This window comes from Micropterus salmoides, unplaced genomic scaffold, assembly GCF_014851395.1.
Source record: "Micropterus salmoides isolate LMB-PRFRI ecotype aquatic unplaced genomic scaffold, ASM1485139v1 Ms_hic_scaffold_4, whole genome shotgun sequence".
Taxonomy (NCBI): domain Eukaryota; kingdom Metazoa; phylum Chordata; class Actinopteri; order Centrarchiformes; family Centrarchidae; genus Micropterus; species Micropterus salmoides.
Genome location: NW_024043372.1, coordinates 33915251 through 34059429, shown reverse-complemented (window position 1 = coordinate 34059429; position 144179 = coordinate 33915251). Strand labels below are relative to the sequence as shown.

At 40.6% G+C, this 144179-nt stretch overlaps 1 protein-coding gene and 1 non-coding gene across 2 annotated transcripts; one reads left to right on the top strand and one right to left on the bottom strand.

Moving 5' to 3' along the window:
* Positions 1–36603: 36603 nt before the first annotated feature.
* chl1b (cell adhesion molecule L1-like b) lies at positions 36604–102169 on the bottom strand. The gene is given in 28 exon segments (XM_038696734.1): positions 36604–38851; positions 40370–40442; positions 41375–41506; positions 44653–44724; positions 46804–46983; positions 51787–51849; positions 51852–51908; positions 52041–52245; positions 52503–52618; positions 53750–53972; positions 54768–54838; positions 55050–55247; positions 55581–55682; positions 56043–56167; positions 56290–56455; positions 56530–56696; positions 56975–57086; positions 58040–58180; positions 59217–59348; positions 59749–59930; positions 60085–60196; positions 60690–60860; positions 62030–62152; positions 62718–62908; positions 63104–63212; positions 64321–64338; positions 65851–66042; positions 102019–102169. Coding segments are annotated over 27 exon segments (3546 nt in total). The 5' UTR covers positions 65951–66042; positions 102019–102169; the 3' UTR covers positions 36604–38646.
* Positions 85277–85348, top strand: trnag-ucc. Its single transcript has one exon. It is a non-coding gene; the product is annotated as a tRNA-Gly (tRNA).
* Positions 102170–144179: the final 42010 nt, after the last annotated feature.

Below are 144179 nucleotides of genomic sequence, written 5' to 3'. Positions count from 1 at the left end.
TGGTGAAAGTGTGTTTTTGACAGTTTCAATAACACAAATCCCTAAAAGAAATACATTCTACTGGAAGCAGTTGAAATTATCATATGACACACACAAGATTACTGTTAAGGCTGGATGATCTAATGACACTAAGTGAACAAAACAATAGAACTCAAAAAAACAATGTTTTTCACAGTGTTGAAAGCTGACTGAAAAGTCACACGCAAATTACAAGGCAAAAAAGAAAAATTAAACAATGTTGAGTGGGTGATGGTATAAATTGTTAATGCCAATTATATCAAAATATCAAAGTGACTTGAGGGTTATTCCAGGCATAATGAAAAGCCCTAAAACAAGTGAATCTTTTTAGAAAATTGGCACATAATTAATATTTTACTGATTACAGATACTTGATCTCAATACCATTATGAACTCTGAGCTTCTATCTCCTTATTGTAAAGTCAGGATCACAAATCAACACCTGCCAAACGCAGCTGATGTATGTGGTTTTAATCTGTGTGGTCAAACAGTCTCTGTTAAAAAAAAAAAAATTCTTAATTAGCATCTCTGGATTAAGGGCAGACAATGGTTACCACAGACCCCTAAAGGATTCTGAGGACTAAGTCTGTGTTTAATATTTTTCAAAATATCTTGCCTGCCTGAGGTTCTATGCCACGGGCCACTATTTAGATTGATTAGGCTAAGTCCCAACCCAAGCAACCTTCAGTGAAGCAAACGCCAATCTGCAATCCACCACCAACACCAAAATGAGACTTGTCTCATGTTGTAGGCTATTCTGCTCTTAAATTTTATGAGCAAATTTTCAGATATAATGAATGATGCTTTGTAATGGCCAAAAAATATTTTCCAGTAAAGGTAAGCTAAAATGCTTTCACTACACGGTCCAAAGTCCTTTTCAGAAAGGAAGCGATTGATGCGCCCAGTTAATCGTTTACAATGAGAGTTGAGCCGCAATCAGACAAGCGGAGCAACAAGCCAGAGCGATCATGTGAAAGTGTCATGGTGGTGCTCATCTCACACACGCTGCCCGTTACCAGAGTTTAATTGTCTTGACCTACAGCATATCAGGCAGAGAGAGAGACTGATCCTTCAGTGTGAGTTTTCTGATGCAAAGAGAGGCGCAACCCAATCAGCTGACTGCCTCTCTCTCGGTTTTCGGTTAATGCAGCGACCTAAAACGGAGAAGTTTGAAAACGCTGCTGACCTCGTGGACAAAAATTTATAACATGATGACACAGACACTCACATTTGGCTTTCTGATTCAGTCTTATCAGTCATGCAAAGCAAAAACACAATACAAAATGCTTTTTATCTCTATTAAAATATTTTGTACTGCGTAAATAACACTTCGCCGTATTTTCTTTGTGACGACTCCCAGTCTGTTTTCTGCCGCCACAGTCTCTTTGTACTCCCGTGTTACTTTCAGGAACAGTCCAACTCTTTGTCTGTCCATTTTCAAATGCCATTGATGACAGTTATGACTCCTCTGTAGCCCACTCTCCCTCTGTCTGCTCCTCTCTCTACCTGTCTGCCTGAGTTTTCCAGAACAAAAAGCGGCTACTTCAAAGTTTATCATCGACTCAAGATGCCTGTGCTCCTTTAACTCCTGAATATTTTGGCTACAGCCTTTTTTGTTGCAGTTTTTATAGTTGAAGTAAATTTATAAAGATGCTGTTTGTTCCGTTTCTTTTTTTGTTTATTCCACAGGAAAGCTATTTTTGTAAAGCTATAAGGCAAAGGCTGCTATGCTTTAAGTCTCTAAGACTGAGGGAGTGGAATTTGTTGCCAGTGTTTCTTGGCAATAAAATAAACAGTTGTCATTTCATGATACTTCATCTCTTAATTTTAATACTTATTACATTGTTTTAGGACTAATTAAATAAATGTACAGTATACTGTATAATGCTAGATGATAAATAAAAGGCTTCAAATGGACCCAGTGATCTTTGATCGGTGATCACCCGATACTGCTTTCAGCAATCGGTGATCGGCCCAAAAAATCTTAATTGGAGCACCTCCGCTTTCCAGCATCCTGGTGACCTGGTGGTTTAAGATGCGTCCCAAAGGTTCAGTGTGTAATATTTCTGAGGATCTATTGACAGAAATGCAATATAATATCCATAACTATGTTTTCATTGGTGTGTAAAGACCTTACATAATGAACCATTATCTTTTTATTACCTTAGAATGAGCCATTTTTATCTACATAACCCCCCCTTCTATGGAGGTTGCAGTATTTTGTAGTCATGGTTCTGACATAGCCGCCAACGGACAAACAGCGCTACAGAGCGCGTTTCGTTATCACGGCGTTCTTCTTCTGCTTGTGTAATTCCGGCAGTGTAGACGCCCGTGACTACATTGAATACATACATAGAAGGAAGAAGAGGGACTAATAATAATAATAATATACAGTCTCTGAGTAGTCTTCTGGTCTTCTTATTAGAAGTAAGAAGAGAAGTGACATTTGGACAAATGAACGAGCGCACACGTTATTTAGCACGAGAGCCGACAGCATGTGGATCTTTATACCATGAAGCCAGAGGAGTCGGGACAGATACAAACAGCTGACGGCAGAAATCACAGATGTGGATTTTCCCAGATGGAAGGCTAGTGTTAATTTCAAAGTGGTGCTGAAGTTGTCTGTCTTCTGCTGGACAGGTAATTAACTGAAGTTTGTCAGACTTTAGCGATGCAAATGAAAGCTGTTGTTTGATAGCTTTAGCTTGAAGCTGGCCATAATCACAGAGAGAGGTGAGGTGTTTCCCCTGTCAGTGGTGTGAAATATGTAGTTGCATTAATTTCATGTTGCCTACTTAATCTCCAGCCTGTGGGTTGGCTTTGCTGGTTACGGTAGTGAGACAATCAGCTGATCAGTAAAATCAATTGGCAATAAAACCGTAACGTTAGCTTAGAGCATGGAAGCATCAGCCAGCTAAACTTTTACTGGTAGTTGGATTAGTTGGATTGTTTATTCTCCAGCGCTGGCTTTGGCTTGTGGTGTAAAATATGTAGTTGGATTAATTTCATGTAGTTACTGTCTCTCTCCAGCGCTCTGTTTTGGCTTTGGTACTTGGAAAGAAATGTGACCTTACCTTCCTGAGACAAACAGATGATGAATGTTGGCAATAAAAGAGGAACAGCAGGGAAGCTCAGATCAGCAGCTAAACATTTTACTGCCCTGGTGGAAAACATGTAATTCTTTTTACTGCTAATGGTGATACATAACAAGACCGTGTGCCTATCAAGTGACAAATAATGATTTCTTTTCCGAATTTGCCTAAAAAAAAGAAGAATAAAAAAGTGAGTTTTGGATATTGCTTCGCCCCTGTGCACACAAATGTGTTGGCTATTCTGCTCTTAAATTTTATGAGCAAATTTTCAGATATAATGAATGATGCTTTATGGCCAAAAAAAATACTTTCGTCATCATGTTTACTACTCACTTGGATAGGGGAGGGGGGTGCAATTCGCAACCCTCACCACTAGATGTCACTAAAACTTACACATTGAACCTTTAATTCCCCATTAATTTATATTTTTATGAATTTTGCTTCACAATCTAGAGGTTTTTTTACAAGGGATAACTGTTTCTCTGGTAACACCTGAAGGTTTGACTAATACCTGGAACAATCATTACCATCCCCATAAGGTGCAACCAGGACTTGAGTTAGAGTCGCACACACAGTGACTTCAGACTTGACTTGAGACTCGTCCTCAAAAGACTTCAGACACGACTCGGACTCGAGGTGCGGGACTCGTGAACAATATTTATTTTTTAGGAAACTTGAGCTTGCCGTTATTCCCTCCCTCCGTTACCTATAACCTGCCTAGGTAACACGTAGCATCTGCTGCGCGCGGCCGCACGTGAGAGAGGACAACAAACAGCGCCGGCTGCTGAGCCATTTATCATAAACTTTGGCTTTAAAACTTCATACAACAAGACCCAAACAAAGAAGCGCTGAACGCAAATAGGTTAGTAACCTGTGGTGAGTAAACATGTTTAGCTCAGCATTGGCCATCTAACGTTAGCTTGCTTCTTGCTTCAGCTACAACCTACGTGAGGTTAACTCCGACTGTCGTTCGTTATGAAAAGATGAATGAGCTACTTGCCAAACTTGTGGTGGTCAATTAACGTAATCATTTACGTCCCGCTGGCTGCCATCACGTTAATAATTACCGTTGGCTAGAAAGAGGTTACAGGTTTATTGTTGATCATGTAAACTTACAGTTCTATATTTATTTAACGTAAAAATGGTTTGAGAGTCTGGAGGATGAGTTGACTTACAGTAGTTTATAAGCTGTCATTAATTGTAGACACATTGTACATTAGGCCACATGGTTGTGCTCTGTAAGTTAAAAACAGGTTACAGGTTTATTGTTGATTATGCAATGTCAGTTTTATTTAGTTAACGTTACACTGGGTTTAAGAGTCTGGGGAGTGTGTTGACTTACAGTATTTAATAAGCTGTCAGTAATTGCATTGCACATTACATGGCTGTGCTCTGTAAATGAAAAACAGGTTACAGTTACAGAATTCCTTATAGCCATGCAGTTTTATTAGCAACCTGGATTGAACACAGCAGGTGATACAACATTTGTAATAATCACGAGAGACTTGACTTGGACTCGTGCTCAAAGACTTGTGAGCATCTCTGGGTGCAACGGAAACATTGTTTCCCACTCCAGCATATACCACTTGGCAATGGGAGATATTTCTTGTCCACTCAGCTCATAGAACCCTTTGGCTCAGCCATGAGCCAAAAAGCTAACAAACAAAACCAAACTGTAAATATAATTTGACGGTATGTGTAACAACAAAAGTAGCTAGCTATGTAGCCATGTCATTGTCCCCAAATCAATATCAAGATTTTCATAAACTAAACTTAGCCACAGCTGGGGCAATTTGAATAGTGAATGGGATGTGTTACAAAGTATCAATAAGTTCAGAGCAGCAGTGTACTTCTTGCAGCTTGTGTGTTAGTCACCATTCTGTGGTGTTCAGAGGATGAGGCACAGAAGGACTACACAGTGTTAATCATTGTGAGCTTGTTAACGTGTTCCAGTAAATGGAGGCTTTGACTGCGTCTCTGTTGCTATGATTACTTATCTTAGTTGCAGGCTGATGCTATGTAGCCGGCACATTCATTTAGAACGGTAAACAGCTTCAGTGGTACTACTTAATAGGAATTAATGGACACCCTGCAGCCAATCAGAATCAATTATTCACCCAGACCGCCACCATTCCATTCATGCAGGTACTGTTTTTTGCATGTCTCTTGAGAATCTGCAGGGAGTGACAGTCTGAGTGACACAGCAGCAGTAGAGATCCCGCTGACCACCACAGACTCTGTGACTGACTTCATCATGAGCGATGAGTAAAATTTTTCTGAACGGGGTCAAGGTCAGTGATGTTAGGGTTTCATGCGTACTGAGTGCAAGGTCTGGATGACACATCACAGCTGTGACCGAGCATTGAAGCTTTTACATTTGGTGTGATTAACATCTAGCATATCCATCCATCCATCCATCCATCGTCAACCGCCTATCCTGCGTACAGGGTCGCGGGGGGCTGGAGCCAATCCCAGCTGACATCGGGCAAAAGGCGGGGTACACCCTGGACAGGTCGCCAGTGCATCGCAGGGCCACACATAGACAGACAACAAGGCACACTCACATCTAGAATATTTAATGTAAAAAATATTGTGAGTACGTGTGACGAAGAGTCCAGCGGGATGAACAAAGGCTCTCATAAGAAGTCCTCATAACTAAATGACACAATAGGTAGTTTCTCAGTGTATGTACATGTAACTATTCCAATGGAAGGGGAGTGAGCTACGTTCTTTCCTTCAAAGAAATTGGCTCTTCAAAAGATCTGACAATGAGTTGTATTCTTTATATGTCTGTTGTAAAAGACAACTAATAAATGTATTTCCTCCACATGCTGAAAAGAGTGCCCAAAGAATAGATTCAATACAAGGAAAATGTCTTTGTTCCTCTTTCTACCGTCTTTTACCCTCTGCCATCCGAAAGGGTCAGAGACTACTCGTTAAAATTCAGAAAGCCACTCACTGGGGCTTTTCAGAAGACACAAATGAAATATAAAAGTTGCATTACACATTCACACTTGATAAAAATTGTTAGAGGTGATCTGGAAAAACTAACAGTGTTTACAAGATAAAACCATGTGGGTAAACGGAGGTCATACTGCGATGAAACAGGCTGTTTTGCTACACATCCTGTAAGTTAAGAGACAGTGGATTAGAAATAGCTGCCTTTATATCACACATCCCATTGTGCAGATGGCAATTGCTTTTTCTACTTTTAAGTAGTTTAGGCTTACTAAGATGTGCAGAACTTGAAACTGTGAAAATTGTCTGCGAGAGCAAAATCCCACCCTACAGCAAATAAGGCGTTTCCCATTTCCCCAGTGTCAGTCGGATAAAGTGAACAGCCCTGGTGAATCTTTTCTCTCTCTTTTATATATATATATATATATATATATTTCCTCAAATTGACTGTCAACAGATCCTCAAGAATTTCAATTTTATGACATTTGCGGGCAAGCATTTCAAAGTCCAGACACTGTTGAAAAAAAGCATTGATATCTGCCCAGATTCTGAGAAAATAACATTTCGCCACAACAGAAAACTTACAATTGGAAGTTTCAGAGAGGAGGCAATGGCCTCAGACACAGCTCAAAGACATGGTTACTGGACTGTTCAATACTAAACGAAGACCTTTTCTCCGGAGACCACTGAAGCCTTCCTGGAGCGCAGCACTGCAGACTTCTCCTCTGTGGCAGCCTTCAAGGTGCAGAAGATAACAAAAATGAAAAATGACACTGTGGGGAGGCAGAGCACTCTTGTTCTGAAAAACTCTCTCCAAAGCATTGTTTATTTAGACTTTTTGTCCACAGGAATGGTGTTTGTAATACTGTTGATACCTATATATTTAAAGTATGTGTATTTAAAGGGTAACTTTGGAATTTTTCAATCCATTTTCTCTTGTTTTTGTATCTGTGTGGGACAAATTTTATTTTAAATTGGTCCAGTATTGAGCAAGCGTAAACACGTAAACCACGTAAACAGGGATGTAACAGAATCCTTGCGGGCCATTGCACCCCCCATCAGAGTACTACCACTAACATGCTCAGGTTGTTATTATAATACAATACAGACATTGTTTCAATTTCCTGGTCCGGTTTGCGTTCACAAAGGCAAATAATCTAGAAAGTGTAAACAAAAGCCATGTGATGGAAATGTCAGGTCATACGTTAGTGGGGGAAAAAAAACATCTAAATTTCTACCTGGATATCATCATGTTGGTGTTGGTCCGCAGCGCATATCAACAGATTTTAAAGGGTCACATATTTTAAAACAGCAGGCATTTCGAGGAAGTAATCTCCATCAGACGGTCTTGTCACAGATCATACCAGGACTTGTTTGCAAAGTGGACCAGTGAAGTTATTGCAAACATGCTAAAAAAAGTTTGCCCATGCCAAAGGCCTAGCAGAAAAGCAGCTTGTGTTTACAGAATCCGTATGTATCTCCTTGAATTAATACATATCCCCACATGCTGCATAGGACTACATAAAAAAATTCAGTAAAGGTGCCGACTTTCATCAACAAAAAATATTACATATTATAGTAATTAGCCAATTATTATTGTTGTATATAATGTCCAACCATCCATCGACAACCGGTTCCTGCATACAGGGTCGCGGGTTATATATAATGTATTTGTTGTAATAGTAGTAGTACGTTTAGTATCCATCTCATCAATATTTTGATTGTAATTTCTCTATTATCATATTGAAAATTAAGATCAAGCAAGCTTTTGTCACGGGAGGATTCTGTCCTACCTGAGCTCGACTTACCATTTGATAGGTGTACCGCCCAATTCAAACTCCCCACCATCTGTTATGGACTGTGGGCAAATTGGCAAACAGTGAAACCTTTCTTGGTAATAAAATGTGTTCTGTTAAATATGAAATATTATAATTAACAAAAACACATTAAATAGTACATTAATAATAAATTAGTACTATTTTAAATTACACATATGCTTTAAGTGATAGCTTCTCGTGATTAGTTCGAATAGCGTTCACACCAGACATGAACGATCCAGAGTCCACTTGAAAACGGTCTGCTCCAGAGTTCGAGTCTGGCTTTCACACCGGGTAAACGCTCCAGAGTTCGGTTCAACCGGACTAAACAAGGTCGGTGTGAACCCTATGTCGCTCTCTTTAAAGTCACTAGACCCTTTAAAGCCACCAGACTCCCTTGATAAAAAATTCAATTTTACCTCTCTGGTCTACAGCTGCCTTGATCAGTTAGTTTGTGTTATTGTTAGAAAACTTTAACGCACCAAAGTCACACAATAACACAAACAAACTGACCAACCGAGGCAGCGGTGGACCAGCAACTCCCATGTTCTTCGAGGTAAAATTGTTGTTCTTAATCACTGGAGTCTGGCTTTGACAAGAGTGACTGTTTCTGGTTAAAGAAGTGTCCGTAAACATTGTGGAAAGGATCTAGGGATCCATAATCATAATCTGAGCATATCAGGGGCAAAAATAAGCACTTGAGTGGATGTACTTTGATGGTTCTCAGATGCCCACCAGTTTCACTGCTGCCTAAAAAAATCTTGTCCCAATTAGTCACATAGACTCCAGGTTGCAAAATACCTAAGTTACCCTTGTAGATGTATAATGTCCAAATATGTTTTGAAGGAAGTGTAATTGATGCATGGAAAAAAGTCATAAAATATCATTAGAGCTACTAGAATTTTAGTAATAATTATTAATTAAATTAATAATAATCTTTGGACCAAAATCAATTAATAGTATTGGAATTTCTGTGAGTTTATAATAACACGCTATATAATTATATTTACCTTTTTAAATTATTTCTGCTAAAACCTAAGTGTCTTTTAGTGCTAGTGGGTGAATTATTCTGTTGTGGTCCAAGTGAATATTAATAGTAATAACAATTGAAGGAAAAACACTTTTTCTACCTAATCTTGACGTGACTGCTTTCCTTCAGTCATCAAAAAGTTGAGAAAGGGAGGAGCTGCTCAACATAACTGTTTGGAAAAAAATTATGGTGCAGAAAGATAAAAATTGCATTTTTTCCAAAACCTACTAAAAATAGGGCATGTTGAAGATTTGTTTTCTTTTCAGTTTTGCTGTTTAGACCGCATCAGCAGAAGCTGAGCGTGTTGCAGGTTTAAATATACTTGGATACGTGGATCATATTCCACTGTTAGCCCTGCTAAATTGCAACTTTCAACAATTCCCTGACCTCTGGTACTTTTCTTGCTTTATTGCTAAAGAAATCTAATCTGGATCCGTAATTTTTAACTGTTTCCAGTCTTTAGTTTTAGAGTACTGGTAACAGCTCGTTATGGTGACTGTCTGCTGACTGCAGACAGAAGTGAAGTCTTGTTGGTCATGTTTCTTCCACAGTATAAAATTAGGCCATTTTAATTAATTGCTGATTTACTAAAACATGCTTTTATCTAGCTTGATTATTAGAACTCACTTTATTCAGGGATCAGCCAGGGCTTCCACCGCTGTCTCCAGTTGGTACAAAATGCTGCTGCTTGACTCGTTAATGGGACAAAGAGGCATCATCACATCAATTTTACTGCTTACTTTTAAGGTCTTGTTCCTAAATACATATCAGATTAAATATCCTGGTATCAGCCCTCTCGACCATTGAGATCTGTGGATGGAGCCCTGGTGGTTACTCCTAAGTCTCAGCTTGGGACAAAGGGTGATCAGGTTTTTGCTATTAGAACTCCCACACTATGGAAATCTCTGCCTACTGAAGTCTCTAGCTTGTTTTAAATCTCATCATAAAAGTTTTCTCTTTGTGAAAGCTTTTGGACATGATTAATATTTGTTTTATTGTTTATACTGCTGTTCCCATTTATTTGATTATTCTCATTTTACCTGCCTCGTCTGGTTTATTTATTTTATGAAGTGCTTTGTAACATTGTAAGAAATGTGCGTTGTAGTTGTTGTAATATTATTTCCATGTAAGATTCTTATTCAACTAGAAAATACATCTGTCCAATAGCCGTAAATGCAAAGCCTAACACTGGCCTTAATCTTTCCTAACCTTAACAAGGTCATTTAGTTGTTTCAGTCTCACCAGACATTAACCTTGATGTCACAAAAAAGATTTCCCCTAACTTTAACAAAGTGATTTGGCACACCATTCGACCGTGCGTCACTCTGGTATCATTACTTAAGTAAGTACAACAACCAACATAATCTTCCACCAAATTTTCTGAATTAAATGCCTGTTCAACTTTCTATTATACAAACTTGCACAACATGTCATGACTTTTTCTCAAGTTCTGCTATTTTATTATATTTCCATTCTTCTGTGGCCTTCTAATTAACCTCATTTCATTCAACCTGCAGGCAGTGATTATCTGGTGAATACACCCGTTTAATAAGTGTTCTATAGAAGTATTATTTTGTTTTTTTATGCTTCTTCTTGAGGTAATTATCCAATTATGCTTATAATTATGTGTTATTTTTTAGATATTCCACGTGTCATTAGATTTGATGAATTATGTTTTGTATGTTATACACAATGCAGCTGAGTCCACTCTAAAGGTCCGGAGAGCCTGAAATAAAAGTTGCTAAATATAAAGGATAAAACCTTTGTTTCCATCACATGGCTTCGTTTGTGTAGAGCAAAATTTGGGGCATCTCACCCATCGAGCAGGAGCCTGAGCTGGAATCACAACTCTCCATTTTGAAAATGGCTTCACAGAGAGTTTGATGCTTCCTGCCTTGGCGACCGTGAGAAGGGAACGGACAGCATCTGTGCTGCCAGCTGAGTTGACTTAAGCCTCCTGGCAAGCAGTTCTTTTGGAGAGCGGCTCTGATGGAGGGAACACAACACTTTTCCGTGTTTGTTTTTGTATTACATGGTTTGTTTCAGTCAAACTGTCTGTCTGTTGGTCTCTTTTGGGCAAAACACACAATGGTGGTCTTCGGAAAAGTGTTGCTTGGCAACAAATGGCTGTGGTCAAGTCAAATTTATTAATAAAGTGTGTTTGTCAGACTGCTTAGAACAAACATGAAAAAAAAGCAAGTACAAGAGAGAACACTATGAGAGGACAAATATGTTGCCCTCACCTGTCGGGCCATATTACAATTGTGTAGTTTTTTTTTCCTCCTTCTTCTTAGGGACTGCTCTTTATTTATCAGGTGGTAGTGGCTGGGGGGTGACAATGCTTTCATATTTGGTAAAAAGGAAAAACTAGAGGTGCCGTCTGCTTACCTAGCGGCCCTTGTTCGAGTCCAGCATGTGGCCTTTTGATGCTTGTCATCCCCCCCTCTCTCCCACATTTCCTGTCTCGATCAAATTAAAGCAAAAAATCCCTACCTTTAACAGTGACTCTAAAAACTTGGCTGTCAGACCCCTCCCCCCCCTTCCCTCGTTGGGGAAAAAAAAAGCTTAAACCCAACTTACTGTGTCTTTTCCTATAGTACTGCAAAAGTTTCCTATGACACTTCCAGCTCTGAAACTTAAAAAAATGATGCTTATCTAGTCCAGCCAATGTGATGAGCAAACAGCATGGAGGGAGTGAGTTACCACCAAAACAAACTAAAAAGTTAATTTCTTGCAACATGCAAATCCTCCTTACATACCACACGAGCTGTGTGCACTTCAGCAGAATATGGGTGCATGACACCCCTCCTACCTCACAAAACCAACAAAATTTAATGAGCCTTAAATATCAAAACCTCATACAGAACACACAACATTAGCAACAAGTGCATATCACTGACCATTTTCCCAAATCAACGTAACATACACAACATACATTGTCAGTTGGCACGCCAAATGTAAAATTAAAATTACAACTCATGACTTTTTAAATATGTAGAAGAGGCTCTGATGAATCCCACTGGGTGCTGTTCACTGTGACCACACACATGCACCGTGCAGCCAATGTGCACTCTGGTTATGACTCAAGTGCTTTGAGACTGCATAAAAAGCACTGTATAAAATATATATATATAATTATAAATAGATACAATGTGATATTTGACATCACAGGGACTGGTGTTGTCCATTTTCTTTTAAAGCTGTCAGAAGAAAGAACATTTACAGTGTAATACCCTATCCAAGGGCAGCAAAGACCAAGTTCTCAAATGCCATTCTTCCAAGTTTCTATGAAGCCTTTCACCCCATGGGACTTGAAGACAAATGATTTCAATCACACCTCTTCAAATAAAGAAACAGAAAATTCCTTGACATGACTGACAGATGTCAAAAGATGCTCTCATTTGTGCAGGGATTTAATCCAGACAGCGCTGGAAGATTCCTGCAGGACGAGTTCCACATCAAAAGAGAGCATGACAGTGTCACCTGTCAGCAGAACACGGAGATACAGAATAACACCAACCAGATGCTGCTGAAGGAGAGAAGGAGTATTGCCGACCATGACAGCCTGGTCAGTGTACATGTGTGGCGAAGTGTGTGTATGTTGTAGAAAAGCCAGCGACACAGAGCACCTGCAGCGCCGGTGTTGTGCAGAGTTGAGAGTCGTGCGTGAATTTTGCAGGACGTTTGAATCATTTCTCACCACTGACAACAAAAAAGATATCGCTTTTACATAGTACTTGGAATAGACCAGCTATGTAAATCCTCAGGGACAGCCCTAGTTGACATACTGTATAAGCAGGTTTCATTATTCGCAAGGTACTAAATATAGATAAGATGGATGGATAGATAAGATAGATGATACACTTTTTGCCTCCCAAATCTCGAGACATCCGTAGAAAAAAACAACAGACAAAAAACAATAAAAATAATAATAATAGTAAAAGACAATAAGCCGAACAGCAGCAATAAACAGCTGACGTAGTAAGACAACTAAGAGAAAAATGAAAACAAGAAACAGTCCAGCACACTAAATAAGCAACACAGCACAGCCACGAGAGCTGGAATAATAACAATTAATTTAAATAAGTAACTGAAAGAAAAGCATCAGGAATAATTCTACCAGGGACAACCTTAATTTCTTTGTGTCTATGTGTGAGACTGTGTGTTTCTGTGTGCGTGTGGGTGAATGTGTCTGTATGTGTGTGTGTACATGTGTGTGCGCACAAGCCTGTTAAAGAATGTAGTTGTTAGTGAGAGTGGGACGCCACGACTGTGCCACACCTACCCCAGCAACAGGCAGGCAAGAACCCCAGTAGCCAATAGGAAAAAAATAAAGTAAATAAAAAAGACTCCCAGATGCACCGCGATGCAAACGCTGAAGACCCCGACCAACCAACAGACCCCCCCCCCCAAAAAACTAATTAACAAAAAATAAATAAATAAAAACCATCCAAATGCAATTTTTTTTTAAAACCGCGCCGCCCGCACCAGCCGACATCCCCCATGCCCAGCACGCCCCCAGGCCACCATGCAACACCAGCAAAACCAGCAACGAGGCAAAATTAACCAGCTCAGCTGTATGCCACCTCCAACCCACCCACCTGTCAAGGGCCGAGAACTCCAGGCACAAACCCAGAATAAACCTGAGCACAGCCCTGCCCCGCACCCACACTGCACATCCCGAAATCCAGAGGGGTCTGGCCGACAGAGAAATGGGGAAGCATGGATCTGAGGCAAACGAAGCAAACCAGGGACGCAAACTGGTCCCTCCAAGCCAACGAGGAAATGCCTCCCCCGGACTCCAATGCATAAACTAAACGCCCAGCAGCCACCCAGAGACCCTGCACAGGGAAAAAGCACAATGCATCAAGATGCATCGACAATCGCCCTACAATCCCACCGCAGCCCTCCAAACCGCAACCGGATCAACCCGCGCAGCGCCCAGAGACCCCCACCCCCAGTAGCCAGGGCACCCCGCGACCCCCCCAAAGCGCAAAGGACCCCAGACCGCATGTCCCGGGGGAAGCTGCGCCCCGAGAACAGCAGACATTTATTCTTTAAAACTTACTCTTCCTGTAATCCATTCTTACTTGTAACAATAAAATGTTACTATCTACAAGCCATTTTAGTCATCATTAATGAATGACTAGTGACCAAAGAAAATGTACTAGTAAGAATCAAAATGTTACTAGTATCTTTTGGAATAGTTACTAGTAACTAATGAATAGGTAGTAGTATCTAAAGTCACAACTAATGCTATTCTCCTATTTTTTTATGTACCCCCTTTGTGTGTGTGTGTGTGCGTATGTGAGCCCCACTAGCCACAGCACCATCAGCTCGGTTGTTAATAAAGACTGTTAACTTTTACCTTGTGTTTTGTGTTCTGTGTCGCTTCTGGGTTGGCCAAACATGAAACATCACCTTTGCAACTCCCCTTCAAGTACTCTATGTACCCTAATGAAAGTGTTGATCTTCTGGAAGTAATCATGGCCAGAAACTGAGGATCTCTGTCTCTTGGTAGTTTTCATGTACTGCCATACATAGTCCTGATCATAGAAGAATTGACATTCTGCAAAGCCATTCATACATGTGATCTAAGGCTGGGCAATAAGGCCAAAATATCACAACTTGATATTTTTCTTAGTTTTGATGGTATAAAGGTATTTCACTGCATAGTTTTCCAGTACAAATTACAATGTGATATGACATATTGTCATGTTGTAACACAATTGTCAAGGTGCCATTTTTTGAAAAACTCTCTGTTGGTCTATTCTGGGAAAAACGCACAATTGTTGGAGGTCTTCGGAAAATTGTTGCTTAGCAACAAATGTGATCCAGTTAAATGTACGGTATTTATAAAGTGAATTTTTCAAAGTTTGTCAGAATGCTTAGAACAAACATAAATGACAAGAGGGAACATTATGTTGGCATCCACCTCTCTGTGTTTCCGAGCCATTTTACAATTCTGTAGTTTTATTGACCTCAACATTTACCATTTTCTCCTAAATAACTAGATTCTCAAGTAGGACAACACTAATGGCAGCACTGCCATATGTGCATTAAGCTTTCACCAACAATGAGTGCCAATCAACAAAAAACACCAAATGCACATTGCGTCTTTTTCTTGTAAGATGTGTCTTCAGAATTGCCCGATTGAAATTTCACAGGACCAACATTAAATCCCAAATTTCCATAAACCGAAACAAAAGTTTACAAACATTCACAAATCCACAGTATAAACAGAATATACAAGCAAACTGATGTACATTCATTTGAGCCATATGGGCAATTGTAGACATAGTTATGTTATGGAGGAGAAACAAAAGAATAATGTTGCAGACTGACTTTTGCATGGTACACTACACTGGAAATATTACGCTATGAGACAAATATAAATGTTCGGGTTGTTACAGGAAAGGAAACCTGTCAAATTTATCATTTAAATTAACTGGAGACATGGCATTTTATGTGGAAATCCATTTTGCTTCACGCTGAAATAGTACTTCTCTTGATTATCACCTCTCCCAACACTCTGGAGCTGAGTCGCAGAATGTTTGCTTCCTCTAAAATGATTAAAAACAGAAGTCTGAAGACTGATTTGTGTTCTGAGAATCTTTACTGTTCCTTACTGGCAGTAATGGCTTGATTCTCACTCTTTGATGGTCAAAGGTTTCAAAGACTCAACCATGAAGCTGAATGACTATTACACACTGAAGAAGGCTGAATTTCTGCTTTCTGCTCCCCTGTACTAAGCTTTAAAGAAAGAGAATTGGATTAAAAGAGCAGTTTTATAGACTTATAGGTTGTGCAAACCTTTTTCAGATTTTTGCACACACCCCTGCTCTGTCTTTTTTTTTTTTTATCTGCCTTGAGTTTAATGGGGCAAAAACACAAATATATGAAATATCTTAATTAATAACTCCTCATATCTGTTTATAACCTACAACATTACATAATATAAATCCCCCCTTATTGATCTAAGGCAGGAAACAACTGTGCACAAGGGCCATATTTCAAAAACAACGGAAGAAACAACTGTGTCTTCTAGCGTACAGTATAAACTATTACTCCATCCTTATTGTGCGTTCTCTACAGTTTCATCAAGCCATGAAGGAGATGAATGATGTTGAGGAGGCCCTGTGGAATGCTCAGACGTGTGAAGCGGCTGCAGCGGCTGGCTCTGTTTACTTTGCTTTGTAGTCACCAGGCCCACAGCCATTTGTCATAGATCGGCATACAGTAGAGCACACAGCCCGAGCCGCTCTCTCGTTCATCAAATCGAAAGCTGATGAAAGACTTTTGAGGTAAATTACACAAAACTGAATAGAGCTGTCGCGTTGTCCCAGCCAGCGTGAGCATCCTTTGTCATTTAAATCTTAATTTTCAAACTGACCCACATTGCTGTCCCAGCTCTCTGCACGCACAGAAAAATACACAACACAAAATGATCATTTAAATGAGAAGTAGTTATGTTATTTCTAACAAATAAATGGTCTTCAAATATGCCAGGCATAAAATTGCAATATTATTTCCCCTCAAATTATAATTTAAACAAATTAGCTTGACACAGATATGAGTGTGCTTCCATTTAATTTCAGGCTGGAGTTGTTTTTGTTTGGTTTTTATTTTTTTATTTTTTTTAAATGTTTCACAACATGAAGAACAAACCAGCACCAAAATTGTAGGCTACTACTGCAGCAACTACTGGCAACGCAATAATCACAATAGAACATGTGTTGGAGAATCCTGAGAGGTTTTATTTAGTTATGATTAAAACGGACAGTTTTCTGTTAAAGATCTCCCCTATAAAATGTGGGCTCTTTACCAAAATGTATCGTATGTTCAACCTGCCATTTCATCTTTATTTGAAAGTTCCAGTGGTGATGTTTCTTTATTTAACTATGTTATATAAATTGTTATCTTAGTAGTTGTCTGCTCACTGCAGGTAAAATTACAGAACACCTGCAGATGGATGATTGCAGTGTTGCTCAATTCAAGAGACAGAAATAGAAATGTATCCATACCATGCGATGTATGTAGCCCAAAGACTAGACAATGAATTTTTTTATACAACTCTTGTCTGCATGTTGTTGGGTTATTCTAATGTAATATAAGAAGTCAAGGCGTAAATTCGTAGAGCTACATTAACATGACTAATATTGTATTTAATGCAGGCAGCTTCTTGTTTTTTTTTCAATTTTCTAAGCAAATTAAAGAAAAACCAAGATTAGCCTATTATTACCCTGCCACAGTGTTTAGTTCATTATTGTTATGCTAAGTTTCTCCTTTTTCTTTTATTATTTATATTTCCTATTTAAAGCTGCATAAATTCATTTGTTTGTTTGTTTGTTGTTGTTTTTTAGGCCACCTGCAGATAAAACTCCACAACAAACAAACTAAAAAACACCCACGTGTGACATATTACTGCTTTGTAGAGCTGATATGGCTAACTGGTTAGCAAACCTCTCTGTCTGAGCTGGTCTCCATCAACTCAAAAATATTTGGGTGTTTATCTTGTTAGATGCTCCACTATGTTCATTAGCTGGCCACTAACTGTATGAGTGTGCCTTTTTGTGCTGGGCAGGCAGCATACATTGAGTTTATAAGAGTTTTGTTATTTCTTTTTTTTTTTGTTAAAAACAGCTGCTGGTGTTATAAACAAGGTTGATGAGAACATTAAGGTTGAGGGACTTAAAACAAAAAACAATAAGCTGAAAGACGCCAAACTGTTTTGTAGAGCTACGGCTAACTTCAGAAGGACCGTAACTTTGAACCACTGTTAACATGAAAACATTCATCGGTGCAGCTTGAAAAATCACAGTTGTAAAAAGGGGAAAGCAAAACTATCACATCAGCAGCAACATCTGTAATCATCATTAGCCTTGTCTATAGAACCTATAATTTAAACATGCTTCCTGCCCTGTGGTTAGATCAATAGTCATTGTTCATACAAAAACATTGATTAATGCTGCTGGAAATATTGCAGGCAAGGTTTTATCCTGGGGGATATGATTGACATGCTCTAAGCGCACAAACTCTCACAAAAAGTGTTTTAGCCTTGACTTACAAACATCTTGTGTCATGTAGTTTTTGTCTTGGCTCAGCAGTGCGATGACACAGGTTATCTACTAAAAAGGTGTATCTGGAGTTATATTTTTCAATCAAGACTGTGATATTGATGTGTTGACATCCTTTAGGATGAAGAGAAGAGGTGCTGCATACGGTCAAGTATGTGCCAAGACACCAAATGACAGAGCAAATCCTCCATTTTACTAAACTCAAGGTAACTCCTGCCTCCTATGTCGATGCCCATTGGTTTCAAAGGGTGTTTAAGGTTTGCAATATCTCAATGCTTCCATCCCCGCTGGCACACAGAAGATTGTACAGCTGAAAACTACTTGACTCAGACTTTACAGGCTCCATTTCACTAAACCCAAGATAACTACTGCCTCCTAAGGTCAATGCCTTTTGGTTTCAAAGCTTGTGTGCAGTTTGCAATATCTCAATGCCTCTATCTCCTGCTGGCACACAGAAGAAGGCCCTTATAGGCCTGTATATAAACTAAACTCTGACCAAACAACATGTATAATCAAGAGAAATTTCAAATGTGTTTAAACATCATATATTATTCTGCTAGTGTATGAAAACAGGGAGGACCAACTGTACATGGAATTGGACAAGCATACAACCAAACCAAGATAAAAACCAAAATTGATTTAACTGCCTAGCACATCCATGCAGTTTGTCCAACATGTCCACACCTAACATTACTGTACTTAGAGATACCAAACTCTTTTTGACTTGTTTTTTTATACACCAGGAAATCCCATTTCCTACCACCAAGGAGTAATGCAAAGTTTATATAGGACAGCATATAATGGATATAAGTGAATAAATTATTATATTTTCCCTTTTTATTTGCATGCAATGCATAGAAACTTCACAATAAGCAAAAAGTGCTAAATAAAAAAGTTTAGAACATAAAACAAAATCAAAAGAAAATGATGTGGGAAACATTGCACCAAATCTATCAGGAATTTACACCTAAGACAGACCTTGGCATTATGCTCCATCCTCATCTTTGTATTTTGGGGACACTCGTGACTTGGTAGCAGACTGCAAGTCTCATTGAGGATTCTGCTAATTAGGCTACGTATCAGACTCAACTCTAATGTTAACCAGGCGAGGGTGGGACGGATCATTTTGAAACTATTTATAATTTATGACTTTGTACAGTATGTTAATATCCTTAAGATGTTTATGTTAGAAAATGTTGTTTTGATTTGTCTGTCACTCCAGAAAACGTTATACATGAAAAGGAACAAAATGAGCTGCTCGGATCCCAGTACGGGTAATACCAAATAAAACCAAGGAAAGGAAGCACACAATAAAACACCATTAAAATTATTATTAAATAATTATATACATGTAAGTATAAAGTGAGAATCTAAAAGATAAACAAGGTGGCCAAGAATAACAGAAGCAATTGTTCAGTTAAATGCAGAATTTATCAGTCTCACAGCTTTAGGAAATAATCTGTTTCTCAGGCTGGTGGTTCTGGTCCTGATGCTGTATAGCCTCAGCCTGGTGGGAGGGGGACCAAAAGTCAGTTTGTAGGCCGGGTAGAGTCCCTCATGATGCAGGAGGCTACTTTTCCCGCACCTGCTGATGTAAACCACTATGGTGCTAATGATCGTCTGTGCAGTCTTTACCACCCACTGCAGTGTCTGTCTGTCTGCAGCAGAGTGGTTACCATACCACATGGGGATTCAGGAAGTGAGGTTGCTCTCTACCACACACCTGTAGAAGGGAGCGAGCACAGAAATGCCAAGGCCAGCGCTCTTCAGCTTCTTCAAAAGGTAAAGGTGCTGGTAGGCCTTCTTTACTATGCTGGCTGTGTTTATGCTCCAGGTAAGGTTATCTGAGAAGTGCACCTGCAAGGTTTTTAAAGAGGAATTCCATCTCAACAACTGTTCCTCTGATGTGGAGGGAAGTTTGGTACTGTAAATAGTACAGTAAGTTTCTAGCAGTTGGGGAAAAAATGCTGTAAAGTACGAATGCATTCAAAAACAGTGGTGGGGATCTAGATAGGGGCAGGTATGGTCATTAGCTCAATATTAAAGATATTCTAGAAATATTATAAAATTATGAATTATCATTAATAAATATAGGGCACCACCTTGGAATCATGGACCAGTAACCAGACTTTAAAGAGATTCTCACAAGGGGGTGTAAATTGTCAATAATTGAACATTATAATTAATAAGAGTCTGTACAATGGCTGTCTCAACCACTACACAACTACAGTATTAAACCACTGCAATCTAATTAGTCAAGTCAAACAACAACATACAACACTCAGCAAACACAAAGAGAATGTACACAGGCCTAAGTGTGTGTGTGTAAGAGAGAGAGAGAGAGAGAGAGAGAGATGGCCAAGTGGGTGATTGGCAGATCAGTTTAAAATGCGAGACCGTGAGACTTCAGATGGGATTCGAGACCCAAAAAGGGCAAAGATCTACTCGAAGATTGTTCTAAATGACTTTCGCTGGATGTTTGGGGTCGTTATGCTGCAGTATGAGATGATACCAGAGTCTCAGTGTTTTCTGCCAGTTCTGAGATGATGGCACACTGGACATCTTCCGATGAAGGAAGGGAAGTAAATGTGTCTTACTTGTCTTTCTGGCCTTTCTTTGGTCAACCACCGCATTTACATTCCTCAACATTCTGCTTCTTTTGCCTTGAAACGTCTGCCTGGTAGAGACCTTGCTGATGCAGTATAACTACCTTGTGTCTTGTTGCCATGCTCAGTCTTGCCATGATGTATGGCTTTTGACAGTGATCTGTCTTCAGCAACCTCACATTGTTAGCTGATTTTGGCTGTTCCTGACCTGCAGTAGTTGTATTTCTCCTGCTGTTTTTTTTAACCTATATGTATTCTGAAAATCATATATATTATTTACTCTGTGTACTTCCATTCTTCTTACATGGAATTAGACTGTACACTTTGCATACCAATGTTTTTGCTATAATAAACATCTGTGAATTATTATGTCTCTTTTCCAGTGAGAAAGGAGTTTCCACTGTGGCTCAAGGCTTTTCATGTAGACTACACAATTATCTTCCACTGTTCAATGATTTAGTCATTGTTTCTCTTGGTCAGATGCTCTAAATTGCCCTTGGGTGTCTAAGCTCTCTGGCCCAGCTGGAGTACTTCTGTGTTCTTCTTACTTTAATAATTATCACAAAGGCAACTGTTTGTTGTAACTTATTTATTTGTTCATTTCCCCACAAGGAAATATACAATTTCCAATACACCTCCTACACAGTTGTTTCTGTTTCGGGTTAATGATTGTGTTTCAATGACATTCAACCCATACTGTTTGGTATAATTATTTAATCAAACACCTGGTGATATGCCTTCAAAATCCCTGACACTTTTCCCCGCACTTGCCTAAAACTTAAGCACTGTTCTATATCTCCTTGGTTTTCTTTACTTTGATGAAGAGCTTGTTTAGTTTGCACTAGGCCTCCAGTCTTTCCCCTTCCTGTACTTGGATCACAGTGAGTGATGAGTCCCCGCACCGCCTTGTCGTCTGCAAACTTCACAATATGATTGCTTGGCTGAGAAGTCATAGGTTAGCAGTGTGTACAGTAGGGGTCTCAGGACACATCCCTTGTGAGAACTGGTGTTGAGGATGATGGGGGAGGGGGGGGCAAATGCTAGGAAGGATAAAGCAGTAATCCTGCACAAATGAGACTCTGAATGCATCAATTATCCAGAGAAACAACATTTTCACTAACTGGCAAAGGTAATTTACATGATAGGTATGGTGTCAGGATTCCAAGGGAGAATACCATGTGTTTGCCCAGCATGCACACACAGTATTGCAAAGAGTGTGATATTGTGGCTATATTGAGTTTGCGTTGCTGTCATGTTGCTGCGACTGGGTTGGCATTAAAGTTTTTGATGTTAGTAAGTCTTTAATACGATTTGGAATCTTATTAAGACTTTTGTTTTGAATGTTTGCATTAGGCTCCTGTGCAAACCTGAGGAAAGTAAAAAAAATATTTATCTCACGGCAAACATTGTATTAGTCATTGCTAAATGTGTTTGCTCATTTGTCAACTCAAATGCCATCTGGGTAAACATAGCTCCTGTTGGTTCAAAAGGTTTTTTTTGTTCCACTCAAAGACAACCACAGTGCACACTGCTTATAACATGACAGGTGGGGAAGATGTGCCACAACATCAAAGTGCCACACATCTTTTGTGCAATACCTTATAGTATGTTACTGTAAACAGTGGCTATTAGGCAATAATGAAAATCAATCTGATTGGTGTCAGAGGTAACAATGTAAGATGTCAAATTAGGGCAGAGTGAAGCAAAGGAATGAAGTGTGACAAAATATTCTCAACTCAAGGTTGAGTTGCCATATCTCACTAGCTTCATGTGACATCACATGTGTAATGTTGGTCAGGTTAAAACAAGTGGCAGTTCAGTGTGATCAAATGTTGTGCACAATATCTTCAAGGAGGCGGCTGGTGTTCTATATTTTTCTTATTGGTAGTTATGTGCGGATCGATCCTAAAGTATCAATATTTCTACCAACATTTCCTGCTCTAGGATTGATACTGAAAAGGATCGATATCTAAACTCAGTCATTTGGAGTGAGTGTGTGTGTTTTATTTAAGTATCTTACTGTCACCAGGATGGTCTAATTATATTCGGTTGACAGGAACTGCTTGTCCTTTCGCCTGTCAAAGTCATGCTTGCGCTACGGCTCTGTGACGGAGCTTTTTTGAAGTGAGCCGCTGCAGCACTTTACATTTCCCCCGAAGTCAAAATAATGTGATGATGTTATGAAGCAGCAGTTCTAAGCAGGATATTTTTATTATAATTAAAAAATATAACAGTAGTTTGATGTCTTGTCATTTTGCAGCTATTATTTTGAATTGGTAAGGCTACAGCCTACTCCTTATTTCCCTCATAAATACAGAAACGGGAAGGTCACATTAAACTAGAAATAAAATATTGGTATCGGCAATACTAGTCTGGGTATTACTTGGTATTAGATTGGAATTAAGTGGTATCGCACATCACTACTTATTGGAAACAATTCCCATGAAAAGGCTAAAGCTCTTAAAACAAGGAGCAACTTTTAGAGCAATGTTGCAGTCAATGGTCAAGACTGACAATTACTACCGCAATACCCCCCCCCCCCCCCCCCCCTATTGCTCAAAAAGTTGCCCTGTGTGTCATGAGCTTAAATCCAACAATGTGCTCAACTGTCTATACTGTACTTTCTGACATATTCTACCTATGCTACGCAGACACAGAGATGGAACAGGTTTATTTCTCAAATGGTGAAACTTAAAGGTGATGAAGTGGGAGCAGTCCAAAAACATGAAGCATGAAAATCCAGGACACAAAAGGGTGAGTAAATCCAGAATCCAACGAAAGTAAATAAATCCACAAGGGCACGAGCAACACTGGAGAAAATTACTGACCGGGGCAGCACTGAATCAACACTAAGAAAATCCACAACGGACTGGCAGGGAGTGAAAGACCACTAAGACAATCAGAGAAGAGCACAGGAAGTAAAACATGACAACACACTAGGTGCAGACTGAACTACAAACTAAAAAAGGAAATGTGAGCTCACAGAAAACACACAAGGAACGATGTTACAAAATGAAACATACATAAAACATGCCAAAGCAAGCAACACAGAGACAGAAAAACCAGAACCCATAACTAGCTAGAAACACAGGAAACAACTGACCACCCAACTAACCCAAAACCATGACAACCTTGTCTTCAGTTAGAACAAGCCTTTTACCTATTGAAAATATAAATAAATAAAAATGTCTCACAAATAATAATTATATTGTGTATAATATGTTTATATATTGGCCTATGATGTTACAGGTGGGAGTGAATACATGTGATTTTTCCAACAAAACACATATTGTGTGGAAAAACCTCCTTTTCAGCTCAAACTTAGCTTGTATGTTTAATTGTAAACTCATATCTGTTCATGGACCTACTTATTGTATAACTCTCCTTTATACAATCCCTGTAAAGAAAAAAAGTCAAATACTAAAAAAAAAAAAATAATAATAATGAAGGTTGACTATTCTGTAAATAATTTGTGGCATTCATGTTCTCAGTTGGATTGTAATGAACTAATACCGTGTTCAACATATTCCTGTTTGAACAGGAAGGTGCACAAATATGCAACTTCTACGTTCTTGACTCAAGAGGTACATGGAGCATAAACAAGCTGTAAGAGACAGTCCTACAGCACTTCAACCATGCACAGTCCAGCCATATACTAGATTTCAACTTAGCCTTGTTTAAAGCACTTCTCGTTGTGGCTGCACTGTTAGATATTCCTTTGATTTCTGATGTTGTTTTAGATATTTAATGCGTAACATTAGAACCAATGCACAGCAGGACTCATGATGTTACTTGTAGCTGTTTTTCTTTGCAATAGAAAAACTATCACTAAAATTGTGATGATGTGTGTGCTGTAAACAGGTATAGGCTAAATGCATTGCACTTCTCGTTGTGGCTGCACTTGCATGTGGAATCACCACAGCAAATCCTGGTATATGTAAAACACTACTTCTTGCACTTCTTACATTTTAGATGTATTGTGTTGTTACTAATTGTGGCTTACACCTTTGCATATGAAAATCGACTATTTCCTTAGCACCACACACATTGGTCAAGCTCCTCCTTATCACCAGGAGAGAAAAATCCTTGTACTGGCCAAGGAGTTGACTGATTCTGGTCTGGCATCCTGACTTGAAACAGCAGTTTCTCTGTTAACCCCTTAACATTGTGAATTAGCATCACACCTCTTCCTTTCAGACTTCAGATGAGATAGCGTATGTATTCCCCGAGTGCCTGTTTGTGCATGTTCGATATGTACCTGGGAACCCTTTGCAAGCACTGGTTTCTCGATTATGCCTGTTGTCGCTAATTTGTATCATACCTACATCATACCTGAATTTTTATCTTTTCAATGTTCTATAGAAAAATTGACAATTTCCGCTTAATTTAACATCAGCTTTTAAATTTTTTTAATTGTGAATAAATTCAGCACTGCGGGCAAACTAGCTACATTGATAAGCGGTTATCAAGCTGTGCGCCAGATCCAATGAGGAGTGATAACAACAATGGTGACCACTTTAGACAAGATGGACGCTTCCATCGAGGCTGTTCTAAATTAATTACAATCTTGGTGATTGGTTAGGGAATATCAAATGAGCGGCAAAATGAAGCGTGCAGCACTTTGTGGCACTTTGCACTTCCGCCTCCTGTGTTTCCCCGGACAATGACAATTTCACCGCAGTCTTCCCAGTCACAGACAGGGAAGAGTAAGTGGTACCTCAGGTACCTGAGGAATGAGAGGTCAGGGACGGAGAGGCAGAGAGAGCAGATGCAGTGATTGATTCACCCTCCCATGTTTTATTGAGGGTCCACTGGACGCTACAGTGACTCAAGTACTATTACAACACAGGTGAGGCTAACGGGATAGCACGCTAATTTCAGTAGATATCTGCAGCATGATGCATAGATGGCCTACATGACGTCATAACGGTTACTTCTTCACATTCTGTTGATAATGTTGGTTCATTTTTTTTTATGTTTTAAACTAGAATTCTGGCCAAATCTTCAGCATTGTACCTTTAAGACAGACAATGTGAGAAATAATATAAGAGGTTATTTTCAATCCATGATCCCTCAAATCATTGACTGACTCACAACATTTGAAAGACTGTGCAGGGTATCGTCAAAAGCTAGTGATGAATACTAGTCAAGAAGCCAGCAGCTCATGAAGACCCCCCTTTGAAAACATAAAAAGCATTTGTATTGGAATGTAATTAAATACTCTTTTTATCCATGGCAATAAACTAGTCTTTGCTGGCTCAGCAAACATGAGATGATAAAAGAATGGCTGATGCACATTTGATTCTGAAATCTCCGCTATAAAAGAGAGGATAAAGTGATTTTAAATCAACCATAAAATTGCAGATGGTAATCCAGTGTATGCCACTAAATGTGTTAAATGACTATAATCATTATCGCCTCTCCCTGCCTGACCCATGGCATACATCATTACCTCATCAATGAGATGGAACTTCATCTTTCTAGGAGGAAAGTGTTTTATTTGATTTTCACAACAAAGCAGTCATTGTAATATTATTTTGTTTTGTATTATGATTTATTTTTTTGGGTTACAAATTCAACTCATATTTAATATTCCTGCAAGTGTTGGACCAACAAGTAACATATTTTTGCTCTGAGTCTGTAAAATCATATTTCCTCTGTCAGCAGCAAAGTTTAGGCAGTACTTTTATGGATTAACCTTTTACATTTGCACAAAATAAACACAAAGCCTCAAATTGATTATTACATCGAGATCAAGTTAAGATATGTGAGCTCTGCAGAAGCAAAACAGGAGCAGCAGGATTCCGGTCAGTTAGACAGTGAAATCAGATAATCTGCTCCAACATCAGATCAGCATCACCTGTTAGCTTCTTTCATCTCCTCTCATGCAGAGAAGATCAATGTCAACAAGGTCATCATTCCTGAAAATAATGGTTCCTATTTCTACTGCTGGTGTATTATGCCTTCTTTTGAAGTGTTATTAGCTGTCCACTGCGGTGCAAAGTCAGAGTCATTGTGCACCCAACACAGTACACTATGAACGCTCACATAGAAATCCCTGAGCAAACCACTCCATGTGTGGTCAGTGCTGTCCATTTGGATCCGTTTCCTGTGAAACTACAAGACATGTTTTTTTTCTTTCAAATGTTTGTAATGCCTAAATACAATGTCAGTCAATGTACACACATTTTCTGATACAGTCCCCTCCAAAAGTATTGGAACGGTAAGGCAAATTCCTTTGATTTCGTTGTTCACTGAAGACATTTGGGTTTAAGATCAAAAGATGAGTATGTTCAGCTTTTATTTCCTGGTATTTACATCTAGATGTGTTCAACAACTCAGGACATATCACCGTTTGTATTAGACCACAGCATTCTTAGTTGAGCAAAAGTAATGGAAGAACTAATCTTAAAGTAAATAACATTTAATATTTGGTGGCATAACCCTTTCTTGCAGTAACTGCCTCAAGCCTGCGACCCATCGACATCACCAAACTGTTGCATTCTTCATTTGTGATGCTATTCCAGGCTTTTAGCACAGCTTCTTTCAGTTCTTGTTTGTTTCGGGGTGTTTCTCCCTTCAGTCTCCTCTTAAGGAGGTGAAATGCAGCTCTGTTGGGTTAAGGTCAGCTGATTGACTTGGCCAGTCTAAAACCTTCCACTTTTTCCCCTGATGAAGTCCTTTGTTTTGTTGGCAGTGTGCTTTGGCTCATTGTCCTGCTGCATGATAAACTTCCTCCACATTAGTTTCAATGCATTTCTCTGTAAAATGGCAGACAAAATGTTTCTGTCCACTTCTGAATTCATTCTGCTGCGACCATCATCAGTTCCATCATCAATAAATATTAATGAGCCTGTTCCAGAAGCAGCCATGCACGCCCAAGCCATGACATCACCTCCACCATGCTTCACAGATGAGCTTGGATGCTTCAGATCATAAGCAGTTCCTTTCTTTCTCCACACTTTGGCCTTTCCATCACTTTGCTAGAGATTAATCTTGGTCTCATCAGTCCATAAGATTGTGTTGCAGAACTTTTGCGTCTCTGTACTTTTTGCAAATTTCAGTCTGGCCTTCAGATTCTTGCTGCTGATGAGTGTTTTGCATCCTGTGGTGCGGCCTCTATATTTCTGCTTTCTGAGTCTTCTTCCAACAGTGGATTGTGAGACCTTCACCCTGCACTGTGGAGGTCGTTGCTGATGTCACTTCCTGATGTTTTGGGGGTTTCTTCACAGCTCTCCTGATATTTCTGTCATCAGCTACTGTTGTTTTCCTTGGCCGACCTGTCTGTTGCTCAGCACACCAGTAGTTTCTTTCTTTTTCAGGATGTTCCAAATTGTTGTGCTTAATGTTTGTCCAACGGCTCTGGTCGATTTTCCTTCTTCTCTCAGCTTGACAGTAGCTTGCTTTTCTCCCATAGACAGCTCTCTGGTCTTCATGTTGGTTTATCCTCTTTAACAGGAAATGCAGTCTTTATAGGTTTGAACCAAGGATGAAAACTTACACTAGTCATGCAGAGCTATTTAATGTTTGGACAATCAACCTAAAAGGCAACAGCTGGGCAACAAGGAACATCTGGCAGTCACATGTTCCAATAGTTTAGCTCACTTGAAAAATGGGTGGGTTCAAACAAAGGGTGGTATGTCCTTAGTTGTTGAACACATCTAGATGTGAATACCAGGAAATAAAAGCTGAAATTCTGAACTCTTGTCTCATAAATGTCTTCAGTGAACAACAAAATCAAAGGAATTTTCCTTACCGTTCCAATACTTTTGAAGGGGACTGTAGGTAGCATACCATTGGTTTCATGGAGCTTCTTCACTGAAAACAGCTGCTTGCTGCTGCTGGAAACAAAGTTAAAGAGAGAGTCGTTTGTAAGCTGGAAAACCAAAACTATAAGCTGATAGAGACTAAAAGCTAGTGGTCGACCAATATGGGTTTTTCCATGGGAAATGCCGAAATTTTGAGAACAGGCGGCTGATGGCAAACAAACAAACAAAGAAAAGTCATGTGTAATTCCATTATTCCATGCAGAGTGCAATCTAATATACATGGATGTCTTACCCAGTAACATGTTTTTATTTTAATTTATTAATGAAATAGAAAAACAACATTGGATAATTCTGTAGATTTCAGAACGTGACTGGTGTTTAAGGGAGAGTGGGGTCCAGTTTGTCAGACATGATGAGATTAAACTGCATTATTCTCTACAGTTTAACAGTTTTAGATTAGATTTGCTGTCATTTAGGGTGATATATTGGCCTTGTGAGTGCAGGTATCGGCCGATGACAATAATCTCAAAATGTCAGAAATTGGCCCGATCGATCAGCTGACCGATTTATCAAGTATAAATTACATTGTGATATTACAATATATGTATGTGGTCTGTATCTACTTGTCCCCCATAAATAAGTAAAGATATATGATACTGACATTGCATTTAATATTCTAAGATGCCTCATACGATATGAAAACATTGCAGATATCATATTAGACATTTCGTACAGATTCCCCAAAGTGACATATTTATTATCTTGCTAAAATATTGGCATCTTGTTTGGAATTTTCAATAAAATCCTGTGAGTTCAAACAAAACTATATGCTCAACATGAATTTGTAATGATGGACGTGCCTTCAGCTTTGGCAGAATGGAGGAAGAGGGGATGCTGTGCATGACAAATGTTTGACCAGAGCGACACGTTAATGTCAGGTAAAGGTTGCCAGTACCTGAGGACGTTTTACTCTGAAACAGAGAGAGTAAAAGAAAGTGAGTTTTGGCAACTAACAATCTCACCTCCTGAGTGGAATTTGTGGGCTCAATCCTTTCTCTGTAGATTTATTATGAGGATTTTGTGGTATGTCAGCAAAATCATATTTCTTATTTCTTTGCTTCCTGTCTTATCCACTTTGTTTTCCTCCTGAAGGTCAGAAGCAACAGAGCCCACATTTCTATATGACTGATTCTAATCCTCTGAAAGTAGGACGGAATTTTACAAGCCATGTCAGGGGCTTGGTTTAGAGCTTATCCCTCTGTAACTGCAGAGAAAATGTGGGGCTGTTCCTGCCACTGCAGGCCACAGCCCCCGGTGTGGTGGCCTGTGCAGGTGGTTGGCGGAGCAGGTTAACACGCAGCAGATAACACAAGTGTTCACCTGATTGGATCAGGGCGGAGGAGTCTTCTCGACAGCACTGAAGCAGCTGGGAGCCAGAGGGAAGGGCCACAGCGAGGCTCTGGCCACTCAAGCCAGAGAGTCATTAGTCTTACCCTGAGCTAAGACCGGCGCCCAGGGGGAAAACCTCACCTCATACCAAGCAGTGTGTCAGAAAGATGCTTTGTCTGATTGATTACACTACAGGAGTTTTTGCAGGATAACATACATTACTAAAATTAAAAGGACCATTCTATCACCTACATTCATCTGATGGGAACAAGATTGGCCCCATGTTACGGTATAGGTGCACTGACAGTAAAACTGCAGCAGCTGACCACATGTGCTGGAGAAGGTGCCGGACTGATTTCTTGTCCTGCAAAGACGGTTTTGCACAATTAGCTCGATTTATTTGAACATCAGCATTTCATCCTACTTTGCCTGCACATTTGATGCATCATTTTTAGTGTTAGCAAAGACTGCTTTTCCTCCACGTTCATGCCCAGGTTTGAAAATCAAGTCTAACACAGGTAAGTATCATTGAACATGCATTTTCCCAGTATTCCTTGCTGCACTGCAATAAAACATTGCTAATGTAAGCATCAAAAGCCCACATATTCTAATCTGGCTACTTCATTGCACTCCCCCAGATGGCCTGTAAATTAAACTGCTAATGTCCCGAACTGCTTATGACAACAGATACAGTATTACCATAAACTTACATTGAGAAGTCTATTTGTCCTTTGCAGAGGACGTTGTATCCAGGGTAATAATTGTCAAGCCAAAACACAGTGAAGCGGGATTTGCAAGGAGCCATTTGGACAATTTAGAAAATGTGTTCAGTGCCCTCAACATCACTTCAATAAATAATAGAAGCAGCTCTGAAATTGCATTGTTATTGAATACACGCCGTGGGCAATTCCTGGATTACCCTTTTCCCTGCCTAACAGGTCACATTACACAGAGAAGTATTTACTGTGAATTAATCATCATTTGAACTTTTGATAAGGAACACGTTGACATGCAGTAAGTGCAGTGACAGTGTTTTAGCTGTTTGAGGTGCAACTAGTCTTAACTACTTTATAAACTGTTGGGTATTTTATAAAATCATAATCCGCAAAGTATCCAGTAACTCTAGCTGTCAGATGATTTCATGGCCACTCGGTTACAGTGTCTGTGAAGGTCTCAGCCATCCAGGTCCTAGTTATCCAATAAAGGTTAAAATCAAGGGCAACTGGATTTGGTTGAAGATACTCAATGACGTTTCCGTCTCTCATCTGAGAGGCTTCTTCGGTTCTGGCTGACTAGTACCTCTGTTGTCAAGACAATCGATGCCGCTGGTTAATGCAGCTTTAAACTGAGAACTACTTGTGATACTATTTGTGACGGCCCCTCTGCAGCATTCATACTGCTGTTCATATGCTTTCTGTCTCCGGGGCTGCAGACCTGATTGGGCTATATGGATATAAGCCAGAGCGGCAGCCACTCTTTGGCGGACCTCCTCATCTCACGGCTTGCTTTCTTGTATTTGGTTTCTGGTCTTTGTTTTTACAGCCAACATCCATGCAGAACATTTTCACCAATCCACTACTGATTTTACAGATTCTTCCCACTCATTGGTTTTGCTTATTTTTCTACTTTGTGATTTAGTTTACCCGTGTGTCTCCTGTTTTTGTTACAGTCCGCGAGCTGGGCCGTGACATTTTACATTTTAACATTCACCATTGTCCTGTAACCGCTGTCGCTGTAGTTGTTAGCTCAAAATTCATCCAAAAATGAATACATTATTGAGCCAAAATCCAAAAGTATCACTTAGCTATGCTTCAAGAAGTAAAAGCAGGTGTCTCCACTTTTTGCTCATCAATGCGGTGCAGAGCAGGGCGGGAACATGTGGCTGCACATGAATGGAGAAATGAGGTCAAACACGAAGCCACCTGGATCTGCAGAGGCTGATGCTTCACTCTCTGACCTGACAGTGTTGGGCTGTGTCCAGGGAGAAGCTAGAGCTCTCTGAGATGTCTAATATAGGCCCATCTGCCTGCCTCCCCTGGGTTGGCTGCTACCTTTGCCCTGCCATGTGTTCCCCCGTAGCCTACATTCCCAAACCGGTTGCAGCCGAGCCCACATTCAGCATCTGTGCTAGATACATCAGTGTGTGCAGGCCCGCTCACAGCCCCTCCACATATACTGAGAGGATATTCTTGCACTCCAGGCTTCCTCTCCAGTAAATTATCACCTCCCCAGAAAGAAAGTACTGTGTTGCGTGAGAGTTTGGATTACACATCATCAAGTGCTGGGCCCAGACAGTTGACATTGCTGTGTAATCATCATTACCTTCACAACTGCTTCTCAAGTAGGGTCACAAGGAAGTCAGTGCTCAAGTATCATACAATAAATGCTATGTAAATGCTCAAACTGCTCCTTGTCTTTAGAGAAGTGTATATTTAAGTGCCTGTTTAGCAGAGCTCCAAAGAAAGAGGGGGATTTCACTGATAAAAGCAGCTTGATACCACACAGAAAAGAAAAGGTCTGTGTATAATCTGTTTTAGTTATGTGGTTTGTCATCTCTTAAGAAAATATACAGTATGATGATGTTTGTTTGACTTAAATGAAAAAGGGAAATTGAATGACTGTGACCCTGATATGGTGCATCTTGTCTGCCGCAACATAAATATTTACCTATGATGCCATGACTGCACTGCAAAAATCTCAATCTCATATAATAATACAATAAATTCTACCACGCACAGTACTGTTTTTCATTTATTTCAAGAGGAAATTCATGTCTCTAGAGGTGAGAGCGTTTGTATTACACCTCACCTGAGAAATATAGCAACCATACAGGCACCAGTTCATGATTTAGTTCCACAAATGTTTACAATACCACGTGAATATTCAGCATATTCAAAATGCATTTCTAAAGTTTCGCTACATTTATTTGCAACCTTTTTTTTTTTTTTCAAAAGTTGGTGCTCACAGGGAAAATGTGTTGATGAATGAAGCTCTCATATAATGTGCGTTGCTGACAGCTTTGGAGACCTGGGGGACCAATTCATTTGCAGCGCCAGTGCAGTATGTTGAGATCAGTCCCTCAGATGTCCCGGACGCCTGAGCACTTTGAAAGAGTCACAGGCCTGTGCTGGCACTGGAAATTCAGCGACGCGCCAGATGAATCAGTGCTGTAGAGCGCAGAGCCGCACTGCCACTGCAACGAGGATTTCTCATTACCTGACTGTATGAATCAGATCTCCACTGGTTGAATTTCCACTTATAATTTCTGATGTGGACTACAATAGGTAATAGTAAGTGACTTTAGAAAAGGAAAAAGATTGTAGTATGTCTTGCTTTATCAAGGAATATGAAGTCATCTTGCATGAGGCAACAGCATGCAGACGTTTTATCATTCCTACACTGTGAAATGATAATTGGATCCACTGTTTCATTTGCTTTTCTGATGTCGGCCTTACGGCATTTCTTGGCAACATGGGAAGAAATTTATATGGCAGGGGAAGTAGTCCATTTTTCTCTTTACTTAATGCAGCTATTTTTTCCAGTGTGAGAGCTTCGAGGCAGTTCTGACGTTCATTTGAGTCTTGTATTATTTATAACTGTGATTTCGATGAAACACTGTTGGAGCGCTTTGTCTGAAAAAGGCTCTTTCATGTCATTGGAGCTCTTAAAAGTCCACCTTGTGCTTTAAGTCATTGACCCTCCATCTCCTCTATTCATCACTCAAAAATGGCGATGCCCGTAGAGAGACCTGCTTCAGATCCCCACTGTGAATTCCATTAGAGGTACGGACACACAATAGAGCATTATTTAAGTCTTTGACATTGCAATTGTAATGGACTGGGGTCATGGAATGATATGTAGGGTATAACGCTTAAAAGACTGGTTAAATATATGTCACTGTACATTATGGCTTTCACATACTAAGTAGTAAAATCATTTGACCTCTACCCTGTGCTACTCCATAGGAAATAACTTGAATACATCATCAGCACATTTATTAAGTGACCCCATGACCCAATGCCAACAACACAATGCTTGGTATATGTGTGTGTGTGTGTGTGTGTGTGTGTGTGTGTGTGTGTGTGTTGGTAGTAACATTCATATGTCATCATATATATATAAGGTTCACCTGGTACTGCAAGGCTTAAAGATACAAACACAGTGAGCAGATTCAATTTTAGAAACCCCAGTTTTCACCGTAGACTCTGCCTATTGGATTACATTTGGTCTTAAGCATGAGTAATGCTTTAATTGCTTGGACAAAACTTTTAGAAAATGTTTAGACTAAAAATATAGATGGTGCAACGTCATCACCGAGATGCGCGCGCAGCTGGGGGCAGAAAGCAGCACTCGGGCATCAACGAGGATGATTTTTACGAAGCATACAATGTTTTTTATAAAAAAAAAAAATCTTGGCTTTTGAACTAATGTTACTGTTTTGCACATGCATTTATAAGAGAAGTATTCAGTGCTTTTACAAAACACAAAACGTTGATTAACTGGATGCTTCACAGGCAGCAGCTGCCGGAGTTTCTTTCTACAGGCCAAGTTTGACGTTTCTTAGCAGATGCTTCAATACAAAATTGAAAGCTTTTTTGCAGGTCTCACAACGTTTACGGAATAACATGTTCTTTGCATTTCTGACTGTGACACAGCTTGGCCTAATGGCAGTACTTACAGCTGTGGAAAGAACACCTCTTTCCCTCGTTACTCCTTTAGCATTTTGGCCAGCAGCTGACTTAAACAACATTACGTCCGTGCATGTTATATTAATATGCAAAATGAAACAGATCCAACTATATCTATATATATATATATAATTAGATCATATGTTTGGTTTTATTGTTCACCACAACATTGATTTTTTTTTTATTTAAATTGGTCCAAATTCAGCATCTGGATTCTCCACGTATCAGCAAACTACCAATATTTAAATACCTCCTCACAATCTGCTAGCTGTCCGTTGATGTGTGTGCTGAAAATGTTGTGTTTATACACAGCCCTGGCGCTGAAAATGGGTCACTAACAAAGTGGCTCACACCCAGCCAACACTATTCCAGCCATGGTTTGTGTGTCAGGTAACTTTAAATGACTCGCCCACAGACATTCAGTTTATTTTCTAGCTCGCCAAGACATGCTGTTGTTGTGATGTAGCAGGAGATGTATATGGCTGTCTGGAGCCGGTGTTCTGGTTTCGGGACCGTCTCCTCTCTGCATGTTAGCAATGGTTCCCACAACTTAGCTAACATTACTTATATTACCTGCTGTGTCGTAGTTTGCTCGATGTCACGGTATTTGTAATGGTATTGCACCTGAGCTCTGGTTTCAGTACCGATCCTGTTGCAGGGTTAATGCACTTCTCCCGCCCTGTCCAGCTCTCCTCGTGGAACTGCCCATCTCCTGGTATCTCCTCCATGCTGTTGAGTCTGTGTGCTGTGAGACACAGCAAACCTTCTTGCGATGGCACGCATGAAATGCCAACCTGGAGGAGTGGACTGTCTGAAACTGAATAGGCTGCAGGCACAGACTTATGCTACCAATAGTGACAATCAGTCAGGAAGGATAAGAAGAAAGCAACTGTCTATGGCCACCACCTGCAAAACCATTCCCGGTTTGGGAATTGCCTTGCTGTTGCCTCTCCAGTGCACCTGCTATCACTTTCATTTGCACCAAAACAGGAGACATCAATTCACAATTTCCCAACTGGACAGATTAATATCCCTGAAGTTAAATTGGCATGATGTTGTGCTGTGATGATTAAGTTTTCCCTTAATTTATTGAGCAATATACAGTATATGTGTATGAATGTTGAAAGGCTTACTGTTCCTTTTCCGAAGACTGAATCTATATGATACTGTAGCATTTGAATTTAGCTGTTGAAGCCTCATTAGTTTCAGTGAATATCAGTGAGAATACGTTTAGACAAAGATTTTTGCCTCTGCTACCTCAGTTTGTGTTTGAGAGTATTTCACAGCCAGTGTAGCCAGCAGGAATTTCTACAGAGAACAATAACTCTTTCAATTTATTAGTTGCCATGTGAGTGTGGGTCCATTTATTTTTTACTATAATTACGTCCATACATAACACAATGACAGGATGTTTGACTATTGTGGTCATGGTTTCATACACTTTCTGTAATAAAATATCTAAAAGCAAAAATCCTCTCAGATGGGGACCCGTGGTCTAATTTGTGTCAGTTTTGGGGTCCTTGATGTGAAAAGGTTTGAGAACCACTGGTGTAGAGACATGTCCAGCTCTTCACATTGCAGCCAAACAACTAAGGACCTTCAATATGGCTACCAGAGGGTGTATAAACAACACCTGAAGGTCATATATGTGAAAGCTGAACTGCTGGAGCTAAGGCAAACCCGGCTGAGTGATGACAGAGTATCTGAGGCCCACGCAGTGAGAACCCTCACACTGACACTTTCCACTCCCTACTATCAACCATCAGACATGATTACAGCCTTCGCTCCAAGATCCAATGCCTGTCTGAGCCCACTCCTTTGATTTCACATGATTCTCTCCCGCAGCCAAAGTAATCACACAAGACACTCAACTCAGACAGAGACTTGACCCTGGTGTGACATTTGTTAAAAGCCGTATTCCAAATGGGAACAATTTGTCAAACATCTTTCATTTTATTCAGAGGGAATGAGGATGTTTCACCAGGTGCCGCTTTCTCACAGGTCATATTTTACTGCTGACTGGAGGTAAAGGCAGAGATTTATTTAGTCACGTATTCATCTAGTGGGGCATTATACAGCACTGTAGGTATCAAGTACATTAAGAATATTCCGTAAGTGATGGCTGTGACCAAACAGGTAGTCAGACCATTAACAGGATGTAAGAAAGTAAAGCAATTTAATGACATCAAAAAACACCAATTAACATTCTTAACATGCAATGACTGGATTTTACAAAACATTGCAATTTTTGCAATATGGTGCTAATGTTAGTGCTGAACAATATAATGATTGCGTTTTGGCTGGCAGTATATTAAAATGAACAGAGTAAGGCTTGTTAAGACTGATGGAACTGATAGAACAGTGACACGGTAAGAAAATGTCAAATGTCACGCAACCAGATTACAGTAATCTGATTACAAGAATGTCTATAATACATTATAGGAACTATATACTGTCCTCTTAAAGGGACACTTCACCAAATCACACATGGAAATCAAACAGTTACATACATAACAGTTGTATGTATTATGTTTTGTGGCTCTGCAGGAGATTTGGCAAGTCTGGAAAAACATCCCTGATGATGCGAAAGTGATGTCACCAGGGTTAGCTCAGTACAAACTGGGGACATGGAATTTGAGAGATACTGATACTTACATCTTGCAATCGAGGGAAGTTTTGTTTTAGCATTTTGGAGCTTGACCCCCACGTGGGACTAAAAGTCAGGATGGTCTTGGCCTCTGCTACTTCGAGTTTTACCATTGTTTTTTCTAAATTCCTCCATCATCATGGAAGTATAATACTAAATCACGGGAGTGCCGTTATAAAAGAATAGTTTAACGTTTTAGAAAATGCGTTTATTATATCAATACCACTCTCACGTCTCTCTGTTAAATGTAGGCTACAGCTAGTCACAAGTAACCAGGGTCATTTCTGGGCTGAATTGTCTTTATACTCACAGATTAAACAAATTAGATATATTGTGTTAATAAGTGAGCTTTAGAGGTGCCGGTAAGAGGATTTTGTTACCTTTGGAAACAGCCAGACTAGTTGTTTCCCTGTTTTCAGTCTTTCTGTTAATATCTAACCTCCTACCCGTAGCTTTAGATTTACTGTACAGACATGAGAGTCGTGTCAATTTTCTTATCTAACTCTCAGAAAGATGGCAAATGCGAGTGTTTCCCAAAATGTCGAACTATTCCTTTAAGGACTATGCAGCTACCTGCATAACTAACTTGTGTTTTCAGAGAAACTTTTTGAAACACCAGTTATTGGCAAAAGCATTTTAACATTACCTTATGACGCTTTTATGTGGGGTTAAGTGTCTTGCTCAGGGACACATTGGTAAATGTGTCACAGTAGGGACTTGAACCTGGGTCTCTCACACCAAAAGCAAGCATCTCATCCACTATTCCATCACCAGAACTGGATTCAACTGCAATTGTATTTGTAGTTTTAATCGAAGTTATATTAAGCACAGACTGAGGTTTGTAATTTATACTGTCCAATGGATCTAAATGCTAAACAAGACAGAATAACTAAATTATATTTTCTTCTAACACCACAGATTCATGACTCAAGAATCAATGTTTATGATATGTAATGATATGTAAATGTCCTTGTTATTTTGTCAGGTATAAAACCACTGGAAAAAAATAAGTTAATAAGCAACCTTTATACACATCTTACATCATATTTAATGAATCCATTTCGTATATAAAAGGTCAGTTATGTTTGCTCCAATTGAAAAATATCAACTTGATAACCCCCACTTATCTGTGGTCTGCTGCAAGATGACATCAGAGGCAAAGCTGCAGACTGTATAATGATGTGCAATGGAGAGTAACATTTTCCTAACATTTGTACAAACAGTACTGCAGCTGAAGTAATGGAGATACAAAAAAAAAAGAAAATACAAGCCCTCTACATTTTTTTTATGTGATAATTATAAAAAAAAGACACTCCAGACAAACAATATACACTTGTATATATACACAGTATTCAGTAATGGTCATTCTGGTGCAACTTGACAAAACAGAGCTTTATAAATCGAGGGTGGCTGTGTGCAGCTGGCAATGACGCATTTATACTTGACACAAAACTTGTGCTCGGTATGGATAATGTCTGTTTCCTCTTTCATTTCTTCCTCTCAGCAGGTTTAATGAAAATGTTGTCCGGAAGAGGATAGATGGCGGTTCTGCTCTTCATGCCGGGGTCTGAACGGTGGCTTTGATCTCAGTGGACACCCTCTTCTCTTTTCGCCCTGCGTACTCGCCGATAAAGGAGCCGTCCTCGTTGAACTGAACGTCCTCGTCGCCGTAGTCCACCAGGCTGTCCCCGCTGTCCCCCGCTTTGATCTCTCTGCTCAGCGAGTGCTGGCTGCCCTTCAGTGGCTTCTCATCGTTGTCACTGTAAGAGAAGCACAGTGGATTTAGAATTACCTCATTTCACCCATGGCTTCACTCTATGGCTTATTGGAGAGGACGAGAGGGCGCAGGCTCGAGCTATCATTGCCTCTACGATGAGCCTCTGTGACTGACATTAGCTTTTACCTCTGGCTGACCAATGGGAAATAATCACACAGACGAACATGTTGAGACAATATTAATCATTACGCCACACATGACGGCTGGAACAGAAATGAGATCTAGAGGGGGACATTGGCACCATTTAATGCATTTCAGCTGTGAGACTATCATGTATGATTAAGTTCATGAGTAAGTTTTTGTTTCCTGACATTAGAGCCTCTGACATGAACTTGGTTGTACCACCTGTTCTTAAGTTTTAACTTAGCCTTGTTATTTAGTGTTTACTATGCGGTTATTCATGCATCACTACATTTAAACGACTGCTTACATAAAGATTAGTCACTGATTTTTGTGTAGGTAACTGCACCAAATGAACAAAGTTAACGTTAGCTTTCTAATCTACGACTCGTAGGGTTTTATTTTTAAGCACATTTTGTCATCAGAAAGCAGTGTGTAATCATGTGATGAACAACATGATCACCAATACAATAAGAAAATCTTAAAAATGTAATCATATCAGTGTTGTATCATGCAAATATGCATGTGTTACGTTACTTGACTACTGACAATTTCTTTCTGCTGGAACACATGCGGGTCTGGCTGAGGCGAGTCTCGCGTGGGCAATGCTTCTTCTTATTTCCAAAGCAGGCTTGGCTTTCACATTACGGCTTCACTGGCTTAGATGATTCTTTTTAATGGTGCAACCGAACCTAGTAAAACCACTAGTTTGAAGCTAGCTAGTAGTTGCTAAAAACTTAGGAAGGACAACCAGCTTCTGGAGTCAACATGAAGTCGTGTCACACTGAGCACTTTTGACTTCATCACATCAGCATTTGTTGTGCTGTGCGGATCCCACTGATTGGAGAATTACACGGGGCTCATACTGCGTTAGGCTGTTATGAATTGGACCACTAAAGGATTAATGAAACGTGCCCAGATATTACTGCCCTGGAGATGAGCTGCTTTCAATTACACTGATTGGTTTTTAGCTTCCTACTGTGTGCTGGACAGCCAGAGTTTCGCTGCATCCGGACAGAAAATGGCAACATCTGAATGCTGCTGCGGCTCCATTTATGATGCAGCGTCTATAACAAACACCAACACAACACGGTTTCTAAGATCAAAATGTCCTAAAAAGGGATGTTAACACTCTGACACACACTGATGTGTAAACAGCCCAGGGATGCTAGCACTGTTTATCACATACTTTCCAGTTACTCAGTCCATCAAATGTCTTGAACAGAAGAAGAGTAAGGCTCCACCTGAACCTCATGTGTGCAGGGTTGTCTTTTTTTCAGCGAGAGGAAGAATGCAGAGAGGATTACAGAGAGAAGAGGATGGAATCCATACACTGTTGCACGTGAATTGCAGTGAGGTGGTGAAATAGTTCTCCGCTTACCTGTATTCACAAAATGTGTCATCATTCATGCCCTGGGACTCCACGTCTGGATGAAGGTCCTCTTTTTCTTTTACTGCTCACAAAATGAAGTGAAGATATCAGTGATTTCCACAAGAGACAGCTGCCAATGAAGATCACTGTGTCCCCTGACTGTTCCGCTGTTTGAAAAAGTCCCTGATTCCCTGCACTTATTCACTGAATGAAAGAGCAGTGCAAGCCGTAGAAAATATTGCCGAGACATTCAATCATCTTATTTTATCTAAAAATCAAGCTTTATCTTGTAATATATATTTAAACTTGATTTCTTAAATCTAAATGTTAAATTCATGATATAATTTTAATATTAAATACAGTACAAATCAAACTGTACATGTGATCTAAGAGAAAAAACACATGGCTCAGGCAAATGAAAGAAAGGTTGTCGGAGCAATGGGTGGCAATGAGAACTTAATGAGAAAACAAAGGACAGAGCAGCGTCTCGCTCTTTGTTTCTGCTGACGAGTGTAGCGATCGCTACCCAGCCGACAACCTGATGGCCATTAGCTGTGAATAATAAAGCCGATAAGGACTCTCATGTCCCCAATAGGATGAATAACATTGAGATACCACAGTATACACAGAGTCCCTGCACAGCCCCCCCCCCCCCCCACCCATGCGCAGCATTTGCATTTTGTCTCGCTGTGGGCTGCACTTTGTTTAAATTGTCGCTGGAAAAAGCTGCGTGTCTAAATAATGCAAAATTCAAATGCTGGACATACAGTAGAAAGGCTCATTTTCCTATCAATGCACAAGCCTATTTTCTGTATGAATTTGCATTAAAATAATTTTGTGGCCTCAAATAGAAATAAAAAAAAACATGCCAGCTTACATATCCCTGTAATGGCTTCTAGGATGATTGATCCTTTTTGCCATAGCAACAAACAGCGAAATGGTAATATAATGATGCTCAAAGCAGCAATTAGTATTCAAGCAAGGACATGTGTATGCATGTAAGTGAGCACCTACCGGAATACTTCCCTCCTTTATTTCTGTTGACAAAGCAGGCTATCAACACAATGAGTGTGAGGAGAGCGATGGCACACATCAGGCCAATAAACCAGCCCTGGGTGGATATTCCTCCGTGGATGCTGGCCAGACCTGAGGAGAACAATACACGTTGACTTTGACACCCCTTGGCCTTTCATTAGGACACTTGATTGAATGTTTACATCGACAAAGCCTTTCTGATGTGAAGGCAGAAGGTGGCAGGGCATACCGCTGATGGAAACGGTCCAATATTAATATTAAACAGCTAATCTTGCTTGTCTAATTAATCAAGTAAGGAACGCTGTACAAATGTAATTCCTCTCAGCGAGTCTGTGCGGCTAAATTAAATCCTACTGACACCGCGAAGGACCACACACTGTCACTGCTCAAGGACGGGCTGTTCAATGAGAGGTCAATTAGTTTTGCCTGTTGTTCCTTTTTTTGTTGTTGTTGTTTTAGTTTGAGTCATTTTGTTACCCTCCTCACCTGCAGACCCGGTCGTGATAACATCTTCAAATATACTAGAATTATCAACCCAGCTGTGTACTCGCACAGTGTACTCAGTCCCAGGTTCAAGCCCGTGGATGATGTGGAAAGTCTTAGAGGTGTTTACGGCCTCTGATATCTTCCAGAGACCCTCACCTGTGCAGAGGGCGAATGATCAGGATGGGTTAGTACTCACGAGAACTATTGAATCTAGTGAAGACAGGAATGAAAAGACATGAATGACCATTTCAGACACAACACGTCTAAAGTTATTAGATGTTTCACCTACAGAATCTATCTAACAACATCCACAAACTAACAGAGAAGAAGGGTAATGTGAGCTTACGGTTGTTCCTATATGCAATATAAAACTCCGTTTGCTCTCCTCCAGATATCCAGCTGATATTTGCAAAGCTGTCACTAACAGCTGAGCTAACATTCAACAAGGCCAGGGCTGACGGAGAAATGAGAGAAGACGAGAAAAGGACAGAAATGGCAAAGAAGGGTTAGTACAGGACAAAGCAGAGCAAAGCCATTATGGAGGTGTTAGGAGTCTTGTGGTTATGCAGTGAAGGATGTTGCTCTCCACTTCTGTGAAAGAGGCGAGCGTGCTCTTGTGCTTCCCAACGCTAGTGTAAGGAGGCATCAATTACGTCTGACAGAGGGGGGACGTCGGGTGAATCCCTCAACAGCAAACATGACAAGAGTAATATGAATATGGAAATGGATTCACAGGTGGAGCCCAGAAAGCTAAACGATCTACAGAGATCTTAAGGGAGATTTGCCATCAGAACTATGTGATGATTTTGAAATCTTTTATGTTGTATCTATTGTCATTATTGTCATATCAAAGAAAGCTATTATATTCCACACACAAACACTGGCCAACACTAGTTCAGAAATTGTCTGTTTTACTCAGAGCCATAGCTGGGACTTTAGAAATACAGTGCTGGGGTCAAATTACCTCAATTAAAATTTGACTATAAAGATTTCATCTCATTCATCAAATTTACTGTTTGACTATATTTCCTGTAATGTTAATCTCCTTACATGATGATCTAAATTATTCTTTATTTTATTCTGGTTAGTTTAATATGTTTTGCCTAAAAACAGTCAAATCTAAAGATGTTTAGTAGCTATGCAACTAATGACTATTTTCATTATCTTAATCTATTGATTATTTTTCTCTTAGGCCTAATTGATTAACCATTTAGTCTTTGAAATGTCTGAAAATGGAGAAAAATGCCCAGCGCACGTTCCTAAGCTCAAAGGTCAAATGCCTTTTTTTGTCCAACTGACAGCCAACAACCTTTTATCCATAGATAATAATTAATCATTTAATTCACAGAAGCAACACAGAAGAATGTTCTCAATGGTAGCTGCAGCCCTGACTGTACTCTTTTTTTGTGGTGGGTTTCTAATTGTAAGTGGGTTTTCATAATCATATTGTGTATGTTATTTTCTTTGAAAGCGGGAGCACATTTCATCTGTACTAAGTTTCATCTACCTCAGATGGTATCATGAAATGTAGCCTTTTGATACCCAACTGGAAAGGGAAAAAATGGAATCATGTAGTGAGTGATGTGCATCATTAGTATGAGAAAAAATATCTTTGACAGCAGCTGTCTAAGCTAGTCAACAAGGCACAGCCCACTTCATTTCCCCATGGCAAACATGCAAATCTTCTGCTGTGTCTCCAGCTCAGGTGCATTATTTGCTCAGGTGATGATTTAGTACACAAGGACACCTGCGTCAGGGCTGCCCATCCCAACCACTGCAAATGACACTCTCTGACTAATGTTGATGGATTAGTCTGCAACTATGGTAATTTCAATGATTGGAACTGCACAATGACTCCGAATGACACAGGCCCCTGAACTAAAAATATCCCAAGGCTGGCTGCCGTGTTTTGTCACTGCGCTCCTCAGCTTGCTATTAAATGCTGCAGAAAGCAGCTGCTCACCCAGCAGGGAGCTGATGTCCTGGAAGAAGCCCCTTCAAAGTCAGAGGCTTTTTTTTATAAGGAGAGGCCAGAAAATATTCTGATATAGGAGCTTTCAGCAGCTTCCACTTATCCACTTATCTCTGCGTCCTGTAAATATCACCCTCCCAGTATGAGCTCACATGGCCCAGGAGGACGTTCCTCCTCACTATTTTCCCTCAGCTCAGATGCTGCCTCGGACAACTTCTTGTCCCAGGGCGGTGTTGCTGTTTATCCTGTAGAAGATTACATGGAAATGTCAGGTGACTGTTGTGTCAATACACTGACGTGTACGGGGGGGGGGATGGAACCGAGGGCCAACAAATCAATCACTGGCAATTAGACATATTTGTCCCCATTCAAGTGACTGCACTCTACAGCTACACTGTGGATATAGATCTAGTTTCCTAGATTTCCCCATAGCACAGCAGAGAAATTAAAACCAGTTTTTTCATCAGTATGCACTTGGTTCATAACAAATAATAAAATGGAACTGTTACTTTATATTCCAAACCTTGTTCCCCCTGGAAACAACATAAACTATAAAAAACAACCCTGAAAAAGCTAATTAGTCTACATGATGTAGAGCTGGATGTCGTTTTGTTTTTGTGTTATCAATTTACTTAGAGCCAAGAGTGAACCAAGTGAGCCCATGGGCCATCAGGTTACCTCACAAATGCATAATGTCCTGACGAAACACAAACATTCATATTTTTCCATATTTATTTCACTGTTCTTGGTTGTCTCTGTGGTTTGATGCTTGTTGTGTCGGAATGTGCTGCAGCTCTACCTATGGTGGATCGAGTGGGTTTGGTCACTGGGGACTTTCGAGTGCTTGGAGGTGAGGGGGAAGCAGACTTGCCTGAAAAAAAAAGACAGACCTTGTGGTTATCACTTGGGATGGAGCTCGGGGCGCTAGATTCTGCTGTCAGCCCGCATGTTATTTCCAGCTAAACTCTAAAGTTAGTAACTAATCGTGAGGACTACATGTCTACAGGAAAACATGATGTAGAATCAATACATACACAAGGTGAGATGCTATGATTTTCAATTTGACTTGATCTTGCCTTTCAGAAGTGAATTAATTTTTGTTCCATCATTAAAAGGAAGAAAGATGGATGTCTGGTGTGTCTGATGCTCCTTCTAGGTTTGGCTCTTAAAGCATCATTTATTTCCTCAGCTTGAGTTACACGAGTTGCACTGACTCTGCTATTGCTAGGATAAAAGTCAATATTCGTTTACAGTTGCTAATGAGCCAAGATTAATATGAATTTATAATTAGGTTACTCATTATCATTGCTATTGGAGAGGAAGCCACAAACTTTATCTAAGAAGAAGTTGACATTTTTCTAATGAAAGGAGGCATCAGAGTGCTCTCTGCTGATGGCAAGGGCAAACAGCAGACAAGGTCAATTATCTGCAGGAGACGAGTGTTTGGAGCTTTTTAATTCTGTACAGGCAAAAATAAAAATGTGTCAAACTGTTTGAAACCCGATGATTTATTCAGGCCTGTAGCATAAATCTAAAGCATGCACTGTCTATCTAAAATAACTATCATGACTGTTAAAACTGTCATTCCAACACACAGCAAATTTAGAAACACATAATTCCTAGATGAAGTATTAATGTCATCAACAGTATTTCAGAGCAGTTTGAGAGTGTATGTGAAGGTATGACGTGCCACAGTGTACATGAACACAGATTTACATGCTGAGGGCAACAGTGGGCGCCAAAGTGGAAGAAAAGAAAGATAGAAAAAGACAGAAGGCATAGGAAATGCATCACTAAGCAGACATTTACACATTTCACACACAGTTTGATCAAAGGCAATGCTCAAAGCAATGTACTTTTTAGTGGCATAACAGAAAGCAGGCAGAGGACAATTAACAGAAACAACACTGACATACACACACACACACACACACACACAGAGAAAAGAACTGCCACGGAAAAACTTTTATGCTCAAATCATTAGTCTCCCACACACACATGTAAAAGCTCCACAAAATTGCAATTCAATACAAAAATGTCCTTCTCCCTGTAATCATTTTTGCTGGCTTTTCAGCATTCAAATAAACAACCCCTAAGAACCAATTACGTTTCTTTCTGTGATTGTAAGGATTCTTCCAGTAAGTACTAAGTAATCCCTCGCATATTCAACACCAGTGTTGCCACATTAAGTTGAGCTTTTGTTTTTGCACAACTCAACTTGAATGACACACTAAATTTATTTGGGTCGTATTTGTATAAAGAATGCCACCCAATTATTTATGCCGACAGTATCTGTTGCTGCGGCCCATTCTTACTGACACTCGGGGGAATCCAAGTACAGCTTCTTGTTTCATTTCCCGTCCAATCATTCATACCACTGCCACAGAAGCTGGACTTGAGTTTGAGCCAGCTGAAGTATGGCGTGCAATCCTCAACAATGATATGTAATTGAACAGAAAAGATTACATGTTAGAAGCCGGCTCATTATGATTACTTACCCACCGGCTCTTTCATGACTACACAATTCAGTATCAAAACCTTCAGTTTCCCTCCTGCTCAAAGCAATTTAGTTTCTTAGCTGATTGTTTCAAAGCTCACACTCTCCGTCCAATCAATAAGCACTTGCTCCCTCATGACAGTGACGAATGAAAACCTCTACCACACCCATATGAAATTGTTTATCCACAAAAATTACCTCCATGGAGATATGAAAAGCTTGGCTGCCCAGACATATATCATATTCCACTAGTTCAATGCCATTTTGAAAAAGTGAAATGGCTTTGTCACCTCCTCCACTTAGCTTGTAGTCTGCCCAGCCCAGTTCTGCACCTCAAAGCTCGTCTGCGTTCTCATCGTCTTTACCAGGAAGCATCACACTCCTCACATTCCCACAAGCTTATCCACACATACACCACCTAATCGATTGATTTCCGAACCCTCCATCACTCACTTGTTTCCAGGGTGGTGGTGCACTCCTCGCTGACAACAGGCCCACAGCCCACCGTGGTGCAGGAGCGCAGGTAGAACTTGTATTTGCTCACAGGCTCCAAGTCACGCAGGACCCACTTGGTGGTATCGGGGTTGCTGATGTCTACCGTCTGCAGTGGCCCAACTTCCTCTGTGTCATTGACTAGATGTAAAAAAAATAAAAATAAATACAAAAGGGTTAATGCTTTGGATAACAATCCACAAATATTTTGTATTAAGGGGTATCGTACAGGAACCTAAAGCATGAGGTACAGGGAGTTAGGGGGTGAGACATTTCGGACACCTACTATGACTTTATAATGACATTGAAGTGTGAAACAAGGAACATTTTACAGTGCATATACCCCGTCTTCCACTGTAAAAAGAGAGCTTTCTCACTATTTCTCATTTCTTTGTCCTGATGGTATTGTACTGTCACTGAAAGCTCGTACTAGCTCCTAGCTCATACCCTGTAACTAAATTGTAAATATATTGAACAGGGAAAAGCAGGGACTCGATCCTGTACACACACTGTAATAAGGGAACTTTAGCCTATGTTTTTTAACTCCTTGTCATTAAAGAGTCACTTGACATTAAGTCTTCATGATGCATGTACAGTCCTGGTCCTGTTTTATAGTGTTTATTGCAATAGAAGTTATCCTTATTTTTCCAGAATAAATCCAATAATTCTGTCCACTTAACCTACCAAAAAACTGGGAAAACTCTATCACATACCACGGGACACGTCCTCAGCGAGTATTATGATGCAATGTCACGTTTACCCCCGCTTCCACACCCCACCTCCTGACATTCAAAGACTGATATTTTTATTGTGCCAGAGGGAGATCTGTTTTCACAGCCAGTACAACATAGAAGCATACAGATATAGACAATACACAAGATTTTCAGGTATACATTCATACAGCTCACAAAAGCGCCAGTGGGGCACTTTGTTCGGGCTGCTTTGGCAGAAGGGACAAAACTCCTGCTGAAGCTATCCTCCATTTTAAAGTCCTGTATCCCCGACCAGATGGCAGTAATGTGAAGTGTTGATTCAGGTGTTGATCACTGTCACTACGTGTCTCGTGGCTCTGTGGTTTGTGTCTCAGAGACCCGGAGGTCTGAAGGCAGATGATCCTTTGAGGTAGCATGTGTGATGCAGGTAAGGTTGTTTTTGTTGACAGTAGGTCCCTTAGCTCCACCCCTATCTCATACCCTGTACCTACACTGTAAATATATTATAAAGGAGGGATGGTTTCATTTTACACACTGCATTACCCGTACAAACATCTTAATAAGTGAGAATAACTTGACATTAAATCTTCATGAGTTAGCAAATTGCATATACAGTCCTGGTCCCATTTTATAGTGTTCATTGCAATAGACATTATATTTCTTTTTCTAGAATAAATCCAATAATTCTGTCCACTTATCCCCCCAAAAACTGTGAAAAAACTATCACATAACATGGGACACATAGAAGCCAAAACAGTGTGTTGCTCTTTAAGGTGAAAGTTTTCAATTCCTTGTCCAGAGATTTTGTAGTGGTAGCTGTAAAGGCAACAGTAGCTCCCTTAGCTCCTACCCTCTACGTACATTGTAATTACACTGACAATGGGATGAACAACTGCCAGCTTTATTTTACAGTCCACATACCCAGTGTTTACACTGTAATAAGGGAGCTTTCTCCCACATTTTCAGTTATTTGTCCTGATGGTATTACACTGTCACCAGGAGGTAACAGCCGTTTGCTCAGCTGGAATTACTCATGCATGCTTTTCAAACAAAGATGATAAAAACAGAAAGAAACTTGACTTGTGATTTGTAGGTGATGAATAACTTGCTACACTTTTCTTTATGCTGCATGTTGTCCAATACATTTTAATAAACTTTGTGTCAGTGTGACAAAGAGAGCTTTGGCGTCGGCTTCTTTATCATTGATATGATGATATGACAAACCATTAAAGCTGTTCTACTCTAACACCCGTTTTTATTGTCCGGTGAATTTCAACGTGTTTCACAAATTACTTTTATATTTAACTACTTTAGATACAGCTATCAAGGAACACCCTTCTTTCTTCCAGTTTGTTCCAGTACTCCATTTTTAAAACCATTAAATACCTGCATTCTTGTGAAATGTTCTACCACTCCCTATATTCAGAATAATATAATCACAATAAATGTCAAATCTTTAGTAAAAAATGACTAAATAGCGTTTTGGACTAAAAAATATTTAGTCCAAAACGCATTATTATAACAATAATAACACGTGGACTGCTGTTGCACCATTTTATATTAGCCTAACTAAACGAAACTTCCATGTCCTGTTACATTTACATTAATTCATTTAGCTTTTATCCAAAGCGACTTACAATTCCTATACATGTCAGAGGTTGCACGCCTCTGGAGCAACTAGGGTTAAGCGCCTGAGAACTTTAAGCCCTGAAATTATGTTTTACTTACTTATGACTACTGTACATTGCAACACAAGATGTTTAACTAAAATATTAAAATTGACAATTGCAAGACATTTCAGCAAACGTCACTTTTGACTTTGGCTTAATACCCCTTTAAAATGTTTTTTTTATTTTTTTTATTTAAGACACACACACACACACACACACTGATTTTTGTCCTGCACATTTACAACTAGAAATAATTTGTGTGTCTCTGTCTACATTGTGATGAGTTTTCATTTTTCACTACGTAAAGCAGCTCCGCAGGTGGGGATGTGGCATTTATGTTCTTTGTAGCAAAAACAAACACAGCAGGTGCTGAGGTGACCTTTACTGTGAGAGAGGTGCTACCTCTCTCTGGTAGGAGGCAACAGAAACAATGACAAAAATGTATTGGTCTGCTTCTCTTTTTGCCTTGGACACTGCCCACTGTTATCAGACTTCACGAGTAGTTTTTTTTTGTTTTGTCTCTAGGGATAAAAACAGTCAATTTTTGGTAAATTATGCAATCCAGGCTGTTACAGAGAAAGTGCATAAGAACCATGTTTCTACCCTGTGGATGGATACATTCTCACTTATCCGGAAACACTCAGGCCTGACAGCTGGTGCACATGATCCTATGGAGTGAACTGGCTGAAGGCTACAGACTTTGGCTCTTATGACTTCAGTCAACAATATTTCCAAATATCTTTCAGTCCTACTGGGCCAAATATGGTTGGCCTTGAGTAGGGTGAAACAGGCCAAGCTCAGCAACACTGAAATCTGAGAATGACCCGACAGTTAGTATGAGTCCAGCTCAAATGGGAGGAAAAACTGAATGCATTGAAACCAAGGTCATTTTTAACTCCCACTCGTAGAGATATTTCAGATCGGTGGAGGGCAAACTTCACTTGGTCCACTCTTGATTAGCAGCTCTACAACAACACAGTAGCTACAGTAACTTCAAATGTAGAATAGGTTTGCGTGTTCAAAAATAAATGTGCTGATAAAGTAATTGCAGATAAACATAAGTATTTATTGTTTAATTTAAACTGTAGTGCAAATGTAAACTGGCTACTCTGCCACATAGCAAAAAATAATGCAACGTGTATAACAATAAAGTGTTCTGAACAAATAGGGAATATTTGAAACGACAGAATGGATCGGGTGTGAGCGCTTCACTTTAGTGACACACTTATCTTTGCCTTGTCAAGTGGTGTGACTAGCTTCCTGAGAGCAGACTAGTAGTTGTTAGTCTGTAGTGGTCCCCTCTGCCGCAGGCTTTAGAGTGGGTTAGCTGCTGTTTAGGGCAGTGTGATCATGCCACCCACTCAATGGGGAGGGGAACTTAAGGATACATTCACCCTTTACATTTGGGAATTGATTTAGTAATTTAGAAACGAATAGTGACAAAAGCTTTCTGTGAACAGCTATTAGTATCACTACAATGTACTGTTAAAGATAAAAACCTCTATTGCGTCCACATCTACTGGACATATTCCTCCACGTCTATCAATGGGCCAGTGTAAACTCACTGGTACAGTGATCAAATGTGGTTTCAAAAGGCCTTTCTGTGAAACCTGTGAGATGTGAAGCTATCAAAGACTGCTGTAAAGACGGGCGTTGCGCCCCACCCCTTAAAAAAAGAACACTTGAGATTCCCTTTGTGTCGCTGATGATACCCTGACAGCTGGCTACATTATCCTCAACATTTCGCACATGACTTCCTTCAAGGACACTTCAAAAAAGTCACACTTCAAAGAGTCTATCAGCTTTATTGCTATGGCACAATGAAAACATCCTCTCCTGAAATACTGTATGACACTTGGCCCTCTTGTGCAGCCGCAAAATCAAACTCGGTTAGCCGGGACATGTGGCACCAAGATGCTGTCGGAAGTTACTCATTGGCTTTGTTATGACTTTTGTTTAAGGACAGCAAAGTGTGTGTACATGTGGGATGTGTTCAGTGATGGCATCCCCCGGGACTGTGAGCTATGGTGAAGATGTCCCCTGCGGACATAATGGGGGTCAGTAAAACTTGACCTTAACAGACTGTGACACAGCGGCCTTGGTCAGCACTAGCTGAGGCATGATCATGACATGCAGGCCAACAGACATCACCCTGACATGTTTCCTATGCACACTCATTATGGCTCCGGCCCCATTAAAGCAGCACAATGATTTTCCTTTTCTTGCTGTGGATCATTTACCGTGTCTTGGTAAAAGAAGCGACTACATACATACAACTGTATGTTCATTGGTACATAGAATATGTGGGTAGAGAATTTTCTTTTAAACATAGTGAGGCTGTTCAGGTCTCTGATATGAAGTCTCTGTTTGAAATATATGGCCTGTGTGTTATGGTATATACTTAATTTTCATTTTTTGTAAGAAAATACAAGCTTAAAAGGAACAGAAGGATGTTAAAACTGTTAAACACAAGGATAAAACTATATATCCTTGTGGCAACAAGGGCATCACCATTATTTCTGAGTAAGTTAAGTATAAGCATTGAGCATATGGATACGTACTGAGCTGATACTCGAGGAGGTACCCGGTGAGAATCCCATTAGGCTCCAGTGGCGGGGCCCAATCAGAGAGACAGTGTGCTTCTGTACATCTGTGACCCTGAAAACAGGATTTTTTTCGGGGACTGTGGGGGCAAAGAAGGTAATACACACAGTAAGCAGTTGAATTGTGCAACCCAGTTTCCTTGGCTATTATTAGTTTTTCCCTTCAGTAGTTGTGAATCAATACACCCCATGCTGTTTTTCCACAATCCTACCTCCCTCTGGGGTTTTGAAGTTGACGGGATGGCTGCCAGGGCCGTTGCCCCGCCCGTTAAAGGTCATGACGATGAGGCTGTACTCGGAGAAGGGCGTAAGTCCCGGTACCGCGGCGTGATTCCTGTCACCAGGGAATGTTAGTGTGTGTTTATCTCCGTGGCTTTTTTTTGAGTCTGTCAGACTACGCAGACGCCACCAGTTTATCTACATCAGGAAAGAGACACACACATCCTCAGCAGCAGCTGCAAGACATCAAACCTTGTACGTCATACATATGTATATGTGTGAGAGAATACGGAATGAGTTCTTGTGTTTGTTTTCTGGTGGTCTGTGCAGGAAAACATTGAACTGGTCAAATAAAGGAGACAGAGTGGGCTGAGAGAAGCAAGCGTTAAGAGCTAGGTCAGGGCCATTCCTTTTAAGCTGTGTCTAAAAGCAAAGGTCTGTTTTTGAGGTATTACCCTGTAGCCTCCCAGATGTCCATGTAACTTGTCCTTGTGTACACGCATCCAGCTAACCTTGACCACTGTGCTGTTCAGCACCTCCACAGCTACATCATCAGGCGCAGCAGAGGGAACTGCAAAGGCAAATGCACATTGGAATCTACAGTAAGATCAAAGTAAGTCAAGGAAAAACAGAGCAGCGTGGAAAGACTTGCCACAATAATAAAAGGGTTTGTGTTATCCTGTAAACAACTACAAGATAATTGACCAAAAGAACAAAGGACATAAAATACCACAAATAATACACAATTAGCTACATTAAGTGATCATCTATTTACAGGAACACCTATTAGGGACTGATATCAGTGGACTCTACCTACACTCACAAAAGCTAATTTATCAACAAGGGGAAGAGTCATGACCTGAGGTGACTTCCTCGGGGCAAGTCCAGAAGAAAGCTGAACACAGGAAATACAGTAAACTTCTATACAGACTGCTTTTATCTTGAGAAGCTGTAACTGCTACAGTAGTAGTAAGCGTGAAACTGAAAGTAAAACTCTAAAACAGTCTAATTAAGTCTAAAATATTTCAACAAAATTAGAAAGCTTCTAAATAAATAATTTTACACAGTCCACCTGAATACTGCAGCTGAAAATATCAAAGGGGGATTCTGCATAAATTCACATAATTATGCTAAAGCTACACTGGCTAGCTTTGGTATATATTAGCACTTTGCCAGTAAGAGTTGACTGGAAAGTTTGTGAACTTCAATACCCAGAAACCATGCCCTTTTAGGTCTGTAAACTCCAGACGCATAATTAGTTTTATCCACCAGGACTATCTGTACTCTCATTTCCTGAAAATAGCAACAAGAAAAGACGAGCAAATATTCAGCAGTCTTGCTTTCACTCAATGGTGCAGTTGCTTTCCAGGAAACACTTTGTATTTTAATTTGATTTGATAGCTGAATAGCTGAGCCTATCAGTGGCAAAAACAAGCTCTTTATTGGACGTACTTTGACGAGGCCCGTCCAGGGTTATATTGCAGCTCTGTTGTTCTGCTGCCAACTGCAGCACACTCGCTCAATACTGGACCATTTTCAAAAAATGTTGTCCCAGATAGTGTACAGTAATGTACAGGTACTGATGTGTTTTTCAATGAGGTTTTATTGTTGTGACTGTTTCATGGTTAACATGAAGTTTTTGTGTAACTGTTGTTCTAACTTTACATAAAATCACATCAGGTCATCAAAGTTCACTACTCACAGTCCTCCCCTGAGTAGCCAGTGACTATCTTGGGTTCGGGGGCCCAGCCCTGATGGTTCCTGGCTTGGATCTTGATCTCATAGGGCACGAAGGTAGGAGTGTTCTTCACCACAAATGAGTGTCTTTTCACCATGTGTTCCTTCCAGCTGTCCTCCACATCCTGTCTCCTGTAACTTACTTTATACTCCAGACCTGGGCCATTATGCTCAATGGGTAACAAGGGCTGAATAATATAAGGAAAAGAAAGAAAAAATAAAAGGGAATAACAATGGCGCAAAGGGTTTCAGACTTTCACAGTTGCATAAGACACTTCTTGTATTTCACCACTCAATGTCACTGCTTTTGTGGGATTAAAATGACAAGCTAGCCCAGTGAACTGTGCTTGGAAAACTGGCAGTGTTTTATCCTGCTATCTAATAAAACAATGGAACAATTGACCTGGTCTAGCAGCATGGCTCTTCTTTGATATAGGGCTTTCTAAGACATCATAGATGAAAAGATTTATCTCCTCAGACATTGGACCATGAGAAATAGAATGAGATACCATTATCCACAAAAGCAAATCATTAACGGTATGGGAGCTCATGAATCCAGGATTCTGGGCTACGTTACCATGACAGGGCAACCAGATAATGAGTGAAGAAGAGATTTATCTTTCTACAATAAAGCTGAATATATTACTGTATGAGTTAGAAGAAAGTGTTTTTTGTCATAGCTCTCCTTGCTCTTTCTAATCAAAGTAAAGGAGCAGCTTTCAATGGACACTCATTCCAAGTGATCCCAGAAAATGGCTTTCTAAAGATCTGAACCATATAATGAAATATCAAAAGTGGGCCATTTCTATATTCCTATTGGTAATTGCATATGAATCATTTATACAATTTTTGTATGTTCTCTTAAAAATAATCTTTTGACTTCCAAACTGAAGCAGATGGGAATAATTCACTATGTAAAGGTAGCCAACATTACAGAATTTTTACAGTAAGAGGATAATAAAAGACCAAACTTTTTTTCTTACCGCCCAGTTGATATCCATTTCATGTGGAAAATGACCTTCGATTTTGATATTTTCAGGGTTCTTGTCAGGGGCTGTAGAAAAGAAGGAATATAGATTTTGTCGACATTGTTAGTGGAAGAAACCTCTGGTGAAATAGGCACACAAGAGAGCAGATTTTCAACAAAAATGGAATCAATTATGTAGCAGGTCTGAGTATTTTATAGTTCACAGAGCAGCAGCGTTGGCAGCCTGGAGGACCTTATCAAAAAGTATCATAAACAATGAAAGGAGGATGCCTCAAACCTGCTGGTGGGGTTTTGTATCTCTCTGTGGGCTCGCTGGGAGGACCCCTCCCCACAGTATTGACACCAGACACACGGAAGCGATAGTCAACGTGACCATGGAGCTTCAGGACGGCCGAGTTGTGGTTCCCAGGTACTCGGAGCAGCTCCTTCCAGTTTCCCGGCTCCCACTGGCTTTCCTCATACTCGATAATAAACTCTGTTGACAGGCAGAAAGACAATCAGAGCGGCCCCTCACTGCTATGATTCATGCCAAAGGAATGCTTATCTAACCACCAGCTGTGCAGCAAACTCCTCAAACCCTGCTCTGAGCTTGTGTATTCCTCAGGGAGACAAATAATAGTAATTCATGCTTGGATGAATCAATAATAGATTCATATTGTACAAGATGGTATCAAACAAATCTATTTACATGCAGAATGATGCCCAAAAGTGTGTATGTCATGTTAATACCGTTCACTGCGAGAGACACTGATTCAGTATTTACTGTAATGTATGTACTGACACCTGTATACACAGATGCTCCTTTTACCTGTGGTTGAGCTGTTGTGCTCATCCCCAGGGACCCATTTCAGATTCACACTTCTGCTCTTGTGATCAGACAGTGCCAGGAACTCAGGTGCATCAGGGACATCTGAAAACCATCACAATAACATGGCATTGGAAAATCATAGACACATCCATCTCTGCAGCAAAAAAGGATAAGGGAACAACTGTCTAATCAAATCATCCGGAGAGCCAGAGGATGTGGAACGACCTGCATCGCTGCTTAGGCTGCCACTATTTCTTCTAGACTTTACGATGTCAACAATATCTCAAAAGGCCGATTGTCAGACACAGCACAGCACTAATAAAGGCATGGTCTGCATGTTCATGCTCTGCTTTGGCTTCCTGACACATTGATCCGTTTATAAATGCGTCATACATTAATGCAGCACTCAGGGTCTCTGATCCTTTGGCCTGGAGCAGAAATATTGTTCATTTGTTAGCTCACCTAACACCATGAGCAGCGCGGAGGCCGTGTGTTGGTCCACTGGAGTTCTTGCCACACATGTGTACACACCCTGGTCCCTGTGGCTTACATTGATAATCTGAAGAATACCATCCTCCACAAAGTATCTGTTGACAGGAAGATGGAGACACAATATTGATTGATGAAACTGAAAAGTAAAATGACTTTCCAGCTGGAATAAAGTCTGCAATGCTGTAAAAAAAAAAAAAAAAAAAAATCAGTATCCTACCTTGAATTCTCAGTGTCATTGAGGGCTATCTCCATATCATCTTTTTCCCATAGGAGCTCAAAGTCGTTGCTGAAGGACTTGTCGTACTCTGCAAGGCATGAGAGCTGGGCTGTGGTACCTATTAGGACCTGCAGGTCCTCCGGGGCCACCACTATTCTTGTGGGATCTTCAATGGAAACAACCGTATTAGTCAAATTTCAAGGACTGACTGCCACTGCAAACACAGGTAAAACTGTTTACCATTCACATAGAGCATGGCTTCGATGGCAGACGATCCCTCTGTGTTTTTCGCTAAACATGTGTACTGCCCAATGTTGTCTTTCTCTACGCTGTAGATCTCCAGCGAGCCATTATCGTGAACGGTAAACCTCGGTCCCTCTATGGATTTAGAGGAGTCGTCTTTGCTCCTGGAAAACATTCAGAACAAACGCCAAAGTCTAAAAGTCGTCTCAGGTCAAACAAAATATGATCACAGCAGCAGTTTAAATGGATAAACACTGCACTGTGGCAGAAAAGAAGAGCTAAAAGTTGCTGAACAGAACAACAGTCTTACTTTGGCGTGTTTTAAAGAAACGGGTTACCAATAAAGAAACACGCTGCATACAGAAGGACTCTTTGCATCAACCAGTTGAGATCTACTGCTCTCTGCTGGTGTATGGGAGACAGGAACAAACTGCACACTTACCAAGTGATTGTAGAAGGAGGAGAGCTGAAGACCTTGCAGTGCATCATCACTCCCTTCCCTTCTACAGCAGAGTAATCCTCCCCCTCCTTGGTCAAAATCATGGGGGCCAGATCTGTAAAGACCATGCAGCAGACACTTATCATCAATATACAACTGATAGAAAAGCAGAGGATGCCCTTATACGGATATTCCACCATGGATGTACCTAGGTGTGGCCCTTAACTACTGTACTTTTAGGACTTTTAGGCAGTAAAAACACCACTGAGCAATATAGGGTTTGCAGTTTAGCAGTTTTAAAACCAGACAAAAAAGGAAGGAATGAGGCATTCAGTTAAATGAGGCGACAACACTGTTGCCTTCCCTGTGCGTTAATTGTAGGCTCCTTTGTGTCAAAAAATGATCCAGCTGTCAGGCTGTCAGAAATGTGGCAATGTGAAAATTAAATCAAAGAAGACAACAATAGAATAATGAGTGAGCCGAGCGTGTGCACCTTATCAGTTGTAGCCAAAGCCTCCCATTAAAATGGCCTGTCTCTCCTAATTGTTTACAAAGACAGCAGCTGGGACTTAACATTCAGAGACTGTCCAGCTGTATTAACTCCTGTGTCACAGAGACACAAACTTCCCACGCTTGTGCAGAGCAACAGAAAAGCAACGTTCTGTCTTTTCATTTTTTATCTGCACTTGTAAAACCTCCACATGTTTGTCTTATGGCCCTGGAATCAGTATGGAATTGAGGGAGAACTTGTTAGCATACAAATAGCAGGGAACCGGGCTTGTTGCTCCACAGGGAGAACCACTAGCCAGAATGAAGGAGTACAGCTTGTAGACAGCCCTCCTTCCCTGTGCTCCTCAGTGCTTTATGGACACATGGCAACATCAGTGCCAGTTCTCTAGCTTGACACATCAGTCAGCAGTATCCCAGTGACTCAGTGCAAGGTCTCACACTTACTCACAAACCCTTTTTTCTGAGTTTGTGTTTGTAGCATGCGCTTGATAAAAACGTGATGGTGGAACTGAACTGATGAAAACAGTGGCTCACAGAACTAAAAACTGTTGTACTTACTCATAATCATGATGTTTGCATTGGACAGAAGGGTTCCATGTCTGTTGGAAGCCTCGCACTGATAGACTGCACTGTCACTGGCTTTAGCCTTTTGTAAAACAATGGTATCACCTAACACCTTCCTGTTGGCTGCAGGGGCCCCTGTAACAGACCAAAGATACATTCAGTAAACACAAAGGTTTTAGATCATTACCATTCATGCTGCAACACTGCATGTGGATTGGAAACTGCTGGTCTACTGCCACCCCATTCCCTGCATCAACCTGGCTATTTCCCAGCCTCCCTCCTGATCATCCTGTCTCTTCAGTTCTCCCCCGACAGTTTGTAATAACATTTTGAATTCACAACAATCTAAATTGATTATTTATCTTGGTTGGTTAACGGTCCACCTACAGCGTCCGAATCGAACGTTGCAGTTCTAAGTTGTCTGCTATACTGTAAACTATATTTCATCCCCTCTCACAGTCTGAAACGTTTCAACCTTAGTGCTGAGGCTATTACTCCATATCAAAGAGTACTCCTCAGATTTTGCTCTGCACTACTATAGCACTGTCAGACTCGCGATGGATAGTTTTAATAAAAAAGATCTAAATCTTTGCAGCAGGACAAAAGATAACATCATTTTTATTCCACGCATTCTTCTTCTTTGTCAAAAGCTGACGCCTATTTTACCCACAATGCAACTCAAGCACTGACAGTTTGGTCAGGGATTCGGGTGTGTTATGCTAGTAGTAGCCAATGCAGCCTCCACCAGAAATGAGAGGCGGACTACAAAGGTCCGCCAAGCTCACTTCTTTCTAACTTCACACCCACATATTTTTATTTTATTTTTAAACTTAGCCCTAGCCGACACTGACTCCCTCTGGAGCCACAAATGGTTTTATACAACTCTTTTTAAATATGCAGTAGTACTCCTCAAGACCTATAAACAGACTTTCAACTTTGTCTTTAATAAAACATGCTAAAAGTAATTTTCCTTTCATAATTTGACCACAAAATCTACACTCTCTCCCCATGTTATATGCTATGTAATATATTATATATATTTTAAAAAAGACAAGAAATGCAAGGCTAAACAACATTTAGCCTTCTTGTTCATTTGAAATAGTCCAGCCGTCAGGGCTGGGTCTCAGAAGGAAGATTTTAAATAGTGAAGTGAGTCTGCTGTGCGACTGACCGTGCAGAGGTATCCCGTTCACACTCCATGTTATAGTCGGCTGAGGAGTCCCGCTGGCAGAGCACCTGATGAGCACATCCGAGCCAATCATACTGAGCTGACTCTCAGGCTCAGACACCCACTCTGGAGGCTCTGGGAAGACACAGTCAGCATGGTATAATCAAACTGATGCGTGTCATTCTAAGAACTACTCTCAGCATACACAGAGTGGACACAATCACAGCTATGCAATATATTTTATTCAATTCAAGAGTCCTGCCGGAATGAAAGCTACATTTAATGGACTACCCAAGACAGATAGACTGTGGCATTTCTGTGCAGAATGAGTACTTTAAATAGTTTCTTTAAGTACATTTAGCTGATAATACTAGGATAGGATCTACGTACTTCTTTCATCAGTGAACTTAATCTTACTCGTTTATAGAGCTACTAATTCTGATCTACACATTTTTATAAGTGAAGGATCTGTCTATCATTGAAATGACAACTTAAATGATCTCAAATAAGTAACTTCACAGCACGCTGGAGTTACCTTCTACTGTCACTGTGAAGTAATGTACAGCTTCTCCAAGTGTGTTTTTTGCCTTGCACATGTACTTCCCGCTGTCTTCCTGTTCAACTACTGGCACAATCAGCAATTTCCCATGATTCTCCAGCTTTGCTCTAATGGGAAGTTGATGGCCCATCTTCACCCACTCAACCTGCGGAGTTGGACTAACAGAAAGGGGAAAAAGAGTGAATATATAGATGAAATCAATTTTTTAAAGCCAGTCAGTTTTACATTCACGTCAGATTTGGTTTGTTTTTGGACAAAACAATCCTGAATTGTGAAAGAAACTCAAGGTATTAGAAGTGCAGCATTACTTACAATCCCTCAGCAATACACTCCAATTTCAAGTCCTCTCCTTTGACCAGCTGTGTCTCTGATCTGTCACCAGAGGGAGTCAGAAGAGCAGGTCTTCTCTCAAGGATTGCATTAGCTATGGAAGAACAGCAGAGAATTAGACATTACGACATCTAACCTAGTTTCCCAAAGGCTATTGTATGTATTTTTTATACATTTATATTCACACACCTGCCTTGCGCACACTGCGATTTATAGATAATGCATAGCACAAGGGTGTTTTACTCTTAAAACTTCAAACTTACCAGTTTCAGGACTCATGTCACTTTTTTCTGAAATGGAGATGGATGAGAGAAAAAAACTCAAAAACACAATGAACATGAGGACAGCGTGGAAACATCATGGCAAACATCACCAAGATCAAAACCACAACTCAAAACCAAGGAGATGCACGTAAACAAGACAGCGTGACACTTGGATGGCGTTTGAAGTGTAGCTATGAATGTGGACATCAATGAACATTCATTGGAAGAGATGAGCGCTCTGAAAACATTTCAAAGTTTGCATCATGCTGACTTGAGAGGAAAACAGCACTTGAGTGAAAGCAAAGAGGCTGGAGAGACACCTACTCGTCTTGACGATGACAGACATAGCAGTCTTCTGAACGATGGTCCGTATTCTTGGGAAGGCGGCAAAGCAGCAGTAGTCTCTCCTGCTGTCCTTCTCCTCCGCATGAGAGAAGTAAAGGTCTCCGTTCAGGCCCATAGACACCCTCTCATCCTGTTCTATGTGCTGAAGATCTGTGCACAGAAGGGGATCATTTTACGATAGTCTAAAATATCTGACCTTCTTTTTAACGCCACAATAGTTATATTAATAGCTAAGTTATTAGTCTTGGCCTTTAAATGTTAAAATAGTGTCTACTTTGAGCCCTTTGTCACATGGTTCACAAATCCAACAATGTTTTCCCCATCCACACTTGTAATATATGGTAGTTTCACTTAAATAACAGTTGAACAAAAAAGTCAAATGATCCAATAAAGAAAAAGGCAAAGAAAAATCCTAACAAAATTAATTTGGTGTAGCTTTGATATAGTTGTTGTTTTCTTTCATACCCCATTAATGATCTCACGGCACTTACGTTTCATCTTGTGGATCACAAGGTTGGAAATCACTGGACTACACTATCTCTGTGTATATAAAAAGGTAAAACTTAAAACTATACTAAAACTAAAACTATATATTTTCTCAATTAATCTATTAGTTGTCTGGTCCAGAAAATGTCAGAAAATGATGAAAAATGTAGATCAGTCCGAGATGACGTCACTCAAATGTCTTGTTTTGTCCATAACCCAAAGATATTCAGTTTATTGTCATAAAGAAGCAGAGAAACCAGAAAATATTCACATTTAAGAAGCTGGCATCAGAATTTTTAAACTTATTTTCTGAAAAAAAATTACTCAAAACGATTAATCAATTATGAAAATAGTTGGCTATTAATTTAATTGTTAACAACTAATCACTGAATCGACTAATCGTTGACACAGGGGACATTTTTTAGCAGAAAGGGTACTTTTACTTTGATACTTTATGTACACTTTGCTGGTAATACACCTGTACTTTAAGTAAGATTTTTAATGAAGGACTTAGTTGTAATGGAGTTTTGTTATGCTCTTACTTTTATTTAAGTATAATATCTAAATGCTTCTTCCACCACTGCCGGCTTTTGGCATTTGGAAAAAAACCTATTCCACACTGTATCATATATACATTATATTTTAGTTTGTTCATTAAAGCTGTAAGATGTTTAAGAGTAAAAATATTCAAAGACTTGTTATGTTATCCGCATTTCCACAGAATCCAGACATATTTAGTGGTTGCTACAACTGAGTTCTGTGGGTCTAAACAATTTAACGATATATCGTTAAAATATGTTTAAATTTGTACTAAATTAGGAGGCATCACTTACTGATAGTCATCCAGTAGATCTGCAGAGGAGGGATTCCTTTAGGTGGGTCACATTTTAAAGTAAAAGCTTGGCCTTCCTCCACCACAACAGGCTCAAGTGTCTCTTTAGGAAACTTTGGAACATCTAGAAACAAGTCAGAACCTACAGTGAGTAAATGAAGCCAGACATGAATGAATACAACACATTATGCAGTTCTCTTCCTCTCCAGAAGATGGCAGTAATGTCATTCATGAATTTAGTGGGAGGCACAGCATGTGTTTTCTGAGCTCTGATTGAATTCTATGAGCTTTTTTCCCCAGTTCTTGGCCTGCAATAACAAAACAGACATCACTACTACTATTGTCTGTGGCTTGTCACGACTGCTGAGTGGTTGAAGCCTAGCCAAATACAGTCGAAGTCCCAGATGGAGTGGATTTTCTTTTTACAGTGCTTGGGAACAAAATGAACAATGTAGAGAAGGAAATGATGGAGAGGCAGGATCACATTCGATGCATTTTCCAATACAGACCTATACATGAGATGCTGCGAGAGGTGGAGCATTCGGGAGTCTCAATGACTTTCTGCCACGACCAATACAATGAAAAGCTCACAATGGAGAGGTGCAGTCATTACACAGGACTGCTGGCCCTGAATCACTTTGAAAGCAATGTAACAGAGCACCCCACACACACAGATGTACGTTACTCACGGGGCACAATGAACTCAATCTCCTTCGATATGGCGGTGCCCATTTTGTTTGAGGCGTAACAGCGATAGGTTCCCTGGTACTCTGTAAGGTTCCCATTATTGGGTATCACAAAGGTCCCAGAATTCTCCTCTTTCATCAGCCGGGGGTCTAGAAAGGGGTCGAATTCCTGGCCATTCTTCGTCCATCTGAATCTACATAAAGAAAGCCAGTATTAAAATGTCAAGTCCTTCAGCTAAGACCGCAGCATGCTCATCTTCCAAAGTTCTAAACCAAAGCACCCCATGTTGATGGCAAATTGTTGTTGTTGTTGTTGTTATTGATGTCTGTCTGGCTGCTAACAAGTTTCCCCTCCTCCCATCTGAAGCAACGCAAGGCTCGGTACTCACTCTGGCTCGGGGTTCCCTTTGGCTTCACACGTCATGGGGAAGCTCTCATCAAAAGGCAAGGCGATGAGAGAGCTGGGCGACTGCGCTGTGATGGTGGGCAGCTGCTCAACTGGGCAACAAACAAACAAGCGTGAGAATGTGAGAAACACAACACAGGCCTAATACAGAGCTCCATTCAGAAGTTTCACATCTGAAACATGATTCTAAGGCAGTGGATCCCAACCATTGTGGATTGTGACTCCTTCAAACAAAGCAAAGTCTACTTCTGACCCCTCATCACAGGTTATATGGCCTTAGTGAGGGACTGTGCAAAAATTTAGTGTGGAAAAATGCTGTAAAGTAAGAAAGCTTTCAAAAAAAAGCTTCCAAAGTAAGTGAACAGAAAGAAAGTTAAATCAAATCAATATCTGGGGTGACCACCCTTTATCTTCATAAGAGCATTCATTCTCCTAGGTACCCTTGTCAGGGATTTTGTAGTCATATTGTTATGTATGGTTCAACAATTATACCAAACAGGTGCTAATGACACTTTTGCGCAGTAGTGTACCTGTTCAACTCACAAGTAGTTTTTATTTCTCACATTATTCAACAGAAAATATTGGCAAAACTTTACTCAAACATGTATTATGTAAACCAAGAAATTCCCCATGCACAGCAACAACAGTCAGGTGCTAGTAGATAGCAGGATAAGACTATGAAAAATCAAAAACAAGCTACCGCACACTGATATGACTTTACTGCATTTATTGTGAGCATCGCGCTTCTTCAGGCAACGAGCTTTTCACTACGTGAGCCTGAAGAAGCAATGGGCGAAAGTTGCTCACAATAAATGCAGTAAAGACATATCAGTGTGCGGCATTTTCATGTATTATGTAGAGTTGTGATGTATGATATAGAGTGAGTCATTTTGTTAGATTGCTTTTATTCTGCCAGAAAATTTGGCCTTGGTCTCATTTGGCCTTGAAATGAAAAACACAACACAATGAGTGTTAGTTGTACTGAGTGACTAATTGCAAAGGAAAATGAGGACATGCCATGAGTCCTAGAAGCTAGAATACCAGCATTATGGAGGCATGCCTGATGACACATGAGATTTAGATCCAACACATATGGCTGTAAGTAAAGCTGCTGCTGTGCTCAACTGCGAGCCAGGAGCTTAACAGATGAGAGCCGAGGATGTCACTAATACTAGCTACAGTATGGCAGAGTGAACTTACTGTTTACATGACCCAAAACTACAAAATCCATGGCAGCCGGGGGGAAATAAACAAAACAAAAACAGTCAGCAGTTAGGGAATAATCCCTTCATGTCACAAGCATTCTCTATATAAACCCTTATAAACACACAAGAGTAATGCCAAGCAAAAGACTGCATTAAAACGATATTCTGACATCAGTCCAAAAATGCTTTTGCCTTGAACTGTTCTTTATCAAGCCCTTAAGAGATATTTCTGAATAATTTAGAGGGAGAGGTTTGATATGCGTTTCCAAGGAAACTGGGATACACGCATATCTAACTCAAAAGAAACAAGAAACCTGACTCAAACAAGATAATAGCTGTAAATATATTCCATTCACAGAATGCTAGACTGTAACGGTTCTCTGTGCTATGATATATTAGCATCTGAATTAATCACACTATAAAAGCACCTCAAGGTAAACCAAGGACAAGTTCTCTGCAGATGCTCATCAACAATTAGAAGACTCTTTATATGTAACATTTCCTTGTTTTGCTTCATCAACAACTGTCTTGAAATAGCTTATAATGGGAAATTAATAAGTGCCAAGTGTCAATTATGTCAAAATCCAGCTGATTCATGCTGATTTTTAAACTGCAAAACATCAATTTATCTTTATATAAATGCAAACATTTTAGTACTTTCAGGTTAAAATAGCTAGTTTTCATTTTCATAGCCATTTCAGAACCTAGAAACATGAGGTCTTCTGACTTGAGTCACTGGAAATGATGATTTGAATTAATGTGCTGTTTTCTGTTCACTGAACTAGTCTAATTTGGTTTCTTAACAAACAAGATCAGCATATTATCAAACATCCCAGCATGCATTGTTTGAGGGTTAAACTTGTCTAGAATCATGAAAAGAAACTGATTTTTTCACATACATCTAAAAGCATAACTCCATCTATCCAGATGGTTTTGAAAAGAAACTGATTTTTTCACATACATCTAAAAGCATAACTCCATCTATCCAGATGGTTTTGGTTTTATTTACTCAGATTTTGTGATATCATGCTCTGAGATTTATGCCTCCACTGTAACATAATGGAAGTGAATGGAATTTTGTTTGTGGTGCTAACAGCCTTCACAGTTTACACTGAAAAACTCAACAGCAAAAACAATGTCCCTGGTTCTCTGGATATTTAACAAAATTGTGTCCAAAATTTACTTTTAAGATTAAAATATGGGTAAATATTGGCTGGCCAGGAGGCCGGTAAATAATCTCTGCCTCCCTAAATCACTAGCTCAGCTACAACAGAAACCTTTTCAAAAGGCCATGAATGCTTTCTAATAAGTGTCACGGCTCCAGCGTGGACAGAGTGACTGACAGCAGCTGCACATGGTTGGTTAGCTCTGGCTACCAGCTCAATATGGCTGCTCTTGCTATACTGAGCAGTGGTCAGTTTGTGTCATTAAGTCACTTTGTAATTTGAGTGAACCGCCCCTTTATCTATAGCAGCAGCAATAAAACAAATGTGTACTCTCTTGCATTGTACAAATCAGTACTCACCTTCCAGGGGGATGTCAATTGCTGTAGTCACATGAAAGGCACAAATACAGGTGATCGCGCCCAGCACGGCGACAAATCCCAGGCTCCTCTGCAACCTCATGGTTTCACCGTAAATCTTCGATGTCCTCAAGAAACAAAGTGCTCTCCCCTACCTTCTCAGTTCATTTCTCTGGCACGCTGAAGATGCCGTACCTGTGAAAGCAGCACAGACAGAGAAGGCCCCATGAATCCACCCACGCGCTGGCAGACAGAAAGGCAAACCCCAAACATAACAAATCCCCCGTGACTGGGAGCCCGACTGCTCTCTGCTCAGCCAGGCATAACCAGGCACAACACACATTTTCATTTGCATCAACAGGGACTCTGTTCTGCACTAGTTCAAATTTTGCTGTGACAAAGGAATATTCACATTAAAGCCTCCTATCATCCCCTTCCCCTGGGACTCAAATTGTTTTGTAGTTTGATGTCTGTGAAAGTGTGCAGTAGAAAGTGTATTTTTCATGCGACACAGGAAATATATAATTATAAAAATAAACAAATGAAGGAGCCTGTGAATGTATTAATGAATGGCAGATGTTCAGAATTACTGAAAGCAAAGCATTTATTCTAAAACTAAGCAAAGAATGAGAATAAGAATCAAATAAGAATACCAAATTACCAGATACTGTTCAGCCGATTTAATCACTGCGCTGTTCTGATCTGTGCCTGCATGTTTGTGATAACAATGACGCAAAGAGATTAACAATGCAGCTACACGTTTATCTAATATTGTAGCAAATGTTGCTGCCTAAGGGGTTGTTAAGGCCCTTTCAGATAGGAAGCAATTTGTGCTGCTTTTGCTGCTGGTTCAGCGCAGTTCAACTACTGACCGCAGCGTGAACGCTCGCCCGGCCGACGGTGCGCTGCGCTGTGCTCCACGCAGCAGCAAGCCGCCCTGGCGCGGTGCAAGCCATTGAAAATAATGGCATAATAATAATAATCGTTGTGGTGTGTCTGAAAGTCCCATTAGGCATAAATAGCAGAGTCTGGACTATAATGAGCACATGATCAGTCCAGAGTGCAGGAGGATGAAAATGAGCAAAGTATGGGAATTTTAGTGTCTGTAGCAGTGCTTTGTAAACCCTCTGGAGTGTCAGTTCATTAGCCTTCCTCGTGTTGGCTGTCACCCAGCTCGGTAGGTCATGCTGGACTAATTAGCTGAACTAACACGCACCATAACAGAAAGAGAAATACCAGCAAAACATTAGAGTTTAAGAGAAATGTGTAATCATAAGGCTGTTGCTCTACAGGGAGTCTGCTGGTGTTCATGTAAAACAGAAGTGGTTTAACATGCAATGAGGATCACACTGAACAATGCTAGATTCCAGCTCTGGCTATTTCTTGCTGTCTTAAAGGGGACCTATTATGCTCATTTGTAGCTAGATCATTTTATTCTGGGATTCCACTAGAGTAGCTTTTGCATGATTCGCAGTTCAAAAAATCCAAAGAAAACAAACATGGCACCGCCTTCTCCTCTTGCCAGCGCGCTCGACAGCATCTGGCCGCTACGGTAACTTAGCTATACAATGGCAATGAACAATGTGACGAGAATTAAGTTGGAAAAATGATAGACAGCGCTGGACTGTTTCTGAGCACTGGGCTGATTCACTGATTACTGTACAAAAACACACAACTCTGATAACACGTAAAACGCATAATGTTTACCTCATTATCTGACACTTTGGTCACGTTTAATTTGAACATCAAACACTGTAACATTAAATATATGACAGAAAATAAGGGAAAACATTAACTCCACTTTAACAAATCCAATAGAAAACACTGAGGTCAAACTCTTGTTCAAGAGATGTAATTGAATAATTGACCAGGGAACAAAAGAATCGATTTCATTCATTGGGTGCGGGTCTGTTTGCACTCTGAACCTTTTAACCATACTTCATGGTAATGGTATTAACTCTGTCTGAGACTCAATACTGGCTTTCTGACCCAACTTGTGACCCCTGCCCCCACTCACCTACAGCATCACTAACAGGTTTTGAGACTGAGTTTGCTATACATAATATGCACCCACCCCACTCAATCACAATTCAGGCCTATTGACTTTATTTCCAACTGAAGATTGGTGACTAAGAGTAATAAGTAATCCAGAAAAATGCCTTAGGCCCCTTTGTTTCAGTCTTTTCCCGGCACATTGATTTATGTTGCTAAACACAGATTAAAATCAAAAAGTAAGGGCCTTGAGCTAATTGGCTTTTCCTTTGTGTTTGTAAGATTGGCCTGGTTAAGAGGAGTGGGAGGGGGGTTATAATACCCACAAGACAAGTTTTCCCATTGTTCTATTGTGCTGGCCAAAATCTTTACCAACCTAACACCACCTTAGATGGATTACACTTTGTTCACACTGTGCTTGATCATTTGCCTTCTGATTTAATTTGTTCTCCCCTCGTTAAACATTTATTGAGAACCAGCTCGGCCATCTGGTTGAGGGAGGTCCGCTGTGAGTGTGGATGTCTATATTGAAGTCATAGGGTATGGTGCCTATTGGACCTATATGGTGCACATGAGAGGGGCCCCCCTCAAGCTCGTCTGATTTACAGGCCACAGGCTGTCCTTAATCCCCGCCCCTTTCAGCAGCGATCACACCAGCCTGAGATTGATGAAGCTGGCAGGAGGTTAAAAGCTGCTCACTGTGGGAAGGCCAATATGAACCCTAACCCTAACTTAGCCAAGGCTCTGAGGGGACAGACGCTCTGCGGTGGAGGGAGCATGGAGAAGGAACTGAAGAGATGTGGGCCAAGTAAAATCTGCCTTTGTAATTTAAAGCTCTCTCTGAGTGACAGATGTAGAGCACACTGACAAACTTTCTCCTAGTCTACAAGACCAAATCACTTTCTAATGTAGACCAATTTGATAACAAAGCCATTGTAACCTAATTCTTCCCATCATCATTAATTCATCACAATAAACATTTAATTCAAACTTCAGACTGCAACCATTTAGTCGCATTTAATCGACAGTGTTACAAAATGTTGTACTAGGAGCAAAAGTGCTGTGAGATAACTTCTGTTATGAATTGGCACTAAATAAATAAAATAATTTGAAGCGAATCGTGCAACTTGTAAATACACACCCCATTTTTAGTTTTTAAAATCATCATCGTTTTGCCGTGTGAAACACCAGGAGGCAGCGAGAATTGGTGTGTGTTTGTCTGTTGCAGCTGAAGCCGTGAGACAGAAGACAGCAGGGATTAGATAAGCAAGGTATTTCTGTAAATTGTCTATTCATTTCCAAAGCGTTTATCAGTAATGCATTTAGGATGGAAAATACATGAAGGTGTTGCATTTAGGGATGGGTATTGAGTAACAGTATCGAGTAGTATCGAAATGTCTCCAGTCAAACCAGGACTTCAATCGATACTTTTTGTAAACAGATTGCGGCAAAAAATGACTTGTATGGTTTTGTTTGGTTATGGATTCTCTTTTCCTCTGTTTGTTTCTTTAGACTCTAAAGTAGTTTACTAGGAGGTTTGCGACTCACCACTAAAGGAGCACCCGCAGAGATCTTTCAATTCAGTTTATTAATCGGAAGTTAACAACATAATTCTCAGTGATTGACTTTCAACAAACGTATGAAAAATTTTACTTAAATTTGTTTTCCACAACTCATGTGATCACTAAACTGTTTCACTCCTACTCTATCATTCAAATCCTCCCCCCAAAAAACAAAAAAAACTCCTAAGCTGTAGTCTTTCCTCTGAGGATGACCTAATTAGGATGAGGAGCGATCTCATACAATTTCCCAATATTATTATATAACAGGTTTTTGAAAAAAGAAATAGATCTCGTTCCTTGTCCATAACAACAACAAAAATTGCAAGGTATTGAATGAAGTACTTTATTGGTATCGGTATCACTTAAATTTTGGGAGCACCAGTGCTGCTAGTGGAAAAAGTTAGTCTGGAGGCCTGGAGCTCCATGCTGAATTTAAAGCTTCACCTTTGAGCTGGCTGATTTGGCAGCCCATACGGCTGTTCAGAGATTAAGTTTTTCCTCTCTGCTCTTTCAAATGTGAAATAGACTAGATTGTATTCTGACCTCTGGCAATGGTCCGCACTGTCCATATCCTACTACAAACTTAGCAATGAACTTAATTTATTATTAAAATATTAGTAGCAAGAGCAAAAACAGAAACAAGATGCTAACGTTCTAGTTTGTTCCAGACGTGTTTCTCTCTAATTGCTGGTGTTTGAGCATGAAGGCGCTTGCTCCCTGCACACTTTACTGGATGGTGGTGGTTCAGGTGATAAATGTAGTGTGTGGTATTTGTTGGCACAGATTTTTGGCTTAGTTAACACTATACACATCACTTATCTGTTTAATGTCTTTTGTAGCGTAGCCCCCTTTAGTACTCTCTGATCCAGTGTGAAACTGGGCTTTACGTAGTCAAAGTATCACACCACTTGTATCTTGTTGCCTTGGTTTTAACGGTTTTTGACATTTAAGAGGTAGGCTATTGGTTTCTCCTGTTTATATCACCCAGTCCTACTTCACTTGAGTTCTCTTGTAAGTGTGTTGGGTCCAAGAATATTTCTTTCCTCAAACTATTGTTTTCTGTATCTCAGATAAGTGTGCAGTTTCCACTGACTTTGGCACAGTTCTACAGTACAACTGGCAGGATCTGTCTGTTTCTTGACACCGTAACTCTGACACATAAACACACTTACAAATATCTAAAAAGAATCACACACTTTAAGGATGATGGGAGTAAGATTTCAAAGAAGAAAGTACCACGACAACAAGTTGTTTCCTGGAGCATTCTCCACACTTGTGGGTGTGTTGTTTAGTAACGGGGTGGGGTCCAAGGCCAACCATTCAAAGTTCACTACAGTAGGGTCTTGAGCTGGCACCATCTGCTTCTTTCTCACACAAAGACAGCAGGCAGAGAAGTGTGGGCCTACTGTAGTTTATTGTCAAGCCTGTAATAGGATTAAGCAGATCCTCGTCTTGTCAGGCTGGATTAAAATATTCTCTTCACTAAAGACCTGAGACGGAAAGACAGCAGCTCCTCTCGCAGTCCTGATAATGCCTCCACACTGATTCCCATTTGATCATTCAAGAACAATTAAAACAAAGGCAGAGCTGATTAACACTAAGCAAGGCAATTGACTCCAGTTGCCTCTGATGTGTGTAATGACTGCACAGTTTTTTCTGTTCTCGTTTTATTCTTTTTGTCTAATCAATTGCTCGTTTAGCTTGCAAATCTGACACGCTGTCGAGCTCTCTGTGAAAAACAAAGCCTGGAACTTTTTTTATGTAAAATTAATTTTCCTCTGTGTTCGGTGATGCTGTTTATCCTCTTTGTTCTTTTGAAATTGAAATAGATTGTGTTCTGACCTTTAACAATGATTCGCACTTTCCGGGATTCTACTACAACCTTAGCCATGCAATGCATTTATTATTAAAATATTAGTTGAGAAAAAACAGAAATAAGGGTAAATTAGATTAGGAAGCGGGAGCAATATCAGATAATATGCTTGTCAAATTGAGATTTGGCTCGATTTTACTGCACTTCAGAAAACATGACAGTTCAATTATCCCACCATTAATATTTCAGGGGTCTGTTACCTTAGCAGGATTTGGGGACTGGAGGCTATAGCTGGGCAGAGGAGTGACAGGAGAAGAATGAGCGAGGCTGAGGGTGGAGGAATGAGAAGAGGCTCTCAAGTGTGGAGGAATGAGGCTCAGCTGGAGAAAGATACAGAGCGGCTGCCCTGGTCAGCTGTGGAGTTTGTGACCCCAGTGATCTATATGAACATATAATGAAGAATGACCCCCAATAACCTACATGAACTCTCCCCACCAGGGAGGGAATGGGATACACCATGCATAACCTGCAGTGACCCTGGAGGCCTTATGCAACTACCTAGCCAACAGTACTACAGCAGGATAATAATGTCCCCAGCTGGGATTTTACATCCTGGAACAAGTGAATATATGATGCAGTTCATTTAAAAAAAAGAGAACTGAAGAGGTATTCCAACCACTAAAGGCTTTCATCTCGTTAGTGATGTGGATTTTTCTAAAAGCTGTCAATTCAAAGAGCATGAAGCCTCTATCTAGTTGTTCTTTTGTGTTTCTGAAGCTGTTTGGCTCCGTGAAATAAGTTCTGCTCAGAATATTCAGAAAAACATGAATGTAAATGAATAAAACCTGACGTAATAATAATAATAACGATAATAATAATAATAATGCATTACATTTATATAGCTCTTTATCAAGGAAACTCAAAGCGCTTCACAGTGAAGTGGGGGGGACGCACCTCAACCACCACCCTGTAGTATCTCACTATAGAAGCTATCTATTATTTTTGCATTGGGATTATGCCTTTCAATTCTAGTCTGTTGCCGCATGTGGATGCTGAATGAAAACACTTAATCTGATCAACCAGAGCATGTCACATGAGATGACAATAAATCACACTGAATGTTTGTGCTATGTAGACTAAAACTACACAAACGATGCTGTCAGAATCCTTACTTTGAACCTGTTAATATGTTTAAAGCAAAAGAAAAGGTTTCAAAAAGTGCACTGCACCTGTGTGCACCACAGCTTACAGCTTTTTTTTTTCATTCTCCCTCTGATCTGTTCTCTTTGAAGTCCCACAGGAGTGCGCCTTGCCCAGGACAATAATTACATTAGTGTGTGATCCTCGCTGAGTAGCCGGCAGAGAGATGAATTCACAAGTTGGACTGCCGGGACTGGAATATTATTTTGTGTGAACTAACACAGCGTGCTCCTCTCCACATTCATTCACTCTGTCTGACTGATGCTGGCAATTTCCCCAGACGAAACTGTGCCACAGCAAGACATGATCGATGGCTCTTATATCCCAAATCCTTACCTCCATCAGACCCCGAAGCAATTTATTTCTGCCAACAACCAAGAATTTCTGATGTCCCTACAGCACACAGAGCAGCAGCAAAAACACATTTTTAAAGAAATACCTTTGCTGCTTCATCCATTTTTTAATCCCTTGGTACATACATACATGCGTACAGTGAAAATCATAATTTCAGCCTGTGAAATGAGAGGTTCTCTGATGATCAGCATTTTGAATTTCCTGTTCCGTGCTTGAGCATCTGGACAGTGTTGCTCCGGGTAAGCTGTTTGACACAGCTGTCGGATATGCGGCCCAGTTCCTGTGCCTCTCTATCACTTAATAGGGTTGAGCTGAGGTCGTGTTGAGACAAATCAAATGGAATGAGCTCAAGACGAGGCAGAATCTCACTATTCACGCCGGAAGCTCACAGTCAACAGACACAACAACAATAAACTCATCCTAATAGGTCAGGTAATCTACTACTGAGTCTAATGGTGTTTTTCTTAAAAATCTAATATAACTGTGAATCACAGCAATTTTAAAGCTATTGTTGAGAGTCATTTCTAGAATCAAGTGTCAGTGACTCAAAAGATGCTTATAAAGTTGCATCACATGCTACCACGTTACACTCATTTAGCTGGGTGAACTCAACTGTCTTGCAATAAATCCTTGAAAGGTTCTAATGTTCCTTTTTCTGTAGAAACTGTTCTTGAGAGGTTTCAACTGTATGGTTGTTTTGGAGGCTGCAGTTTGAGGTGCTGTTGAATTGTATTGTGTTATTCTGACAGGTGTTTCTATTATTTTGCCCACCCACTGTATATGAACAGTTCAACAGCAGCACAAACCTCAAAAGCCTCCAAAATGACCATGCAGTTGAATTTCTCTGAAACAGTTACAACAGTATCTGAACATTATAATTCTTCATTTTAGGCGTGGGAATCTCAGGGTTCAATGCAATTCCGGTTCATGCGATGATAAAATTATTACTGACGGATCTTGATGCGTCACAGTTTTATTATATATATAGATATTTTTTTTGTCATCGTGTGACTGCTTGCTGCTTTTTAAACGTAGAATAGTTGTAATGATCCGTACTTAAAATACACAGATATATTATTACTGCCATTACCTTTTTAGTTACACAACTTGTAAACTAAAAAACAAAAATAAATAATCAGTTATTCAACGGACTAAAATGCACATGTCAAGGTACATTGTAGCGGGGCTTCAGGTTGAACATGCTTTAATTTGGTACGTACAGTATCTGTGACTTTGGTCATACTGTACAGTACATTTACAATGATTGACCTTTCTGCATTGAGACAATCTTTTAAGAGCAAATCACGTAAGAAGCAAGGGAATTTTCTTTACTTCTAATAAAAAAATAAAAAGAATTATTAATAAAAACCTGTAATGGCAGATTGTTCTACTATATGCTACGAGGCTCAGTTTTCACATTAAAGTATATTACACTTAGAAAAAACAAGCTATGGCAGTTCAACTCATATATAACATGACTGAAAAGCTCATGAATCTCATCTGCTGAATGACTCCCAGAGTTTCTCCAGCACATGGAAAGACCAAAACATGCTTAACCCAAATGTGCTGCGACCGCTTTATAGACATCCCAAGATAGTATGTGATACTTACGGGATTTTACTTCATTCTCAGCGCTGGTCCCCATGAGAGGAATAACCATTCCCTTCCAGGTAATAACATCCACAAGAAAAGGAAACCAAGACTTAAAGGTAAAATCAGATTTGCAGAAAATTGGACAGTGCTGAGCTTGTTCTGTGTTCTGTCATACAGGCAGGAGACAGAGAGGAACAGAGGCACTGTAGTCACATATGTTGCCAAAGCCTCTAGCTTGGCAAAGACGCTCATTAAGCCACTGACAATCACTCTCACAAAGCCTGATCTAAAGGCTATTCACCGGGCGTGTACAAAGGAGAGTGGAGGAATGCAAGTTCCATCTCGCCCCTCTTCAGTATCGTGAAAGATGTTTGCTGCACCTGAAGGCACGATGCAAAGTGTTTATTTGCACTGATCAACAGAAGAAAGAATATGAACAGTAACTAGGTGGAAGCACAGATCACCTGCTGTGTGAAAATCTGTTGAGTTTTGCTCCTGCTGCAATCTCCCTCTGTCAGCCAGTGACAATCTCCTTAATTGCTAATACTTCTGAAGATTGTCGCCCAGCATTAGTCCAGCATTGTTGGAGCTTTGAAGCCCACTCCTCTCGTCCTACTGTAAAAGGATCTTTGATTTAATGAATCTGTGTTTTTATTGTTATTTTTTTTTATGCGACTGGGTTCAAGTGGACCTGATTGCTCCACGCAGGAGAACAGGGACCAGATTCCACAACTTTACAGATGGACTTGAGAGGAGGCTGGGTGACATGTCAGGGGAAAGCTCAGTGCAGAGAGTGCTGAGACTGTCGATAAGAGCCTTCCACCGGCCCAACAAAAAAACCTGCAGTCTCTCTCCCACGGCACACAAGTGGGGGGAAGGGAGGAAGCACCCCCAGTCTGGATGATGTATGGTGTGGACCCTAGCCTGAGACTTGGGTTTTAACGGGGAGAAAGGCAGAAAATGAAAGGGGGGAGGAGGGTCATGCTTGAATTATGCTGATGTGGGTCGTAAACCGCAGTGAAAAACCAACCAAAGGCATGGCTGCTGCGACGGAACTTGCAGCCACAAATAACAAGGTTATTATCAGTCGAGCCTCACAAATGCTGACAGTTGGAAAATGGTGGAGGTGAGATCGTTTACCTTTATAGGTCTGGACAGATATCTTAATTCATTTAGCAGCTTGTTACGGGAGCATTTAAATATGTTAATTTTATCGGGGGGAAACTGTACAGACTACAACTTTTTGTTATGTTGAATTTAAATGGAGGTTGAGCTTCAGAGCTGTCAGGGGGACACTGGTCTTTTCAATATGAGAGCAGTCAGCCAAAGTCAGTAACTGAGAACACTCACACGCCTCTGCAGTGCCAGCGTAAGGCCCTTAGAGCCCATAAGCACTCTTTGAGCTACAACAGGATGGAGCTGCCATTATGGCCACACAAACAGAGGGAAGCCTTATGAACTTTGCACAAATGCTTAGTGCTCCGGGGCTGGACAGCTCTGGAAGCCGGGGGAGATGGGTAGGTACCGGGGCGGGCTGCCAGTTCCGAAAAGCTTAGTGTTCATGCACTTGGGCCAGACAAACCTGACATTGTCCTGGGCACTGCCCCGGGGAAAGCCTCTTCCCCTTTCTCTCTGCGCTACTTTGGCTCATTCACACTTCTAGCTCGGTTGATTCATTGGTTTGCACATGACTTACAGAGGCAAGAAGGCAAACATTTATTCACACTTTGAACCAATTGTTAAAATGCCATAAAGGAAGTCAGGGAGAAAGTGTAAGCACATCGTGCAACTCAATAAACTCTCATAAATTTAATTTCTGCTGTCACCATGCTTCACTGGCACATGATGTGTCATTTGTCACATTTCCCAGTCTGATATGGTTTGAGCATAGACTCTGACTTCACATGGGTAGGACTCATTCAGAACGGCAAATGTTTACAACATCTTTAATTTATGACACATCTCTTATCTCCCTCAAACAGCACTAAACGTTATCTGACCGCAACAAAATGGAGGTCTGCGGCCGTATTGTGTCAGCGGAACTAAAAAAATGTGCTCTTGACCTGCTGCAAGACCAGGCTGAATGAGAGTAAAGCACAAACAACACCAGGCCCATTCAGAGCTAAAGCCATGTTGCTCCCCCTCTGTCTGCTTTGAGAGGAGAAAAAGAAAAACGCAGGTGGTTACACCGGCAGTTCATGGCCCCACTAAAACCTCAAAATGTGTTTCAAAAGCATGTGCTCACGTGACGCCTAAAAATCTCTTTTAAACTGTTAAGATTAATGTTAAAGCATTAAAAGGTCCATGAAGGACAATTAGATTGCTGAAGAGGCATGAAGACTGATTTAAACTTTTTTCCGCCATTTGGCAAATATGCTGGCTACACACAGTGTGAGGCTTTTAATTGAACTTTGGGCACACGGCCCATTTCACCAAAAAGTCGTCTGTTACTCAATCTGTCACAAACGGTCAATAAGCCTCTAACCTGGCACTTGCAGATAAAGCAAGGCAACCTGTCTTTGGCTGATACCATGTGATTTATTCTCTGAACTCTGAATCAATATGAAAACCAATGCATTTCTGTGTATGGTTTTCTTATAAGTTGTCATGGTAACAGGTGTCCCTATCTTCTTACTGATCCCTTAGGCATTGATGAAAAGTTTTCCTGGGTTGAGGCATTGTGGAGCTGGGTAGTGCAGCATCCTACATGAGCATGTTTATACATTTTTTTCAGGTCACAGTTTGGGAATTCCATCACAAACTCTATTTGAACTCAGCAAGAACGCGTGGATTATTGCCAGAGATGTGACTGGTACTGTTTATGACCTGTGACTGCAAATGAAAAACAGACAAAATTCCAGCAATAAAATTACCCACAATCATGCAATTCTCCATTATCCATGGCACTTTAACAGGCTCCTCAATTATTTCCAGATCCACGCTGACAGCTGATTTATTCAGTGGGGCACACCACAGAGAAACTGATCAAACAATAGATATCTAAAAACAGATAAATCAACAACGTGGTTTATCTGAACCATGCAAAATGTGTAATATTGTCATTGTGATGCAGCTTAAGAAGTGTCTGCTATCAAGTGTTAAGAGGTTCCAGGTCTTTCAAGGCAAGTAAAAGAGCACACTCGCAGGAGAGTGTGAAGGCAGAACTGACTGCAGCCTGCGAGGAGAGAGACTGTACCAGATCCAGCTCTCTCAGCCAGACTGCCGGCCATCAGAGCATCACAGATGGTGCGCTCAGTGATCGTGACAGTGATCAGGGGATCTCTACTCCCGATTAGCCCACCTACTGAACACAATGTGCACAACAACGTCTGTTCCATCTCTGGCTGCACAACACCTACAGTAAGCAAGCAAACACGACTTTTATAAACAGTGAAATGAAGCAAACACTCTTTTCACACAAGCTGCACTAATCACCATGCAAAGAAAAAACAATATACAACTATTAATATTAGCAGGAGATTTGTATGTCAGCATGCCCTTATGCAAGATGTCAGAAGTGCAGTAAAATTATTTTAATCTTCAAGATAAACAACCAGTCTTCACTGTGACAAGAGTTTCAAGATGATCTGTTTAACCAAAATTGTCGAGCCCCACCCTTTTTATTTTATTACTTTAAGCTACTTAGAACTTGAAGTCAACACAATGTGTCAACCTACTTCTAAAAAAATTAAGGAAGCAATTAATTTAACCACATCAAAGAGGAAATAGTGTGGAGCAGAGCCTTGACAAAAGCAGACTGGCTCCTATACTTTCTTATCTCCCCTCTCTCTCGTAGACAAGTTCAGATGAAGTGTCCACTTAGACCTCAATTTAATCACGTTTCCCCTAGAATCAATAAACTATTCCCCCCAGGTCACTTTTAGCAATGGAAAACAGCTCTGCTCTATAGTTATTTAGAGTGTGTACTCAGCTGACAGAGAATACATAGGCAAACATAAGCTTGAAAATGAATTCATTAAGATAAATGCAGTGTCTCTTAGTAAAATGTGTAGGCATGGTAACCAGGCCTGGCTCTGTTTTGAGATACACCCTAGACATACAGCCTTCCAAATAGTTGGAGGGATCAGCATTCACATATTGGCGCGCACACACACAATGTGAACAAACATGCACAAACATGCACAAGCGCGCTCACACATGCACAGACCTGCTCACACAAATGCACACTCTAGCCTGAATCAAATCCCCCTCTCCAGAGAGGCTGGCTCAGTTGTAATGTGATTGAAATTTCCTGCAGGCAGGAAGCTAAATGAGACGATGATCATCTATATCTGTAGCAGCCCACCTGTCAGAGAAAAGGTTTCATCAGGAAACACTCAAGGCAATAGCAACATGCTCTCCACAATATTATTATGCCAACAAGTAGGATTAATTATTTCCGGAAAACAAGCTTTTTTAACGCCTATAGTCCCATGACAAGGGAAAGCAAGGCAGATAATTTAGTTGCACGCCCACTCATAATAAGCAGTAAGGATCTAATAGCCTTCTAAGGAGTGTCCTGCTGGCCACCTCTTCACACACACACACCTCGGGGTCAGCCCTTCAGGGGCACTGAGGCAGAGCGGCCCGTCGCGCTACACAGTTAATCCTGCGGTGGAAAATGTCGGTGGGATCCGTCTCACATGGACGCACAGTAAGAGATGAGGAGGCAGACCAATATTTGAGACAAATTAAAGATGTGTGTGTGTGTGGAGGGTTGGGGGTGTTGAGGGCAAGGCCTCCTCTGTGTGTGTGTGTGTGTGTGTGTGTTTTTACACGTCAATAGGCTCGCTACAAAACGGTTCAAGCTTCATGCTCATGGCCATTCACTGAGCACATAAAAAGAACACTGGCAGGTCTACTTCAGTGTGTGTGTGGGCGGACAATATCTGTCTAGATGTTACTTTGCCTTCATCATTCCTTGACTCTGAAATATTTACCTGAAAATGTATCTATTTGGGAGAACCAACATTGCTACAATATCAAACGTGTCTTATACTTTTGACCACGGGAAGCATCCAGTGGTGGGAAACCTGTAGAACTATTATTCTCAGAGCCTCTCTTGATAGCCAATTAGCCCATGTCAGGTGTAAAAGCCCATAGGCACAATACTATAAAGTACACCGGGAACAGCACTACTATGCAAATATTCCTTCATTTGATGGATCAGTGCAGTTGTATTTTTATGCTACATATGCTGCAGGATAATCAAGCTCAGCATTTGATACTTGGGGCGAAGTGATCAGTGGGTTGTAAAAATGTATATAAATTATTCACTGTGTCTGGAGAGGCCAAGTGAGGAAGAGCAAGAACTTGACATTTGCCTACAACCTCATGAATGACACAGACAACTTAGAGTACCTGGGAAATGTATGGATGAGCTGCATAATGCAGCACCTGGTGACCTGAGGCAAAACAGGTGCAGTTTTCCTATGGGGTGAAATATTGACTGGCCAATCATGAAAATGGCTGATTTCCATCATTATTGTAGTGTTCAGTACAATGATAGAACTGTGGAAAAAATTATAGAGCAGGAAATGTAACCGCAAGACAATCTAGGTATGCTGATCTCAATGTTTCTAAGAGCTGGTGCCACTTGAAAGGATGCTGGAACAAATGAAACAAATGCCTGCTTCAAACTGAAAAACGAGGCACACCCACAAAGTTATCTTTACAACACTTGAAAGGACACATGGGGCATTAAAAAATCCAGTGAAAGGGGCTTTTGGAGTTGGTGCCTTTGTCAGGCTAACATCAAAAGCGCTGCCTGAAGACAGAATATAGCTTTGTGTTTTCTGTGTGTGGGTGGATGTCTGCTGTTTATTGTACTAAAAGTCACAAAGAGGAGAACTAATTGCTGTATTTTTCCCACATGTTGGCTTTTATTATTACGCCAATTTGTGACTTAGCTTGACAACTATTTTTTAATTTAGATCCAGAATTACAGAAATTGTTTTAAACAGATTTTTATGCAGATTTGCACTTTCCAAAGTTGGTCCTCTTGCAGCAAGGTAGTAGGCAAAAACTTATTTTAAAACATTAAAATAAAATGTTTTTGCAATGGATTTTTACCTTTTTTATATTCAAAATACACACAGATAAACCCCCAGATTGTTTTTAAAGAAAACAAAAGTACCATTACCTCAATATAGAGAGCTCAGATAAGTTTCACAATTTATAGCTCAATAACAAACAGCACAGAGACGCTGAGCTCTGGAGCTCTAGCACCCCTCTGTAGGCCAATCAATACAATCTGTGTCCAGATTATGACTCATGATGGTGACACTAGCTGCAGTTCTCATTTTTCCATTTATCAAACATTCATTTTGTTCAAGCAGGTTTTGACAATTTAGAGCATTCAAAATTGAGCTTTGGAAAACCAGGCAAAATAAGCATGCAGTTTTCAAGGTTACATGTTGCATAAAGGGTTAAACAATAGCGGTAAAAAGCTCTACATTTCAAATGAGCAAAGAGGGAGTTAATTCAGGTCTCAAGAGGTATCAAGTGGTTGGAGCAAAAGGAGACTAGCGTCCTCAGGTTTTCGAAAGTTCAAGTGCTGACGCAACAACAGCATATAGCTGCCGCCTAGCATCTGCACTGAGTGGGATCAAATCTAATTTGCGGAACCATAAAATCGAACGTACAGCAGGAGAGTGTGAGAGAAGAAAATGTAGATAAAAATCATTAATGCTGCCATGCTATCTGTATCTATACACTCAGCCTTGCACAAGAAAGGTCTATTGTAATCATGCATGCTACTTCAAACACTGAGGCAATATAGATTTGTTTTGTGGTTTGGACCACATCCCAGTAACAGGTTAGCCGATGGCAAGCCGGGCCCACAGCTGACCTCCCGTAGCTCCATGTGTTGGCTGGATAATCAGGTTAACTCGTGATTGAACACACAGCATTGTGAGCTCCTCAACGTCCCATACAAAGGCAAACAGCACAAAAGTGTAGACTAAAAGGTACCAGCAACCTCAGTCTCATGGTTTCTTTTGATGCACATGTCAACAGATTAAAAGCATCGTCAGTGATGAGTGTACACTCAGTATTACATTAGAAAAGAACTGTGGGACAATGACAACAAAGATGGGTCATCAAAAAAAGGAAGTAGCATTGACTAAGCAATGGTAAGTGATTTTTGTGATGGTATAATAGCTGTCCATTTGTTCATGGCAGAATGCTTAAATGTTTGACCAAACTGTTGTAGATTGCTTTGAACAGCAGCATAAGACGTGCTGGGAAACGTGCAACCAGGAGGACTGTATTCATTCATTCAACTCTCTCTCTCTTCCTGGCTCTCAATTAGCTGACCACAGGCGTTCACTCTTTAGCTCGCTAATCAGATTCTGCCACGATCTTCATCTGCCAATCACGCAGCCGCCGTCAAACTTTAAATCTGATCTCCTTTCTAATCAGTCCCAAATGCTTAATCTCCATACCTTATTACAATTGGAATAATGTTTTATGTAAGGTAACATGAGGGCAGGGATTACTGTGGAAGTAGAAACAAAGAGGGCAGCCTGAATGACGGTAACTGATAGCGGAAACACAGAATCCGGCACACTGGAGCACAAATGATGACTACTGTGTGTAATGAAGGTTTTTGAATTGCTTAAATGATCCAAGAAAAGACCTGGGAAAAGCACTCCGAAGTAATTCACTCCTGTCAAAAAGTAGCATTGATGGCAGCTTGTCACATTGTTGTTCTAGCTTTGCAAAGTCAAAATCAAAACAAAACACCGATAGCAATATTGCAGGGTCAAGGCGGTCAAATTTCCTCCAGCTCTTGAAAAAACTCTGACAGTTTTGACCCGATTCAGGTCAGATGCTGCCAAAACTTCCAGAGAGGAAGATAAGAGCTGCGTGTTTGGCTGGACCACACTGTTTCTGCTGGTAAGATTTTGCCACACAAAAAAATCATGAAAGAAAACAGAACTGCTTTTTACTGCCGTTCCGTGTTTTAATATAGCTCTAAGTTACCAGCAGGCGTTTAAAAATGCTGTTGCGAATGGTAGTGTGCGTTTACGAACACTGCTCTATGTGTGTTTGTTTACACGGGTGAAATGCAAGGACATAAAGACGTTTTTTTTCCCTTTTTTGAATACAGAAGTTCAAACAGACATCTGTGGGACAATTAGTTCATTGCAATATCTGAGAACATGACACACATACCGATAAAAGCAAATCATTTATATAAGGAAGCAAACTGCAGATGAACTTTCAATATCCAAAATATTTGATTTGGTTTAACATTATAAAAAACTTGCTGTTAACTGCGACACATGAGCTTGTGTGTTGTGTTGTGACCCTGTACGCAGGATAAGCGGTTGACGATGGATGGATGGATGGTGAAAATTGTCATTTTCTTCAATTACATAATTATTTGAGCCAGCTGAAGACACGGTACACATGCACACGTGCACGCTATCAGGATGGTACCACCGCTGCCGTCATTTTGAGCCAGGAAAAACCCTGTATTGAGAGATTCCATCTCATTTTCTGAACAGTTCGATAATGTCAGTCCGATGTTTCCCTTGTCAACAAATGTCTTCAAACAGCAGTATGCTTTGGATCATGAAATGACATATTGAAAATGGAATTAAGAGTTGAAAGAAAAGTTTGATGTACTCTGCTGTCTAATCATTCAAACCGCTCAATACAACATTGTTCCACGGGTTGACCAGAATGTCACTCAAGAAATACCTTTTGAGCAGATGACATAATATCAATCCAAAATGGCCTGGAAGCTGGAGCCTGGCTCTGCAGACTGCCTCCCAGCAGCCACACAGATAAGGAGTAATTACTTTCCCAAGCAATCACTAAACCCATGCCTGCCCTTCATTTATTTGCTGGCAGAAAGTTTCTCCAATACAGAACCTTGTGTTACCATCATTTACATGTGGGAGCACATAGTTACTGGAATTCAATATTACCCACTGAAATGGCCTACTTTCAATGACAGCACCTGCACTATCGTCACTTTATTACCCCTTTTTCCCCCCCTTTTCCCTTTAACAAGTCCACAAAGTCCCTGACTATGCTGATGTGGGGGCTGTTACAGTAACACAATGCCAGTAACTTTTTATAGATATTTTAAATGTCAAGGGCCATGATCTGCTCCAAACAGAGGTTTCAGTGACTGTAGTCATTGTGAAGAAAAAAACCTCAATGTTCACTACAACACAACATGCTTGCTTACATCTTTCAGATAGGCCTGTTCCCCGTTGTCATATTTGTCATGTTCTGAAATGTGTCTGGCTTTTTCATGCAGCTACAGCCACCATTAGGGAGGACTATGCCATGTCGTGACATGGGAACCCTTATAAACGTGTTAAGAGCCAGAGGCATTAGCATTTTGGACGCTACTGAATAGAGGCATTTGTTCCTCTTCCTGTGCCTCCCTGAAAGACTCTATTAAAGGGAGGTTTAGGAATTGCTCTGTTTGGACATATTGAAGTTGGGACAGCATGGAGAGACCATTTGACAGTAGATTTTCCAAGAAAACATTTTGTTTTTATTGAGTAATTATGCACAATTCACATATAAAGTGCAACTTATAAAATTTATTTTAAAAACATATAGTTAAATGTTTACCCTTTTCCTGTCTTTTAAGTTTCAGAAACATTTTTCTTCCAGTGCCAGCCAAATTTGGAAACATGGAACACAGATACAAATACTGTATGCTAAAGGTTGTTCGCTCACAGAAGGTTACTGTGTGACAAATAATAAAGTCAATAGGAGCAGACTGTGCTCATTTATGACCTTTTGTAGCTGTGACAGAGGACAACATTGATCACATATCCAAAACATAATATATGTGCCTTTAACAGACCCTAAATAGTTACAATTTACACTTCAATTGGAAGAAGCAGTACAGCCGTAAGATCAGAAAGACAAAAGTACTGAATCGATTCCATCTTGTTGCTTTTTAGGAAGCTGGTGATAGACCAAGCAGAAATCCTCTCCAGTGTTGGCTCCATTAACGAAGGCTTTGATTGATCTCTGATTCTATCTCATGCTGTGGTCACAGCAGGATCTGTGGTCAGTTTGAGGCAGGCTCTTTACTGTCTGACAGCCGAGCATTCATATCAAAGCCTTTAACAGTCTATGTGTTACATTTAGAATGACTACATCATCCATAATCCATATTCCTCAGTCCTGTCTAATGATGAACAATGGCTGGAACCCTGCATCTCAGCAACACTTGTCTGCCGTGCCAGTGCGCTCAGAATGCTAATCCAGAGTGAGTCAATTAAAAAACAGAATTGATCAAATTGCAAGTGAACTACAAACAGCATATCTCTCTAACACGCCTTTGTAAACCCGTGTCAGTACATTTAGTTTTTGAGATTTGTGATTTTTTGAACGTCTTGAAAAAAAATCATGCACTCAGGTGGCGTTTCCCATCACTCTTGAGCTCTTTCGTCCCACACAAGTCATGCAGCACGATAAAGTTAAAATGATTTAATCGTGTGGCTCTTCTAGACATTTCAAATGTTACGGTAACAAATAGATCGAATTCTAACAGTGAAACAAGTCATGTCACCTGGCTTGTGACTCTGAAATACAAATTATCCACAGTTTCACAGCCGTTTCTTTCAGGGCTTTTTGGGCCAGGGTGCATGACTTGATGGACCCAGTTAGGGTTAGGGTTAGCCAATCAGCTGCAGAGTAGGGGGCCTTAAAGAGACAGGACAGGACAAAAACAGACTGAGGATACGCCTAAAGAATTCGTTACATACATAGGATTTCATGGACAGTTAGTAATGCAATGATTTTGCATGTATGAGGTCCCGGTTCAATCCAGTGCATCTGAATTGTGTTTTACTGCTGACCATCACCGTGCAGGACTCTGGGCTGTCTCAAAAACCACAAAAAAACAAACAGCTGGAACTCATTGCTTCCTGCAGCGATGGTGGTATAGTGGTGAGCATAGCTGCCTTCCAAGCAGTTGACCCGGGTTCGATTCCCGGCCATCGCAGGTCGTTACTTCTTGAGAACAACCTTCTACTTTTATTATAATACCATACCAAATAACAAACTTTAGCACATCTAAAAACACATTGAATCTGTATCTTGGCGATGATTTTGGGGCTGCATAGCAAGATTACCACAGGACGCGTTTGTCGGAGGACATTCAGAGATTAAACAAGCATTGAGCTACCTTGCCTGTAGTGATTTCTACCAGCACACCCAATTTTGTGTTTTTAATTTTGCCATTTCCATAACACTAATGAGATTACCCTCATTGGTCAGGAATCAAAGGTAATATAAAGCCAGGCTGGTAGGCCTGCTGTTATTGGCAGACATTGGCTTAACAAAGACCGATTGGCATCACAGTACATGTGAGTTGGCAGAGCAGATGAGAACATAAAGAATAGGTTCATTCTTCAGCTTTAAAGTAGCCTGCTCTACCGTCTTTAACACTGCTCCTTGATAACAAAACTAAAGAAATATCAGATGATATATTGTCCTTAGAATATTTAACCCCTGAAAAACATTGCATTGACCCCATGAAGTCTAATTTTGGTCAGGCTCCAACCACAAAACAACACTGGGGATCCCAGCCTCTGCTCAATATGTGGGATTGATATTCTGCAATACAAGTATTGATCGGGTTAGGTAGCAGTGAGCACAGCCTTGGCTAGGCTAGGACTAATCATCATCAGTGACGCCCTATTTGTCAGAATCTCTCTGGACACAGAAGCCAAATCATAAATCACAAACTGTCTGGGTTGAAATACTGATAAATCCAGTCAAACCAAGCAAAAAAGAAGAACCACCTTTCTGCATCTTACTTGGTCAACCCTATCAAATAAAAAGGCCATAACAAAACATCCAGTCTCTGCCATGACATCAGTTAAACAGCCTGTTCAGTGACAAGGACAACAGGAAACCACACTGGCTACCTATGATAATTACTGAATTTACCGCGAGCTCTCAGGAGCCCACATGGTGAAATCACTGTGAAAGCTTATTGATTTGTAAAGTGTACATCTGTAGGAGGGGATGGTTAGGCCTAAAACCAGGGAAAGGGCCAAGCACAATAATGACTGCGGGCTCTTCAGAAGAGAGTTCATTTGGATGGCTGAAAATCTATACTGCCACTAAAAAAAACAACAGAAAGGGGGTTAGACTACGTCCGCCTTTGCATGTAATTGGAAAAAGATGGCCATGTAAAGCGTTTCACCATGACTGAAGAAATAAACAAACTTGATTAATGTGCCTTGGCATGACCCTGTATTGATTTTCAAATATTGCATTTAATACTTTCTTGAGAAATAGAGGTGATAAATCTTCATTCCACCGAAATATGCATTCAGCCGTTCAGACATTTACCACCCCACCTTTTGATGCAGAAATATTTTCCATTTAAAGATGCTTAGGTGGCAATTAGAAACCTTAAAACGCAATTAAGCATGCAGTGATAGCACATACATAGCCATACATCTATTTCCCCTGCACCATCCCCAGGTTTACACTGACACCACTGTTTGTCTCACCTCCCCCCCTTCTCAATATAGAAACGAGTAAATAACGCCATCTTTTCCAGCCTTTAAATGAAGATAAACGAGGACAAACTCCCCAATTAGCCTCCTTTGGTGATAAAAGGGTGTTAGAAAGAAGGGAGTCACCACAAACGCACTCGTGGTAGCTACAAGGGCTTCTACATACTGCATCCTGCTTTAAAGCAGAAACGGGAATGGTGAATCCATCTCTCTTGAATTAATTCATGTGTTCACACCCTCAAGTCTCACATGAGCCCTCTGAATGTGCCGAGGCAGCAGAACGGGGACAGCCATTAGTGTCCACAGCGGTACAGCTCTAATGATGATGGCTGTGGACTTGCTGTGCTCTGCATTGTGGGCACCAGAGCTCCTGGCTCTGGTCAGACAAGGAAGCATTCTCCAGCGTGCTCTTCTGTAGATAGCAGCCTTGCTGCATTTACTGGGTCAGGACAGGAACCAAATGGCTCAAAACAACATCTCTTTGAGGCACTTAAGCACATACAGCTTTGATCAAACCTTTTTTTCCTCTCTCTCTCTTTCATGTGAATGTTTTACACTGCTGTTTAAGTCCTCAGCCTTATGTCTCTTGTTATAAAACAAAGCAGTGTGTGCAAATAAAAAAATAAACATCTACAAATTAAGCAAATCCAAGCAGCAGACTGCAGTGGCCAGCCTAGCCCTTAAACTGGGTGCTGTTTACTGACAGTAACAGAGAAGCAAAGCAAAATGTCATTAGTTTAATGGCCCCACCTCCTGCTTTGACACAACAGCAGGAAACTGGAGACATGCAGACTTATAAATCAGCCACAGTGTGAGGGGGAGACCCCATTTTGATACCATTTTCGCCACTTATGCAGCAAAACAAATCCCGCTCTGGTTCCAGTAGGAGCCAGTGTGGGGTCTTTCGAGGCTGCGCATCATAATGGAATCCCCGACCTAGAGCTATGCTTACGGTTGGCTTGATCAGAATTGGCCCCCATTTCACAATTCACAGAAAAGAGATAGATAGACGTGACTGCACTGGCAATACACACACTCCCACCAACAGTATGCTCCTCCAGCTACATAATCTATGAATCATCTCACTGGTAGTCTCTATACATTAGATATATATCCATTACTCACCTCTAGGGGTGTGATGATACACTTACCTCACGAGACGATACACAATATTGGGTTCACGAGACGGTATTTTAACACTATTTATTAGAAATCTTCTATGTCAAACATATGATTGGAAAAATCTGTCATAAGCATGCAGTCACAAAACGAGGGTCCAGACCTAGTAGATTATTTTATATATTTTTTGACTAATTCGTTCAAGCACAGCTGTTCTACCATCTGTGATAGGAAAACCTGCAGAAATTTTAGATTACAGCCTGCCAAAAGTCTACATTAGACTAATATTGTGAAAAGAATGGTAAAAATACAGAAAGGATGTTGAGGAAATTGGATCTGTCAACATTTTTGAGTAACAGCAGCAACATGTTTGAATAATATATCTGAGTAGTAAAGATTTTTCTCAAAAGTGTTATCACTAACACAGTGTGTATATACAATGCTATCACACATGAACAGCAGTCAGCTTCCCTGTCGTACTTTACATCTCCCTGACGCAGCAGATCAAAATACCACTGCTGTGATTGCTGGAAAATCCTCCTCTCTTCACTGTGATGCTAACTTGCCTCTGTCAACTTACAAACCGAGCATCAATCCTTCTTTGAGAAGAATCATTGTTTTTCACTCTATTTGAACAGTTCTTTACACTCTGGGCGTGCAGCGAATGAGAGGAAGGATGTTGTTTACTTCATGACTAAAATAGCTGAAACCAACCCAAAGGAGGAGCAGCTTTGGTCTAAAGAGCATTGAAAAACGAGGGTTTGCGTGAATGGGGAGAAAGACTGTCCACTGTTGCAAAATCTGCATGAAGGTTCTTTGAGAGCCAGCAAAGTATGTCGAGGCTCACTGGAAGGAATGCAGTCTGTTCTATTATGAACAGGGGAAGTGTGGACTGCCCTTCATAGAAAGGCACAATGCACGGGGTTAATAGCAGTGCTTCTGGCACACTTTCGACCCCAGCTAAAATCCCATTACACTACAGGTGGTAAAGAAAAAGAGGGGCACAAGTATTCAAGAGGCCTTCGTGTGTGTTAGTAATGACATTCGACACGGAACAACAGACGAAGACCTGCCTGTAACCTTCAAACTCGCCACACCTCTTCCACCGGTGAACCACAGGAGGAAGCAAAGCCATCTGTAACTTTGGTTTAACTGCAAATGGGGAACCAGGGACTGCTCAGTGCTCAGGGATACGATCCAAATGTTTCAACAGCAGGTGAGTTACACCGCACAGCAGAGCCGAGGGGCCTATAAAGCGCCGGTTCAACAAGAAGACAAGAATACGCACCCTGGGGGAATCAGACCTGTGGACAGACTTTCATGAGGGCACGGTGGCGAGGGCTTCACCCACTTCACACTCTGAAAAGGATAATCACAAATCCAAGACACAGGGTTCAAACTGTGGCTCAGCTGGGCAAGTCGCTGTTATAAAAGGGATTACTGAGGTGTAAAATGGTTTAAAAACAGGAGGTAGGAATTTGTTATCTGTAGTCTAGGGATGGCACACGTGAATTCATCAGCTGTCAGAAAACTGACAGACCTCAAGGCTAATGGTGTCAATTATACGTGCTTTCTGAGGTGATCTCTGTGAACACACTATGTCAAACTGTCAACCCGTGAGCACCGTGGACCCCTAAATTATCATGGCCCCTGCAGAGCTGGCAGTCTCTTGTTCGACTATTTTTGAACGGCAGATAAATTACAGAAGTGACATCAACATGACTTGAAAGAGCTTCAAACGTATTTTTCAAATGAAAACACAGCACTAAAGGACTAATCAGGTGTTATTCCCCTCTTAGTGACACTGGAGATACAGGGTATATTTAAGGGCGGTTTTAGAGTAGGAGCACATGTAAAAATGTGTGTGAACACAGCAGCCTGCATTACACATTAATCTGCTATATAGCGTCCAAAGGCACCCACAGTGTACAGCGACAGCTTTATTTTATTTATTTTAGTGAGGTGGTCTTAGCTGTAGAAATGTAAGTCCATGTTCAAAGTTCAAAAGGAACACCATTCTGTGTTTTCTTTGAGTTGAATTTTCTCTCCAACGTGAAAAATATTTTTTCTTTACTACAATTAATTCATGAGAAAAAGCCATCATGCATGACTGACTAGAATTTAATCTGCAGTTCTGAGAGAATGTGTGAGTCTGTGGCTGGTGTGTGGCTATAGCACACTATGAAACAAAGTTAGAGTACCATTTCACCAAATAATAATCCTGCTCCTGTTATCACACTTGCGGCAGATGCAAGGAAATTAGAGGCAAAGCCGGCGACAAAACTCTTGACACTTTCTCAAGAAAGTAAATCAGGAAGTCAATTTAAATGCAAATGTCAATGTTTCAGACAACCGATTGTGTACACTACCGTATCTCAAGTACTTGTGGTGCTGAGGTTGAACCGTAATAGGGAAGACCACCCTGACGTCCTTACCGGGAAGATGACATGCCGCCTCAGGCCTGTGACACGCCACAGGAAACCAAAACGGTCAGCAGAGAGCCACAGAGAAGAGAGCATCCATCCAGACAGAAAAAGCCTGTGGTACATGTCACATGACGACTGATGGGAGCGTTTCCAGAAGCCCAAGATATCAAAGTAGGATTTCTCTAAGATCACCTCTATTGATCTGTTTTTGTTTCTCAAAGCCAATGCTTCAAGCCTTTAAGCCATTTCAAATTGGCAAAGCTCTCACAAAGAAATGGTGTGGTGTTTGTTCACACACAGACTTAAGGATTTTGATAAAGCTAAAACATTGTGGTTTAGACAGACGTGGATACAGTTTTAACCTGACCAGAGTCTGAACTACGGCACGGCGTAATGAACCCAAACCAGATCTGACCCAGATTCAAACAACAACCTACAGATGTCTGTCTGTTAATGTAAAGCATAAAATAATGTGCAAAGTCTGCCTAAAACAATTTGAAAGACAGAGTAATACAAGTGCAACCCTAGATAAGAGGATTCTACAATGATGAATAAAGAAACGTTCCTCTCTTTTCCTCATATTATCAACAGGATTAAACTGAAACACACTATTTGCCACATTTCTGTAATTCTCCACCATAGCAAATTAGCATATGGCTGTTAATCATGCATTGCCTATGCAACAGAACAATGTCATCATTTTTCTCCCACACCCCACGCTTTAAGAGATTTTCTTCTTAGGTTGTGCATTTTGTTGAGTTTTCTGTGCTAGTTTATTACCAATATTTTCTATTTGTCTTTCTGCTCTGGAGAAACACACTTTCCACACACACATGGGATCATGGCTGATAGAAAGACCCTGCAGCTGTAGCATAGATGCTATTTCAAGAGAACCTTAAAAGACTTGTAAGAACTTTGGGTCAGTCTAACCGTGACTAAACATTTTACTATTATAATCTTTTTTCTAATATACTACAGAAGAGAAACGAACTTATACAGCATTCGCAAAAAAACTGTCAAATTATATGCATACTGTAATCTACCTACTTCACTATCCTCTGAAATAGGAGTTCCAAGCTACCACGGTACAGTGTTTGCATGCTATTTTCTAAAAGGAAAATAATTAAAATGGGTACTAAACCGGTTGGCATTTCATAATGAGCACTACACTCAGAATTAGCCTTCCTCTAGTAGTTGTGTTCGGGAAAGCCTGCGTTACATTGATTAGCTAATGCAATTAAACAGTATTTACCCCGACCACTGCCCTCTTGATTGTTCCAATGAGTCAATTTGTGACTAAAATGCTTAGTAATTTAGCACCAAGCTATTTTCTCCAAGCCTCAACATCATAATGGCTCTACCTGACCAGAATGAGACAATGTGACTGGTCTCATTTTGCCGACAAAGCCCATCCCCCGATTCTCATTAGAACTCCACTCTAACACTGTAAACCGCAAAAAACATTTACAAGGTGAGATTGTTTGCAATCTGATATGAGGCCATAAAAACATGCTCAGAAAGAAGTCTTGGTTTCTGCCAAAAAAAATCTGAAGCTGTAAAAATAATGAGGTCAAGACGATCTTTAGTTCCTAGCTGGTGGTCTCCAGGTCATGCTTGTAAAAATGGAGAGTGGAGCTCCCCCAAGCTGATGAATTAATTTGGATACGTACCAGCTTGGCAAGATTTTTTCACTCAACATTTGCTCTATCGGGGGGTGAGTACATTAAGAAACAGACGTGCTGAGTTCTGGCTCTTTGTAGAAGACCCTAAAGGACAACTGCAAAGACTTTCACAAACTATCACAATGTTAAAAAACTGCTTAAAATAACCATGTTCTAGCACATATAGAGGGCCGCTATGCAAAATACTGCAGCGGTGTAGCTAATGGCCAATAACAGAACAACGCTACAAGACCAGGCTATCTCTAAGTTTTCTAGTCTAAGTTTTATATGGTGAATAAAAGTCTATACAATCTTGTATCCCTGTTAGGATGAAAAGGTCATTTGTTGTCTGCACATTCTCCAGCTATGATCGAACCAAAATGACAAATTGGGACAACAGCTGCAACAGAAAACAAAAAAGGACTCTACTTCTTGCTCATGTGTTGGCTCACTTAGTAAACTGACCACTCTGCAGAACATCTTCTTTGTTTCACGATTCTAATCATGCTTGATCTGCTCTCTAATCTTCCATTTGGAGGATAGTGCTGTGCTGGACTCCAGGCCTCACTGGAAACTGGCTCTTACTATGCAAAACAGACACTGGGCTCACATGTTCACACCAAATCAACACACACGGAGCTGCACTGTCTTGAGGCTCCCAGCAGTCCACTTACAGCACCCAATGGAGCCCAACACGATGTAATGAGGTCCCAGGGGAAGCCTCTGGACATAAAGCACTACTGCCCTTCCTGCATACCCTGTCACACTGACACGTATTGCTCACCTACTTCTAGACAGACTACTACATCCCTGAGAGGATACATTATCTCGAGCACAGATTTGTTCGTCACATTTTTTCTGAATTTATGCAAAGACAGTTTTAAACAGTAAGGTTTTACTGAACAGATAGCAGAGTGAGCTGCCTGACTTTAATTGAACTTTTCCACAACAGACATTTTGGCAAATCACAACAGGGAAAGCACAGGCTTAATTAATAACATTATGCATGACTGATCAATCTATTTAGGTGAGCTGGTTCAAGTCAAAATGTCTGCTGTGAAAAAGGTCTATTTGCCTTCCGACTTTAAATATCAATACCAAAACAATCCTATTCTCATTTCCTTACATATAGCAGCAACAGCCAGTCTGTCAGCCCACCACTTTGGTCTAGACTAAAACTGAATGTATCACAATGAAATTTCATACAGACATTCATGATCCACAGAAGACAAAGCCTACTGACGTTCCTTCCAGATGTTTTGGCTATTGGCTTAAATAAACATTTCCTTGACTGGATAAGTAATGGCATTCCCTTCAGCCTCAGCTGTACTTCATGTTTAGTGCTAATTAGGAAATGTTAACATGCTAACATGGCAAATATTATACCTGCAATACAGCAGCATGCTGGTATTTTCATTGATTAGCTCACAGCACCACTGTGCCTAAGTAAACCCTCACAGAATCATAGTTTTTTTTTTACAGAACCCTTTTTTTTATTTAACAAAATTAGCTACATTCCTCAAATACATACACAAGACAAAGCAGCCATTATAGGTTGATATCTAAAAAGTATTATGCTTCCATGAATGTAGCACCATGGTTACAAAGAAAGGAACAGTTTTCTTTTGAAGGCAATTGAATTACATATTCGATACAATTCCACACACACGTTTCAGGAATATATCATGAAATTACTCAATAATCTGTTAACATCTAACTCATTAATTCAAGTCAAATTCAAAACATTTGGTGATTCCAGCTTATCAAATTTAAGAATCTGCTGCTGTTTTATATCATTGTAAATTAAATAAGGTTTTGGGGTTTGGACTGCTATTTGGACAAAACAAACTATTTGGGGTGTGAGAAATTGAGATGGACAATTCCATCAAAGTGGTAAATAGTACCAGCTTTACAGCATCATAGTATGAGGCATGTTTTACTTCTGTCGCGGTACGTCCCCTGCCTGTCACATGTGTCCTCCCTCATCCTCGGTGCCCTTCACTTCCCTGTCCCATGGGTCCCCTTGCTACCTTATCCACGCAGCCACGCACAATACCCTTCATGGGACACAAAAGGCAATGATACCGGGCTCCTCAGTTCCATTCTCTACATTTGTCACGTTTATTACTACGTTCTTTGTTCGTCTTACCTCTCTATGCATGAGTTATCCCAAATTGAGCCCACACTTGAAATGGAAATCATCCCTGTATCCTAGTGACTTAAGGGCAATAACTTCTTACTCTTGGGGACATAGCCGTCATGTTTGTTGTTCCTTGGAGAATCTTATGGTTGTGTTGCCCTTTTCACCGTGGTTTTTAACATAAACACTGAATTTAAAGGATTAATACCCAGTGATTCAACAGCGGCGAAAATCAGTTTGAAGCTGACAGCAATGTACACTGGGATTAGAATTCTTCTCATAAAATATCCGCTTATTGGATCTCTTTATTGGTTATGGTTTTCTGCATAATCTAAATTGATTAATCAAACAAAAAATGTATAATTCTAAAGCCATATGAGGCGCAATAACAATACATATCGCCGTCTCTGTACTGAATCCAGAAGAGGATGGAAAACATCCATGACAAACAGCCTGGAGGAACGGATAACACAACAAGTGCAACATGTGTGTAAATGCTGTCGCTTGGACATAACAATAACAAGACATTCTCATTTTTCCTAAATGATGACATGTAAACACAAGATATTATAAGACACGAAAAGCTTGCAAGTCACGCAGCTGGAAGCAAATAACAATATGTCTGGGTAAAATGTTCCAGCTTTGAGAAAAGAGTCTCAGCACCACAGAAAAAGCACAATGACAGGCCAATCTATACCTTCAGGCGGGGACGTGTGCATAGCACATCACCAGTGTTGGCTACTGACCTCTCCTGAGTCCCTCCTGCTGGGAAAAGAAGCACTGAAAATATGAGATAACACTGACCTCACTGCAGGTTTGTCCTTCACTTTACTGATTAATTGTCCGTGCAGCGCGAGAAGCCACTGATCATGCTCACCCAGTGGCCCCAATGATGCAGTGGCCTGTTAAATAAGAAATAAACCTTGATTCCTGATGATCAGCACCTCTTATTTTGCATCTCCTCTCCTTCTACATTCCCCATCAGAGGCTGCATGGAGGGAATCATTTCCAACACTCCTCTAGCTCTCCCCTGAACCGGTCACAGGTATCATTAAAATCTGGTAAATAAATAGGCACACTGCCAGAGAGAAGGCAAGGAAATGAATATTTCATGTAACCAAACACATTTCCAGAACATACTGGCTAGAATGTGCCTTTCCGGCTGTCATCGGCGACAAACATGAAAGAGGAGGGCTCAGGTAAGGCGGCGCTGCGGCACTCTCAACTCTGCCTGCAGCACGGGGAGCATGAGTCGTCACTGTAATTGCTTGTAGTGCTGGAGAGTGAGCTGAACCTCAATTAGGGCCTGGGTACTTGTTAGGCTCAACACCTTCCCGTCGCATCTGCAAGCCACTCTGGGAAACACTCTAACATCTCAACGCAACTGGGTATCAGTGCAATCTTTGTCTTTGTCTTTATCAGAGTTTAGGTTTACACTTTTTTTTCATGGATCGGCGTACCTGTTCAAACAGCTAAGAGACTCTTCCTGGAGACACACATTTTTGCTTTGCCACCAACAACACGCTCTAAATGGTGATAACAGAGCGTCTTAAATGGATGATTAATCTGATACAGCAATTCATTCCTGCTCACTGTTGTTTGGCTGCTTTTTCTAATCGCTAATAACCATCTGATACTCCAGATTCCATCCGACAGATTGAATTATAGCCAGAAATGACATTGCTGATGCTGATAAGAGATGCATCTACTACAGACCGTGCAGAGGTAAAACACATACAAACAATTTAAACCAGTTTTATTGTACAAATTTTCAGTCAGAATGTATCAGATGCATTTTAAATCAAACATGGACAATTCATGTTCCAGTCCTCCCTGGCTCAACTTACCCACGTATCACTGAGCCATTGATACATCTTTCAGTTTTCACTGGTAAAGGCCAGGTGTATGCAGCACGGGCACAAAGAAAGGGCTCTCTGTGTCTCTCCTTTGCCCTCCCAACCCCTAACTTTTGCGTGTACACAGGGTAATAGGTACCTGTGAACAGGTAAAGACAAAATCACAGTCTGCCTCTTATCTTTTACGTCTTCAATGCACTTCCAGACCCTTAACTTATCACCAGTTTGTGATGCTTGTGCAGAAGATGAAAACGACACAGCAAGGAGTAAGCTCAGGTGTTTTTATCACTGAGTTTCAATCCGTGTGCTGCAAACAGAGCCAGACACCATACTGCGTGATGCCTCATTGATGTGCAGGTGGAAGTTTGATCTAAACAGTGTGAAATGTGGAAGTTTGATGGGACCTACAATGCGGTGGAACTTGAGCTACTGTATGTTCTCTTTCCTCCTGCTCTCTCACTCACTCTATTTCTCTCTCGCCCTCTCTCTCTCCCCTTCTCTTAACCCAAACAGTCGAGGCAGATGGCTACCCACTCAGTACTGGATTTGCACTAAAAAGTACAGTTTAGAATATTATGTATATTTTTAACATTAAATGTTAAGAATGTATTGTTTATGAGACACTTATGTAGTCACTAAAATCCAGCTTTCCCATCCCTAGTTACCAGATGAAACACATTTTATGCTCGCTTTGATCTCCTCAACAAAGAGTCAGGACCGGCCACTGTCAGTATCCACAGCAGATGTGAGAAGAGTCCAGCTGAGAGTGAACATGAGTAAAGCTGCCGGGCCTGACAACATTCCTTGCCATTTACTAAAAACCTATGCCAATGATGTTATTACTGACATTTTCAACATATCACTTTCACAGAAAAGTCACCTGTACCTAAAAAGTCTATTATGTCCAGTCTAAACCACTACCGTCATACAGCACTTAACCCCATTCTGATGAAGTGCTTTGACAAACTGGTTCTTGTGACGGAAAGGCAAGAGCAGTCACCCCACCCAGATTTGAACCCGGGTCTACAGGGTACCAAACATGCAACTTGACCGCAACGCCAAAGAGCACACAGTTCTCCAGCACATAAAGAATAATATCTCACCTTCCCGCTCGTCTTCAAAGACCTTGAGAAAAACAACATCTATTTTAAGATTGTTCTGATCTAGGGCTGCAGCTAACAATGATTTTAGTATTCAACGCTTCGATAGATTATTTCAACGATTCATCGATGCGTCATTTAATAAGTACTTTTGCTTGGCGACGGCGGTCCCCCCCCCCCCCCCCGGTACAAGATCAGCTGTGCACGTTTATAGGTGATAGATATAGATATTAGTCCTTTCAGAAATTCATAATGTGTCATACAGCAAACATCAGGCCAACAACTAGACAGCCGCTTTACCAACACAAACATCACCCGAGTGCTATACAAGTTAAGGCTCGTGCAGACTACACAACTTTAAGCGTCGGCCAATGGCCCTGCCGTTCACCCCACTTGCACAAGTCGTTGAAGCGTTCACAACTACGTAACACACACTACAAGAGCTGACAGCAGCTGTGTCACCCGACGCAGATTTCCAAACCACATTTTGTCAAGAAAACACACGTGAAATGTGAAACGGGAAATGAGCGATCCTGCACACGAAACAGCTGTTGTTTGTTATTATAAAGATAGCAGTTGAAACAGGGTGAAAGGATGGATTAGTACATGCAGGTAGCAGGGATTGTCTGAGCTACAGAGAGAGCTGGAGGGGAGTTAAAAGGTGCAGCTCCCCGACACCCAGTTAACTCATGACTGTGAGGTTACAACTCACGAGCCAAAAAGGAGAACAACAAACGCACGTGTGCACATTTTCAGCTGAGGACTGTGGCTTACTTTGGCTTCAACTCAACAATCAATCAGGATTTCAGTTAAATGCTAAAGTTGCTGTTACTGTTACCTTGTCTGTGGTCCGCTGGCAGAACACCGGCTGCTTTCTGATAAGGCGCCGTCGTGCTGTTGCCGAGGCGACATAAGTTTCGTTTTACGGTGGACAGACTGTGACATTACAGAGTTGTTGTTTTCTTTAGCTTGAAATAATAACATACTTTGAACACTTTCTTCTTTGTCCCTTGCTATTTTCTCTCTCTTCCTCCACTTTGCAAACAGCTCCATTATAATCACGTCGTGCTCACAGCGTAAGCGCGATGTGCCACAGTAATAAATGTCCGTGCGAAACACTGTGCTGTATAGTTACATGGATTAAACAAAACATCGATGCAAAGAATTTGTGTCGAAGCATTTTATTAATTGATTTTATCGATAAATCGTGTCAGCCCCATTCTGATCTCCCCATGAAACTGACCGGCAAGCTTGGCACTCTGGGCTTAAATACCACACTCTGCAACTGGATACTGGACTTCCTCACAAACAGACGCCAGATAGTTCGGATTGGCAGACCACTCCACTCTAGTGCTCAACACCGGCGCCTCCCAAGGCTGTGCCCGCATCGGCCGGATTCCAAACAACAATGAGACTTCATATCAGGAGGAAATCAACAGCCTTGTAAAGTGGTGTACTGACAACAAACTACTGCTCAACGTCCAAGGAGTTGATTGTTGAGCTTTCTGGGAATTGGCATCACAGACGAGCTGTCATGGTCATCTCACATCTCCACACTGGTGAAGAAAGCTCAGAATTTATTTATTTGTATTTCTTAAGGAAACCTAAGATGGTTAAATTCTATTCAGTGCCAAGTTCTTGTCAACTTTTACAGAGGAGCAATAGAAAGCATCCTGACTGAAAACATCATTGGTACCCATCTCCCGAGCATCATTGATATCGGTGAGGTGAGGTGCATGCGCAGAGCCCACAGGATACTAAAAGACAGTTCCCACCCAGCCTGACTACAGTATGTTGGTCTATTCTGTACGACATCTATTGCCAAAAACTACATAACATTACTAGCTTGGTTTACTGGTAGGTCCACAGGGCATTCAAGAGGTCAAGCTGATAGTGAATTTTAGAGCGCCCTCTACTGGCAACTTAAAAAATGTCTATTGCACTTAATAAAGACTGTAAATTTTGAATTTGAACGTAGCCCATCCCTCCCCACACACGACACAAGCCTATGAGTTTCTTTTAATGTTTTCCAGGGTTTTTGGGGAGTTTTTCCTCATCTAAACCAGTGGTTGTCAAAGTGGGGTCCAGGGACCCCCAGGGGTCCTTGAGGGGGTTCCAGGGGGTCCCCAGCAAAAAGGGTAATTGTTTATTTTCACTATAATTCCATCCAAAAGTAACACAATTACTATTTTGGTCATGGGTTTCATGCACTCTCTGTAATAAAACATCTACCAATCTAAACCAATCAAACATAGCAATCAATCTTCCCCCTCTCCGGGACCTTGTGGCCTCCCCGGACACAAACAGTTCCAGACACTCCCCTCGTACCCCCACCCCTTTACCCCATACTGTAAATATTTTGCATATCACAGCACAAACGTATTCTTTCATATTCTTTATAATTACTTTATATTTTTTATATCTTGTATTTTTTACTTTATAAGTATCCAAAGAAAATTCCTTGTTAACCTGCTTGGCAATAAAGCAATAAAATGTCTATCAGATGGAGACCCTGGGACATGAAAAAGTTTGAGAACCACTGATCTAAACCGAGGGTCTTGGGATAGAGGGTGTACGCTATTCAGATTGTAAAGACCCTTGAGGCCTTGTGATTTGTGGTATCACAAAATTTCCAGCCACTAACATAAAGAATGCTGCTACAAAGGATGTTCTGTTTCCTGCATTTTGTAATCTAAATGATTAAAAGGATGAAAAAGGCCCATGAAATGCGTCAGGTCGGAGCTGCATATTAAGTGGTGAGAGGGCTTGCTGACATGGACCAGCTGGGAGGTGGTCGACACTTTGCTTGTCCAATTACTGGCTCTCGCTCAAATTGTTTGGTGAGAAGCATTCGACCTACTTCTGGACACAAAGCACCACTGCCCTGAATACAGAGAGGCTGGGGACCACGTGTGATGACAAGTGCCATTAGAGGCTCTTGTCTTTGGCCTAGAAATTAAAATCAAGCGCCTTACCTGATGTGGGATAATTTTGGCTATGAACACTAGAGAAGCTATATGGGATGAACAGGGGACAACATAAATAGGATCTGCTCTTCTTGAAGAGCAGCTTGAGATGATTACATTCACTAATGGCAGCCTGACCTTCAGAAGGTCTTTGTGTTAAACAGCTGTATTAGGGAGCAGCAGCACTGCTAGTACTAACTAACTAGAAGTATTAATATAAGTGGTAGTGGGAGTGTTACCACAATCTGTTTCTCTTTTTTTTTGGGGGGGGGGGGGGGGGGTGTACCACAAACTGTTACAGACAATATAGGCCAAGCTGATTGTGTTGTGAAAGTAAAGCATCAAAAGGAATACAAACATCAAATTATGGGTAAACTATGAAACATTTCTCTGTTTCCTGGGATTCCCTCAAAGGCATACTCTGTAATGAGACACAACAGTGCAGAGGAAACCAGCATTTGAATTTGCAGCACTTCCACACAGTACAACATTTGCATAGATTGTGAATATTCATATTGAGGGAGTCACTATGTTAACCATGTGAGATATATCTGGTCTACAAATGCATCACTTCAAGCACACAAGCTTAATGCACAACTATTCCATCCACATCACAATCAATTACCAAAGCTAGGTACCAACCAAAACACCAGGCTTCTCATTTAAATGTCACTATAATGTGATTTTAATCACACTCATTGAAGCCTCATCAGTCACTTTAATCTTGTGCCGTTCATGCTTGACTCTCGTGCAAGAGAATATCCTTAAGTGTGGACAAGGATTAAAAAAATAAATAATATAATTTGTCTGTGAAAGCAACAGTTTTTTTCCTTCTCAAAAATGCATTGTTGGAGCTTTGTCAGAGGTGTCAGCTGAGATGGAAAATGTATCAGATTCTCTGTTACTAATTCTCTAGAGTAAAACAGCCTTTCAGTTCTGTTTCTAGTGCCACATGACACCACTTACCTTTTCACAGTACAACAATAAATCTGCTGAAATGGCATTATATGCATTTTCTCTGCAAATCTGCACACAGTATCACTGCAGTTCAACCATCAGCTGGGCACAGCTGTCTGTTCATGCATTTATTCCCCCCCCCCCCTACCAAACATAACTATCCCTGTGCCTGTCTCATCCCATGCAAGATGAAATGTATGAATAGAGAATGAGATAATACCATTCACCACATTGGATGACAAGGTGTGATTCACTTCTGCGGCTCAGTGTGCAGCATGAGAGCCGGTGATAAGCAGGCAAGAGAGCATTACTGTGTAATTGGCAGTGTGGTGATAAATAAGAAGGATGGCTTGTGTGATCCCCGGTCTGTGATTATTATCAGGGATCACGTGCAGTTTACAGAAAAGAAAATTGAACGACGTTTTAGAATGACTTTAATTCATACTTATCAACTCTAATAGTTGCACCATGTAGTCCATTTAAAACGGTGTGAGCCCGGGATGATAATATTTTCTGCTAAAGAGTGGGATCACGTTAATTGTCCCTCTGCAAGGTGGGTAAACCTGTTTAAGCTAGGTTAGCCCTCCACTCCTTCATTTCCCACATCACTGGTCAGGACTGAATAGTAAGTCTAGTTATTATTCCACTTGTGAAAAGATGGATATATCACAACGCCAGTCGTGACTACATTTCCCCTTTCCAAATCCTCTCTTTTCATCCCCCTTTTCTAAATTTTACTTCCCAACCACCTGCCATAACGTTACAGGTGCCGGTGTTCCAAGCCTCATATCATGAGATTCAAAGCAAACGTTAGCTACAATTTCTAATAAGTGCAACACCTGGGAGAAAATCTGAAAATATAAGGTGACTTTTTCTTTTCCTCAGGCGACAAACAGACAGAAAGTGTGGAAACTCACCTTCAGGAGCATCTCATGTCGTGGCAGCCGTTCAGAAAGTTGGATTCTCTCACCGCTGGCAGACGGCAGAGGGAGGTTTAACTGTTAACGTAACGCGCTTTGCTTCCGAGCCGAAGTACCTCCCTCCTCCTCCTCCTCCTCCTCTGGATGCTACTATCGCTGCCCCCCCCCCTCCTCCTCCTCCTCCTCTGTAAAGAAAAAGTAATAGCGCTTTCGTCCTCCTCCTCCACAAAGACAGACTCAAAGAAAAGAAGGGACCCTATCGCAGTCAATAGGTTTTACAAAAAAAAAAAACAAAAAAAAACAAAGCCATGGCAACGCAGAAAAACTGTGAGCAACTTCCCCACGTTGTGACCGGGTTAAAGCGCTCCCCAGCCCCCAAAACAGTGACAGCGACATTATTCCCAAGCTCCAGAAAGAACAGGGGGTTTTTTTATAGAGGGAGGCGGCAGAGGAGAGGGGAGCTCTGAGCCACTGCTGAGGATGCTGTTCAAATATGGATGAGAGAAAAGAACATTTTTACTGTAGGTCCAGTAAATTGTTGTCGTGACATACAAGTGTTTTATTCTCAGTAGTGAACCTGAAATAGGCCTAGAACAAGCTGGTGTTCATTATCTTCTGTGGTGTAGTACCTAATATTCTGTGCGTATTGGTAGCCTATATTTATTCAGTCAGTTAGCCTCTTTATTAGTTTTGGTTTAATTTACATTTTAATTAACTTTTATTTAGTAATTTTTATTAGGCTATTTAGATTTCATTAAAATCTAGGCTATTTATTTATTTTGTAAAATTTGACCAAAGCACCATCATTTGCACAGACTGGAAGTTCTAACTGTTTAGTTTAGAGGTGAAGATTCGACAGGATTTTTGAGGCCAGTACCAACAGTGATATTTTTTTGAATGATATATCATATCAGCTCATATTCTTCTCCGTTTTTAAACTCAAAAATGTGTTTTGCTTATTGTTACTGCAGTTAGATGTTTTAGCCCAGATCTGAGTTCAGGTGGCGTGAGTGATTTTGAGACATCATGACTAGTTCGGAGGCCAATAGGCATTTTTCACAACCCATATTTTAGCTTGTCACAGCAGGAAAAGTACAGGTGTTACTAATAACATTTAACAATTAACAATGCCATTGTTCTAAGTGCCCCAGGAAGCCATGAGAGTGTGACAGTGAGCCAGCATGCAAATTACCAGGACCCTGAAACTGAACCAGCTACATGAAATTCGGCCATCATTCATTTAATTAATTACACCTGTGATTTCCTACTGTGACATGTCAAAATGTCTACTTGAAATAAGCCAATTGTGGTCCAGTATGTAACTTGAACAAGTCTGATAATGAAACTTGAAACTTCCAGCACATATTTCACCACAGACCTTTGGGAGACATCTTGTGTCCAGTTAGTTTTGAAATAAAGAATATTCGCATATACATAGATTCTGATATTTTCACCAAGACAGAAGGATAAGATGAATTTTAAGAATCCCTCTCTGCAAAAGATATTTTGTGTAGATACAAGTCAAATACAAATTAGTGTTTTTAAATGTCTTCAAACGTGTCTGAGAGCAATCTTTAAACATTTTTTTACAGGGATCGCATGAATTTGGTCATATAAGAGTTGTTAATACGTTGTACAGAAAAGAGATATGGTACTAACACACCAACACTAACAGTCCACAACATCACAGATTGACATTTTTGAGTTCACAGTTTATTTTACTGTTGCATTAGAATATATTTTATATATTTTTTTATATTTATTAACAACAGAAACATAGAGCAACGTAGATACATTATGGCAACATTCAAAATTACAACTTTCAAAGATTCACAAGGTTTAATCGACATCATTGCGAGGTCTCTACAAAACTGAACATTTCAAGCTTCACAAATATAGTAGGCTATTGACTGCATGGCATTTGTATTGGATTGCATTACATTAACAAGTGTTCGTCTTGTTGTGTCAACCTGCTGTATATCAACACTGTTCACTCCTTTCATCATAATGCCAGCCTGAGTATTGTAGACTAATAGCCTCTGTGGGGATCTGTGATTTCAGCACCTCTGATAGTACAAGATCATTAAGAACTCTTTGCACCAGAGGAGCGGGCAGCAAAGGTCAGCTAGAAATCAATTTATCCAATAATCTCAGACCCACAGACAGAAATAGAGTGGATTTCCAACCTAGAAATGACGAAGTGGAAAGGGCCTTTATCCATTTACAGTCATGTTCAGAGGCTCACTCTCTGTCATTTTTGACTCATTAGGTCATTTTGAGTTATGATTTTCAGTGTGGACCTGAAACCTGTCCAGCCTCATATGTTTTGCTCTAATCCATGCATGGCCGTAGCCATGATTTTAGAAATAAGTCTTCTCCCCCACTGCCAGGAAAAAAACGTTTGCTAGAGAAATACTGAATTGTTTAGTTATTTGATTTGTTTGTTATATTTGCTGGCTTACAAGTAGTCACTTCAAATGTATTTAGTCCAAAAGTACTAAAGAATACTTTGAAATACTACTAATACTTTGTTACGACCCGGCTCGTGGGGAAAAGGGAAGCAACATGATCCAGAATGTTTTTGGATGGGTCACAGTGGGGGATTGAACCCAGGTCTCGCACACCAAAGGCGTAGGCTTATCCACTGCCCCGCTGCCACCCCCAAACATAACTTAAAGAGGTCTCTCCAACTGAGAGATAGCCACTTGCTACTAAAAAATCAAACTAAACAAAACTCTCTGACCTGTTCAGCAAGAAACAAAATACAAAATTAGCAGCAAGCTCTGAGCCTAGTGTGTCTAACAAACGTAAACTGCAGGTGTCTGGTTGATAATCCCCACTAAGATACTCGCCCTGCTTCCTTAACACAATTCACAAGGTAAGATGACACTAAGATCTAACACTTATCGCTTGAACAAAAGCTCCTACAGTAGTTAACGCGATTACCACAATAGAACACAATACAAAAGTGGCCAGTTGATCAAGGGCAAAATCACAACTGCCTAGTTCAACAGGTAGGTAGCTATTTAAACAGGGGATGATCTGGAAGGCGGTAGATGATTGGAGGAGGTTGCCAGACGCCGCACCAATCAGATCACCGGCCGGAACCAGGAAGTAGGCAGGTCTTGCGCCAGCCAATCATCAGCAAGGGTTCGCACATCCTGCTTAACATGTCACACAGCTGCATAACACAGATACACATACACAGATAACTGCAGTGGCCATAACATACTTAGAAATAACAACCTTGAAAAGATTTTACATAACCTTGGATTATGTCTAATGCTGACTCTCACTTAGCACAATGTTTTTTTGTTTTTTTTTGGCTGCTGATACCTGCATCTTATGCTATGGTTGAAGCTGCAGTTGGCAACAGTTGAACATAAATGCAAAACTCACAAGTGCATATGTCAGCAGAAGACATCAGTACCTCTCACTTCGATTTGTCTTCTCAAAGACGGCCCACCAACGCTTCCGTGTGGAGCTGGGACATGTTTGCACAAGTGTTTTGTAATATACACTGTTGTTGGCAAAGAGATGGGTGGTGCTTTCATTGCTGGTTGTTTTCTTGTTTTTTTTGTCAGCCTCATGTACTTTGGTCAGGATATAGTGACAGTTTCAGCAAATATGCCGAAAAGTTGTTTATAAAAAGAATTCCCTGCTACTGCTTAGTTTAGTAAAGGATTGTGGTTATTGCAAATAAACTATGGTTAATGTATGCTTAGGGTTAGGTGACTAAAACACTTGGTTAAGGTAAGGAAAGGTTTCTGGTGACAGTTAAAAAGAAGGCAAAAATTAATTACATTCTATGACAACCTCCAGTCTCCTGAATGAAGTCGGGCTCACTACACACCCAATCCAGCACCCCAACCAACACACCCTTACACTCCACCTTGCTACAAATAAAGCACACTTCTTGCACTGGCACTAAATGCTAGCATTTGAGCTAAATTGAGACAAATCATTCAATGTCTGTGAAGATTCTCAGTCATCCAGGTCATAGTTATCTAACGAAGGTTAAAGTCAAGGGCAACTGGACTTGGTTTAACATACTGGAAAACATGATCATAATTCCTACAGCACCGGGCTGGTACCAGACTTGGCCATGGGTAGTCCTAACGACCATAACGACTGTCGTTACAACAACCAGGAACACTAATGAACCAGCAGTTTTGACGATCCTGGCAAACAACCCCACTGAGGTTAAATAGCTGAGTTTCCCTGCCAGTCAGTCAGAACTGCAGAAGTCCCTTGGATGAGGGCCGAAACGTCTTCCAGTATCTTTAACCAAGGCCAGTTGCCCTTGACTTTAACCTTCGTTGGAAATCATTCAATATGAACAAACATGATCATAATTCCTACCACACTGGGCTGGTATGTTTTTAGTTGCATAATCTAAACTCTCCTGAGTTGCTAAAACAATACTGAGGACATAACCTCAATGTCCTCAATAAAATCGATGGCCCTGAATCCATGCCTTTACATGGTCTTATTCTACACTGTTTGGAGCTGAATATATTGTAGCCCAGGAGAAAGAGTTTCAATTGCAAATATCTCCCAAAAAATATAAAGAACGGGGAATCTCCCGTGGCTAAAGCCTAGTTCACACTACATGATTTTTAGCCCAATTTGCCGGTTGGCGGTCACCAGTGGTTATGTGTGAACTACACTACGACGCATCAAAATGGCTCCCTGACACATTTCTGACACATCGCCGACGTCTACCAGATATCTAGCATGCCAAATATCTGGAAGAGTCGGGCTGACTGGACATAAACATTCAGCCAATGAGAGCAGGCAACTGGCAGAGCAGGCAGCTACTTTTCACCGCAAAACGCAAAAAAGGAGTGGTCATAAAAGGGCTAAGGGAAACAGATTCACAGAGTACAGACGACCTGAGTTCTGAGCCAGGTCCTTTTCCTGTTCTGTCCGCAGTGGATTCATCTTCATCCAACTGACACCACATAGGAAAGACTAAGACTTCTCTGTTACATAAACAAGGGAAATGAACAGATTGACTTGAATCCTAATAACCTGATTTAGGGTATCATAATCCCCCGCGACCCTGTACACAGGATAAGCGGTTCACGATGGATGGATGGAGGGTATCATAATCACACTGAATGGATTACACAATGGTTTGACTGAGCAATAAATGAAACAAGATATCTTTGTGAGGTGCGCCATGTTACAGTGAGTGCTCTTATCAAATCAAATTAGATTTGGTGGAACATCTGCCTCCTTTTTTTCAACAGGAACTGTCTCATCTATAAGTGGTAAATGCAATACAGTAGCTTAAGGCACAGTTCTCAGCTGACCCTGCAGAGGCCCAGGTTAAAAGCTGAAATTACGTGTAAGTTGATTCACTATGTACCTATTTTACAGACGGTGCCATCCTGAAAATTCTTTCTCAAAGGGCCCTGAAAATCAATTTTGCTTGGAGTGTTGACCTCTAAATAAATAATGCTTAAGAAGATTACAATCCTCAAGATTTTTATGAAATGAAACTATACCTTTCAACAATAACCATTCAGTGTATTTAAAGGTAATTACTTCTTTACAAAGTAGCAGGCAATCCAAAACAATTTTATTGTGAAGCAGTCAGAGGAAACAAAATTTAAAACCATGTTATCAGCAGCGTTATTGCAAACTACATTAAAACAAATGTGTGATTTCTGATTAGTGAGCTCATGGCAGTATTGGTGATGAAAAATATTCTTCTTAAGCAAAACTATTAAATTAAAACACTGCTTAGAAAAGGTCCCACAGTAAACTTTTTACATTTTTAATGGTTATGCATACTCATTATGGCTGGAGGATAACCCGCTCTTTTGTAATGCATGTTATAAAATACCATATAAAAACAGCTTTTTACAGTCTTACCTATATTCTCCTTCCTATAGAAATAATATGTTCAGACTCAACTGTTCTCAGGTGAGATGTTATTGGCCATATAAACCATAATTACTGGAGGGAAGAAAACCCAAGATATCACGGCACCTCCCCAGCTAGACAGGGCAGGGCCTCATTACGTGACAGCGAATGTGAAATTTCCATTGGAGACTGAGCGGGGGGAAAAGAATGAGCTGGTGCCGTCAACGTAGGCTCTGGAAACAGACCCTACGTTGTCAAAGGTGTCAAAGTTCACGGGCAGAGCATGAATGAATGCACCCCCCATCGCCCCGCTTCCGTCTTGTTTTTCCTCATGTGTTCCCCCATCTCTCTCTCTCTCTCTCTCTCTCTCTCTCTCTACTTCTCTCCTTCTGTATCAAGGAATATCACTGTGGGGCAGAAATCCCCTCATTGACGTCTGCAGGGCTGCATAATGAGAATAAATGAGCTGGAAGTAAATATGCAGGCTGTGTGCTGTTTGCCGCTATAGACCAGTCAGCCCATAGGCTTTCATCAAAAATTAAGATGGATTGTGTCACCAAAAGCCCATAACAATGCTGCACAGTGTTTTATTTATCTAAAGCGGAATTCAAAGGGCATTTCAAAGGTTTTAACATGTACATTGATTCCCATTTGGAACATTTGTTTATATGCTTTTATCCTTGTTGCTGGTATTTATTTTAAGTGAATAAGATGGTGGTGATCCAGTGTCTTAAATTGCATTTACCGCGTCATTTCACAAACAAACAGTTAGCATGTGTTTCTTCTCATGTTAGAGGGAAGGGCATTGAACCTTGTGTGGCTGTGGTGGTCTACTGATGCGAATCACCAACTCCTTACGTTGCTCCTCCCCCAGCTTCTTAAAGCACAGTTGGGTTGCTTTATTATATGTAATACAGGCCACACAGGCGCTTCTCAAGTAATCAGTTTCTCCTAAGAAGGCAAAGTGTTCAGTAAACGTAATACAACAACCTTGAAATATTCATGAATATCTTCAAGGCAAAGAGTTATAACATTACGAGCTGCTCTGTCAGTCTGACTTCAAACCCCAAACACAAAATAAATTCTCCGCTTTCTCCATAAAAATTGAACCAGAACAACATAGCACAGACTAAAACTCACACACACCACTTGTCAGCTCCGGAGCCACTGGAGAGGAAACCAAATCTCCTTTTGAAAGAGTGTGTTATCAAGTGTGTGTGCTCTGAGCTGCAAGTTGTTTACCCCCAGCTCAGCACAGTCCACAAATACTAATGTGTAATACCGCACTGATAAAAACTAAACACTGAGAAAAATATAATTGTTTAAAATACACACACAAGGAAATCACACGGAAATAAGAGTTTTTAAATGAATTATTAGGTCAAAGTAAAAGGTAGTAAATAGTTTATGATAATTTATGTGCAGACTTATTTTGTAGCGAGACTTTAGGCATGAATTTATTTTGAGAATCAAACCATGTTTGCCGCCACTAAAGACCTTGTCACAGTAGCAAAAGTAATTAAAAAAAATAATGATGGCTGGATTCCATTTAGCTAGCTCAGTTGGCTTCTGGTATTGTGCGTGCTGGTTTACTGTCATGGCTTACTGAGACACATGAATACTGATCTTATGACATATGTTCATATCTGGCAATCCACACGGTAGCCAGAGAAGTTGTACAACAGTACTGGGCAGACGGATGAATTGTTGTTTATCAGGGAATAGCTGTGACATGTAACTCCACCTAAGACTACAAATGGCTTTTACATTTCTTTTTGTGGACAGATTGAACACACAAGATACATGCAGTAATAGCTGGCTTTCAAGGTGATAGCAGGCACATATTGTAACTTTGAGTAGCTATTTGTTTCCCCCTGGTTCTAGTCTTTATGACATGCTAGGCTCAAATAACATCCAAGCTCCTGCTATATAACCAAAGCACAGATATGAGAGTGGTCTTTATTTTCCTTAAAACTCTTTCTTTATAAAGAAAGAGTCTGTGTTTCGTAGTCCAAAGCATCGTTGTATTAATAAGGAGATACTGAATCCAAATCATCCAATAATACCATCGAGTCCCTGCACAGCAGATGTCTCAGAATACATTATGCTCTTACACGCAAATGTAGTTTATTTATTAATGCATCATTTTAACCTTGTAGGCATTAGACTGCAGTGTGAAATAGTGCTATTTCACAAATACTGTGAAGATGCTCCTACAGGAACTAGTCGTACCACCGATGAAGATTTTAATTTACAGAATGCTGTGGGCTATTTTGCAGGAATACATCATGGGAGTCGACTCAGAACAATCTTTGGCTGAGCACATGCTGTACGATCGTTGAGGGCAGCTGTGATTTATTGCATGAAGGCTTTCTGTTCAGGCTTCCAGTGGCTCGGCTCTTACCAATCCACCTGCAGCAAAGAGATCAGAATATAGCAAGAGCCTCTCCCACTTTCTACTACAACAATGTGTGAGCAACATCTGTAGCTTCCCTGTGGCTCCTGTCGAGCCAGCCTCATAGCCCCTCCCAGCACCACACAGGAACCGCTGGAGGCACAGCCGTAGCTTTCGATTCGTAATTATATTAGCAGCAGGTTGGGAGAGGGCGTTTTCCTGCGGCAGATTGCTCTGTGCGTAGGCGCTCTCCCCAGAGACAAAGCATTGCTGTGCATGTAGAGATTCATCATATGTCTTCGTGGAATCATTTGCTCTTTATGAGAGCGACAAGGAGCATCCTCTCACCCAATAAAGGCTGGGAGATACCGTGGTGTCTGGATGAAGGCGGGGGGCGGGGAGGGGGCTCACAATATGAAAGCTGTTTCCATAGCAATCCAAATATTGCAGCTATGAAATTTGAGCTGAAATGGGAGACTGGTGCCAACAGGCCGTCAATCATTTAACAAAGGAGGAAATGGGGAATAAGTTTTCCCTCTCTGCCGACGGTAATATAACTGCTGGATCACTTGATAAAGATGAAGTGTTATCATTAGATGTGAGCATGTGTGGTTTGTACGAGCATGCATGAGTGTGGTGGACTGCTGCAGATTAGGGTTTTGTGATCACTGAAATGGGACAATTGATTTGACCGTGGTGCAGGATCCATAATCCAAATCTATAAGCAAATTTATTATCCTTCATTGATAAAAATCAGACAAATCAGAACAGGAGATGCTCACCACTTCCCCGCTGTGTACTCAACATTAACACAATTTAACCACCAGACCTGAGTTTCCTGCATGACTTCCATGTAATGCGGAGCAGCTTATCTTCATACACCTGACTTGGAAATGCAACTGACCATGCTGTGCGGCAAAAGAAATAAAGCATTACAGCAAGAAAAGATGGGCCTGAATCCCCGCTTCTCTCCTGTGAAAGAATTTACCATTAGATAATTAAATTTCTGTGTGGTTGGTTGCAACACAATGACTGTGTGATCATGCAAATAATTGCCTTTCCGCTTGTACTTGGGCAGATAGGTCGCCAGGCGTGGCCATATCAGATCTCCGGGAACACAAGCGGGAGCTCGCATTTACACACAGCAATGTTTGTATATTATTCATTATTGTGTGCTGAGGATAAACAACATCATTAGGTTTCCGATAAGGAAGATGTCATACAGCAGCTATATTACAATAGGAAAACATCTCTCGTGCCCTGGCCAGCCCTGCAGGCTGTATCATCATTCCTAGACGAGATATGAAGGTGGGAATGATGCACCGGTGTTGGTTTGGGGCTGCTCTCAGGGGAGGTGCATAAGAAGTTAATAGAATTGAGCCCACGGGATAACAGGGGTGTTATTTTGTCTGTTTCAATTAAATGTCTTCGGGAGCCATCAGAGGGGGTGACTACATGTTCGCAAGAGGGGCAAACGCTGCCACAGGGGAGCGGGAGGGATGGGTAATAACCAACTGAGTGGCTTTAAAGGAGTCTACCAACAAATCAATAACTTTAGATCCAGAACCCCATCTAATCAAGACTTATGCCCTGGAGCTAATTAAAAAGAAACAATGGAAATCAATAGAAATAAACCTTCACATTCACTTCAGTGACATTGTACTTTTCCTTTAATATCTGGAGAATTAGCCTTATTATCTGCAAAGATAATAAAAAAATTAAACACAGAACATGTTGGCATACATACACATGCACGTTATATTTGCTTCCTCCTCGTCCACCTGTGATCACAAGCTGTCTGTATGTTATGTGAAGACATTTGCATTAGATATAGCACATGACATGACATAATGATCATTGTTTCGTCATGAGTGTGACAAGTGGCATTTTCAGTGGTAAAAATAATTTCAGCAATTAGAAGACATTGCATCAGTGATCCTCTTTTCTATGGACTATTTTAGATCCCAGTAGATCACATGATTACAAGTGTAGTTCTTTACCTTTACCAACTAATAATTCATTTAATGCAGTAAGATACCTCTGGCCAACATCGAGTGGAGTATTTAAATGGTTGACAACCTACATTTATCCTGCACTCATACCTACTGTTAGCATATAAACATTAAAGACAGCCAAATGAAAGTAATGTTTACAATACATCCACATACAGAGCCCCTGATTTTATGTTAACTTTAGCTTATTTTTGATAAATTTGCTGCTTGGCTGACACTTCATAAATTTTTTAGGGGGCCAGTTGATGCATTAAGTCGTTTGGTAACATTAGCTAACATTTGTGCAGACATAGAATTACTGAAATACTAGATGCTGCTAAATCGTGCAACAGGTCAAGCAATCAGCTTCTGAAAAACATTATTTATTATTTTGGATGGCGTGGAGTATTTTGGCCAATCAAGAGCATAGAATGTGTGATTCTGCAGATGCATACAGGTTGCTCAATACTCATTTATGTATAAGTTCATTTGTCCATTGCTGTATTTCACATTATTGTTGCAGCTGTTATTTGTTGATGAAAATTGTAACTTTTTAAATTAGGCCCCATTTTCATTGGTTGACAAAATGAACGCTGGTAAAAGCAGTTGTATAATGTGTTCTGTGGCTCTGAAAGAGCTTCGTCAAGTCTGGGAAAATCACCCCAATGATGTCATTGTGGTGTCACAAGGACTATCCAAGAATTTTTAACAGAAAGCCTACATGACAAACTAGAGGCATGGGTTTGAAAGACGTGGAGGTCTAATGATAAGATGCTATCGAGGTGTAACATGGAAAATGTATGTGAAATGTGGGAAATTCTTTAATTTTTAGCTAGTCAAGCCCCTACAAGGAAGTGCAATATTAAATTATCAAAGTACCCCTTTGATATGAAGAAATATAAATCCTTTTATAATTTATGTTATAAAGCCTTTAAAATATCCCACAAATCCAGCTACTTAAATGTTTTGACCCTACAGCAGGGTTGAAAAACTCTGCACAAATGTAATATGCATTTTTTTTTTTAAAGTTTACATTGACGTCAACATGAGCAGAGGAAGCCCAGCTCTGCAAACCTAAAAGAAATCAAGAGTTTGTTTGGAGGACCTGGTGTCTGCAGCGTGCTCTCGTGCGATTTACAGCATGTTCCTACGAAGTTTATTTCCTGTGTCCCTCTAGCAGGACGAGACATCCTGGATCTTGTTACCCGTCTGATGTGGACACATGATCTGATCTATGGGAGGGTCAGAGTGTCAGTGAGGGAGAGGCATTCACAGAGGCGCCGTCAAGAGGCCGGCAGCAGTGATTCAGGACCGGTTGATGTCACTTTGACAGAGAACAGAGGGGGCCATGTTGGTGTCAGCAGGGAGCCAGACACTCCGTTGAGCCCTGCCCCTCTCCCCCTCCCTTTGCTGCTATCTCTCTTTTAATGGCCTTAGCTCACAGTCTGTTCATTTCAAAGTCTTGCCTTGTACATTAATAATCACGCTCCTAACAGATATAAACTGTGTAATCATGTGTTGTGCTGATTAAACATCATTATTGCTCTCATAACATTACCAGTTAATAGTTTGGAATGAGGACAGAGTTGAAATGTAATCATCAATGTATTATTCGGAGAAGAAAAGAGAACAGAGTGAATGGAGGCTTAAAAAAAACTTTTCTCCTTTCCCTACAAGTATGAAAAGAGATGGCTGGTTTAGTTGCCATGGAGACATAGGCTACATGGAATTCAGGAAGTCAATTAGCAATGTGGCTGCATCTCATTACATGTTGTCTGGCAGGGGGGAGTGGTTGAGTTTGGGATTTATTTTTATCAAGGAGAATTTCTCTTATAAGCATTCATGGATGTCGTGTTCATTGAGCAGCGGGCCAGTTACCAATCCGTGCAGCTGTGACCTGTCTCCAGCGTGAAGGTTGATGACTCAGGCTCCATTTCAATGCTCAAATGCGACTATTGTGGATCTCAAATGAGGTATAATCTAGATAGACCGCGTATTTGTCTCCACTCCCCGTGCTGGAGCAAAAGGTGCTGGAGGCTGGGGACCGTCACAAAAGGCCCTGCTGATAAATCTGTCTGTGCAACAAAGTACTCACAAGACAGACACATACACACACTTAGCCTGATGTGATTTGCATGAGCCTCCAAAAATACTCTGAAGAGGTTTCCTGTTTTTCTGTATTCCAGCTACACTGTGTCTCTTAGGATCAAGGGTGGAGCATGAGCAATGAGCAACACCACCACCAAAACAACCTCCAGATGCACAGAGGAGCAGCTTCTGATATTGCAATGTGAATTCCAAACGGCATCGCACCCGCACTAATGAAAAGCAATATGGATTCATCAAAGGCTTATCGTCAGCACAGGATGTATCACAGCGCATATCAGGTCACAAGTAGGCGCTATCTGGGAAAATGTTAATGCATTCTCTGTCCATTATCAGCGCCTTAGTTTCATTTTAGGACCTGATGAATCTACCAGCACAGTCCATTCATTCATTCATTTACGCTCAGCTCCCGGCAGCAGCGAGGCTTCCTGTCATTGTGTGTGACAGGCAGATGACATCAGTATGCCCTCGGGCAGCACTGGGGATGCGGCATCTCTTCCTCATCAAGCAAAATAAAGGAGGACTTTGATGGTATCATCTCTGAGTCGTACTTTCACTGTCACACGACAGGAGACTTCCATTTCCCAGTAATCGAGTTTCTGTCTCGCTTCTTTGTGTTCCGATGAAGATCTGATGAAGCCTCCCCCCACCCCTTCACAAAACCTCGTTCCCCAGTCTCTGTGTAGAATACCACCCCCTTAAATGTGTTTGTGTCTACTTATTTCCCACTTCAGTACACTTCAGTAATGAATAATTACTTCGAAACTTATCAGTTATATTCCTTGTATTTGAAAAGATGGCCACAAAAGCATGTGCAGTATAATTAATTAAGAGCATGTTTATTTAATTTGCTAATGGGTTTAGATGACCTACATGTTTCTATCAGTCAAAGTACAACTTTGATGTTAAGTATGTGTAGATGCTGCTCAGCATTCAATCTCTCACCTTTCAGCCAATCACATGCCCCCTGCTTCTTAAAGAAGCAAGACAAACAACTGCTACCAGACCTGGCCAGTTAGCACCTGTTAGCAACAATAATATTAAAGTAATCCCGAATAAACTATCTAGCTGCTGCTGTAAATATTGTAAACATAGTATCCAGACACAACACCTCATTTTATACATTTGGCTGCCTAACAAGCTAGCCAGGATTGTGAGCTTGGATTACTGATTGTAACTCAGCATCAAAGCGAAGAGACAGTGTTAGCATTATTAGCTAGCTACTTGTGGTTTGAGCGAGTCTTCTTTCTCTCTGAGGAAGATCTTTAGATTCAAAATGTGGCGGAAATATTTAACCAGCTAGGTGGTGATGTTAACATAATCTTTGGGATTGTTCTCTTTTAGCTAAGGCTCTAGCTGACTAAATTTGATGTGATTGGCTGAAAGGCGAGGGGGCGGTGACAACATCACTGTCATGAAAAGTGATATTCATTCAGTCATTGGGGAAAATGTCATTTTAAATTAAAACAGACATTTGACAAAGGGTGTTTTAAAATAAAAATGCCTATAATCAAATAGAACATTTTAAATAATGACGGAATTTGTTCCACAAATTGTTCATTTATCTATATTTTTTTTTACACTTTTTTTCTTAATCTTATTTATTTTGTAATATCTTTTATATTAATTTAGTGCTGAACACTTTGGTTCAGTAAATGTGGCCTGGGAGTTATTTAAAAAAAAAAAAAAGTAATTTTCCTTGCTCCTTTTAAATCCTTTTCCTCTTTTGTGTTTTTACTTTGGTCATGTGCTCTGTGGTGCTGAATAGTTGGCTGCTCGAACAAGAAGCAAGCTTTGATAAGTGGATTTGTATCCACCCTGTGTTAATAATTTGTGTCACAGTGTGACCTTGCATCAGTATTAGGATCAGTGATGTGCTTGGGCATTAATGTTTAGCAGTCTACTTTGACCAAACATCATCATATGCCTTAGAAGATAACGGGAATTTGAAGGTGAATTGTTGAGAAAAGTTAACCTCAGATGTCTCCTCAGTGGTCAATGACTGACACAAAGTGGATTCATGGAATAAGATCCACTGAAACTATCAAAGATTTCAAAATGCAGGCCCTTTTTTTTCAAACACAAGCCTGCTAGTAAAAGTTGTGCTCTGCTTCCCTCTGTCTGTTGTATCAAGAATTACAATTTTAAAGCCAAACCTTATTTATTTTCATTTGTGATGCCTCAGTCGCCCTCCTCTGGCTGCATTTGTTCCTGCACAGTTGAAACCATACCTCTTGCAAACCCAACATCCTCACAACCCATGGAATAAAATTTCAGAGGCACTCAAGAGTTAAAATGGCTGTTTTGACAGTTCTTTTTATCATCCCCATCTCAGCATGCAAAATTATATCACCCAGTCAATCTGATCAAATCCCAAAAAATGATCAATGTCATAATTTAACACCTGCCCACAGAGGGGTCGAGGGTACTCTCACCATCAAAACTTCTGATGTTGTTTAATTCAATATTCTTTTCAAGCTCCTCTTGACATTGAAATCCCCTTGCCACTGGGGTATCCCATTATATTCCCCCACCATTTTCTCTTGAATATATAATTAAAGTCCTTTTTCTAGTGTGTCAGCAGGAGGCATTATACAGGGTCAGTAGCCTAGTGATTTAACACTGGGGAGATGAATCTAAAGAGCCACTCTTATTCATGCCCTTGAGCAAGGTTCTTGTCCTTAATTGCACCAGTAAAAATACAGTTGTTCCAATGTGCTCCTGTATGTATAAAGCCCATCATATCTCTTAAAGAGTTATGGGTCGGGATTGTTATTAATGAACTCCAGTAGCAGTATCATCCTACTTTATGGTAGCAATAACATAAAGAAGTCAATTTTTCCCAGCGCAGCCGTATGCAAAGTAGGGCTGGTCAGTGATTACTTAGTAATTCATCCTGTTATATATAAACTTCTGGCATACAGTTCTGTCCAGAGGGAGAAATGGAGCATAAAAAGCATACAGTACACTGTGCTGACTGTTTGGATTCTTCTAAGAGAAAAAAATGCTGCATTTAACATTCTTCCCCCGAGGTGCTGTAGAAACACAGTCTGAAGTGGAGCTGGTGATAAAGACACGTATGTAAATCTACTCCTCCTCAACGCTACTGCTAATTCCCATGGAGAAGATCTCTGAACTCCACTCTCACCCACAGCAACTTCACACCAGCACAGCCTCCTGCCATGTGTCAACGCCAGTCTAATCTCACACCCCACACCATCTGCCGCCAGCCCCCCAATTTGGCATCCATCGCTCTGCAGGGAGAGACCAAACATGTAATTCACGCCTCTGCACATATTGACCACTTTTACTAAGGCTGACTGGAGCATGCAGGTTATCAACCAAGACACAGGCATCTCTTCTTACACTAAAACCACCAGACTATAACATTGAAAGCTTTGACCACAGAGGTTGTATATTGTGGCAGATTCTATATGACCTGGTGTGTGCCCATTCTGACTGTATTGCTTGTAATGCTTTTTTGCCTCCTTTTCAGATGCTTTTACAGATCTGTTGCTCTTTTTCTTTTTGTAGTTGTGACTTATCAAAATTAAAAATACACTGGCTCCCAATACCATCCTTAGAGACAGTGTTGCTCTTTCCCTTCTTTCCTAGTTTGAACAGACTCACACCGTGTTCGTGAACCATTAACCACTTGCTTAAGATTTGTAAAGACACAAGATGATTTAATTCAATTTTGAAGGAGTTGGTGAGAAAAACATTCAAATTGTTTTGGATAGGTCAATGTGAATATTTACTGGATTGAAGCAATGTACAGTAGTACTTAATATTTCATAACATTTTATAGTACATTGTGTGTATCAAATTAGATACAGCAGATATGTAAGGTAATTTACGTATACATCTGTAAATCATAGTTTTATTGCATATCCTTCATTATGTAACCTATGTTGTATTTTCCTGCTGTATTGAGATGCTAAATGTCTTTTTCCAAGACTCACTTCATAATAACTGTCTTTTGGTCACTGATTTTAAATAAAAATTGACCAATTCAGAGGAGAAATACACGGTAAATTGTGCCTGCTCTGTATTTTTTACATGGCAAAAAAGTACAGCATTGAAGATATCCTGATTATGGATGGCAATTCAAGTGACATAGAGCTGTAGGGGAAGATGATGAAATTGAGTAATAAACTCACTGCCAGTAGGCTTAAAAAGTGGGTCTATAAAATCCCGCAGTAACTTCTGTTTACTGCAAGCGTGGTGCACTCTTAAGGTTTTTCGTTCACGGCCAACAGAAGGAAATTAAGTTGCGTTGTCCTCCACTTGGAATAAAAACGAGTTGTGAACACAACATGGACATATTGTCACCTTTAAGTTGAGATGGCTAACGTGTTAGCAAACCATTGCTTATTTACAAATCCAGCATTTACGGAGCAACATTATTACTCAATTGTGCTTTTGGCCCACCTGATGAATGTAAGTCCAGTAGTGACTCTCTTTTTGGTCTCTACCAACTCCAGAGGGAAATATCAGGCTCTTTAGCTGCTAAATACTCCACCATGTTCACCATCTAGTCTTAGAGATCAATCACCATCACCTTTTAAGTTGATGTGTTGTTGCTCAGCTGGTGTTATAGGGCTGCGACCGAAGAAACCTGGCTTATAAAAGGTGGAAGATTTTAACTGCACTGGGACTAAACGTGAGCAGCATACACTTGTCACTTGTCTTAAAGGATTATTTCCAATCAAAATACAGTACATAACAATACTTATTATAAAGATGTTTTGAATTCAAATCTATGAAATTTGCATGCAGTAAGAACTTCTTGGTCCTCTCTTCATCCTAGAATAAATGCATACAGGGAACTAGGAGGCTGTAGGCTGCAGGATGTGGTCTGTAATGGAATAAGGCTCAGCCAGCCTTATAAAATGTGTCTTGATAACAGCATGTGTCCATAATCTGCACGTGCACAAACACTGCTGCTGCTGCTGCAAATATTTAATTACAGCATTGAAGCACATTCGCCACCCTACTTTAGTCTTGCTAACAAGGCCAGCAGAGTTCCCAATTATTACAACTGTCAAGATCACTTCTCAAGGGCTACAATCTTTAAAAAAAATAAAAAAATGCAAAACTGAGCAGCAGAAGGCCTTATTTGATTAACCGGTGCAGCCAGTGTAAAGTGTGTGGCAGGCCCATAGGGAGCAGGGCAGTGGGTAGGGAGCAAGCACCCTGGCTGGCTGTAGAAACACTGGGGAAGGCTGTTGACAGTCACCAACCTCATTAGAGGGGTAGTCAGAGGCGGCTTGCTGCAGTGCAGTCTGCTGGAATGTGTCTCCACCGAAACACTGGAAGGGCTCTGAAGCCTGCTGGTGCGTTTTAGCCATGTCAAGCCGAGAGCAGAGCCAAAGTCTGTTTGTACCACTGCACTGTTTTGACATTAATTATCCTCCCACAGCCTGCAGGCAGGACCTCATAGCCAGCTATTGAGAACTCGCTCTATAGTGGTGTCTTTAATTTCCGATGTTAGTTTTAAAATGTTCCTCGGAACTATTTTTGCATTAGAGCTACGTTAGTATTTTTGTCTATCTCTGTAACTTTTGTATTTCCTTGTCAAGACACCCCTTGTCTTTACATTGCACAATATTGTTTCATATATACAGTATGAAAAAAAAAAGGTTATAAAATGTATACAGTATGTAATGTGACAGAATCTTCACCAACCAAGTGCAGATCTTGCTAGTATTGATGCTGTGGTGCACTGCAGATTAAAAAAGTGTTTCAAAAGTGTTTAGAAAAGTGAATGTGTCTGAGCAAAGCAGACATTAGCAGCTGTGCTGTAGAACACTGTCATGGTTCCACTGTCCCAGAACTGGGTTGAGACTCTGACATCCTGTAGCTCAGGTAATGTGAGATAAAACTGACAATAACACTCTTACCCTTCCTAAATGGCTGCAATGGGAGTGTGGTAAATCCAGAGGAGCAGACAGGGTGGTGAAATCAGCGCTTGGGTATTTATTTATCGCAGACTTCAATAAAATGGGTTGGAGTCCGCCATGCCTTCCTCATATCCCCGTTTAACTGCAGCAAAACAAATTAATGCAGCTTTACCTGAGAGAAGACACATCACCAGTAAATAACCTGTTGCAGGATGAAAGTAATGTAAAAACGAAGAAAGCCATGGGTATATTCTCTTTTTTCAAGTGAAAAATGTTGTTGTTATGCTCCCAGATTGCAAGAGTGAATACAACAATGCTTCAGCGCTCCCTGGAGAGAGAAACATTACACTATTTACAGCCCTGCGCTGTCCCAAGAAGCGGCTTGAAAAACAACCTGTGTCACTCGCCAATAGGATCTGGGGCTAAAGTGATTGCAATGCAGGGCGCAATTATCAGAGCAGGGCGACATGCAGAGGCAGCGTGGCATTTACAGCAAACTACTCTCCACAGCCTCCTCACTGCTGCATGAACAGCACAGCGTCATACCAGTGATGTAGAGGTTTATTAAAAACAACAAACATGAACAACATGAACAAGTATATAATATGAACAAATATCTGGCCAAAAATACAACAAATATTAACAATAACGACATATTATGTACACTACATCTCGCTCAAAATAATTATTGTGTATTTCATGAGGGAATTAAAAAACATATTGGAGATACTGTTCAAACATTTTAAAAAGAAAATAGGTTACAAAATGAAGTTCCTCATACATACAGAAATACGTATATCATAGGTAGCCTACAATATGAGGCAGTAAATGTATTTTCTGTAAGATTATTTTTATGTAATAAAATTTTTCATTAACTAAATTTGTACTGCATTAATTATATTTTAAGCTGCACTCTTTTTGGATGGATGAAACAATGGATGAGAGCCTGCCAGGGGTGCGAAAGAACCATACAAATATGGCATGAAGTACATGAAGATGTATGAAACCTTCTGAATTAATGTGATGTATATGAAAACTTGGAGTGTCTGAATCTCTGAAAATGTGCTTGTGTCTGACTCCAGGCTTGTTAACACAAGATCAGCATGCAAACTCAATGCCACCACTGTTTTACTGGTGTCTGTTTTCTGGTACCAGTATTTTTAGTCTGTTTAAGGAAAAAGCTCTGGTACACTACCTGACAGACAACATTAGCTACTAGCTGGTGAACAGCTTTATCAGCTAAAGAGCTTTATATTTTTACAATATACCATAACTATATAAAGTGATAATCTGTCACATGTTTACAGCTTGTTCCGCTGTCCAAAAGACACGAAGAAAAAACTAGCGTATGCAGCTTTATGCCCAGTACATCCCAAGCTTCTCCAAAAATGTCCTCTGATGCAACAATTCTAAAGGTAGGCAATGAGTTAGCTGTGAAGCACCACTGCTTTGCACCAGTTTAATAGAAAACTAGTAATACAGTATGCCCCACTAAAATTAGCAAAGTTAACACAACCATGGTATACGTGCACACAGTAACCCTTAAAATTACTTAACGTTAAATAATATATAATATGAAATAAGTAAATGAAATCAGTGTGTAATATAATATAGGATCTATTGACAGAAATGCAGTATACTACCCATGTTTTCAGTGGTGCATAAAGACCTTAGATAATGAACCGATATGTTTTTATTACCTTAGAATGAGCCATTTCTATCTACACACACCGCAGGCCCTCTAACATCTTACATGTACAGTAGCCCAAACAGACAAACTACAGATTGTATTTCATCACTACGGTGAATGTATACGAAAACAAGCATAAGTAGTAGTGCTAGTAGTAGAAGTCGTCTGGTTTATTAGAGATAAGAAGAGAAGTGACATTTTATTATACACATCTTGCGTGTCGGCCACCTTAGCTTCTCCTCCATGCTTAGAAATAGAGGGATATGAGGTGAACGACGGTGCATTCATGTTGTGTCGGAAACAATCAGATTTCCCCCACCTCCTTAAATCTTTATTGCAAAAAGTTATTGTAAAGTAATTCTTTCGTCCGAGGAGCGAGTGAATACACAGTGAGCCTTTGGTTGCAATTTGCAACCCTCACCACTAGATGCCACTAAAACTTACACACTGAACCGTTAATTCCATAACAAGAATATACAAAAAGAAACTCCAATTACACTGCAAATGTAGTAATGAGTGTGGGCAGTGAAAAGCTTTAGATATATTAGCCCAATACATTGGTAAACTGACCACAGCATTTGCCCTACAAGCTGGAGCAACCTTACCATCATCAATTGTTCCACCAGGCCTAGAGGAAACTTGAGCATAGCATAATATGACTACCCTCTTTCCCCTATCCCAAGGATGACCAGTGCCACAGTAGATGCAGTCCAAAACAGAACTGATCAGCATCGGTGAGAACAATGCCAAAACAATATATATTATTGACCTATCTTCAACAAAGGAAAAGAACAGTAAATACAGGCAACTCACCTCCCAAACATAAACCAGAGAAAAGAGGTAAAAAAAAAAAAAAAGGCTTTTCTTTCCTACAGCTGCCCAGAGTGCATTATTAGAAGATATTTACAACAAAAGGTCAGAACATTAACATTAAATCTGCAATCACTAAGCAGCGCAGCACAGACTGATTAGGAGCCAGGAAAGAGATCAAGTGAAGCCAGTATCAGTGGTGCCACTTTAAAGTAGGTGCCATCGACTTCAGTCCAGGGTGAACAGCACCACCCTCAGACGTGGAGGGAGAACGACACAAACACTAATTACACATAAATTAAAATAACGACTCAGGGCTATAACACCATATTAGTCACATATTCCTTCCCTTACCACACACCTCCTCTCCTGTTTCCTTAAAAGCAATCAACACTTGAATGTCTGCTGTACTTCCCCTTCATGGTGACAGCGAAAAGATTTGTTACATGGTTCATGATCACAGATTAGAGTGTTTAGCATCGCCTTAAAAATAACGGGAAAAGTCTTGCGTGACTGTTAGTGCATATCTGCTCTGGATGACATTATTTCAAGCGGATGTGTGCTCTTGTTTCAAGCCTCTCCATGTCCCGCAGCCTCTTCCACCTTGCTATGTTTTGCCAGTCCAGGAAACACAAAGAGAATAGACAATGATGGGGGCCTCCTGGAGACTTGATGCTGCATATTGATGTATGAACCAGGTTTTCAAGCTATGGCTGTCAAAAGTCTGGAGCGTGAAAGTGTACCTATATCATTGCAGGGAACAAGGTAAGGTGACTGAGGTGTGAGACATGCTACACTCAACCAGGGATATTGCTCTGAAGCAATATCAATATCCCATGTAGCCCTTGGCCTAGGTCTCGTGACTTACTTTTAATGCAAACAGAATACTATACTGTAAAGCAGAGACCACATTGAAATGCATTAACATGCACCTCAGGATCATGCAAGTAGTATACTAAAGGAGTATTGCTAGATGGCCATTCCCTTTCACAGCAGCACTCAACGTTCTTCAGATGTTGCTCGCACAGTGTCTGATCATGGTTGTGTGCACATATCAATGTGTCAAGCCCTTTGTCCTTGAGTTGCACCCTGGAACTAATTTGCAACTGTTGAGGCGCGTGCAACAGCAGCCGCAAACACACCAATTAAACTGACATTTCGGCTTTCTGCTCTCTTGTCTTTCAAAACACACAAGGGCTAGTGCTCCAAAGCCCAATGAGAGGAAGCTCACAAGTAAAATCTCTTGCTCCCTGAAAAAGAGTAGAGGCAATAATTACTGGCCAACACATTTGATTTATTTTATTGTAGCGCTGTAGATTCCCCTGGCATGGTTATAAAATACTCCCAAGGCCCGCCTGAGTTAGATGCAAAGAAGCAGCAGCATCCCACATGCATACTTTGTGGGTGCAGTGTATTTTTGGCTTAATAGTACAACATGAATATTTTATCTTGGTTTGGGTTTACCAAAACTGGATGACGTCTGGTATGTTTAAAAGAAGATTTTACAAAATTAAAGAGATTGCCCATGCAAATTTAACTTCAGAGGATAGCCAAAGAGAAGGGGACATCTTGAGACAGACAGAAATGACATTAGTGATGTATGGAGAAGGAAAATATGATATCCCTCTGAAATATGTGATTGAGTCCCCTCTTGGAATATGATGATGGTTGAGCCACTCACAAGTTTTAAATATCAGCCGGTCAATACAATGTCGAAATAATGAAATAAAACAGCAACAGAATGTGTATTAACGCGGAGAAGTACAGCAATGTCATTTTGAAAATATGATACAGACTGCCTGACTCAGTCAAATTTGAGATCACTATAAAATCCTTTTACCGCAGATCAATCCTGAGCCATAAGGTCAGATCACATCTCTTTAAGAGCTGAACACAAACCTCACGGAGGCTCAGTGCTTCCCTAACAGAGCTTAAATACCACAACATACAGTATTTCCATTTATAGCTTGCACAATGCACAGCGTACATTTGCAGAAGCATGTAGTTTATGAGGGTTAACAGGCTCTAATGGGTAATGCATATTGTAATCACGTAAAGGATCCAGACAGTCATTATCTATAATGCATCCTCACTGTTCTGACACTATAGCAGCCACAGCTGCTTAAGTTTTAGTTTGTGATTTGGAGTAATAGCTTGAATATTTAATGGAAATTACACAATAAATTAGACTTACAAGTTTCATACCTGAAGTCAGGGTCTATTCTTTCCTCTGTCACCTACCAATATGTATTACACCGGATCATGGATAAGTAGTGCACTTTCAAATAAAGGAATGTGAGTACTAACGTGCATACTTTAAATGTAGAAGCACTGAGGTGTGTCACATAATATAATAGGTAGTACATTTAATAAAAACAGAGAATCTCTCCTATCTGTATTAGCCACTACAGTCTTACAGTTAATTATGTGTGTGCTAGTTAATTTTAGCATATGATCACTGTAAACCGCTGTAGTTTCTCTGCCCTTTCTCTTATTATAATAAAAAATGTCTTTGGCTTTTTCCCTCTCCTTTATTGAGTTATATACCTTTTTTGTGCATGTAATAGGTTTGCAAAGTGAAAAAGCCCAAAGTCCAGCCCGAAAGGAGTTCCCATCTCCCACAGAAAACTCTGCTCTGAACCGCTTGAAAACAGCTCATTTGTAGTCCAGCCATTTGCCTTTGATCCCTGTGACCTCACAGAGATGAACGCTAAATGCGCCTCATTTAACGCTCGCCGAGCGGCTTGTCCGAAAACAGCCGTGGAAAAACACTGAGCTGCAGCACACACCTTTCCTCTCCCTTCTAAACACTAGCGACCCTCCAGGCAGTCAGTGGACATGAAGTTGTTACTGTGATGTAGAGACAGAGCTCAGTTAAAACTTTATGGATGAAAGATACTTTTGATACAGATTAATAACTCACCACTCTGAAACTCTTGCTCCAGTCCATGTTGTCAAGCTGGTCGGCAACATGTACAGCTGAACCGAATCTGTTTACCGGCTTCTCACTGACCCGCCCTACTCTGCTTCTGATTGGCTAGTAGTTGTTTACTAGGAACTGCGCATGTGCAGCTCCCAACAAAGATCATTTAGAGAAGAGATGTATCACTCCATAGCTAAAACGAAGCCTTCAACACAGGGTGAAAAGAGGAGCTGCAGCAATGTGCAGTATGACAATGTGTTTATGTTTTTTGAAAATTAAACCATGTAAACCTGTTCTGGTACAACCCATAAATAGTAAATAATAATAATAATAAATGAAAATGAGCATAATACCACCTCTTTAATAGCAGTTCTAAACACTTTTACCTGTTCCTCCTGTGAATTGAGAATTTTGTGGCTCCTAATTGCATTGTAATCACAGATCAGCCCCCCACATAAAAAAATGTATTGATGCCCCCTTATTGTTTGTTCTGGAGCCAACATATTCCGAGGTTTTAAGAAACCAATTCATGAAAGCACGGAGATAAGAAGAAAAGATAAGGTGTCTAAAGTAAATAACAGAAAGAAGTGGAATTTATGGGAAGTTCTGAGATCAGTCGGAGGCTGAGCTGTGTCAAACAAACACACACACACAAAGGTTTATATATATCTATATATATATAGATATATATATCAGATTTTGGAACACTTGTTAGTGGATACATTCATTCCTTTTGGTATTTTCATTCTTGTCATGAGTCATTTTGGTATTTCCCTTACAGTACAGTAGGCTATACTTATACTGTACATTATTTGCACGTGTAAAGCCCATATTTTAATTTGACAGCTATAGTGTACAAAACCTTTAGTATCTTTTCATTTCTTATTGTCAATTTTATATTTTGTATTTATAACTACTTGACCTGCAGTATTTAATATATCTTTATCTTGCACCAAAACACCAAAGCAAATTATTTGTATATGTAAACCTACTTGGCAATAAAGCTAATTTTGATTCTGAAATCTTGAACATACAAATAAACACAGACGTGCTTTATGTTAGGTGCAATTTAAGAAGTTTCTCTGGATGTTTTGACACCTTTTCTCTACAGTGAGAACTAATATATAATAACTGATATTAAATATTTCCCAATGACAGCTTCTATTTAAATGCACACTACAAACTTTACATTAAAGATGGCTGTAAAACCTTTGAACAGAACGTAGAATGACAATCCACTTTACCTGCTGGTCGCCCATTTCATCACTATGTTCCAAACCTTTGTATATAAGACATATGGATAAATATTCCCCTGCTTAAAGGGTAACTTTGGTATTTTTCCTTACCCATGTTTTTGTGTCTATATGAACACTATAATATCAAAATATATAGCTTGATTGTCAATTCCTCTGATGTCCATTTTTATGGTTAGTAAAACGTTCCTGCTATGACAACATATAGCATATTGTTTTCATGAAAAAATGGTATCAAAAGTTTGTATGTCAGAGAGAAAAGTTTCTTTTTCTGATGACATATCATGTTTTGTCTCAATAATGAGAAAAATATGTCATTATAACATGAAAGTAGGTATCTTGTTATGATGGGAAAAAAAGTCTTTTGTTGAGGATAAGTCTTCTGTGACAATATCTTCTTGAGGAAATGTCAAGGATTAAAAGGCAGTGTGATCGCTGTGCCTTTTCCTTCCTTATACTACCCAATAAACACCAAGTAAAAAAGGCAAATAACATATTCTGTGTTTGCTTCCAGAGTTTTAAACTTTTCATCAAAGTGTGTCATTTTAGACAGAAGTTTTATGGTTTTGTGGTCACCTTAAGGGCTTGAGCCATATCTTGCTTACAAGGATGTGATAGCCATACTGCAGCAACCATTGTAGGGTGAACGGCTTGAAGCTCTGCACTGATTTGAATTCATTCAACTCTACAATATAATTCAGCTTTCATGGTGACTTAAGCTATTGAAGCGTATACATTTCAGAGCTCATGTGAGGTTGTTCTAACAATATGGGTTTTTGTTTTGGAGTGTCAGAGCAGACTGCTCTCTTTCTCTCTTTTTTATCTTGTCTTCATGTTACAGATGACAAATTATCTGGCACCTGTTTCCTTTTGTACTATCTCAGGTTTACAAAGAATAATAACAGCTGTCATCCTTTACACAGAACCATTGCAGCAGAGGAACTTCACATCTCGAGACAGTGAATGTCTTTGATTGAGTGAGACCAGAAAGATACAGTTTGGTATGTACAGTTGTAGAAAATTAATGAGCGCCACAAACATCAGCATTTCAATGTCTGGAAGCTCTGAGATAAATAAAAGGCCACCAAAATGAATGGGTATTTTGATATTATAAATTTTTATCAGCAACACTAAAGGGAAGGTGTCCTTACTGCAGCCTTGACCATCAACCCCTTTTCAAAACATGTGTCTATTGTGTAATTTTTTCACCCAGCCACGTATTGATGCCCCCTCCGCCGCCCAACTCCATCTTTTCAGTGTGCCTGCCTTCAGTGTTCTCCGTCCTGATAAAAAAGATGACATCTTAATAAAAGGCTTGATAACCTTTCCCTCGCATCGTGGAATGCATCAGAGCTGACCGTCTGGTGGAGGACCACACAGTGCTGTGTTCTGTATTATTATGAGGGTGCTTTATTAGCCACAGATTGGGTAGGAAAACAAAGGACCCATGCTAATGCATTGGCCTGTTTCAACACAAGTGCACAACTTCCTCCTGCAGGGGTGTTGTGCTTGATGTCAGAACTTTAATGTAATTAAGCCTGCGTATAAGCTTAAGCACAAGCTGTGGAAATATCATTACTGTGTATGTTGTGTAAGCACTTACATATGCATATGTCAGTTTTGTAGTAGAATCAGTCTACTTGCTTGAGAAAGTGTTAGGTCTAATACAGAATATCCAGCGTAGGTGATAATAAAAATGTACACAGTGTCACTTTGATACATATGACTTATTCTATCTAAGCATACTAAGACAACATATTATTAGATTAACAAATTAGTTGCAACCTGAGTTGGTGAAATGCAATATAGCATAAAAAAGCATTAAATTGGAGAGTAATTTACTGCACATTATGTATAGAGGTAATAATAAAATAAACAGTATAATGTGGGGGAGGTAGAGGAAGAGGTAGATAAAAAGTACACAGTATAAACAGTATGAAACGTACAGCATTGGCAATATTGAGACATTTTATACAGAATAGACAGCTGGAGGTCTGTATTTATACACTATTGATCAGATACAGTATATAAATATATAGTATAAATACATACACACACTATAGATACAGTGTGGACAGTAGTAAATGTGTGTGTATGTAAGAGCATGTATGGTCCATGTAGAGTAGTGTAGCAGTAGTGAGTGAGTATGAACCAGCAGCCAGTGAGGCAGAGACAGCCACTGTGCAAATATGCGGCCTCTGGAGGAAGTTGCAGAGGGAGGTGTTGATGTTGTCCAGATGGAAGAGGGTGAAGTGGAGTGCCGTAGATACAGCGTCCACCGGACACCTGTTTGGGTGTTAGGCAAATTAGCAGGGGTCCAGTGTGGGCTATAGGCGGGTTTAGAGATGAGCCAGGAACAGCCTATCGAAGCAATTCATGGAAGCAATTCATGATGGTGCGTGATGGTGAGTTTTATTCCAGTCATATAGGCTGACATAGTGATGATATGTCAACTGACGCATGGTGGTGATGGGGCAGTGGATGAGACACATGCCTTTGGTGTGGGAGCGCTGGGTTCACTTCCCCCTGAGCAACAGAAATTGTAAAGTTTATTGTTTAGCATTGGCTTGTAGCTGTTTTATTGGCTTAACACTGGCTGTTTCATTGGTTTAACAAAACCTTAACAAGTACAAATGACCTGATGACACTGGAGCAAGCATAGTAAAATATTGTATGTTCAGAGAGACAGCAGTTCTCTTCTCTTTACCTCAGACTATGGCGGGTTCTATATCTATTAGTCTGTGTGTGATAAGCTTGTATGTTGAAGTCACCTATGTTTCTTCTTTTTTGAGACAGACTTCATAATAATAATACGAATAGATAAGATGAGATGTAGCTGTAATACACATAGGCCGCCATGTTGTTATGATGTGTTCACATCTTCTGAATCAATTCAGAAGTTTTCAACACCCAATAGCCTAGTTTGCTCTACTCTTGGATGTTGAAAACTTGCAATAATAAATATAGCTTGTAATATAGTACAAAGCAAACGTGCATATTTGAAATGCGTTATTTTATTACTCTCACTTGATGGACACTAGCTTTGCGTCAAGTCCTGTCACCTACTATGCCTTTGATTGGCTGACCCTAACCTCAAAGCTGGGGTAGGCTATGCTGGAGAACTAGTATCCAACCTAAAGAATCCCACCCACTCCCTTCTGTCCTCCCTCCAAATCCACTCTCCCAAAACACATTTTCACGTGCAGTGAGTGCGTGGGGCAGACCACAAGCAGGTAAGAAGGTAAACAGGCAAGCAGGCCAGCCAATCAATTCATTCGGTCTGCTTTAACCAACCCAACCAACAGAGACAACAAGTACTAGCCAGAGACAGAGTTGTTGAAAATCTGGTGGGGAAAATAATGCATTTGAAATACCATCATAGAAGTGATTAAACACAATGGTTTGAAAATGGGCCCAGATCCAGCTTGGTGTAAAGTTTTAAATATCTCTGTCTCCATTTATTGATTTTCATAATAATGCTTGGATTGTTGTTTACATATTAGCCACTCTAGTAAGGAGGACAAAATGTATCCCTGGTTTTACGATAATTATTATTCTTTTATTTCTCTTGTCAGAAAAAACTGCCTGCGCTCAATATCCTGTTGAAGCTGTAGCGCAATCAAACAACATATGGCACAAGTGTTTCTTCAAAAATGCAATTAGGACTGTGTATGTATTATGGTCTGTCAAAGGCTGGTTTGTTTATCATTTTATAAATGATTGATGATAAAGCACTTTGTAACTTTGTTTTGAAAAGTGCTGCATAACTATAGTTTCAATTTTTTAATTATTGTAATTATTATTAAGAGCCACATGGAAGGTTGTGGTGCAAAGAATGATACATTTTCAGTTCAAACTGATGACATTAAAGCTCAGATTATTTAGTGCAATAAATATAATAAATGTACACTATTCAGTCTTGGCCTGTATCTCATTTGGTGTAGCTTTAGTAACAGTAACAGCAATAGGGACTGTGGCTTCTTTCCAGACACAAGTTAACTTAGTAGGCTGGCTGCTGTTTCAGAACAGACAGCTCAACAAGAGGAGTGAAGTACTGGGGCAGGAACTTGTCCTCTTTGAGGGCGTAGGGGTGGGGCATTTAAGAGCAGACTTCCTACAAGTCCACGAGAATAGTATCAGACAAGATAATGTATACGGAACATGTACAGACTTAATAGCCTCTAATGCATGACCCAGCTTGAACCCTTATTGTCATTTTAAGACACAATCATACATACCTGCGTGATGTACTTTTATTGTGGCCTTTTGTGTAGGGTTGCCCAAGGTTACACCGATAAAAACATAGTAACAAAATGTCATAATGACAGACAGTTTGTGCTGTAGTCAGCTACACTATCAGTAAACACTACTGCTTTTTTTAACAGATCCTTTTTTCTTGTTCTTTGATATTTCCTCTATTTTCTGTCTAGTGCCTCCCCTGTGAGCTGCTTGATTACCTTCAGCACTGCAACTGGGGGTTTGTGAAGTCTGGGCAGGGCTTTAATCAGGGTACCAAAAAACCTTGATGAGCTGCTGATGATGCAGTGGAGGCCTGGCAGTCTGCTTCTCTGGCTAAGTGGAGCAGGAGGAGCAACAGCTGCAGCCCACAGACTGGGGTCAAGCTGATGTCTGAGATGTCTGAGAAAATGTGGTGTGTTCTGGCCGCACAGTCCTGACCTCGAGCCAAAGATTTGACCCTGGTCAGGTGTCGCTCCACACAGGCTGCAGATGCTGATGTCTCTGATGCTGAGGCTTTTAAGTGTCCTAATGGACATACAGCTATGGCATCGAATAATGGTATTACTGAAGTTGTCAGCGGTCTCTCTGGGTCACTCTGAAACAGATCCCAAAATTAAGAGAAGTGCCTATGCAGCAGAAACGCTGCTGGCAAGCTACCATGATGAATTGGTGGGCTATTTTCAGCTGCAATTCCAGCAGTGCGGCTGGCTCCGTGCCACGGAGGGGTCGGCCTGACAACTTCAGATGAGCCCCCGGGGCAGGAGGGACGGGCTGAGCAGGGCACTGGGCTTGCACTGGGCCTCGGCCAGCTCTCTGAAGTGGTTCTTCCAGGGCGGCAGATGGAGAACTATGCGAGCTGGATTTGCATTCCCACAGCTCAGTCAGCCGCTCCAGAGGAATCAACCAGCTTGGCCTTGGAATCATCCTGAATCATCTGGCTTCTGTCGCTTCAGGTCCCACCAGTGAAATCAAAACGTGCTCTTCCAGATGGAAAGACAGACAATGCACAATATGTTGTGGTGCACTCCATGTGACAGACTCGTGCCTGCCACAAATGAAGCAGCAGGAGCAGACTGCAGACAGTATAGAAGTGAGCGTGATAGTCTTTTCCCTTTCTTGGCATCGAATGCGCTGTAATTACTTTCGTGTAACATGTCAGCAGGTACAGTGTGACATATTTGACAGAGTTTCCTCAAATATCTCACTACAATCTCGCCGGGAATCGGGGATGAAACTGGGCCCTTTAAAGTTGCAGTTAGCGAACAGCAATAATTAATGCCCATAAATTAATCCTCCACTGTGAGAGTGCAGTAACAGTCCTGATGTTATGAATTCCATTGAGTCATCTCCCTGCCTGTCACCAGCTAGTCAAGGGCAGCATGCACTTCACACCATACCTGACATGCTGTGTATGTGTGTGTGTTTTGGCCATAGAGCCCAGATTTAATGAGACACACCTGGCCCTCATTCATAATGGAAGGCAGATTTCATATTCATTGGTGGAGGTCTCAGGGTGATGTCGAACAGCTGTAGAGATCCCGTTAACGCTGCATTATGTATGATATCTCACATTTATTTAAACCAAAGGAGTGAAGTCTTCATTGTTCAGGCGGTAAACAACACAAAGGCAAACGATTTACTAAATGCTGAATTAAAGTCTTAATAACACACAAGGAACATTTAAAAAGAACAGACATCCTAAAAGGAAATGTCTTTGAAATCTTCTTCAAAGTTCTTGCAAACTATTTTCTCTCCCACTGAAGCATCTGGTGGGTGGCTGGCTGAGTGTCAGCGTTAAGTGCATACTGCAGGTATCATGTCCCCTGTGTGAGCATATGCATAGATCAAGTTTGTTACTGCTCCCGGCCAAAAAATGTCTGGCACATAACTATTTGTAAAGCCACAACTTGATGTTTTTACACTTCAGTTTTTATGAGGATTAAATACAAGATGCTAATGGTTCATTTGTGAACTTCATAGGCGATGTGTGCAGATTTTGTTACCAGTTTGTTTCTCGCTGTTTCCAGCTAAACTAAGCTAAGTAGTTACTGGCTGTAGCTTCATATTCACGGTAAAGAGAGTGGTATTAATCTTGTCTTCTAAAACTTGGCAAGAATGCAAATTAATCAATATATCACTAAAACTAGTGTCAGTAACTAGTTGTGTGTGTGTATCCAAAGCCTGATACAGCTTATTCATCTTTGCCATAGAGCTCCATTGCTGTCAGAAGAACTATTAAAAACAGATCAGTGAGCCACACTGTCACACTGGGTGACATGTAGGGATGTAGGAAACAAATATGACTACATTATTCTGAGATGAACAATGAGCTCTGAACAGATAAAACAGCATTTGATCTTTAAATGGATGTTGTTATTTTTATCTCACGATCTGATATTGAAGCTTTGCTCGTTGCACGACTTGGCAGTAGTGGTGAAGCTGCTGAGGTTACCGACTATTTCAAAAATGCAAAATGGCCAAGAGCATTTCAGATTTTTTGTCAACAGCTTTTTCATGTTTATCCTTAGAAGAACTTACATATATCTGGACCATCTCCCATTGTATACAAATTCCTTGTTTCCATTATTACCATTACCAGTTAAACAGGTTTTACTGCTTTTAATTTGTAGGACCTGAGAATGAAACATGCGAGGCCCTATTGAAATGCAAGGAATTTTTTTTTTTTTGCAAATGAACTGCATTTTGGCAGCCTAATCATTCTTGAAAACTCACGGAACTTTGCACAAAATTCAAGCGTGCCAAACATTTTTAGGTTTTTGTTCATGAGCGTGGCAGAATGGATCGCTACTTCACCCACAAGAGCTGCACCTGGGCCACGTTTCAGTGACTTGTACAAAATGTTTGTGGTAGAGATATGATGTCCATACCAACAAAAAAAAGCCTCTTGGAGAAATCCCCTAAGCCTAACAGGAAGTTGGTCATTTTTGGCGATTTACACTTTCCGTACTTTAACAAACTCCTCCTACAGAATTAATCCAATCAACATCAAATTTTCTCAGTGCAATCTAAAGGCATTGATGATGAAAAGAAGTGGCATCAAAAATTGATAATTTGCAATGAAACAAGAAGTGGTTATAACTTCAGTGTACATGCTCACATCTGTACCAAACTTTACATGTATGATAAGAGTCCCACATCCATATACCAAGTCAATGCGCCACCTACTGGCAACAGGAAATGTCAAGTTTTATGCTGTGCTGCTCCTAGCAGGTTGCAGAACGTCATCTCCATTCACTCCAATGGACCAGTTTTTCACAGCAATGGCGGATCCTGGAGCGTCTGAAAAGTTTGCGGAAGTTAGCATCAAATGCTAGCAGTGCAGCAGAGCTGCAATAGAAAATGCTATTTGGGATGCACGTTTAAAAGGTAACACGTGTAAAAAAAAATGTTATTATATTTTATTAGCACAACTGAATCAAGTTAACATGTGGATTAAAGCATGTTAGTGGATTTCCCCCACTAAATGAGAAGAGCACACAATATAAACAGGGGCAGCCTGTTAATTCATTTTAAAATACGTTTTTTGGGGGGGTGGTATTTAATTTTATTTAAATATATTAGTGGTGTGTGTATGAATAAAGATTTCACTATTTTTCTGAACTCATTACACACATAAACACAATCCCAGGTTTCTGTTTAAGACTGTGGATCAGCTGGTAAACCCAACCCCTCCTTGTGCCTCAGCTGGAAGTAATGATGACTGTGAATTGTTTTCTTATTTTACCAATAAGGTGGTGTCAATCAGAGCCTCTATTACCCCCGCGGCCTCTTACTCAGAGGTCCCTCACCAGCAACAAGAGAGTTTTAACCAGTTTTATCCCATCGACTTGTCTGAGCTTTTAAAAACAGTATCACAAATGAGAGTGTCCTCCAGCCCACTTGATGTAATACCTACAAGTTTTTACTGAAAGTAATGGATTCTGTTGGGCCCCATTTGATCTCTGTTTTTAACAGCTCCCTATCTACTGGTTGTGTCCCTGATTATTTTAAAACGGCTTGCGTGAACCCACTTTTAAAGAAACCTGGTTTAGATCCCTCCCTCCCACATAATTTTAGACCAATTTCAAAACTGCCTTTTATTGCAAAGATTCTAGAAAGAATTGTGTCCAAACAGCTGCTCACTGTACTGGAAAATAACAAAATATTTGAAAAGTTTCAATCTGGTTTCAGGAAGTACCACAGCACTGAGACTGCCCTGCTTAAAGTCACCAATGACCTTTTAATGTCTGCTGATGAAGGCATGTGCTCCAGTCCTGGTACTCCTGGACCTTAGTGCTGCTTTTGACACCATTGATCACAACATCATGTTAGACAGACTGAGGCTCTGGGTGGGGATCTCTGGTACTGCCCTAGAATGGTTTTCATCCTACCTGTCAAATAGGAAGTTTTGCCTGTCTGTAAACAACTATGTCTCCTCGTTCTGTCCAGTTAAATATGGTGTGCCTCAGGGGTCGGTCTTAGGACCCATTTTGTTTTCCTTGTATCTGCTTCCCCTTGGACATATTATCCATAAACATGGCATTTCTTTTCATATTTATGCTGATGACACACAAATATACTTGCCCGTCAGATCCACAGACCCTGGAATGCCGAGTTCACTTAACAACTGCCTTTGTGAAGTTAAAAAACTGGATGTCAAATAATTTCCTCCAGCTGAACTCAGACAAAACAGAAATCCTGGTCATTGGGTCTCAGCAGATGGCAAAACAAATACTGTCATCTGCTGGTTCCCTAGTAAATCACATTAAGCCTGTGGCAAAGAACCTTGGTGTTTGGTTTGATAGTAATTTAAATTTCGAGCAGCACACCACAAAGCTTGTGTTTTTATCAACTTAGAAATACAGCAAAAATTCGATCTATGTTAACTTTTAAGGACACCGAGACCATTTTACACGCCTTCATCTCGTCACGCCTGGATTATTGCAACAGCCTTTTCACCTGTTTAACCCAAAAATCTACTGATCGACTCCAGACTGTCCAGAACTCAGCTGCCAGGATATTAACCAGAACAAAGAAATATGACCACATTTTTTAGCTTCATTACACTGGCTGCCAGTATGTTTTAGAATTGACAAAAATTTTATTGATAACTTTTAAAGCTCTTCATCTCGCCTTGTTATATTTCTGACCTTTTAGTCCCATACGCACCAGCATGTACCTTGAGATCCTCAGGCAGAGGTCTGTTGTCTGTTCCAGAGTCTCGACTGAAAACTAAAGGGGACAGAGCGTTTGCTGTCAGGGACCCGAGGCTCTGGAACAGCCTGCCCGAGGAAATCAGGTCGGCTGAGTCAGTGAACTCTTTTAAGTTCCTTCTCAAAACATACTTTTATAGGAGAGCCTTTCCCGATCTTATTTGACTTTATTTTATCCCTTTTATTCTATTCTACTTATTTTATATTTATCTTAAACGTGTATTTTAGTCTTTTCAATGTTTTCTTGCTTATATCTTTTATTGTTTTTGTATTATTGTTTTTTGGGTATTATTGTCTTTACACTTGTTAAAGCACTTTGTAACTTGTTTTTGAAAAGTGCTCTACAAATAAAGATTATTATTATCATCATTATTATTTCAAAAGGTTTTTGTTTTTTTTGGGGGGGGGGATATTTACCCCTAACACTAAAAGTAGTATACTAACATATTATAAAAGCAATGTTCATAGTAAACATGAATTATATTAGAGCAGTAGACTCTGAGTGGTGGAGGAGAAGTGATGCTAAAGAGTACTGAGTGGACCATGGTGAGACAGAAAACAACACATGATCGTAAATGCCTATTATACCATACCATTTATAAGGAATCATACTTAAACTGTTACATTATTTTCTTTCCCTTCTCTCAGTGTCAGCATCCCTTCTTTCTTGCCTTCTTAGTCTCTATAGTCCTTCTTTCCTCAATCTCTGAAACTGATGCAAGTAGAAGACATGACACTGTTAATGTAATATTTATTCAAAATAATATTTTTCCACTTCAAAATAAGAAATAATACAGTTTAAGGGTAAGTACTTATTACACCTGTTTCACTTTTAAAAGTATAGCTTTGAGCAGCAGCGAGGACTTATAATATTTACAGGTTTGAGGATGATGCACAAAGATGATGGGAATAGCATGCTTCAGCCTAGTCTTGATCTTTTTGGTCCTGACAAACTGGTCTGCCTCAAAATGTGCCTGCTGACTGACTTGAGCTTTTTTCCATACAACAATTCAGGTTTATTTACCCACATTTATATATATATATAGTAGTGGCTGAATGCACCATGTTGGTGAACACTCAATTCTTGCTGGATATGTTTACACTAATTACATAATTACTTTGTACAAATTCATATCACATCATCATCTGAAAAAATAAAAACATTCACTAACTAACAAAGGGCGGCGTGGTGATGCAGTGGTTAGCACTGTTGGGTTCGAACAAAACTCACAGATAACAATAACCCATCCTGTAGACTATTGTAAGACAGTACACAGGCACAAACCACTTAACAAGCTGTTTGCTGAGTTTATTGGAGATTTATCAAATTAATCCATGACAATCATTGATAGTCACCTGTCTGTTCTATCTGAAGTCATAAAGATTACATTAGTCATTAAGATCAATTAACCCTGGTACCATGGGATTACTAAAAGGAATGTTAGAAAGTTAAAACTGATCTGAATTTTAAAACATGATTTCAAGTGGAACACACTTTCCAATGTAAGGTTGTCATTTCTCTCGCTCATTTTCAATTGCCCGTCTCGGACTTCCGGAAACTAACTGCGGTCTCCATGAACCACGTGACGATCGAGCATTTTGGACCCCCGCTGACACAGCTCTCTCTGGCAGGTTGGCTACATCCACTTCAAAACAGTCTTATAAAAGCCTTAAGACATTGATGATGCTATGTTGCGCAGCTTGACAGCATGTCCGTGGCGTGGTAGCGAAGTTCAATGCTTTGCCATAAAACAGGAAGTTATCTTCACTGTACATGCTCACATATGGACCACATTTGACATGTTTCAGAATCAGAATCCGCTTTATTACCAGGTATGTGTACACATACGAGGAATTCGACTCAGGATTTTACTTTGCTCACGATGTGCTTACTCTTACAAAAATACCATAACACAATAATAAAATAATAATAAAATAAAATCAGACACAAACTACAGTATAGACAACACTAACATACACACTATGAATAAAACAATATAGACATATTGACAAATAGTGCAGTGATCAGAGTGCAAAGGATGCAAGAGTAAACTATTATTCTCATTATGTGCATGTTGAAGGTGGATATGATATACAGGTACACATACACATACATGCATACATGTACACAGTGTGATGGAGCATAGTGCAAAGGATGCTGGAAAAAATAAATAAGACCTATGACCTTATGACCTGAGGTAGGTATATTGGTATACAATATATACAATATGACATAGTATGAACAGCACTGAAATAGAGAAAAGTGGAAACCAGTAAACAGGTGGCTGATTAGAGACAGAGTTACTGGGTTATTGCACGGGAATTGTTCCTGACACTGTGAGTCAGAAATCAGCTGTTCATCAGAGTGATGGCTTGTGGGAAGAAACTGCTTCTGTGTCTGTTGGTTTTGGTGTACAGTGCTCTGTAGCGCCTACCAGAGGGGAGGATCTGGTACAGGTTGTGTCCGGGGTGAGATGGATCTGCAGTGATGTTTCCTGCCTGTTTCCTGACTCTGGAAATGTATAAGTCCTGAATGGAGGGCAGGTTTGCACCGATGATCTTTTCTGCAGTCCTGACTGTCCGTTGTAGTCTGCTCCTGTCCTTTTTGGTGGCAGATCCAAACCAGACAGTGATGGATGTGCAGAGGACAGGCTGGATGATGGCTGTGTAGAACTGGATCAGCAGCTCCTTAGGCAGGTTGAGCTTCCTGAGCTGACGCAGGAAGTACATCCTCTGCTGGGCCTTCTTGATGATGGTGTCAGTGTTGGGCTCCCACTTCAGGTCCTGGGAAATAGTGGATCCCAGAAACCTGAAGGATTCCACAGCAGACACAGGGCTGTTGAGTATGGTGATGGGGGGCAGAGTGGGGGGGCTCCTCCTGAAGTCTACGGTCATCTCCACAGTTTTGAGCGTGTTAAGCTCCAGGTTGTTCTGACCGCACCAGAGAGCCAGCTGATCAACCTCCTGTCTGTAGGCCGACTCATCACCGTCCCGGATGAGGCCGATGACCGTTGTGTCGTTAGCGAACTTCAAGAATTTGACAGATGGGTCTCCTGAGGTCCAGTCGTTGGTGTAGAGGGAGAAGAGCAGTGGGGAGAGCACACACCCCTGGGCGGCGCCAGTGCTGATAGTCCAGGTGCTGGATGTGATGTTTCCCAGCCTGACCTGCTGACTCCTGTCAGTCAGGAAGTCTGTGATCCACTGACAGGTGGAGGCTGGCACAGTGAGCTGGGTGAGTTTGGTGCTGAGGATGTCCGGGATGATGGTGTTGAACGCCGAGCTGAAGTCCACGAACAGGATCCTTGCATTTGTCCCTGGAGAGTCGAGGTGTTGCAGGATGTGATGCAGTCCCAACTTGACAGCATCATCCACTGACCTGTTAGCCCTGTAGGCTGCAGGGGGTCCCAGCAGGGGGCCTGTAATGTCCTTCAGGTGGGCCAACATCAGTCTTTCAAAGGACTTCATGACTACAGATGTCAGGGCGATGGGCCTGTAGTCATTTAGTCCAGAGATGGAGGTTTTTTTTGGGACCGGGATGACTGTGGAGCGTTTGAAGCAGGAGGGAACTTCACACAGCTCCAGTGATTTGTTGAAGATCTGAGTGAAGATGGGGGCCAGCTGGTCCGCACAGATTATCAGGCAGGATGGAGACACACCGTCGGGGCCAGGAGCCTTCCTGATCTTCTGCCTTTGGAAGAGGTGGCTCACGTCCTCTTCACAGATCTTGAGTGCAGGTGAGAGGTCAGAGGGGGAAGGTGACTGAAGATGGCGTTGGAGTGAGGGAGAGGTGTGACTCTGAGCTTTTCAAACCTACAGTAGAAACCATTCAGCTCGTTTGCCAGTCGTTGAATACCAGCAGTGTTGAGGGATGGTCTCTTGTAGTTTGTGAGTGTCCGTTGGCTTCTCCACAGTGACGCAGGGTCGTTGGCTGCAAAGCTGTTAATTAGCTTTTCAGCATAGCACCTCTTTGCAGCTTTGACCTCTTTAGTCATTGTGTTCCTGGCCTGGTTGTACAAGACTCTGTCCCCACTTCTGAAGGCCTCCTCCTTGGTCTGACGAAGCTGCGTGAGTTTCGCTGTGAACCAGGGTTTTTGGTTGTTGTATGTGCAGAAGGTTTTAGTCGGCACACACATGTCCTCACAAAAACTGATGTAAGATGTCACAGTGTCAGTTAGTTCGTCCAGGTCAGTGGCTTCAGCCTCAAAAACACTCCAGTCAGTGCAGTCAAAACAGGCCTGTAACTGGTCCATCTTTTCACAGTCTTTACAACAGGTTTAGCAGATTTCAGTTTTTGCCTGTGTGTCGGGATAAGATGAACCAGACAGTGATCGGGAGTCCCAAGGCTGCACGGGGAACGGAGTGATAGGCATCCTTTAATGTTGTGTAGCAGTGGTCCAGTGTGTTAGTGTCCCTGGTAGGACACTTAATATGCTGTCTGTACTTTGGAAGATCATGACTGAGGTTTGCTTTGTTAAAGTCCCCAAGAACTATGAGCAGGGAGTCTGGATGTTTTTTCTCCACGTTAGTTATCTGGTCGGCCAGGCGTAGCAACGCCTCACTAACACAGGCCTGAGGTGGAATGTAAACGGCAACCAGAACAAACGAGGAAAACTCCCACGGTGAATAAAACGGTTTACAGTTCATAAATAATGTCTCTAGGTGAGGCCTGCATGATTTCTTCAACACTGTGGCATCTGTGCACCAACCTTCGTTTATATAGAAACAAGAGTCCGCCTCCCCGTGTTTTTCCTGTGAGCTTCCTTTCATGATTCACGAGGATGAGATTAAATCCCGGTAGGTGAAGAGCACTGTCCGGGATGCGCTCAGTGAGCCAGGTTTCGGTGCAACAGAGGGCAGCAGATCTGCAGAAGTCCGAGTTAGTTCTGTTGAGGAGAAGCAGTTCATCCATTTTGTTGGCCAGAGAGCGGACATTCGCCAGGTAAATTGAAGGGAGCGCAGTGCGGAATCCCCGCTGTCTCAGCTTAACCAGCGCGCCTGCGGCGTTTACAAAGGATCCGAAACAGAGCTGCCGCTCCTCCGACTAGTAACTCCGGGAAAGTTCCAGGGTCAATAAAGAGCGGTGGAATAGTATGAGCAGTTGAAAGTCTAATGTTTAAGAGCTCATCTCTGGTAAAAGTTACCAGAGAGGGATGGCAGAAAACAGCGCTAATTAACAAAAACACAAAAAGCACTATGGAGCGTAATCCAGAGGCGGCCGTCTGCGGCGCCATCTTGGTTGTTAATCTTTGATTAGAGACCCATCTTGTAGACATCTACAATATTCACTCATAGGCATAGCACCAACTATTGGCAACAGGAAGTGACCCTTCAACGAAGCATCAAATTTTACATGTTTGATAAGAGTCTCGCCCTGAAGACACCCACATGCCAATATTCACTCAGTCATAGCGTCACCTACTGGCAACAGGAAGTAAGCCCTATTTATTAATCATTACTTGATTTACATAAAATAATCACAGTGTCCACACTTAACATACCTGGACATAACATTTCATTGACGTGCTCTCTATGGCACATAAGGGACACGGGAAGTGACATTTACTGTAACTCCTTCATGCAGCGTCCAAAGCATCCAAAGTACGTGGGCAATTGCACAGCGGCCACAAAACTCCCGACGCGCCTCACAGTGTGAGGGCCCATCAAACGCTGCTTGCAGCTTTAATACATTTTTGAAGATGCGTTTCAAAAACTTTTTTTTTATTATTTGATTAAATTAAAAAGGATAAAAATAGCCAAAGAAATCCAGTACCACAGACAGTCAGTTGACTAACACACATTATCTATTTGGTCTCTTTATGGGATTTGTTTCCATTAATAAAAATATTAGACTATATCACGTTATCACTTCTTAAAAGGGGCTAGTTTTTCAATGAAATCACTTGTCCATAAATCACTTTTTTGCTTATTTGCCAACGGGCTGTATTTAGCCAAGATCACTAACCGTTTTGTTATCATCCAATACATTTAGCTGTGCATAGCTCATAGACGTAGCTCATCTTCCGATGAAACTTGAACAAATAACGCTAGTTACTGAAAAGCAGCAGGTGAGCTAATGCCGATGTGTCAGGTTGGCTTAATGTAGTAAATGTAACGTTATCAAGTAACAAGCATGGATAAGTTCAACCTCTTGTATGCACAAGCACACAGCTTCTTGCAATCTAAAAACCGCACTGCTAGTTGCGGCTGAAAACTGCATCTATCCCCTTTAAAGTTATGTTTGTCTTTGCATTTTGGTGCAAAAAGTGGGCAAATTGAAAATTATTTTGTTCAGCTGTTTTAATTAAAACCTTTTAGATTATGTCATTACTGCAGTTGAAGGCTATTTGCATTTAAGTGCAGCATACTGGTTACGACTAAATAGTTGTTTATTTAATTAATGCATAGAGCTGTTCCATCTAATTTCATTACATACAAACTATATATTCGGTTAACACAGATTTCAAGCATCTTAATATTGATGATGACTATTGCATTAAATACTTGTGTAAATAGATCACCTTTTGTTTATATTCAGGGTTCATACACATTTTGATCAATGAATTTCCATGACTTTTCCAAATTTTCATGACCAAACAAAGAAAAAGAACAGGCCTGTGTCTGCACATATGTAAGAATAATGCAAATTAGCCACATTTAGCGCCAATAGTACCTCCGCATTTTTGAAGCTGGTATCCTCGCCAGCATTATTAAATCTACATTTCCCTGGCAGAGTGTATTGTCTTGTTAGTTAATGACGCACACAGGCAACAGGCAGACTACCACAGGCAACAGACGTAGACTCAACGCACGTGGGAATGTAGTGTATGTGGCAAAGTCTCAACAGAGCCTTCTATACTGTATATACATAAACATATTTTTTAGGCTAATTACTAATCAATAGGTGTCACAAGTGTTTACTGGCATTAGCATTAGTCAGGCATATGAGTGGCATAGGACAAAAAAGCAGGAAAATAAAGAACATGTGAGCACATGGGATGGAGCTGTGGTTCCTCTTCCAAGAGAATTATAGTTATTTGAATAAAAAAAATGCATATCCACATAGTTTTGGACTATTATCATTATAGTGTTTCAGTGCATCCTGGCTCTGGCTAAATCTACAGTACATCTGTCCACTGCAAAGGCTCTATTCACAACCCGGAGGAGGAAGGTTTGCTGTAGCACGTCAAACTTTTTATATTACTCAGCTCCATCCAGGCTGTGATTGGTCTGGTGACAACAATTGCCAGCTAGCCAAACCCAAACCTTCCTTATCTTATCACTATTACCTCAGCTGCAGATGGCAGATCTCTGTTGCTGTTTTTGTAGTATTGTAACAACCTGCACAAGTGGCCACAGAGTGACACCGGACAGTAATATTACAAGTTTGGTTTAGACCTGCTCTATCTGAAAAGTGCAATTAGCTATCTTCTGTAATGAATGGGCGCTAAATATAAATAAATAAATAAATAAATAATTTTTTTTTGGCTTTTGTTTTAGCTTGTTCGTAACAATTCGCTCTTAGCTTAACATGTTGTAATAACAAACAACTACAGTCAAAGCAGGGGGAAACATTGTTTCCCTACTTTTACCCTTCATTCAGGGGCAGCTGCGGAAGGTCGGCGTTTCAATCCCTGGCTCCCCCTGGTTGCGTGTCGAAGTGTCCTTGGGCAAGATACTGAACCCCGAATTGACCCTGGCGGCTGTTCCGCCAGTGTATAAATGTGTGTGAATGTTAGTTTCCGTTAGAGCACTTAGGCTCTG